At 40.2% G+C, this 106,170-nt stretch overlaps 9 protein-coding genes across 15 annotated transcripts; 4 read left to right on the top strand and 5 right to left on the bottom strand.

Annotated features, from left to right (window-relative positions):
- Positions 1-7,431: 7,431 nt before the first annotated feature.
- LOC147260214 (uncharacterized) lies at positions 7,432-12,318 on the bottom strand. The gene is made up of 4 exons (XM_086206679.1): positions 12,170-12,318; positions 10,593-10,680; positions 9,624-9,906; positions 7,432-8,774 (listed from the first exon to the last, which is right to left on the bottom strand). The coding sequence occupies exons 2-4, from the start codon at positions 10,619-10,621 to the stop codon at positions 8,655-8,657; spliced, it is 432 nt and encodes a 143-aa protein (XP_086062805.1). The 5' UTR covers positions 10,622-10,680; positions 12,170-12,318; the 3' UTR covers positions 7,432-8,654.
- A 767-nt stretch (positions 12,319-13,085) lies between these two features.
- erap1b (endoplasmic reticulum aminopeptidase 1b) lies at positions 13,086-25,206 on the bottom strand. Its single transcript, XM_086206678.1, has 19 exons — positions 24,955-25,206; positions 24,142-24,651; positions 23,811-23,949; positions 22,027-22,161; positions 21,743-21,863; positions 20,816-20,970; positions 20,608-20,721; positions 20,387-20,518; positions 20,176-20,307; positions 19,429-19,509; positions 19,086-19,243; positions 18,543-18,622; positions 18,274-18,457; positions 17,570-17,726; positions 17,239-17,423; positions 16,934-17,095; positions 16,102-16,242; positions 15,377-15,458; positions 13,086-14,500 (listed from the first exon to the last, which is right to left on the bottom strand). The coding sequence occupies exons 2-19, from the start codon at positions 24,621-24,623 to the stop codon at positions 14,330-14,332; spliced, it is 2,811 nt and encodes a 936-aa protein (XP_086062804.1). The 5' UTR covers positions 24,624-24,651; positions 24,955-25,206; the 3' UTR covers positions 13,086-14,329.
- Positions 25,207-26,711: 1,505 nt separating this feature from the next.
- naaladl1 (N-acetylated alpha-linked acidic dipeptidase like 1) lies at positions 26,712-37,691 on the top strand. The gene is made up of 19 exons (XM_086205388.1): positions 26,712-27,058; positions 27,454-27,626; positions 27,754-27,875; positions 30,119-30,238; positions 30,697-30,889; positions 31,068-31,161; positions 31,273-31,377; positions 32,145-32,230; positions 32,317-32,436; positions 32,523-32,608; positions 32,695-32,758; positions 33,044-33,111; positions 33,630-33,721; positions 34,206-34,299; positions 34,934-35,015; positions 35,196-35,369; positions 35,949-36,036; positions 36,127-36,219; positions 36,460-37,691. The coding sequence occupies exons 1-19, from the start codon at positions 26,859-26,861 to the stop codon at positions 36,635-36,637; spliced, it is 2,232 nt and encodes a 743-aa protein (XP_086061514.1). The 5' UTR covers positions 26,712-26,858; the 3' UTR covers positions 36,638-37,691.
- Positions 37,692-39,683: 1,992 nt separating this feature from the next.
- On the bottom strand, positions 39,684-67,152 carry atosb (atos homolog b). Of its 6 annotated transcripts, none has more exons than XM_086206672.1 (11): positions 66,713-67,152; positions 54,827-54,973; positions 48,099-48,282; positions 47,806-48,010; positions 45,894-47,243; positions 44,072-44,130; positions 43,679-43,772; positions 43,079-43,237; positions 41,651-41,719; positions 41,206-41,414; positions 39,684-41,084 (listed from the first exon to the last, which is right to left on the bottom strand). In XM_086206672.1, exons 5-11 carry the CDS (start codon positions 47,070-47,072, stop codon positions 40,931-40,933), a joined length of 1,923 nt encoding a protein of 640 aa, XP_086062798.1. In that variant the 5' UTR covers positions 47,073-47,243; positions 47,806-48,010; positions 48,099-48,282; positions 54,827-54,973; positions 66,713-67,152; the 3' UTR covers positions 39,684-40,930. The 6 variants fall into 6 exon arrangements, with proteins under 6 accessions (XP_086062798.1, XP_086062802.1, XP_086062801.1 ...); XM_086206676.1 differs by lacking the exon at positions 66,713-67,152 and adding an exon at positions 65,694-65,757; XM_086206675.1 differs by lacking the exon at positions 66,713-67,152 and adding an exon at positions 55,396-55,502.
- Positions 67,153-71,231: 4,079 nt separating this feature from the next.
- Positions 71,232-77,589, bottom strand: cenatac (centrosomal AT-AC splicing factor). The gene is made up of 11 exons (XM_086205387.1): positions 77,305-77,589; positions 76,542-76,708; positions 75,973-76,071; positions 75,815-75,881; positions 74,955-75,017; positions 74,098-74,165; positions 73,827-73,941; positions 73,703-73,733; positions 72,679-72,780; positions 72,130-72,262; positions 71,232-71,721 (listed from the first exon to the last, which is right to left on the bottom strand). Exons 1-11 carry the CDS (start codon positions 77,419-77,421, stop codon positions 71,619-71,621), a joined length of 1,065 nt encoding a protein of 354 aa, XP_086061513.1. The 5' UTR covers positions 77,422-77,589; the 3' UTR covers positions 71,232-71,618.
- A 283-nt stretch (positions 77,590-77,872) lies between these two features.
- Positions 77,873-79,541, top strand: LOC147260209 (uncharacterized). The gene is made up of 2 exons (XM_086206668.1): positions 77,873-78,187; positions 78,325-79,541. Exons 1-2 carry the CDS (start codon positions 78,016-78,018, stop codon positions 79,434-79,436), a joined length of 1,284 nt encoding a protein of 427 aa, XP_086062794.1. The 5' UTR covers positions 77,873-78,015; the 3' UTR covers positions 79,437-79,541.
- A 4,245-nt stretch (positions 79,542-83,786) lies between these two features.
- On the bottom strand, positions 83,787-85,725 carry LOC147260208 (uncharacterized). The gene is made up of 2 exons (XM_086206671.1): positions 85,430-85,725; positions 83,787-85,302 (listed from the first exon to the last, which is right to left on the bottom strand). Exons 1-2 carry the CDS (start codon positions 85,599-85,601, stop codon positions 84,302-84,304), a joined length of 1,173 nt encoding a protein of 390 aa, XP_086062797.1. The 5' UTR covers positions 85,602-85,725; the 3' UTR covers positions 83,787-84,301.
- Positions 85,726-86,199: 474 nt separating this feature from the next.
- Positions 86,200-95,909, top strand: LOC147260207 (uncharacterized). Its single transcript, XM_086205215.1, has 7 exons — positions 86,200-86,473; positions 86,575-87,884; positions 89,677-89,753; positions 90,254-90,321; positions 91,945-92,121; positions 92,259-93,299; positions 94,036-95,909. Exons 1-7 carry the CDS (start codon positions 86,302-86,304, stop codon positions 94,290-94,292), a joined length of 3,102 nt encoding a protein of 1,033 aa, XP_086061341.1. The 5' UTR covers positions 86,200-86,301; the 3' UTR covers positions 94,293-95,909.
- Positions 95,910-96,488: 579 nt separating this feature from the next.
- On the top strand, positions 96,489-103,952 carry LOC147260206 (uncharacterized). Of its 2 annotated transcripts, XM_086206670.1 has the most exons (3): positions 96,489-96,803; positions 96,940-97,602; positions 103,729-103,952. In XM_086206670.1, exons 1-3 carry the CDS (start codon positions 96,632-96,634, stop codon positions 103,794-103,796), a joined length of 903 nt encoding a protein of 300 aa, XP_086062796.1. In that variant the 5' UTR covers positions 96,489-96,631; the 3' UTR covers positions 103,797-103,952. The 2 variants fall into 2 exon arrangements, with proteins under 2 accessions (XP_086062796.1, XP_086062795.1); XM_086206669.1 differs by lacking the exon at positions 103,729-103,952 and having other exon boundaries at positions 96,940-98,403.
- Positions 103,953-106,170: the final 2,218 nt, after the last annotated feature.

Raw genomic sequence — 106,170 nt, 5'->3', positions numbered from 1 at the left:
GCATAATTGAACAAGAGGTTAATGTACGATAATCTATCATTTAATGGCACATGAAGGAATCATTAAACTTCTATTAACATGCTTCTGTAAATCACACACAATACTTCAGCCTTGGGCAGCACGGTGGTGCAGTGGTTTGCACTGTCGCTTGAAAAGGAGGCAAGAAGGCTCCGAGTTCGAGCCCAAGTTCGAGCACGGGATCTTTCTGGGGTTTGTGCTCTCCCTGTACCTGCGTGGGTTCTCTCCTGGTACTCCAGCTTCCTCCCACAGTCCAAAGACATCAAGAGGGGACGAGGCTGATTGATACTCTAAATTGACTGTAGGTGTGACTGTGAGGGTGAATGGTTGTCTGTCTCTATGTGTTGGCCCTGGGATGGACTGGTGACCTGTCCAGGGTGAACCCTGCCTCTCGCCTGAAGGCAGCTGGGAAAGGCTCCAGCCCCCTGGATAAGCAGTAGGAAATGGATGGATGGATGGTTCAGCCTTCAGTTTTTTTTTTTTTACGTGGTTTTTTTTAACGTTGTGCTGAGGCTGTCAGACAACCTGAGTTGATGTTATACAACATGGCAGTCTGACAATTTGATTCACCCCTCATCACTGTGTATGTGCAGATGGATGACATGTTTACAGCGTTTCTACGTGTCACCAGCATGACCCCGTGATCTTTTGGTCACAGTAGCTCGAGAAAACCTCAGCAGAACATACAGCTGCTGTAGGACCTGACACCGTGACCTTCCTCTCACAGATAAGGGAGCATAAACCACCCATCTGAACTTTTCACAGCATCAGCATCAAATCTTCATAACATCGATGCAACTGAGTGGAATCTACTCTAGAGTGGTCGGTAAACTTGGTTGAAGTGACAGTATCTCTGGGTACATTGAACTTAGGTCTGCAGATAACATGCAGGTGTTGCAGCTGCTTATGCAGTCCAGGGGGCCTCATATTCATACATTTAAGAGGGAGGAGGGGCGGCAGTCCCATTCCTTTAGGCTCCTTGAAAAACGCACATTAGAGCTGCCGCCATGGTGTTAATGTTCACACCCTTACAGCGTAACATTTGCTGTTTGAATTGCATTTCATATTCCTTTGTGAATTGTTTTTCTTTAAATATATAAAATCCCAAATTGTGGTTTTGCGTAGTCCAAGGAAATCTCTGAGATGTTCGCTTAACATACTAAAAACAGACAGTAAAGGGTTAAAATATTTAGCAATCACACATGAAGCTCTTCAGACAGGAAACATGCAGCCTTTCTCCTCCGTAGAAGAACCTCCTAAACCTTTCAGCACCCAACCCCACCCCCCAAAGAGATTCACAACATCCCTTCAAACAGTTGAAGCACATTAGCATTTAGCATATCCAAATGCATCCGAATTTAAATTTAAATTAATTTCAAATTGTGTTTTGATCTTTTGTAAAAAAAAAAAAAAAAGCTTAAAAGGTTGTTTTTAAACGTTTTTAAAAAAAAATATGATTTCTCCTTTCTCATGACCCCCTCCCTGTTGTGCCCCAAACAACATCCATCCAAAATAGCATGAAACAAATACGAAAAGCACAGGCAAGAGAACTCTGAGTTTAGAAATCAATGTTTGTATTTTGTTTTCAAGATCATCAAACTGGTCCTGGACATGTCTGGAAATATTCAGAATGATGTAAAGCCATAATAAAGCACTCCTGTAACTATCAGAGAAATAACTGAGAACAGACAGTGTTTTGCAGCACAAAACTCTCATCTCTTTAGGTGGTTTGATTAAAGCAGGTACACATTGACGCTGTCACAGGATTATTCCACTCTGTCCCTCTCTGATCGGACTTGGTTTGAGTTTCTCTTCCTGTTGATTGAATGTTTAACGGCCTATAAATAATGTCCCATTATTCTGGTAGGATGCACTTTCAGCTGAGCAACAAGTTTGATAAGATTTTCAGGAGTATCTGAAGAGGAAAAACACTGCCAAACCTTCAGGAGTGGAAAAACTTGAATAGCATTCTCTTTCAAAATAATATATTGTTGAAATATCAGCGACATGTGAAACAATTTTTTATCACCGATATCAATGAAACGAATAATATACCTGTCAGATAATTATTTGCCATTATGGAATTTATCAGATTTGACAGTGTTTCATTTACTTCTTCTCACCTCCAACCACTCACAGTGGCTCACGACTGTGTTACTGCCTGACCAGCCTTGAATTCATTTGATTAAAACTTATGTTCTTTTCTGAGGGAATTAGAAAAAAATGAACTACTTATCCCAATGAATAGTTGTAAATGAATTGATTTAATGTCTTGGCAAATGTGCTCAGTATGTTCACGCATTATTGAGATGTTGGCAAAATATATGTTCAAATAAAGCCTTAAAAATGGATGGAATTATTTATATCAGAATGTAAAGTCCTAGTATGGGATCTTCAAGTCCTGGTGAGGTCATAAATCACCCATACGTCCACATAGTGATCATGTGTAAGCTTGTGCCATACAAATATGTGCAGCTGCTCCTGAGAAAAGAGGTTTAGCAGGTTTAGCAGGTCAAATAGCTGAAGAAGCAGCACTGATGAGGGCTAAAGATTAAACTGCTCTTTAAGAAGGACTCTTGAGGGTGTTGCCATCAGGAAAACAGGAAGCTGGTCACTCTTCTAACCCTGCATCCAAGGTCATGCAACCTTAGTGGACAGCTGTGAGTGTTTTTATTTGCTTGTTTATTTTGGTGGGGTGGGGATGAGGGGTGGGGGAACAGAAATTTACAAAGCCTGAGAGTCAGATAGGATCTGATCAGTGCCCCGTCTCCACCCACCTCATCTCATAGGAGGCTTTGTGTTCCTATCTTTTTTTCAAGGTTGTTAGATTTTTTTTTAATTTTCATAGATCACGTTTGATTTTAAAAATTGCATTCAAAGGGGCCAGATGTTAGGGGCCAGATATCAAACTTTTATGGCTCTTAACTACTATTGAGTACCGAAAGATGCCTTGTTACTTGTAAATTTCTCTTCCTGAGAAGTAAATCTCCTGCTTATTTTTCACATCATTGAACTGCTTTGAATGGAATAATGCTTATGTAATGAAAAGAGTTGAGACATGGACAATTTAAACCATATTTTGGTAAATTGGTTTCTATTTTAATGTTAAAAAACCTATTCTAAGTGTTTGAATATGCTGAAGAGCTGAAAACTAAAACAAAAGTATTGGTCATGTCATCCATCCATTTTTTACCACTTATCCTGTTAATGGTCACGGTGGAGCTGGAGCCTATCCCAGCAGTTTTTGGCTGAGGCAGGGTTCACCCTGGACAGGTCACCAGTCCATCACAGGGCCAATACATAGAGACAGACAACCATTCACACTCACAGTCACACCCACGGTCAATTTAGAGCAGGGGTGGGCAATCACGTGCCATGGAGGGCCGTGTGTATGCAGGTTTTCCTTCCAACCAAACACTTTAACAGGTGATTCCACTGATTAACACACCTTCAGCCACAGAAGAGTGTTAATCAGTGGAATCACCTGTTAAAGTGTTTGGTTGGAAGAGAACCCACACAGGAACAGGGAGAACATGGAGGCTCCACACAGAAAGATCCAGTGCCCGAGCTGGGGCTTGCATTGATCGGTGAGCACACTGGGCAAGCTCAAGGAGAGGCACGATCCCTTTAAATAGAATCATGATGTTTACGTGGGCTAAACTGGGCTATCTCACTCTCATATACACATACTAACACATGTAAACAAATTAAACACACACCGGAATGTTGACAGTCAACAAACACCCCTCCCAAAGTTTTTTTCCCACCCATAAATGCAAATACAATACAGACTCTCACACACACACACACACACACACACACACACACACACACACACACACACACACACACACACACACACACACACACGCTGTCTAAATGACTATTTTTAGGTAAGTTAATCATTCATCATATCGACGAAGAGTTTTTGTTTGGGTTAAAATGGCTTTGACGTTATCTCAATTTGCCTCAATAAAGGTAAATAGAATTTATCAACACATAAATAAACGGAATTATTGTAGAATCTTTTAAAACAGCAAGTTTATATTTCATCAACAGAGGGAACAAGACATTATCTTCAAAGGAGTTATCACTGCTTTTCCTCGAATTTCAATATCCCAGATCATCATAAAGTAAGCATTTTTTCATTGTCTAGCGAGAAACTCTTTTTTTCTTTTAGTTGAAAATCTATAAATCAGGAGTCTATTTGATTGAAACTGACTTGGTCAGTTGCTCAGCTGAACTCATTTACTCCTCCTGGTGATCCTCCTCCTGCAGTGAAGATGATATCCTTTAACCTTTGACCTCAGCTCAAGAACCCTCAACCCACCGGTTTTCTAGTGACATTCCTGAACCCCATTAAGAAAAGGCCACACACACAAGCACAAACATGGTGTGTGTGGTGGGGGATACACACTTCTTCCACTGATTCCTTTTCTTAGATAAAACAAAACTGTAACATATTGTCTCAAAGAACAATAAAGACAAGAAAAATTGATTAAAAAAATGTTAGTGCTTGCTTTGTTTTATCACCTCTCGCGACTGTCAACTTTTGTGTTCTCATTCTCTGGTATGAATAGGTTTGATGGATTTCTTCAGACTGAAAGTAGATACACAAATAATTCACAGCACACAGAGAGTTTACTGACTATGAAGGCTCACAGCCTTGTGACAAAGATAGCAGCACAGGGAAGTGTTATGCCAGTGTGTATCATATCACAGAGGAGGGGGGACGGAGAGGAGAGGGAGATATTTTAAGAGAAGAGGAGGAGGAGGAGGAGGAGGGAGAGTCACCCTAGTAATAAAGGCAACTGTGCTCAGCCATCATTCAACAACCTCACCACAAACACTGGTGGACCAAAATGCTCTCTCTCTCTATCTGCATACCTTAAGCTCTCTCGCTCCAGCACGCTTTTCATATTGGCTTCTCTCTGTCTGTAAAGCCCTCGGGGGGTCTCTTCCTCTAATCTATTCCAGAATCCCACAAGTGAGTTTCGTCTGGCCAAGTAATATAAACACCGAGAGAACTCGACACCAGAGAACTCGAAATACCTGTGAAAGTAACTTTTAATCCAGGGCCAGAGCTCTAGTGATCTGTTTGTCTTTTTACCAGCAGGATTTCTTTGACACAAGGAGAGTATGACTTTTTTTCCTTCACTGAACTCACTGACCCCTTGTGTGTCAATAATACAAAGGCACATTGAGAGTGTGTGCAGCCAGACAACAATGTTTTAAATTGTGTTCTGGATCACACGTTGTTTAATCATAAAATCCTGCCAAACCACAGAGAAAATTGTGAAGGCCTTGATGTTATATTGATTTCCTTCATTGTAATACTTTATGAAGTAATTTGTTTTTATGAAAAATACTTGATGATGATGTTCTGGAATATGTTACCTGCACTTTTAGAAAACATCTATGACAAAAGCATAAATGAAAATGTATGAAAAACAGCATCTTCCTTTAATAAACTACATTGTGTAAGCAGGTTTAGGGGAATCTCTCTTGCCTCGACACACTAAACAGGAAACAACATGATCTGAAGTCCGACAAAACCAGCATCACCAGTATGTGATTAACATTGTGATGGGCAGTGCTCAGAAATAGATATTCTAGAATTTAGGATTAAATTAATCAGTTTAAAATAGAGAAGAAACATCCCTAATGGCTTCCGCACGTGTGCGTATATCGTATTCAGTCACAGAATATACTGAAGTTACTCAATAAGATACTGAGACATATTTGCATTCAGTTTCTCCGTTTGGCACTATAAATGCTGAATAGATGAAACTAAATGAAAGCTATTTGTGTATATTATGTTAACAAGTACTAGTGAGGTAAAAGAGAAGTACAAAATACCAATTTGGGAGAGAAATTCAACATTATTACACATTTGCAGAGTTTGTGCTGCTTAAAAGTCTGCAGGGGATCAGGCGATACTAGTTTTCATAGAAGGGATGGGGGTGGGGTGGCAGTGGAAGAGGAAGGATATAAGGGGGGAGGGGAGAGGGGTTGAAAAAAATAACAAAAGTTGTAAACTGTGCACATAAAAGAGGGATAGAAGAGAGGAGAATGGAGTGAAGGGGTGCAGGAGAGATCCATTAAGGGGAAGAAAAGACGGAGAAACAAACAGAAAATCTACAGCCAAGCCTCCATTGAGCGTGACAACATCAAGGCAGGGTTAAAATAATCCATTTATAACAAATATGTGACGGTGACAATACTCGGGTATCTTCTGAGTTTGTGCGTCTTTCTACTGGACAGCAGGGGGCGCCTTCAGTACGCGTAAAAACAAGTTTAACTGAGAAAATTATCCAATTCTCACTTGATTTATCACTTAAGTAAACATTTTATAACTTGAATTGCTGGTTTCAGGTTTTCTAGAATGCACCAAGAAGTTGTTTTTTGTTTGTTTTTTTGAATTATGGTCTCATTCTGAGTCAAATAGATGGTTAAGCATGGTGTGCTTCAGGGGGACCTCACTGACTACAGTCCATGTCTGCATCTCAGTCAGATCCACCCCTCGCTCCTCTCTCGTTCTACTTTCTTATTCAAATGCTTTCACCCCCAAACATAGCGACGGCCAAAATGCTAACTCGAGGTTTCAAAACCTGTCCACAAACCAAGGGGTGCACATTCTAAATACAGACTGTGACCTGCACACATATATGCCCTCTGGTGGTTAAGTCAGTATCCATATGTCTATCCTGGCAGCTGCCGACAATGTATGTGTGTTTATGTAGGAGTAGTTGACTTTAGAGTCCCATCTTCTAGACTGGTATTTGTGTTGTTCTATGTGATGGTTTATCCAGACCCCAACAGAGTCATCAATCAGGTATATGCACGTACAGGGAAAAAAAAATAATTCTGAATTCCTGTTCCAGGCCATGATATACATCCACATGGAAACACACATGTGCACACACATGTGGCAGTAGATGGTATATAAGATGCATAAGAGGCGAGGATATTCCCTTACAGACGCTGGCAGGAGACCCCAGCTGCCTTAAAGCAGAAAAAAATGAGTTGCACAAACCCTCGTGACATAAACTGGATTGCAGATCCCATGTGAGTGTCTGTGATATATGTTGGACCATGTGTGGCTGTCAGCTCAGAAATCCTATATACTCATCTCACTGGGCCACAGATGCACTTTGACTTTCCGCCGCAAAGAGAGAAAGGATGAGATTTACAAATGCATTTTCAGCATTTTAGTCCCAGCTGTGAAACATATCAAAACAAATGGAAAGATGTAGTTAAGTTAAGCAAAAATCAACAGTTACTGTATGTTAGAGTATCGGAAGTCCAAATGTCAAACTTTTTTTTTTTTTTGAAAGTTCAAAAATATGAAGCAGAAACAACATTTATTCATGAGTTTGTGTTAGTTTTTTTTTTTCTAACAAAGACATGAGGAGGAGGAGATGGAATGTTGGAGCTGTTGACAAATGTGTATCATATTCACATATAACAATATTAGCTATATTTATGTAAAAAAACAAACAGTTATCTTTCGAGTGACATAAAAATGTGTTGTCTTTATGTTTTGTTTACTATACCTATTAGATAAGTAAGTAGACCAGCTACTGCAGAAGGTAATTCACATTTTATCCTGTTATTTAAACAGTGATGTGAACCCAATGCATTTTACCCCAGCAAATTACTGTAATTAATTGTGTCTTAACCAGTATTAAGGCATTTGGAAAAGACAAAAATTATACAGCACAACCAAAAATAAGGTGAGGATAATGAAGACAAAATAGACTAAAAGAGTTAAAAAAAACAACAACCCAGATTCATTTAACTGTGATGACTGTGGTATCGAATCTTTCTGAAAGAAATCCATAATCATTTCAAAAGCAATATAACATAAATTATTCAAAAACAACTGCTTCATGCAGTCATACTTTCACACATTCTTTGTCTCGCTACATTTACCGCCAGCTGCAGCTGCTGCTTCCTGTTGAAGTGTCCTATCACCTTATAAAAAAGAAGTTAAAACACTATCATGTACGTAAATTAAGCATAAACAATCCACTCAGCATCTTTTTTATAATAATAGTGGAAAATAAACACGCTAAATCTGCATCCGATTTAAAAAAAAAACAACCCACAGCAATAGAAGACAATCACGCTGACAAGTTGATGGCTTTGGTTTTAAATTCTGCTGATGATATCTGGGTTTTACTAAAAGGATTATTTGAGCGACATTCAGATACTTTTAATCTATTCTATTGTCATTGTTGTTGTTGTGCCACCTACAGGTCAAATGCCTTTGCTACAATTTCATACTTGAGGGTTTACGAGGCAACACGGGAAAGTGCTCGACAAGACGAGAGAGAGAGAACAAATGAGATGAAAAGACAACAGCAGCTGGGTAAATGATGTCCTCGGACACATTTTAACAGTAATCCCTGCAGGAATAAAATCTATTTTGGTTCACAAATGGTTTGTATTGCAGCTTTAAAAACATTGCCACCTCTGCGGCCTCCATTCTGTCCTCATCATCATCACATTCATTACCACAATAAAAGAACCTCATTCACAATAAAAGAAAGATTTAAACATTAGAAACTCTTGTTTCCGGCTCACTGCAGTCCTCAAGGAAGTGCAATAAAGGAGCAGCGATAGTTCCTGGGTTATGGCTGTGACTGTGCTTGGGATTGTACCATGTCTGTGTGAGATGGGGGTATGATGGGATTCACTGGGACGCTATATTCTGTATATGCAGGGGGGAGATCTTCAGGCTTAAGTCCCAGCTGGAACACAAAGAAAGGAAAACGCAGAGTCAAACAGAGGAGAGTGCTTAAGATACATGTCTTTTTTTTTTTAAAGCTTGATTTTATACCTGTAAAATTGAAATATTCAGTGGGTGTGTAAAGATTTGGACCTAGTTTCTATCCTTGGATACAAAAGCAAGACTATGGAAAGGTATTGTGGAGGATAAAGGAGCAAAATATTTTCACAAAAGATGCCCAAATAAGGTGTAACAATGAAATATACATTCCTCCACGATGAACCCTAACACCTCAAGAGACATTGTATTTTGTCTTGAAAGAAACAACACATATGATGTTAATTAAGCAGATGCAAATATATTGACCCCATATCAAACAATATCTGGTAATTAACACTTAAAATTAAAATCAATATGAACAGAAATCTTTTTCTTGCCCCTACTGAGCTCCAATGACCCACAGTATAAAAAAAGAACGGTACTCTGACAAAATAGGCAACAATAAGCTTCAATTAGTACACTGAAATTATCAAATGGCCTTAATTACTTAAGCAATTTCAGAAATGTTTATTTTAAACATTGTCTATTATGTGTGCAAGAGTTAAAAGAGCAAAGAGACAACACAGAAGGGAGCTTTTTCTCTCATATTTAAAGATGGTAAGATTTTCGCCTTACGCAAACCACGGATACTTCTACATCTATAGTGCCACAGAGAAACACAACAGAACATTTCTGACATGTTCAAGTATCAACTCTTCCTGTCACAGGAGTTAGTTGACGTTCTTTAGTTACCGACTTACACTAAAACAAAGCAAAACTGATAAAGGCAGAAAGGGATGTCCATCACTGATTGGATTTGATTTAGAATCACCTCGTGATAGGAAGGTGGGGGGCCGCAGAAGGCGGCGTTGTCATACTGTGGTGGCGTGAAGACTTCCTGGCTATATCGAGGCACCCTGATGTGGTCGTCACTATCCTGCCGCGACAACCCTCTAGGAAAGGGTATGAAGTATATCGAAGGCGGCCGGCCATCCTGCTCACTGCGCCTCCATGCCTCCCTCTCTATTTGCTCCTCCCTAAGGCGGCTGCATGTCCTGCAGAAGGTGGTGCAGAACATGATGAGGAGGCCGAAGCCCAAGATGGCCAGGAAAATCCTTGGAAGCAGGAGGAGGAGAAAGATGGTGAACGGTGCGACAGGGGAAGGCAATATTAGAGGGAAAGTAATAGATTAAGGGAGACGAGAGAAGTGGAAGAGGACAATGTAAAGGAGTTTCTTTTTACATTTCAAAAGTGAACCAATATGTACACTGCAATAAAGAGTAACAAGCACTGTCATTCTACAAATACAAATGTTAGATTTTTTAATATTGTTTTCACTTGTAATATAAAAGACATGATTTAATTTGCAAAAACAAATCGGAGCCATTCTTAAAATAGACAACAAATACAAACTATACATTAAAAAAAATGAATAAAATTAAAGATTTAATATCAATTGAAAATATGTAATTGTTTAACTTTCTTAATTTTAAATAATTACATTTGTGTTAAATATATTTGAGCTCAATTTCTTTACACACTCTATAGCTCGAATTCGTATATAACATTCATCTATAACTTCAATACAATTTAAATTGATTTGTTTAGCAGAGCAAATAAATAAAGAGTGAATGACTTCTTTATCCTTTTAAAGAATGAGGTTTATCGACTAAGCAGGAGGTTTTGTGGAGAATTTCAGAATTATTTGACTGATTTCAATTTTTTTGAGCATCATATTCAGTTAAATATAAATTCAATGAACTGCAAACCATACTTGAAGATAAAAAGCAATGTGTCTTACTCAAGTACAGGGATGTACTGAAAGGGCATCCTTCGAGCTGTGTAGATCAACAGATGAATCTGAGATGAACTGAAGTTCAGTTTTGGACCTGAAGTTGAAATGGGCAACATATTTCATTGATAAGTTCGTGGCTCTTTTGGTGTTACAGTCCTGTTGATCCCGTGGAGAACAAGTTATCACTTCTAACATCTGACCGACCTAAATTATACTTTGAGCCCACAAATATTTTATGCTTGCCACCGTAATCTCACAGTACTTCATCACATGTGGGAGAGATAACACTGCACTCTAAATGTCTGACCAACTGTAACCTTACATGGTTTACAGTTATTCTCCTTTCTCTGCACACTGGATGCTGCAATTATGGAAAAATCGAATTTCCTCAGTTTTAACCATAACTGTTGGGTTATCAGGTGATTCACTGGAGGGCTGAGGTCATGAGGGTGTATCTAATGATATCTGAGGTCTTGATATCTGGATGAGACAAATAATGAAGGGGAACTCTGACAAACGGTACGGCTGTTCCTCGGTTATCTCAACAACTATTCATCTGACTCACATAACACAAGGCGCGTGCATTGTTTGAGCCTAAAGAAAGTTTTCAGATTTTCAACAAGAATTTTGACTGACAGCCAGGCTACGCACCAAGATGACAGTCAGGATTCTGATTGACAGCCAGGGTACACAATGAGATAACAGTCAGGATTCGGATTGAAAGCTAGATTCTGAAAGATGGGTGGCACGGCTCAGAGGTAAAGTGGCCGTCAAGCAATACCTGGCCTCTCACCCAATTTCGGCTGGGATAGGCTCCGGGCCCCCCGCGAGCCTTAACAGGATAAGAATATAGAAAATGGATGGATGGATGGATTCTGAACAGAAGGGAAGAGGCAGATGATAATGGGGATTCGGACTGTCATTTCAGTCAGTCACTCAAATTCTTTACTCCAGAATTCTTTCATAACATCAAACCACACCATCACAATATCATCTAACAGAAAAAAAGAACTACAAAATGAGAACCGGTCACTTAATTGACTTCACTCTGCACTTTCTATGGACACCAGCACGGCACATACAAGTTTTAACCATCAGCGGGCAACAGTTTGCCAACGGTGTCATGCAAAGAAGCTGCAACTACTGGTGCACTTTGCATCAGTTACCCGTCCTGTCAGGTTGAAATAACAAGGAGCAGTGGGGTCAAAGTGCACCAGATTGTGATCAAAGTTCTATCAGTAGTGAACTCAGTACAAGAGGAGACAAATCATAAAACAAGTAGGCCATTACCAAAACCTTCACCGCCCAACTTGCTTTTACCATCCACATGATGCTGCATTTGCATTTATAGGAATGGAAAAACATTTGTGGTGATCTAAATTACTGCCGTTTACATGTAAATCAATAGATAAGCAAACGGACAAGAAGTAGGTGAGGTCAAAAATCAACATATGGCTGATAGGTGAGCAGCTAGTCAAACAGCAGGCAAGGGGAACAATTCCTCAGACTGTGATACTCTTCATTAACAGGATCAAACTATAATCAATAGGAAGATGAAGTGAACAGAAGTAAGGTTGTATTACCTTCAGTCCAGAGACGGTTCTCCTCAGGTGTGGGAGTGGAGGTGAGTAGTAGAGCAAAGGACAGTTTCTATTGTGGGTGTGCTGATGAGGGGGGCGGTGTGTGTGTGTGTGTGTGTGTGTGTGTGTGTTAGTGCAAAGCCAAGCAGGTGTATCAATCCTTGTACCCTATATCAAAATAAAACAAAGGACTGTTTGTTATATTACCAAGAGTGCAAGTTAGAGGAATTAAGTCTATATGCTCACATATGCTGTTTAAATACGTAGGTCTGTGTTTTAGGAATTATGTTCTATAGTTTGTACCAAAGGTCCATAGTGAAGAATTTACGACGGCATTCAAAGTTTTAAAGTAAACGCTTCCTTTTTCTACAGGGCATCAGTGACGAGATATAAGCCAACATTACATAATTAATAACAATTCACTTTGAGAGCTTTTGAAAGAGTACAGATATCTTTTCTCATGCATTTTTTGTTTTACTTAAAAAAAATGTTTTAATTTCATATCAAAACACGTGTGCACTCTTTTGGACTTCACATAACCCTTTTTAACCATCAAATAAAGAAGATAAGAGTCCTCAGATTCTTCAACATTCTTGCCTCTCTCATCTCACATATTTGTCCTCCCACCTCAAATAGTAACTAAACAGTAATTTCTCATTTGTCTTTTTTTTTTTAAACCATCTGACTGAATTAGGATATAGATTCAGTTTGTATGCATGTGTATAGGACAGAACTGGAACACAGACAAACCAAACGCGTGTGAAATCACCACAGGACCGTAAAAGTAACTTTTACTGTTTGCAAAGCATATGAACTGTTGACCACAGGAGAGAAACGGTACAAAGGTTACATCCATATAAGGACTAAACACCCAAGGTTTAGTAGAGGCAATGTGATTGGTAAGAAACATACCTGCAAATGAATTTAAAAAAAATTTATTTACCAGTTCCATGTCTAAAAAAAAACACTTTTAGCACAAATAAAGTCCAGGACTGCAGCAATATGACAAGGCGTGTTCTACAGAGCACAACCACCTGTACTTTCCTGTGTTATTTAAGCAATCGTGACAGTATTTTAGAGTGGACCAGAGGGTGCACAATTTAGTTTCATTCATCATAAATCAATCAAATCAATGTCATAAATCTGAACCAATGTGTTACATTGAGAAAACTTTCTCTTAGCTGCCCTCTAGTTAGCGGTTGAAAAATTTATTCAAGTGTAGCCGTGACAAACAGTGTACGGGTGGCAGATATTCCCACAATTTTTAGGAACAAAATTGTGGGAATATCTGCCGCCTGTGCACGCGTTTCTGAACATTTTGTTTTGTACGTTTTTACGTGGAAAGAGTGGCGTGATAAGCAATCCATCTGATGTGAATGTCATTAAATCATGAGTAAAAAACACTAACTCACACACTAACTCACACACAAAAACACACAGTTTCACAGAGAAACTCAATCCCATTAAAAATTTGTATCTGATCCTGACACCCGCCGATGAAGAAATGAGAAAATTGTTCCGATAACCCTACCAACTCACATACCACGGAAATCTATTGAGACTTTTTGTATTCAGACAACAAAAAGACATTCATGTTTGGACTGTGTTTTTTTTTAAGTCACGAGTCGGTCATTTCTAAAAAAAAATTATTCACAGTTTAGTATTGTAAACATCTTTGATAATCTGGGGCGGCATGGCTCGGAGGTAGAGTAGCCGTCCAGCAACCGAAGGGTCGCTGGTTCGATCCTCACTTCCCCCCGTGACCATGTCCAAGTATCCCTGAGGAAGATGCTGAACCTCTAATTGCCCCCCCCCCCCCAACCCTTAATGGCTAAGTGCTATAGAAAATGGATGGATGGATCTTTGATAATCTCAAATAAATATTTGGTCTATTCCATTACATTAGATGGGTCTTTTGTTTTTAACTAACCTAATACAGTTAACTGACAAAATTTCAATTAGGCTGTTCCTGGTTTTTTTTGAGGGGGGGGTAACTGGTTATTTCTTATTTGCATTTGTCCAAATACTAATAAAGTGCACTTAAAAATAAGTTTCCTTTCATTTTGATTTTAGAGTGTGGGGTCAACCGCTTTGTGGTGTCAGTCAGACCAGACTTCACCTCCAAACGTTTGTTTCAGCGACACAGTTATTCACATTTTTTTGTTATAAATCCTCATGTGTGACCCGATGTTTGTGTTTGTCCAGCCAGGCCTGGAGCAGAGGAAGGTTGGTGTCCATCCAGCGGATGTTCTCCTCGATGGTCTCGTAGGCCTGCTGGATACACCTCATCTCAGAGCCCGTCTCCTCAGTCAGAGAGCCAAAGAAGCTTTTCACCTGAGTGCAGGCAGAGAATGCGATCTTACATACACATCTATAAAAGTCTGACACTACAACAGAATAATGAAAATGTCCATAATCGTTACAGTGCAGAGATGTTAGTGTAAAATGTAAAAACACTGATTTTTTGTTTTTGTTTCAATAAATAAATGAAATTGATAAAAATTATTTCAATTAATTCGAAGGGATGCATTGATCGGTATCAGTCCAATACTATTCAAAATATACTACATTGAATATTGGAAACATATATAATTTCATCCAAAGAATTAGCCAAAACTATCATGCATAACTATTTCATACAACATGCTGTGAAGATGAGAGAGTGTTATGTTGAACTTACTGCCGTGGCGTTTAATGCAACTAGTTTTTGGCGAGTTACACGTTATATTGTCTATCGCATTAAATCCAAAATTCAACACTGGAATCATAATTCCTGTTCTTTTTTTAATACTCAAATTTAAACTTTTGCACTCTAAATTTCATTTTGAACGTTGCTGACAAATCAAAAATTCTATTAAAACATTTGTGCGTCTGAAGAAGTTGTCGAGCTATGCAGTATGTATCACTTCCTTTAGGGAAGTAGAAAATTAAGTTTCATGGTTTGATCAAAATACTTAAGATGTTGCTTGGGAGAGGGAAGAAGTAGTATCTAAACATACTCAAGTCTTCTGCATGTGGTAGTCATGTACCAACCAAGCACTTTCAACTGTCAGTGATTGACTACATCTTTGCTCTCAGAGCATTGAGCACTAGAACATAACATGACTCTTGGGGCTTTCAAAAGGCTACAACAGACTATATTTTCTAGGAAATGTAATCATTCAGTTTCGGTCTACATGCAGTGCAGTTCAGGGCTTTGGCCGTTCTTACCTCCTCCAGCATCTCCCTGGTAGAGTAGTGGTGGGTCACTCCCATCACCATACTTGCAAGGGTATTGGAGCCCAACTCAAACCTGTGGCATTGAAGGAAACTGGTTCAGCGATAAGTCAAATTTCCGAGAACACAACTCTAGAAACATGACTTGTACACGAAGCAAAAGATTAACATCTTTTATGAGAGGACTCGAATGTCATCGGACAAAATGGAAGCTAAGGTGGGTGTCACTTGAATGTTTACAAGACACGTCTTATTTAGACACACCCCGGAATGAGTGTTGCTCATATTGTGTAGCATGCTTGTATATTGTTGGGGTGCAGCCAGACCGGGATTGTGATTTTTGAGTAACGGTTCAGTGCGGTTCCTTTTGATTTGTACATTATAGAGAGAAAAAAAAAATCATCCTAACCACAAAATTAAAAAATGAATAAAAACCATAAACATCATCTCGACTGCACTAATGGCAGTACTCTTTTCTATACGTTTGCAGAGAGGGTGGTGCTAATGAGCCATTTGTGTAAGCGAATACAAACAACCTAGAATCAATTTTGTTTCCCGTGGATCCTTAAAAATTGTGATTCATACGCCAGTTGAACCTTGGGTTGTGTATGGAACAGTTTTTTTATAGTTCCATATGACCTCATCAAGTATTTGACCATGCAAATCATGCATATTGCAGCTTATAAAAAAGAGCATTTTAGTACGATGAACTGACTGACTTCTTGACGAGGGTATGCCAGTTGGCACGGAAAAAGTCCCACGCTAGTTTGTGGCCATGGGGGTTGTTGCTGACAGACACGATCACACTTGGAAGGTCTTGACTCTTCATCACCTCGCCGTGAAGGCTCTGCTCCATCATCCTGTAGAGGGAGGGGACGTAAGAAGGGAAGAGTGAGATAAAATCAGACCAGTAATTGTACTTCAACCAGCAATTACCGATGCGTCCTTGAAAAAACACCCTAATGTTCATTTCGTTAATAAATATCATGATGAAAAGAGTTGGTAAACAACATTTTGACATCACTGCCATACATTGATCTGCAATGTGTACAGTTCAGCTAATTTCTTTTTGAATGAATATTTAACCCCACAAGACCCACATGCCTCTGTTTTGCTTACCACGCTTTCTTAAATAATTGAGTTTAACCCAAAGGTTCACAGCCAAGACAAACCCCTTAATTCCTCAAGATGGGCTTTGTCGAGCCAGAGTGGATCACTACATTTCTAGTTGATCATTCAGTTTCTGCGAGAAGCGCCGCAATTAAGGCATGTGCCAGGGCAGCTTGGTGCGCCGCTTTGTGAGGAATACACAGGAAGTCTATTACTGACAGAAGGTGCATCAAACTGCACAGACCACATCAAAACAGACAGGAAGTCATTGCCCAAATGGCATAGTGAATGTGGTCAATTTTCAAAACAAAACACTATCTGCAGACTCACAATCACAAAAACAGACCAAAAAAAGGCACAATATAACCCACATACTCCATGTACAAATGATGGAAACATATCCACCAGAATTAACAGAAGTTAAATTCCACCAGTACCCACCACTTGAGCTTATCCTGCAGAGGGCTAAATGCCATAGCAGACTTCAAGCGGCTCTTCACAGACATTTGCAATGAATCCTGGTACTTCTTAAACAGGAAGTCCCACCCTGCCGGTGTTCGGCCTCCGACTAGAAACACAGCCATGGTGACATCAACAGGGAGGCTGTAAAATAGAGAAAAGTTTTATATCCTTGTGTACTTCAGATGTTAAGAAAAGACTGACACGTGTCAAAAATGACCACAGGCTACAGTTTAGGTGAAGACTCATAGATAAGTAATACAACATTCAAGACCGTGACCTCTGACCTCATGTTGCCATCCGAGTCCCTCCACATGTTAAACAGTTGAGTGGCTTTGGTCACACAAGGGGCGTAGTTTCTGACACAGGCAAATGTTAGCAGGTAGCTCCTCATCACTCGCTCAGACACTGAACCAGAGTCACCCCACTCCTGGCGGTCAATCAAGCCCTGGAACAGGTCCACAATGTGTCCCTGTGGAAATACAAGCAGCCATACAACTATTACATCGGTTCATCCATAAACCACATAATAACAAACAGCACATTTTGTGTATCACCAAGTCAATCAAGAGTTTTTAAGTGAATATAAATAATGTTCTTGGTGGATCCTTCACAAACCTTCATCTGGTTCTCCAGAGCAGCCATTTGTCTCTTCTCCATCAGTTTATAGAGCGGTACAAGCTCTCCAAAGCCCTGTGTCACAGCCATGATCTCGGTCTCTTTGGACAGGTACAGAGAAAGCTCTAAAGCTGTGTCCAGCCTCACTTTCCCGATACTGCAACACACACACACACACACACACACACACACACACACACACACACACACACACACACACACACACACACACACACACACACACACACACACACACACACAAACGTCTTTTAAATCAACACTTTGTTGGTGCTTGGTCTATTCCAGCAAGTATATTTGATTAATTAACCTTTGAATTTGTGTATTAAATCAACTTTTTGGGAACAAATTTATCCCATCCTCCCCAGAGCCACACAAAAAGATAAAATCCCTTCCCTCATCTGTGTGTGCAGTAGGGAGCTGAGACCCTCAGAGACCAGCTGGTGCGAATTAACTTAGCACAGGGAATAGCAGTGGGTGGGAAGTGTGGAAGTATCAAATGGTGCCCAACACCTAACCTCGGCCACTGGACAATAAGTGTATTTGTATTTCCCCAAAAAGTTGGCGTGTTTCTGAAAGTCAATTCTACTAAAAAAAAAAAGGGGAAGACTACAAACATGCTACCTCATAGTATAATGTATTATTGGATGGAACAAACAAACATGGGAAATCCAATGTTGACAGACCTGACCAGTTGGAAGACATTGTGGATGAGGCTGGCTCGATCATTGCTGCTGAGGGCTGTGTGGTTGTGTTGGAGCAGTTTTATGATGGAGTTCCACCCCTCGCCTGCGTAGTGGACCATGTAGTAGCCGCTCATGTTCAAATTGAACTTTACCCAGTCTACTGTCTCTGGTAGGTATAGGACATCTACAGGTAGAGAGTAAGGGCAAAGGACTTAAAGTAAAATTTAAATGACACGTACTGTAAAATAAAAACAGAGCAACACACTCACCAGTCTTTGTCTTAAGCAGGAATCGTTGCACTGTGCTGGATGCACTGGTTACAAAGGTCAATGGGATCTGCCACAAGAATCTATCAACACATGATGATTGTTATAATAGATAAATAAAATAATTATTATAAATAACATCAGACTAGTTAACTCTCTGGAAAATTTCTCTCTCACAATGACAATAAAGATTTTTGATGCTTAAGATTACATAAAGTTTTAAAAATTAATTATAATCAAAAACAACTGCTGAATGGTTTGAATGGCATGCTACACAGTTACATACAACACCCCAGGGAGAATGGCTTTAGTTTGGAAAAAAAAAAAGTGAATGAATCAATGTTTTACATTTCTAAATCTTTACTTTGCCAACATTAAGTGGCCAAATCCAGAAAATAACATAAATAATAATTTCCCATGAAATTACTAAAAAAACAATCAAACAGGAAATATGTTGAGGTGCTTTGCTGCTAATAAAAAAAAAAAAAAATCATCATGTGACCAGACCTTTCTAGCAAGTGCATGAATTATCAACTTAAATTTTACCCGTCAGTGAGGGAGGGGTCATCTGTCTTCAGGTAACGCTCCTGACTGAGCCTGACCTCATGACCTCTGACCTCAACAGTGACCAGCGGAAACCCCTCCTGCAATGTCCAGGTGTCCATGATGGTCCTGACATCCACCTCGTCACCTGAGTTCCATTTCTGCACGCGCGCGCACACACACACACACACACACACACACACACACACACACACACACACACACACACACACACACACACACACAACTGAATACTACCCAGCTTACTGTTGTCACTATATTAAGTAGGTTACAGTGTATTGACTTGCACTGTTAGATATTTTTGTTGAAAAGCATGAAATCTTACAGAGGCACCAGACTGGTGTTTGCGCTTTAAGCAGAATTCCGTCTGTTTGATTCCACCGTCCATATTGTCAGAGTTGCAAATCTGGTGGAGGAAAAACACAAAGTTTTAATACAGAATATGAACATAACACCATGACCACCCCACCAAATGACTATAAGGAAGATTTCTTCTAAATCCCAAGAACTAGAAATAAATTTGATCCTTGTAAAGTGTCCTTGAGTTTCTTTAGCGGTTCCGAATAAACCAAAATTATTTTTACTTTATTCAAAGTGGAATATTTCCTGAAGATTTAAATACAACAGAGCTAACCACCGCACCACTGCGCCGCCCAATGAAGCTGCTCTCACAGTCACATTAATCTGTTTCAAGATAATGAGACAAACTAGAATGCCAAAGATTAACAATTAGAATTAACATCCAAGCTGCTGCTCTGCACTGTTCATATTAAAGTTTTAAAACCCTGATGTCATTTGAGAAAAATTGTCATAATTGAAACACAACAGCTGTGCAGTGATTTCTGTTGATGTTGCACTAATTGCTGTATTTTTAATTAAGCAGCACATTTGGTCTGACATGAATATCAAATTCCACAAAAGACGACTGAAAGATACCAGCACATTCTGAAAAAAATGGTCTATTTATTCACCCCCTTGTGCATCCCTAGGGGGATTCTTTTCAAGTTTTCAAACCCCAAATATTCAGGTTGATTTTCTAACTTCATTAACTCATCACTGCCTCATCACTCACATCAGTCAGACTCTCCCACAGGTGGCTGTTGACAGTGTTCTGGTAGCTGTAACGTTTGAGGTATCGGATGATGCCGATCTCAAAGCTGTTAGGTGTCAGGAAATCTCGCAGCATATTCAGAATGCAGGCTCCCTAAAAAACACAGACATGAACATTCCAAACCCATCAAGTCCATCTTTGTCTTTGAGAATAACACCGATTTTGCACAGACCTTGTCATAAGACACGTCGTCAAACATCTCCTGGATCTGTGTGGGGTTTTCCACAGGGGTGGAGACCGGGTGAGATGAGCTGAGGGAGTCCACATCCATCGCCTCAAAACATTTCTCCAAGAAGAAGTCATCCTAGGAAGAAGAGTGAGGAGAGTTAAGGACAGTATTGGGTTAAAATGAGGTTGATATGTAGACAGGAGAAGAACATCATGAAAAGGTACCACATGCAGCTCTGGGTATGTAATGTCCACAGAAACATACTCCATGAACTTGGCAAAACCCTCATTGAGCCACAGATCGTTCCACCACTCCATCGTCACCAAGTTCCCAAACCACTAGACAAGAGAAGAAAAGACATACAGCGCCATGAAGACTGAATCTGAGAAATACACATTTTAAATTTAGGAAATATCTGCTGCTGTCCACTACCTGGTGCGCAAGTTCGTGAGCGATGACCATAGTGATACCCAGCTTGTCTGAAGCGGAGGATTTGTTGGGGTCGAAGAGAAGAGCTGTCTCTCTGTAGGTGGTCAGCCCCCAGTTCTCCATGGCTCCTGACTGGAAATCAGGGATAGCAGCCAGATCTGCAAGGCACAAAAGCAACAAATACACTATGTGTCTTGAATCACATAGGTATGTACTTGTGTGGAATGCAAAAAAATGTCTCAAAGGACAACAAAACATACCTAAAAAAAACTTACCTGTACTGCTAATAAACTCCCAGCAAAAGTCTCTGTCTACATTTAAATTGGACTAAATGCCTCAAGTGAATATCTGAATATTAATTGTTGTGATTCAATGAGTATAATATCAAAAGACATTGTTAGACAAAGAATTATAGCCACATACGTGTCATCGAAGGAAAACGATAAAAACCCAGATATTTTCTTCCAACGTAATTGTCAGGCAGAATGTTTTTAAAAATCGGCCGACCTTCCAAGAATCGACATTGAATGTTAGCTACAGAGCAAACAAACCCATGTATCTCTTTTAAATCAGTATGAGTTTCTAGGAAAATGTTGCCCACCCCTGTCTGATCCATCCATTATGAAGAAATATTGCATCCAAACATATCTAGACTTTAAAAGGAAAACTTAATGAGAATTTACATGAACAGAGAGCCCTTTTACAGGCTATTTTCAATAGCGATGGAGTTGGAGGTGTCAGCATTTATGCACATTCTATCAAATTGCATTTCTGAACTCAATGAAAACTGCAAACAAGCACACGGATAGAGTGATATTAGCATATCAGACCCTCAAAAAGAAAAACCCAACAGTTTAACGTGATGATTACTTCCTGAATCTGCAACCAAAACAATGGCAACATCTTTATTGCAAATGTAACTCCACTGACCCTGTTTGGGGAGGGGGTAAGGAATATCGAAGTAGTCATCATAAAAGTCCAACAGCTTCACCGCAGCATCCAGGGCAAAGGCTGTCTGGTCGATCTTCTCAGGAACAGAATAGACAGAAATCTGACGGAAATCACAGCGAAAAACACGCTCCTTGGTATTGACGCTGCACAATATTACATAAAATCTTACACTGATGAACTGATAACTGTCTCATGATAAACGTCTCCAGTATTAAACTAGTTGATTCATGATGAAAAGACAGTATGTGCAGAGACGTCCTCACATTGACACCATGCCGGGTGGTCTTGCTCACAGACAGGAAGTCAGACACGATGTAGGCCACCAGGTATGTGCTCATCTTCACTGTAGTGTCAAAATGATCTTCCAGTAAGTCGCCCGGCAACACCACTGTTTTGACCTAAAAAAAAGAGCAGCAGTGATGAAAACGTGGAAGGGGAACAAACAGGTAATTTTTATGAGGCAGTTACAGATGAAACATTCCTATTTATAAATGTTCTTACTCATAAAGCACAATTGCACAACTGCAGTGATTCCCAACCTGCTGGTGGTGGCCCCCTGGTGGGCAATGAAGGTATTGCCAATGAGCCATCAAATCATTTCCAAAATAGTATGATTTTTGAGGGGGGGTGGACAAGTAATTACAAATATATATATATATATATGTGTGTGTGTGTGTGTGTGTGTGTGTGTGTGTGTGTATATATATATATATATATATACTGTATATATATTCTGTATGTATGTATGTATATATACATATATATACATATATACATACATACATATATATATATACATATATACATACATACATATATATATATATATATATATATATATATATATATATATATATATATATATACACATATACAGAATGATGTTTTAAATGTTAAAACACTGTTAAGGATATTAAAATGTTTAAATATCATTTTCTTTATTTTGTTTTATTTTTCTTTCAAGTATTAGATGTGTGACAAGCAAATAACCGATAGGAAATTTTGTTGTTATCAGCAGAACTACTTTGCAGTGGGACCGCACTGCACTTGACTTGTTTATGTTTGATGCTGATGGCTGAACCTGGAGGATGGACGGCTGGCGAGCAACAGGGAATATTAAAAGGGAAGAGAGACAAGACACTGATGGGAAATCCACAAAAAATATGTGATTATGTGCTAGCCTACTGAAGGTGTTACTGATTTTAAAGATGCTGTGTTGGTGACTGTGGAGCTTCCAACATGTTTCTCCTGTATTCAGTTCAGTCCTCTATGTTCAATCTTTAATACAAAAGTGCTCTGAGAACACATTATATGGCCTCTGTGTTTATGGGGTCGGATGTTGGCAGTGAAAATTTTTGAGATTTAAAAGTGGGCCCTGAGTTTGAAAAGTTTGGGGACCACTGCTGCTTGGATAGGCTCCAGCCCCCCGCAACCCTTAACAGGACAAGTGGAAGAAAATGGATGGATGAATTCTATATCATTATTCTGTGAAATAACTCAGTTAATCAAAGTAGCCTTTCATTCAAAAGGGGAATAAAGTGACATGCCAGGCAAGAACTACTGCAGTTAAACACAGTGATAACCAGACACCATCATGCAGGATCACCAGAATTATTAGGAAGAGAATTGCAGGTGAGTGGAAGGACCCAAACCATTGGTTGCATCATCAAGTGTTTGTTGATAAAGGGACGTCACTGGGCTGCCAGACCTCAACAGTGGTGGTCAGTGGAAGGTTTAATTTACAGTTATTGCAACTGATTAAATATAAAAAAATGAAGTCTGGGTTCTGATTCAAATAATCCTTGACAGGATAGAGATAGATGGATGGATAAATTTCCTTGTTTATCTGAGGGTGTGTGTACAGTGTATTAGCCTTGAGTGATAATGGTGACTACCATGAGATAGAAGCCCGGGTACCAATTTAAAAAAGTTTCTGGTAATTGTCAAAGTGCTGAATATTGAATTTGATCATCAGTTGACCCCTACAAACCTTAAACTCCTACATTTGTGTGTGTGTGTGTGTGTGTGTGTGTGTGTGTGTTTTTACCTTGGGCATGTTGGAGATGGCTATGTGTCGTGGTTCTCGTATGATGCGGATAGTGAAGTTGGCTTTGAAGGCAGGTTCATCAAAACAGGGAAAGGCTCCTCGAGCATAAGTGGCTTCAAACTGCGTAGATGCCAGAACCCTAATAATGTATTTAAAGTGAGATCATAATTAAATGCTGTAAAGACAGAGTAAAAACTACTATGCACAACATTAATTAAGACACTGTTAAACTTGGCATAATCATATTTTTTTTAAAAAAGGATGTACAATCCAATCCAGTTGTGAAATCTATTGCAATTGGCGTTCATGTCTGAATCTGAAGTTATCTTACCGGACCTCCCCTGTGCTGGAGCGGTAGCTGCCCTTGTAGAAACCATGGAAGCTCTCAGATAAGTTGGCAGCAAACTGCAACTGAAGCTCGTACTTCCTCCCTTTGGTCAACACCTCTTCTGACAACAAGGCAAGCTGATGGAAACGAGGATTCTCCAAAACCTGCAGAGACCTCACACCCTCAGGAGCCATGAGCAGCACACCGGATGTCTTCATGGCTTTAGCATGGAGAACAATGGTCCTGGTGTCTTCACGTACATCCAGCTGGATACGAACAACACCGGTGAAGTCCAGGGTGGTCAGATTAGGGTGAATGGTCAGATCGTAGTGGAGGGGGAAGATGGTTTTAGGGAGTCTCATCTGATCCCAAGGGAATGGCTGACTATCGGTGGCTACTGGAGGGTCTTTGACTTGATCTGGTAGCTGCGCTCCCAATGAGAAGGAACAGGAAAGCAGCAGCAGGAAAAGAGGAGCGTCAATCATGGTGGAATGGGGTAGGGCACCTTCTCACCTGTGGAGCCAGAATTTATCAGAGATCTGAACTTAATAATACACAGGAAGAAGATAAAGCATCATAGTAAGACGCTGGGCGACCACCAGCCAAGACTCAACCTACAAATTAGGCCACTAGCTTAATTTGGAAATACTAAAATTCTGGAGATTGGCCATAGACAACTTGATTGAATTATTACTTATTTGAGTTAGCTTGTTAAATATATGCAGTTTCTCTCCAGACTGGAGCGCTATATTATCTAGAATTCCTACACCTCTACTGTTTATGTTTTTATTCTTATATCTCATAATGTTTCATTACCGTTGCGTCTTGAGTCGCAGCTTCAAATTGTCACTTTCAGGAGTGAAAGCGAAAGAGATGATGGAGGAAGAGCAATTGCATGCTGGGAATTTTCAATGTTCATCAAAATTTTGGCGACGTGACTTGAAAATAACTAAATTTCATGTTTGCAGCGTCAACGCTAAAACCGGAGAGAATTAACCAGACAAGAGTGAATGTCCTTCCTCAACTTTCAAACGTTCACAACGCTGTAGAATGATTGGGCTGAGTACGAGGCTCAGTCGGAAGTAGGGGAAACATAAACGAGTAGAAAGTTCCGAGTTGTATTTTGTAATGACGTCTTTCCCCATTAGAGGGCACTACAGCTTTGATTATCGTCTGCGGATGCCTTGGTTTACTGACAACCACTCGACACAGCCCATCACGATTAAAAAAGCTCAGCGAGTTAGGTGGTGCTGGTGAGGGAAATCATTCTTCCCATACGCATTAGCCCAAAGTATTGCAATTCAAAATAAATAGCCAAACTTTGGTCATGATAAATTTGCATTAAATCAGAATAGGCAAAAGTAGTTTTGCGGTGGTCACAGAAGGATAAACTACTTCAGCTGTAAACAGACAGTGTTTATGTTGACAGAGTTGCTGAACTTTGTATTTCCAGGCAAAATATTGGATGACAAGACAGTAAAATGCCATATAAAGTTGGAAATACAAAATGTTTCTGTTTTAATTGAGGCAAAGCATCATTTAGATTGCAATGCAATGCAAATTATACTCTGTCCACAAATTTTAACATATTTAAGAAACTGTATTAATGTGGGACAACATATATTTTATCCATCCATCCATCCATTTCCTACTGCTTATGTTGTTAAGGAGCCTATCCCAGCTGCCTTTGGGCGAGAGGCGGGGTTCACCCTGAACAGGTCACCAGTCCATCCCAGGGCCAACACATAGAGACAGACAACCATTCACACTCTCAGTCACACCTACAGTCAATTTAGAGTATCAATCAGCCTCGTCCCCTCTTGATGGCTTTGGACTGTGGGAGGAAGCTGGAATACCGGGAGAGAACCCACACAGGAACAGGGAGAACATGGAGACTCCACACAGAAAGATCCTTCTTTCTGTGAGGCCACAGTGCTAACCACTGCACCACTCTGCCAACCCATGTATATTGTCAATCATCAATTATCAGTATTTATGGACTGTTATATAAATTACAGAATTATAAGAATTATTAATAAAGTTGACCAAACACATCACACCACCAGTCACATTAAGTCGGGACGAATTGACAACAGAGAAGTCTTTCACTAAATAATGTGCAAAAGTTGACGTTTTTACTTCAGAAGACGGTAGGATCCTATTTGGTTTATTTTTGTAGTCACACCTCTTCTGCATCCCACGTAATTAAGCTGTTCAAAATAATTTTGAATAAAGCTGGAAGACCTAAAATTCACAAAAAGTTGTGTTATAGCTGAAGCATGAAATTAAATGTGCTTTCATTAAATGTATCACCCGCCCTTTGTAACTTGCCTCATCTTCAGAAACATTTCAACTGGCAGTTTTAAATAAAATGACCCAGCTTCTTTTTTTTTTTTTAATCATAGATACGATCTAAAAGTTCACACAGTCATTGTGAACAAAAGACATAAACCCTCACAAATGCACACACACACACACACACACACACACACACACACACACACACACACACACACACACACACACACACACACACAGGGACAAAGTCCATTCCATTTGCAAACAGTAATCAGTAAACCTCACTATGTCTGCATGTCTCTTTCTGGACGTTGTATTTGGTCATTTGGTACACGTAAATTAGATGCAAAGATTTCCTCAAACTTGAGCTTGAATTCATATGTGACCTGAAGAACATCTTTTTTTACATCCCAAGGAGCAAAATGATAAAGCAGGTGTTGATTGGAGTTTTCTGTGGTGCAGCTGTTTTCACCGTAGGCATCCTCATCGGTCACTATGGTATAACCAAGAGCAGCAGCTCGGCACCGTCCTGGCTGAGGGATGTGGTGAAGGATGTGGATGAGAGCTTCATTGAGACATTCCTGTCTGAAGTGGACAACATCCAGATTCAGGAGAACCTCAGGTAGAGTGACAGATGATTCTTTCATTCTATTCATACTTTTTTTGTTCACGTGAAATAGGGTGAAAACAGAAATAAAAACAGAAAAAGTAGATTATTATTTGATTATTAATTAATCTATTTCATTTCAATTTATTATTATTTTTTTAAAATCCTGCCTTGTTCTCTGATATATTAAAGTTTACCAAACAAAATAGAATTTAACATATTAAAACCGAAGGCCTATTTTGTGAATGTGGTACTTTTCTTGATAATCTGGGAAAATAGTCATAATATTGTGGAAATGGAATTGGAATCGTGTTTGTATTCTCATTGAATTCTTCTTTCTTTCAGCATTATGAAGGAGGATATCACACAGTTTTGGATCTCACCATTGTCATTATGGTCTCTTTTCAAAGGGAGTTGACCAAAGTGCCTCATATGGCCACCACTGCTGGAGACGAGCAGACGGTGCAGTTTATGTTAAAGAGATGGCAGGACCCTGAGAGCGGTCTGGATCAGGCTTGGAGAGAAGAGTACATGGTCTTCCTGTCCTTCCCTGACCCCAAAAACCCTAACAAGGTTACAGTAGGTGAGCTCACTGAAGTTGTCATCAGGAGCATCTATACCAGGCTTCTAAAATCAAACACAGCCATAAATAACTGAAGATGCTTTTACTCCTATAACCTCCTTGTATTAACTGTTTTTTTTTCTTTCAGTGAATCCATCCAATAAAGTCCTGCACACTGCCAGAGAAAAAGAGAAGCCATATAATTCAGACCAAAGCAATCCTGAAGTGGTTCAGCCATACGCTGCATACTCTCCTGCTGGACACCCAAAGGTAGAAAAAAAAAACCACACACACACACACACACACACACACACACACACACACACACACACACACACACACACACACACACACACACACACACACACACACACACCTAAGAATAACCAGGGGGAGAACTGCCACCCGTGAAGGGCGGAAATTAAAGTAGTACTTTCAGATAGTGCAGAGGATAGTTAAAGTTTATGAGATTGTACCTCAGTCAATTATTGTTTTAACCATAAAATTTTAGCGCTCTAAAAAAAAACAACAGTTGGTAAAACATGTAGATGTGAAATTCTGCACATCGCTGATTCATTTTTTTCTTGCTTAATATACAATTATTTTGTTGTTCAAATATCACAGTAACTCTGAAAATAGGGTCTTCCAAATATAGGCTCTTAAATGCAACGCCAGAGGAAAGAAGTCATGCAAAATGAATGCATAACAGAATGTGGAAATGTTTTCTCTGTGTGGTTTTATGTTTCACAATCCTTTCAGAGTTTTAGTAAATCATTTCTTTTTATATGGTTTTATTATTGCCGCAGGCTCGTAATATCTTTGTTAGCTCTTATACAGATCTTTTGGACAAAGGACTGCAATGTTATTATTCAATCATTCATTAAAAATTACAATCTTTGTCAAGTTTAAAACAAATCTTTGTTATGGTATTTAACAAAATACGAAAACAATTTTTCAGTCGTCAACATTTTTGGTTAATCAGCGAATTGTTGCTATGCATGAAAAAGCTTTACATGAATTGGCACATCTTTTATTGAGGCTCGAATGAAAATTAGACATAGAGAAAATAAAGAGATAGATTGAAGATTTTATGGGTTTGAAATGCAGTGTGTGTATAAATATATACATATATATATATCGATTGATAGATAGATAGATAGATAGATAGCTAGATAGATAGATCTAGATTTATATCTATCTATCTGTAGCTATCTATCTATCTATCTATCTATCTATCTATCTATCTATCTATCTATCTATCGATATATATCTGTATATACAGTATATCTATATCTAGATTTATATATACTGTATATATATATATATATATATATATGCAATAACTCAATAAAGCTATAAAAACCCCATGATAACATCTTGAGCCAGTTTTATGATAAGGGAGTCTTTGTTCTTGATTGTTTTAGTATGTTCAAAATAAGAGTTCATTACATTTCCATCACATCCATCCATCCATTTTCTACTGCTTATCCTGTTAAGGGTCGTGGGGGGTGGAGCCTATCCCAGCAGCCTTCAGGTGAGAGGCGGGGTTCACCCTGGTCAGGTCACCAGTCCATCCCAGAGCCAACACATAGAGACAGACAACCATTCACACTCACAGTCACACCTACGGTCAATTTAGAGTATCAATCAGCCTCGTCCCCTCTTGATGTCTTTGGACTGTGGGAGGAAGCTGGAGTACCAGAGAGAACCCACACAGGAACAGGGAGAACATGGAGACTCACATAGAAAGATCCTGTGCTGGAGCCGGGGCTCAAACCCGCTGTGAGGCGACAGTGCTAACCACTGCACCACCGTGCTGCCCTTCATTAAATTTATGCAACTTAACTCAAGATGAGTCCATTGTAATGGTGTTCCAAAAATGTAAGAATTTTCTTTGACTACAGCTGTTTTCAAAAATCAGCTGCGGTATGGAAATAATTCATGCTACAAGAATAAAAATCAATAAAAATGACAAATAATATGTAAAAATAAATATTTCGCTTAAATGTTAAAGAATAATAACTTTTCTTTGTATAGAGTTTACTATTTATTTAAAGAATGGCTTTGAGGGTCTATTTCTGATGTCATGTGACTGAATTTCACAACCAGAGAGGTCATCTCAAGGCCAAAGCCATTTATGTGGAGCGATAACGCAACAAGTTATGATGCTGCTGTCAGGGTTAACAAACCTACAATGTCCCCCATTGTGAGGTGCAAGGTCTAACTTATTTGTCACAATTTCAGGAGAAGATGAAGAGAGAGAAAACCGTGACTTCAGGAGGTAGCAATCTAAAGTCATAAAAAAGTGTGGTTCAGGGACTTGGGGAGGGGGTGTGAGATCATTTTGTGAGGATTTGGAGGATCAGAGCTCTCACTTACTTCCAGATTTCCAATCAAGCTGCACATATTTAACTGTAAGGATTTTGAATTTTGGTGTAAAAAGATTACATTACCTTATGGCATCAGTTGGTGTTGGCCAAGTGTTGATTTTTTCCCCCTCCTATGGGTTTCAGGGGAAACTAGTTTATGCCAATCAGGGGAAAATAAGTGACTACCACCTGCTGAACCAGACGGTGGACCTGAGAGGAACCATCGCCATCACTAGATACGGTGGAGCAGGAAGAGCTGATAAAGTGAGTAGGATCCTGTTTATCTGGTTAATTTTATATAATGAACAGCAAACAATGTGTTCAGTAGAGATAAAGAAATGTATGTCATGCTAGTGGGAGTCTGGAGAGCAGATGTGTTACAAGATAATGAGTGTGGCAAACCAAAAACAAAACTTAATTTCCTGGACTGGATTTTTATTTGCAGCGCTGTGAAATATTATGAATTCTGTAGTGTGACTGTCAAACAGAAAACAAAGATGAGAACTTAGCTATTGCTAACGTGTGAAAATATGCAGGAAATCCACTAAATGTGTTATGTGTGACCACTAAAAATGCCAAAAGGCAACTTTTAAACCCAATAAAGAAGCAAAAGCTCTGGAAAGGTTGAATTTAGATATAATTTGTGTCTCTGAGGGATTAAAACAACACAAAAAATAGATGGGAACTGATATTTCAACAAGCACTGACTGTGTCTTCTCCAGGCCATCAACGCAGCACCCTACGGTGTTATCGGTGTGCTTGTCTATACAGACCCTCTGGACATCAATGACAATCTCATGTCGGACACCAATGAGACATATCCTCATTCCTGGTACCTGCCACCTTCTGGTGTGGAGAGAGGCTCCTTTACCTCTCAATTTGGAGACATGCTCACACCCTACTTGGCTGCAAAAGGTAATTAAAACACCTATGCAGTGGCTGAAGAAGATAATGTGTACATTATAGAGTATGCGCAAGAGGTTGTTTTTTATTTTCTTATTACATCTTCACACTTAAAGATAAAATCAGGCCACATGATTGTAATATAACCGATGGATAACTTTATGACCCATAATCATTTGTCATTTTGCAGAGGAAACCTACAGAATTCCAGTCAAGAATATAACCGGCATCCCTCCCATTCCAATTCAACCAATTGGATTTGAGGATGCCTACATATTAATCTGGTTTGTGATGAGACAAATCTGTTTGCAACCATGATTTTATAATGTTTACAACAGTCCTATTCAAGAGTGCACCATAAAGACAAATTGAATTGTGTTCTTTGGTCATTTCAGTGAGCTTGGTGGGGAAGCGGCTCCAGACACATGGCAAGGAGCTTTCAACTGCACCTACAACTTTGGTGGTCCAGGGTTCAAACACACATCCGCCTTCAATAACAGGTAGTCAACGGGCAGATATCATCCAATCAGCAACTGCAGCCACGTGATAGCATCTCTGATGCAAAAAGAAGACAAGCTCAGCCCTCAGTCACTCGTTGCCTTTTTGGAAGAAGTAAACCTAGAAAATGATTCATACTTCTTACAAACTGATGAACATATGAGCCCAGAAGACAGTTAAGAGAGGCAGCTCTCCCAAACAACAGTTTCTGAATAAGTTTCATCCCGCCTTTAGCCACGGACGAAAGAAGATATATTAAAACAAAGTAGTACCTTCAGGCTCAGGCCCTAAAAAACAGAAAACAAAACAATAGGGATTAAATTCAGCTTCTTAAACTGGTGGATTTCTTTCTGCATGTCAGCATAGAACGAAAGAGAAAGTCCAAGGTAAAACTTTCATTTCAATGTAATAAGTAATCACAATGGTAGACATTTTCTTACAATACATGTAGCTCTAGTTTGAGGGCATGGGGATTGTTTCTGCCAGCTGTTAATACTTTCAAAGTCCTTGCACAGATTATTAATGCCCTGCAGTTCTGCTAGATTATTAAAAAGAGGGTACTGAAAACAGGATATGGTTCCTAATGCCAAAAGGCCTGTGTTTAAGCTGTTTTAAGGCACTGAGTAAGAATATTGTAACAGAAATCAATGCGGACAGTGTTCGGCTGACACGCAGCTATGATAATTCATGAATACCAAGCTGAAAACTAAAGGGGATATCTGTTTCTTGTCATCTTGGCTTCTCACGTCTCTATTTTAATCTGTTCCAGTGACGTGAAACTGGATATCTTCAACTATGAAGAGGTGAAGAGCTCCTCCAACGTGATGGGAATCATCAGGGGGAGTGTCGAGCCTGGTGAGATTGGCGGTCACTTCCAAATCAGCCATTACATGCTTTCAGTTTGTTTATGTGTTGTTGCACACGTTTGTTTTTGAGTATAGACAGATACGTAATCTACGGAAATCACAGGGACAGTTGGGTTCATGGTGCCATTGACCCAAGCAGCGGGACATCAGTTATGCTGGAAATGACAAGAGTGCTGGGGAAGATGGTGAAGCAGGGTGAGGAAAGTTATGACTGACTAACTGACCGAATGATGGCTTCAGGTTCTGGGCAAGAATTTAATCTTGCTTCCTTTTGGTGGCAGATAAATGGAGGCCACGCAGATCAATTATCTTTGGAAGCTGGGGAGCAGAGGAGTTTGGCCTGCTTGGGTCTGCAGAATACACAGAGGTGATTTTTCACAACAAAAGTGATGAGAAACAAGTAAAATGTATCTCCGAAATGTGTGTTATGCCATGATCTTGTCATTCTTTCAGCAATATTTCACAAAGCTCAGCGAACGCACTGTTGCTTACATCAACGTGGATATTGCAGTTTTTGGTAAGAAGCTCCACCTGCACCACCATTGAGTTATAAATGAAATTCTTTCATGCTAAAAAGCAAAAAAACAAAACAAAAAACCCTCACAGAAACATGGGATCTTTTTCTCAGCACAAATTATTACAAATTCTCTCAGCTACAGTTTTGGGAATCTCTGGCTCTTTTTTTTTTTCTTAACTTGTCAGATGTTCGAAATAATAGAGTATGTTAAATGCTTAAAAGAATGCAATGAACTGCCGCTGTACACTGTGTTATCTAAATCTGATGTATCCTTCCTTCCCATAGCCAATGCTACCCTCAGAGCTTTAGGGATGCCATCAGTCCAGAATGTCATCTTCACTGCCACTAAACAGGTGAGGTCTGAAGTCCAGCTCGTGCATCAGGGTAGATATTTGTGAAGTTCATTAGCTTAGCATTTGCAGGACAATGACTGCTCTCAGTATGATAAACAGTTCTGCAACCATCATATACTGTAAGTGTATATATTCGCAAAACTATAAGATAAGTACCTGATTTATTTTATTGAAAACCATGCAATTTTTCCTGAATTAAGTGAATTAAATATTGTATCGTTATCATCATCCACAGTATGTATCCTCTTATACCTTTAACTAGGAAAGAGGAACATATTCACGAGTGTTATCTGGACTAACTGAGATACATACAGAAAAAAAACCCATGATGGTTGTGCGTCATCTGTCTGTTACACCTTCAAAAATTCACCCTATCAGCCTGACAGTTTCCAGTAGTCCTGCTTACTGACAGACAAACAAATGGTTATGGAAACGTAACCTACTTGGCAGAGGTGATAAAACTTCTCTCACGCTATCGGGTGTTGCGAAATGTCTCATGAAAGTGTGTTTGTTGCAAGGTCAAAGCTCCCGGAGGGGACTCAATGTCCGTGTATGATAACTGGATCAGATATACGAACAGAACCAGCCCAACTTATGGACCCATTCCCAGGTAATCCACACGCGTCTGTGGTATGTCACCATTACTCTTCCCTCAAACAAAAATCACGAGCTAACATAGGCAGACTGATAGAGGAATATTGGAATTCCTACTGTATTCTTCGAAAAAGCATGCATACTCATAAATATCTCTGAATAATTTTATAAATAAACTAAGGCGTCAAACCCTCTGGCAAACAAATTTAATAATCCTGTCATGCGTGAAATGTGGGATATACTGTTTGTGCTGTTTTTTAAATCAGAGTACACTGTAGGCTAGTATAAAATAGAAAGATACAAACAGGGCTTATTTTTGATGATATTTAAAGATTTTACAGAACGTTTCCCATTAAAAATTTTTGCCAAACTGGGCGAGTTCTTTCTTTCATTATGTATGTCCGTACAGTCAGTCTGTTTGCATTTAGTTACAGTTCCTCTTCAGTCCATCGTATTCTTTATCTAATATGTTTTTATGTTGTTTTTTCATCCTTTGGCAGTGTGGGCTTCCTGACAGCAGAAGGGAGTGATTATGCCGCTTTTGTCCATTACCTGGGAATCACTTCCATTGATATGTCATATACATACGACAAGGTATGAAAGATAAACTCAGTGTGACTGGCAGGAAAATTCAGTGAAAACTACAATGATTTATTTTGCTTTTGCTTCATAAAAATACACACACACACACACACACACACACACACACACACACACACACACACACACCTCTTTCTTTAGGTGTTTTTAAAGCCGAAATAATAACAATGACAAAATTCTTTTTTTATATCTTTAACAAATTTTTGTTTTATGTTGTATGTAAAACCAATCACTTCAATCACTTTATGCTGCACTGAACTGACCGTAAAAGGCATGAACCTCAACTTTTAGTACTGTGGTAACTTCTTTCAATGCACTGCCAATTTGAGATGAGATTCCCAAAAATTCCCAAGAAACAAATCCATGTCAATGTGCAAATGTCCAAGGAAGAGTGCAAACTGAATAGAGGAAAAACAAATATTTATAATGATAATAATGTGTAAAGACTCTCCTGTAATCCAGCCAACAATACAGTGAATGTATTTACACTTCCTTTAAATTCTTTCCCCCTATTTTCCTGTGTATGATATTATTCAAATTACACATTTAAATATAAAGCATTATTTTTAAATTGTTCACATAATTCTGATGTATTGAGAAGTAATCAGATTCATTTTTCCTCACACAGACTAGGACAAAGGCTCGGATTTACCCTGCATACCACACAGCATACGACACCTTCGACTACGCCTCAAAGTTCATTGATCCTGGTGAGAAAATGCTGCCTCACTTTAATCCTTTTTTTTAAGTCCTACTTAAAGCATGTTTGCTAGCTGGCTTGAGGAGAGAATGCTCATTTATTTCTATTTATTTTCCCCCCAGTTTATCTGTCTGCCACGGCGCCACTGTGATTTAGTGTGTAAACCATTTAACCCTACCGCATCTCTCAGGGTTCCACGGTCACCAAGCCGTCGCCAGAACAGCAGGAAACATCCTGATTCGACTGGCTGACAGCCTGCTGTTGCCATTCAATTGCAGCGACTATGCTGAGAGTCTGGAAGCCTACCTCACCACAGCTGTGATGCTATATGAGGATGAACTCAAAACCAAGAATATTTCCATGGGTAAGCACAGAACATGTTGGGACACGTCAGGATTAAAGAATATGATTCAGTAAATGTTGCTTTGTTATGGTTTTTACTTTTCCATCCTGGGTCATGGCAGCTGGAAGAGGATTATCTTCTGATGTACAGGACTACTTCTGATAAGGTGTTCTGTAATTGTTGGGTCTTGATCAACCCAACCTTCCCGTGTCTAAAATAATCAAAATACTTTTGGAAGTGTAAGTAACGTGAATTTAGAAGAATTTGTCTTCAGGTTACAAGGGGCGGCATGGCTCGGAGGTACAGTGGCCGTCTAGCAACCGAAGTTTCGCTGGTTCATGTCCAAGTATCCTTGAGCAAGATACTGAACCCCTAATTGCTCCTGATGGCCCTGTGCGACCAATCCAGGGTGAACGCCCCCTCTCACCCAATGTCAGCTGGGATAGACTCCAGCCCCCCTTCCTGCAACCCTCAATGGATAAGCAATATAGAAAATGGATGGATGGATGGATGGATGTCTTTAGGTTACATGTGACAACAGACCAAGCAACAGAATCTGAATCCAAGAATGATGACATGGAATTACTTGCTTTCTTTCAGAACCACTAAAACGTGCAGTGGCCAGTTTTCGCAGTGCAGCTTCTGATTTGGATCAAGTCATTCGAACTTCAGATCTGGCAAATGAAACGTATGTGAGACATATTTATATTTACCTACCCTGGTTGACAGAGGAAAAAAACCTGTTTGTCTGTCTGTCCATCTCTCTGTCTTTTCTCAGGCCACTGAAGGTCCGAAAGATCAACGACCAGCTCATGCTGTTGGACAGGGCTTTCTTAAACCCTCTGGCCTTCCCAGAAAAATATGGATCCAGGTAAGAAGATGATGTGTCAGTCACATGTCAGGATGGATTTATTCAGTGTGAAAAGGTACAAGACTCAAATCCAAACCATCATATGATTATAATCATATTTAATTCACTAATTACTGGAGATGCTTTATTGACCTTGTTTTTGAAATGGGTACACACACCCTGAAATATATTTCTGAATATTTGTTATTATCATCTTGTTCATGTTTGTTTATCCTCATCTTCTTGCATTTTCTACCTCAGGCATGTTATCTGGTCCTCCAGCAGCACCGGCAAACCAACATTCCCAGGTTTAGCTGACTCATACGCCAATGCTGTATCCTCAGGACAGCCCAGTGACTGGGACAAGGTGCTTTACCACCTGTCAGTCTTGATCCAGGCCATCGAGGGTGCCGCGCACACGCTGGTCGACGTCATATAGCTGAAGAGGAGGAGGACAGAGGACAGAGGACAGAGGGAGGAACTGCATAAATCAGGGATTTACAAAAGTGTGACAGGAACCAGCAGCTTAACATGAGCTCTGATCCATACGTGCACTATAACTGCATTCGGAAAACTGGGACATGATGAGACTATGGTGCCTGTACTGTATATCATGGCATTAGCTGATGCAAATGTGAATCATTGTAAAAAGCTCAAAAAGATTTTTGGCACAAGATTGAAATATTGAAATATGAAAATATGCTAATACAATTACTTTTATGATGAACCAGCAGAATAACAGTCTTTTAAAATTGTCAAAATCTAAATCAATTGTTAAAACTGGTGTCCCAGAAGTTAATGAAAACAGATATTTACAGTTGCCAACGCTGGTGCATATGTGTCTCATTCTCTGATGTATATCTATACACAGCACCTGTCATATCTGGCCATCATTGAAGTGCGGACACTTGCCACAAGGGGTCAGAAATTGTTTTAGAACAATCCTGTCCCCCCTTAACCAGGAACTGGAATTATATGTGGAGCTGTCATGTACAACAGAAGTGAGTGATGTCATAGTTTATCAAATGAACCCATAAGAGGAAAATTTCATTGATCTATCTTAGGGACGAGGTCATGTTAATCTACTGTTTAGCCTCCATGTATAAAAACTGTAATGTGTGAAGAAAGAGAATCTTTTAAAAAAAAAGAAAGCATGGAAATATAACAACATCCAAAGACTTTGTTGCTTTCTGACTACATGTCCTCAGTATTCTCTCCTATCTAGATTCACTGGTAAACAGGTCTTTTGAGGACTGCTGGTTTCGTCCAAGCCTTCCTCTTTGGTTAAAGTTTACAGCATTAGTCACACCCATCTGAGCCCTTAGAGCCGCTGCAGAAACATGACTTAGGAACAGCACCAGTGTGTGATGCACAACTGTGTGTTTGCATAGGTTTCTGGTTTGGATGGAGGTGGGTTGTTCCATTTATTTTAGCTTTTATTCACTTAAAAAAAAAAAAAGTTGCTCTTTTGGTTCTTGGTTATTCACAGTTTGCAACTACCACTGTTGCTCAAAATGTGGGTCAAATGAATTTAAATGCTTGATTTATCTGGTGTGAAAATATTGTGGATGCTTCTCAGGCCCACTTTTCCTTCATGCTTCGAAGAAGATGCATTGACTGTTGAAATGTCATCATCTTTGCACTTTAACAAAATGCTCTGAGGGTTATCCAGGAGCCTCAACATCTCAATCTCTGTCTTGGGCTGTCTGCTTTGCTTCTCCCGTGATGAAAGGTCTCCAGTTCTAATAGATTCTCCATGCCAAGGCTCTTTCCTCCCAAGGTGTGACATGGGATGTTTTTTTGCATACTAACAGAGGTTTGCTGAATCCTCTTCCTCTTAGAGACCCTGGTTTTAGTTCTGCTTCTGTCACCTGATATGCAGGATCTCTCAGAGGAGGATATTGATGAAGCCTTGTGGAATGTCTTATCTCCTTGGTACATCTACTGATTGCAGGGCAACAAAAACCTGCGGTGTTTTGGTAATGCAGCTGTTCCAGTCCTTGTCTGTCTCTCCAGTTACGTGGTGCCGCCAATTTATGTGAGATGATCAGCGTGTTATAGCCAGTTTGTTGTTAATGATTGCTGGAGCTGGACACACCAGGATGGACGTCCTGGTCCTGGTCATCATAACGCTCACTTCAAGCCCTGGAGCTGATAAAAGTGGACTGACTGGTTGTGCTGCTGAGTGTGTGATGAAAGTCTGATGTCATGAGTAAAGTCCATGTCCTCCCGCTTCTTGATCACAGCCCCCAGCCTGGTTCAACCTCACCCAGTTGAAGATGATAAAGGATCTTTGGTGGACTATCCAGATCTCTGTCCAGCCCATCATATCAAAACCCTTCTTCAAATCGATGAAAACAACATTGAATGACCACTGACTCTCACGCAGCTGTCTTGCAATGATGCAGGGGGTTCTATCTGACCTGAATAAGACCTCCCAGCTCAGAACCCCTTCTGTTGCTGTCTAAACTGATGTCTTCACCCTGGTGAAGACCTTGCTTGGATTCCTCTCAAGTTCAAGCCATCATTGAGGATTCTCTCAAGTTCAAGCCATCACTGAGGATTCTCTTTGGGTGATGACTGAACGTCTCCCCTCTTTGGGGTATATAACAGACATACTCTCTTTATTTCATTGACAAGCAACCTAATTTGATCCTCTCTGTTGAAGCAATTGCCATAGATGGAAAAGAGCAGCTCAAAAACAAAACACAGCATATATGGAAAACCCAAACTGAGAACCCCATTAACAGATTAAATCTTTTGGAAAGTTCACAATCAAACTTGGAAACATTTCTCTTGCTGGAATCAGAAGTGAGCGTATAGCAGGAATGACTGGTCGTTTTGTTGATGAGATATATATAGATGTATTTTTGAAACGTTCTTTTTTAGTCAGGGAATGTTTACAGAGCTTGGACTCTTTTTCTTTTTTCTTTTTTTTCAGTAACAGCATATTTGACATTCACACGGTTTGACATGAATATTTGCAGAGCAGCCCAGAACAACTAAGGTCTGTTCTTATCCTCTGAGCAGTTGGGCAGTAAGAGCATGAGAGTGAAGTTCTAATAACTCAAGGAAGCATTGGAGATGACTTGTGAGAGAGCATGTCCACGTAATTTTGTCTCAAACAGATTTTTGTATACTCGTTAAGATTTTAGGCTTCCGCTGTTACCCAACATATACACAATTCAAAAAGCTCCTCCATTGAGGAAATAAACACTAAAAAATTACAGAGATCGTCTCAGTCTTCTCATCTTGAATATGAACCCTGCTTTTCCTGCAGAAAATTCTGAGATATTTGCAATCTGTTGGCATATTAATAAGAAATCTAATCACAAAGAAAGGGAAGTGACTAGAGCACAATTAACTGGTGCTGAACAAGAACAACACAGAACAGGTTCTACTCACCAGTCGCAAAGTTTATTATTTATATATACATAGACTTTTTTCCCCCCCTCATTAAATACCCTACCACCCATCCCTCCCGCATTATCCCTCCCCACATATCTTCCCTCTTCACTCTCAAGTCTCTGCTTTGTCTGTCTCCTCCCCTTCACAGAGAAAGGTCGTCCGGCTGAAAAACACACTCTACTTTGTGCAGCATATTGCTTATTAAGACATTTGCGAAATAACATAAATTAAAAAAATACTACAGCGTGTTTTTCTTCATTTTTCTGCTCCCATATCAGACTGCTCTGAACAGAATCTAAAAAAAAACAAAACAACAACAACTAAAAGTTGCTTAAAAAAAAAAATAGCACAGTGTCCCTCAGTCTGGCTACATAAAAATGTACTGGTTTCCCCTGTTTTTCATGAAAATGGTATGACCCTACACAGTGGTCTATACCATTACAAGTGAAATGGTTACAACATATATTTATTCTCAATCAGAATTCCAAAGTTTTGTCAAATCTTATATTTTTTTATGTCAATGGATTTGACTCTAGATCAAGATGCTTTTCAGCCCTTTCACTAGTGGTTTTGTTTCTGCTCATCTCCTCTTGGTTGCTCACACAAATGTGAAAGATGTGTGTGTATGTGTGGGGTAAACATCTATTTCACTCCATAATCAATAACATTCTAATTGATTGTGGCTTTTTTGTCAAACCCAAACTTAAAGAGGTACATTTGTTGGTCCAGGGCAATGAGACAGTTGCAGGCAGAGTGAAGGACAGTGTAATACGGCACTCGAGGAAAACTCAGGTGTTTAAGTCACAAGGCATGCATGTTTACATTGAACTCAGAGAGTGTTTCAGCCGCGCTGTGTGTGGTATGTGCTGTGCATGAGTCTTGTCAGTCTGTTTTCAGTCGTGTGTGTGTGTGCGCGCATGCGCGCACGCATTTCTTTGTACAGTTGAAGGTTTGTAGAAGTCCTTCTATAGCTTGCCTGCATGCTGGCCTGCTTCTACACTAATATTCAATCTTGTACTTTTAAGATTCTCCATGAAGTTACAAGGAATGCCAAGTTTGTTTGGTTTGACAGACACTTTCTGAAACAAATTTGTTTTGACTTACTGTTTGTTGCAGGATTCTATATTCTGGTGGGACAACACTGTATCATATGTTTATCATGTGTGTCTTGTGGGTGTGTGGCATGTTTCTTTTAAGTCTTATAATGTATTTGTGTCCATTCTTTTTGTCCATCATTCTAGCATTCTGTCCATTTCCCTCCCTCCTCACCCGGAAGCACAGGATGGGTGATGTTTTTGTTTGGGGAGGGGTTTAAGGAGTGGGCTCACACACGGGGGGAGTACTTAGGGTTTCTTGGCACCTCGGTGAAAGATTTCAGCTCATAAGGGATCCCAGTGTCCACTTCGATGGATTTGCGGGAGAATAGCAGCCGGATATCATTGTGCAAGTAGATCTTTCCAGATTTAGAGCTCTGGAATCTGGGTTAAAATATAAAAAAACAAACAAAAATGTTTTAGCAAAATACAGAAAAAGATATCTGTCATTTGCTGGAGCAGTGACATAGTTAATTAAGAAGCTACTAAAAACCTCCAAATATACCTCAGATGTATCAGGTAGCAGAGAATCTTCTTCCTGTCTATCACGCTGCTTCCTGGAGATAACTTTTCATTTTTTCCCTCAACCTCCTCCTCTACAGGCACCAGGAAGATACGATGGCGCAGGAAGGTCATGTGATTGACGGGCATGTCGCTGAAGTTGTAGGTCACCAGGAACATCTTCACCACAGTTTTGTTAGGATTAAATAAGGTCTAAGAAGAGACATCAGTATAAATTAGCATTTCAAACAGTAAAAATAAGACTGGTTGGTTTTTAGCTCAACTGGAATAGGGATATCAAATACTGAAATATTCCATATATATGTGTGTGTGTGTGTGTGTGTGTGTGTGTGTGTGTGTGTGTGTGTGTGTGTGTGTGTGTGTGTGTGTGTGTGTATTAAGTTTCTTTGGTGAAGTGAGGATACAAGAGCAAAAGAAGACAGACTTACCACTTGAATGGTCCCTGCTTTGGGTATATTGTATCCTTTCTTTCCCAGAGGCTCAAGGGATATCACCCCCTGTGTAGGAGAGTTATGCTGATTAAACCCCCTGAATTGCTTGAATGTAAAAATAACTCTTACTATTTGGTACATTTTAATGGCAGATAACAGTTAAAAGCTTTAAATCTGGATAGGTCATTACCAAAGTCATTTTAATTTCAGGTCTGAACAAATGAAACACATCTGTTGAATTTCTGCGTGTTGAACTAATAGCGTATCATAAACTCATAAAACATAAATGAAAGCAGTTAGACGCGAACCTAAGTATGATGCTGCAATTGCAAATGCAGCAACACAAGGAATCGTTTTATGTACAATACCAATTTGGAGTTGACGAACTGACTCAAAAGAGAACGCACAACCGACTTTTATACGTGGCAATTCAAAAGCTTAAAAAAAGAGCGAGAGAACAGCTGGTTTCCAAATGCTCCACAATAACAGCAGACATGGTTTAACATCAGTTTAAGTTGCACTAAATAAAATCATCATAATATTTATGAATATAACACTTATTTATATAACACTTTGCAAAAAAGAGTACTAAAATGACTCAGCCTGCCTTATTTTGTCATGCAGGGAGTTCCAGAGAATCTGAGCTCCTATTTCAAAACCTCTGTCCCCTTTAGTATTCAGCCAGGTCTAGAGCAGAAAAATGGCCCCTGCCCGAGGTTCTAAATGTGCAGACAGGGTCAGTTGATCCTGCCTTCTTTTGGTATTCTTATACTGTATAGCATATGATTATTTATGAGTTCAAAGTACAGTTTAACCAGAAGAGCTTCCTCAGTACTTCAGTACTCCCCTTGGATGTCTGCCCACGTACTACTAAAAGAATACCTTCTGGTTTACTACCCTTCTGGTACACCTTAAGCACTCTGCTGACAGTTCTGATATCAGGTACATTATAGTATTTTATACTTTCAAACAAAATTCATGGCAACGTGCATCGGTTTATTGTTTTAGCCCCACTAGTGACGCACGGATTGCATTCACAAATCCAGCAGGTCAGGTCATAAAAATAAAATTCTGATCAATAACAGATGGGTCGGGGATGGTGAAATAATCCAGCTGTGACTGACTGACCGTTCCATTTGGTGCGTGCTATACGCATGTGTAACAGCTACCTAACTGACCTTTTTACACAGTGTCTCACGCTCATAACATCAATTTTAAAACAATGAAGAAGTGGCGCGTCCGAGCATGCACATATGGGCAGGTGACTGTCACAAATTTGAGAAAATGATTCCTTCAGGTATGTGTGGCAGGTTATGATTTAAGCATACACACGGATTTGGAAGATGCCAGAGCTGATCTGTGCATCACTACGATAGACAAACGTTAATCTAGCAGACACACACACACACATGCACAAAGACTGACCAGAAAGGGGGAGGGCGCGCTGTGCTCAGAGATGTCATAGTACGTAACCTGCACTGGCAAGGTAACATGCTGTGGACAATAGGAGCCGCTGGCACCAATCTCTGCTGTGAAGCCTTCGATGCGGCCTGAAGGAGAGAAGCGTCCCTTCAGTATGGACTCCTGAGGAAACAGGACAAAGAGTCATGAAGAGGAATTTAGATTTGGAACGGAACACCCTACTTTTAGTTCTTTAGAAAGAACAACATTTAAATGATATACTGTATGTGGTATATTTGTGATATCTGCGTTTTTATCTTGTAGTCTTCATTCATTTGGACATTAAGAAGACTAGTGTTTGTCTTCTTCCAAAACAACAATTTCCATTGTCATGGGTTTTCAATTCTGTCATAAATATTTCAGTCTCTCAAGAGAATTTAAGAACTCTTCTGGTAAGCAGGAAAGAAAAGATAAGGATTTTCTATGTAAAGACTTAAAATTGATCTTTGAGACATATGCCAGAAATGCAAGATGAAGGTTCTCCTGCAGCACCTAAAGTTTACATCTAGTGATGTTTAATTGCATCTGGGTCTTTAAGAAACATGTTTGGTCCACTGAGTTTACCTCAAAGTTGCCAAGAAGTGATCTGCTGATGGAAGATGAGGGCCCGCGTGCAGAGGGCCTGCTCTCTGTGTGTCTGCCGCTGCGCAGCTGTCGACTGAAGATGACCACAAAGAAAAGAGACCAGTGGTTAGTGGTTAGGATTACACTAATTTTGACTTAATTATCATGTCCCATACCTGAGTGTGTCTGGATATTCAAGTCCAGACACAAAACCCTTTAATTTGGAATAACATTCAGCCTACCTCAACTCTAATCTCTTCCCTCTATTTATTTTACTGCAATCTGACACTGAATGGCTATCCAATCACAAGTTTCAAAACTTTTAATCCCCTTTAGTTGCATTCTTTTGATATTTTCTGAGGAACTTTGCAAAACACATGAAGGAGTACTCACCTTTTCAGACGTATTCCACTCTTGAGTCGCCTCCCTGATCTAGTGCAGTCTGTAGCAGTCTGAACAAAAAGATTGGTAAAAAAGGTAAATTAGAAATGTCCAAATAGCATCTCACTTCTGAAATACGCTTTGAAAATTTCTGGTCAGGAAACAAAATTAAACATACTGAAACATATCACACATAAAACAAAAATTCCCACATTCCAACTAGTTTGTAAGAGAGAATAATGTGTTGGTGTGTTTCTGTGAAATTTCAGTGTATTTCACCTGTCGTTTTACTTACTGGCCACTGACTACTGGACGTTACATCACCCGTACAAATATTCCCCATTTCCACGCCACAGCTCATCGTAAAGGTCACCCAACTGTCAGAAGACCGACCACTGGCAAACCCTACACTACTTGCGAGCCATTCGTCCTCTCCTTCTTTCATGGTTAGCTTCTTGGTATTAGCTGACCCGTGGTCATGTAGGTCTTTGTCACTTTTGCCTTGTCACATCGTCATATTCAATCAAAACTACAGGGGACATTTTAGAAAATTTTACAGTCTTTCCCTTTAGATTGTCAACCTCTTTATTTACAAAAAAACCCTACTTTACACATTGTAACCAGTATAAGTTTAACTCTTCCTACCACTTCCCTCTGCGTTCCCTTTTTTGTGTTCTTGTGTCTTTCTTACATCCGTCTGGTGTACCCTGTGCTCCCCTCACATATAGACTAAACCCCTTTGGTCACAGTCATCCCACCACTCTATGACCATCTCACTAGTCAACCCTATTGTCACCATTAACACAATAATCTAACAAAACACAAACACACACACACACACACACACACACACACACACACACACACACACACACACACACACACACACACACACACTCAAAGCTCTTTCTGGCCTTCCTTGTGTTCAGAAATGGCCAATTCACTTCCAGAACCATTTTTTAGGCAGGATGTATGAGCATGTATGTACCAGTATGTGTGCATTTCTGTGTGTGCACATGTGTATGAGAGACACAACTCACTCAGAGAGGGAACAATGGACGCTCCCTCAATGGGCTTTATTCTGGAGCTACTCGGGTTGTTCCAGTGTGGCATGATAATAAGCTGGCCTCGACTTCATCTATCACTTTTACTATTAGTTTTCTTCGTTTTTTTTTTCTTTTTAGGTTTCTGCTTCTTTTCCATTACTGTCAACTGATGTCTTACCATCAACCACCATGATTCTTTAATCTGTATTCAAACATGTAGATGTACCGTTTATAGGGTGTGTGTGATTTTTCTCCTTTCTGTCTCTCTCTCTCTCTCTCTCTCTCTCTCTCTCTCTCTAAAGGTGTGGTATTTGCATGGAAATACAGTATGCAGCAAATACGCATAGGAAACATGTGCTCTGTTCTATTTCATTTAGATTCCAATTAAACCTCCTCATGGCAATTATTCAGTATCACCTGGTCAGAAAAGAAAAGACATTTCTCCCTAATTGTTTATTCTGCATTTGTTTGTATTTAATTCATGGGAATATTCTGTTTCATCTGCTACATACTGGAGATATCCATAACCACTGGGAGGCACTTATCCCAAGTAGCATAATGCAGCAAACCAGTAATACTGAATATGATGAATCTTTTTGCCATTTTTGAAGTTGTATCATAACTGATATTTGTTGGCAGAGTAGAGGGATATGTTTACCTGCTTGAAATTAGCTTGCACAGAGCAGAGTCCTGCTAAGATTATTTTATTCATATACGATACAGATGTATGACGTGTGCATTCATTTCAACATGTGTTCTTTTGTGTGTGTGTGAGTGTGTGTGCTGACCTTAGGGCGGTCCCATGCAGAGGGAAGAAGGTGGTTCCAGTAAGGGGCAGCTTTAGCGTCTGTGCTACGACATGAGGCTGGGCCCAGTCCTGGTGCCAGTAATGACAGCCTGCTCCTCTTAGAGGTGGAGGGTCCCTCGTCCTCTGAACATGACTCCCCCGTGTCACTCGGGGACAACAGTCTCTTTTTAGCTGGCCAGTGGCCTCCAGAGGAGAGACGGTGGCCATTACTGTTGGGAGTCTTCTCCCAGGAGGCCAGGCCATGAGATGAGGAGGCAGCCTGGGTGGCACTTCGCTCAGGTGGGGAGGATTCAAGTCCAACTTCCCATTCTGTGGCCTCCCCTGGTTCCTGGAGTTCTGTGTGGTGTGGAGGGGAGAAGGGACCTGGGGGGCTAGTGGGGCTGGCAGGACTTGGAGTCTCATATGTGTACATCTCATAAAAGTGGGGGCTGGGCTGACCTCCAGATGTGCCATTACTTTCATTCCCAGGGCTTCCTTGTGTGTAGGTGGGTGTGCGGCCCCCATTAGGTGTCTCAGTTCTGGCTGAGCTTCCGAGAGAATGGCCCTGGTCATAGAGATGCCCATGTGGGTCAACCATTGGGGGTGATTTAGGTGAAAGTGGAGCCAGTACATCTGGAATGGGCCTGTCGTGATTGTGCTGCGTCGGGCGTCTCGAGGGGTTGTGGCTTGGGGAGAGGGGTGGAGATTTGGGTGACACTCCTCCCTCTGAGTCTCTGTGCTCCATCTGTGTGCAAGAATATAGAGAACCAGGCCCCCCAGAACCCATCAATACTCCCATCCCAACTCCTGGTGTAGTTGCTGGCCCACAAAGCACCTCTCCCTCTAACACCTCCCGGTCTGTGGAGTCGCCCACATGGGGGCGCTTGTGAGTCAACTGAGGCTCCTCTAATCCCCTTTTCACACCCAATCTGACAGGCCTCTGTTGGGTATCAGCGTGGGATTCTGTGGAGGTAGAAAATCCCCCCAACTGGGAGAAAATAGAAAGCTGGTAGACTTTTTGAAGCCGCAGCTCTTCCTGGCCAAAGTGCCTGGGTGCCCCATGTCTGACTCCAGGGTCCAGGCCCTTTGTTGGGGCTGCAGGAGGAGGCAGGTCTCCCTCCTGGGCTGGAAGCTCTAGTGGAGCCTTTTTGTGGGCTAATTCCACATGAATGTGCCGCATGGTTGCTTTACTGGAGGATGAGAGTACTGACAAACGTTTGTGCAACAGGGTCAAGTAGATCCTCAAAGTGTCACAGGGCAGAGCAAGATGATCCACAGGAACAGGAAGTCCTATAGTTCCTGCTGCATTACGGTCGTCCAGTGTGAATCACAAAACTGAGCTGCACAGCACCTGAGGAAAGAAGATAATAATACCATTTAGGATGAAAGGTAATACAAAAACTACCATTATTAAATAGATTAGTACAATGCTTGATATGAGGGGAAATATAGGATCAGTTGGCAAATATGGCAATAACATAATCAGAGTATCTAAATGCAACTGCAATTAAGAGTGTCTTTGACGAACACTTGTGTTGTATTGCTTGAAATCAAATTGCTGAGAATTTTGATATAAATAAAATACCATAGTCAAAACAAAATAAAACTATTTACTTAACATGTTTATGTCACAATTTGTCATTATTGTTTGAAAAGTGAATTTACTGAATTTTGTGTGTTGCTTAGCTGCTCCTTTAAATGCATTCATAGATTAAATTGAATCAAAAAAGTATACTGTCTTATGTTTCTTTAGGCAATTTTTGTTGTATAGATATATTATCATACCTGAAATATATTGTATGGGGTAAAATCACAGTTAAATTGTGAGGTTTTCAGTATTTTTACATGACTGTTCAAACAATGCATTCACAGTAAAGAGAGACAGACATATCGATCGGAGATCAACAGCTCACCTCTGTGCCTGTCCTTGTCTAATTCTGCCCGTGTGGACACATTGCATCTGGCACAACATCTGGGAGTTGTGTCCAAAATAGCCTACTACAGGAATGCATCTATCTCCATGGCAGCTGCCACAGAATGACACCAGCATCCCACAATAAGTAATCATAAAATAGGATTCTGAGGGAACCACGATAAGAAGGGCACAGGAACTATGGCCTGAGGAGAAAAGATGAGAAATTACAATCACACTAAAACATGAATTAATTAAATGACTTATATTGCCATTTTGACTTCTAAAACTTACTGAAAATGCATGTCAGTGATGCTGGAGGCTCCTGAGAGAAAGTGCCTCTGAGGATGAACCAGAAGTGATTCTAGTGGGACTCCATCTGTGATTGGCTGATAGCCAGATACGCCCACCCTGGTCACCTGGGCGTGGGCTACTGAATGACTGTGACATCATGGCAGGATCATTCCACCCAGAATCCCTGAAAAAAATAAAAATAAAGCAACAGTCAGTAGGGAAACTGGATGAGCAGAGAAGGACAAAGCACCATTGAAACCAAACATAATCAGTTCACCTTTGTTTAAGCGTATACCAAATCTGAAGGCATTCACTCAGGGCGTTACGGAGATATAGTATTTATGAAGATGGAATGGACCCAAATTGAAATTAAAAAAATCAGCTGTTACTGGCATAAATGAAGCAAAACAAAGATAAACACAGACATCTCAAATCACACTCGCTTACATGGAATCATAATGTGCAATTTGTGCAAACAACTCAGCTACAAGAGTAATAATGATCGTTGTTACTGCCATAAAATGCAGGACAAATCAATCAGCTGATCAATACACAAAAATCTCATTATTCAACAGGTCCTCTGAGGGACAGATTCTGAACACAGAAACACAAACACTCTGGGCCAACTATCACTAATAGAGAAGCCACTTCTAGACCGGAGAATTGTTATTCACTATGCCAAACTGGCACAAAATTGGATAAGGCCTAGAGAAGCGGGCCATTTCGCAACCCACTTGGACCAGAACTTGGGAATGTGCTTGGGGGGATGTCACAGTGAGCCATTGCCGTGGCAACAAGTAGCCCAAGGATAACAGTTTCTTTGTACTTGACCACAAAGAGGAAGAAAGAAAAGAGAGAAGAGAAAAAGATTGTAGGCGGGGGGTGTTGGGGGTGGGGGGTGTGTGAAGGGGGGATGAAGGGGTAAAGATGTAAGATGCTCCTCCAAGGAAATATATCCAAACTCAAAATGTTAGTTCTTCATAAGGTGGGTACATCTAGATAAAAGATACAGGCTACTTATAGGACACTTATGAAGCGTTTAGACAAGTCAAAGTTTGAAATGTAAAATTTACAGATAAGACGTGTTTTTAATCTGATTGGTTCTTTGATTATGCCTATATTATTCAACAAAGTAGGAAAAACCCTTCATCTTTAGATCTATATTTCATCAACCAGTTACTTGAACTTCATGCATTTCCTTTTGAATCATCATGACATATAAATGAAGACATTTGATGTAGGCCTAAAGATAAAGCAAGAGGAAACACTAAACCTTCGAGAAAACAGGAAATATACTTTCCTCTGCATTGAAAAGGAAAATTAGTTTTATGGTGGAAATGGAGCTGCACAACATCTGTCAAACATCAGGGGTTTAAACTGCTGTCCTGTCAAAATTTGTTTGATGAGCATGTGTTGCATTTAATATCTTTTCTGAAATCAAACTTTTTTCAATCTTCTGAACAATTAGGCCTTTGGTTGCACTGAGAAGGGAGAGAGAGATGCAGACGGATCGATCCCACCGTCCCGACCATTCATTATAACTTGATTATATACGCTACTGCAGTATTACATGTGTACCTCTGAGACAATGGAGCGCATTAACCTTCTGTCACCTGCAATTACTCACATGACATATGGTGATAACGCAGTAACACACTGCCACATTTGGGAAACTGAGGTTGTACACACACATACGCATGCACTGAAAAGAATAGTTTTAGCAAAGTACGTTGATTTACAAGTGCACATTAAAACAACCAAATGTTTTTATTCAGCCAAGATGGACCTGATTTGCTGTATTTGTTGGCTACCAAAGAAAAAAAACTGTTGCAATGCCTGATATTTTCTTTTCTTTTCCCTGACTTTTCATGTATTTTGCCTGCCTAAGGTCGATATTTCTCAGGGTGTGGGACTCCCTTATGTTAATCCAGGACTGTCACAGTTAACACAGACATCAGATTACCATTTTACAGAGTCATTAAACATTTAATTTCTAAGTGACACAAGAAAGATGAAACAAGGAGCGGTTTATATTAGTCAAATTACCACGATGCAAGAAACCACCTCCTATTTCCCCGCCTGAGGGCAGGTGGAGTCCCTGGGGCTCATGTCCAGGGTCAGCCAAAGGGAGTGGGGGATGGGAAAGAATGGGAGAGGAGTCAGCTGTGAGTATTTATAGTTATTGCCCATGTCACAGCTCACTGGGAGCACCCAAAGGCTCTGTGCTGGGTCCCACTTGATTTCCATCCTTATTTTTAAACTAGCAAAGCAGGAATCAGGCTGACACTGCCCAGCCCTTTTCAAGTGTTTGTTTTAGGAGGTAAGAACGATTGTCACAGTAATGCTTTGTTAACTGCTGTTGTGACACTCACCAGCTCACTTAGAAAACAATTTCCTATATCTGATCAAACATTCCAATCAAATTTGTCCAATGCCCGTTATAGTTGCACAGATAAGCACACTACCCAAACAGGCAAGAAATGAAAAAACATCTGTTGATTTAACAATGACCTCATTGCAACCCAGGATATTTATGATGTATCTCCATGTATCTTTGTGATTTAGCCAAGATGGGCAAATACACCTCCTTTAATCTCATAGATTTTTTTTCCCCGTTTTAGCACTGATAATATTAGCTGTTTCTCCTATTACTATTTTTTTAGAAAAGAATCAACATCAAAACCTATCTCTTATTTCCCTGACTGCTTGAGTCATGAAGATGCTGCAAATCATATGCATCTCTGGAAAATGGACTCACAAGAAATCACTCAGAAGGATGTGTAAGGTAGATGAGAGGCAACGGAATGAGAAATGACTTGCAGAGATGGAGAAAGCGACAGGGAGAGAGGATGAGAGAGACTACTGCAAAGATGAAGACCTTGGGGAAGGTATAAATACAGCAGGGGCAGGTTGTGTTTTCCAGTGTCAGGGCTGACTCAAAGTGCTCATGGCCGCATAACCACTTTGAGAGTTGTTAGCTCACAAGACTAAAAATACATGAAGCCTAACCAATTGGCAGCCTTCTGTTCAAATTGATGAAAAGTTTCTGATTAAAAAAACCTTGTGAAGTGTCATTTATTGAAAAAGTTCCACTGGATGATTTACCGACTCTGTGAAAAGCTGCAAAAAGCAGAATAAGTATATGATTGCACCAACAAAACTATATCTGGTAGTCAGATTTAACTTTATAGCCATATAATTACAGGGCCCAAAAATATTTTTGGTTAGGGAAACCCCCACACACATAGCTAATGAATTAACTCAGGCTAGTTCTGGTTTACTCACATTTAGAATTTGTTCTATTTTCACACACAAAGGAAAGGGTAGGAAAACAAAGACGTATGAATTTTTAAAACGTTGAAAAACAATAAGAGGGGCTAATCTGGCGCAGAAACCTAATGATGTAAAGACGACGTAAAGTGTTGACCATGACCTGTGTGATGGGATGAAAAATGTATAGACCAAGGTGTTTTCATAAAAGTAATCAAGTTAATACTTTTTAAAAAATCTCATTCAAGAGAAAATGTAATTGGTGGGATCCACAGACATGAAATAAAGATTATTATAATTCCAGAAATCAAAACAATATGATAGCTGTTAAAGAAACTATTTCATTTAGAAATGTAAAATATTTATGAGATATCATTGATACGAATATCTAGTTGAGTTATCATTGATTCCTGATCAATTTTCTGTGTGAATCTCATCTTAGAATATTTCTAGTGCATCTGATTTCATTTGAGTTTTCTAAGTGAATTAAAAAAAACATAAGTTCAGCCTGTCTGTCTGATGGTAACGTCATGCTATATGGGATAAAAGCTCTTTACCCTCAGTGACTGACATGCTGCTGCAGTGGCACTCTCAGTTTCAAAATACATGGTACTCCAGGCATTTAGGACCCTGTTGCACAGACAGATGTTTCAGCATATTGTTCCTGCTTTTAAACTTACTGGAAATGATGGTATTGCCAATTACAACTGTTGTCATCTTCCGTCCTGAAATGAATGAAGAGATGCCCTTCTTCCCCTTTGATGTGACTCTTTGTTGCAAACTCACACGGGTGACATCATTTCGCAACACACAAAAATATACAAACACTATTAACTGACCTTCTAACACCATACGCTCAAGCTCACAACCTAATGTCCTAAACCAAGGGTTTGCTCAGAATTGAATAGTTCAGGCTGAGTACTAAGGCTGACGGGGCTTTCTTGGTGATGGCTTCCTTTCTCTGGAACAGCCTCCCTGAGGAGATCGGACCGACCAGCTCCATATCTTCCTTTAAATCCCAGTTTAAAAAAAAAAACAAACCCAGACTTTTATAGACATTGTTTTACTTGCCTTTCAAATATCCTTTAAATCATTTTATCTGGTTTACATTTCATTTTAGACCTTTTACATCCATTTTTTATGTCTTTGTCTTGTTGCCTTTTAATCTTGTAAAGCATTCTAAGTCTTTTGAAAACTGCTCTATAAATAAAATCTATTATTATGAAGTTATCATTATTAAAACAAATTGCTAAACTCAAAGGCCGACAATACAATGGATTCAACAACTCAGAGCCAGTGGATGATTCCCATTCCAAATTAAACGAGTGTTAGGTATGTAGATTTTATCCTAAGCAGCTGAATCTAGAAACCTTAACACTGTTTTCCAGGATCGTGTAACCTGAAGGTACTGTGGCTTTCAATTTCTCATTTCAAGGATGGTATTTAGCGGCTGATGAAATATGTGCAGGTCTGTGACTTCAGAAGAATGCGCACAAGTCTGTACATAAGCACCATTGTGTGTTTCTTTGAATGTGTGAGGAGCCTTTAGGCCAAGGAAGTCTCTGGCCACGAGGGCAAAGGCTAGCAGTCCTGGGTCAGAGGGGGCACAGAGGCACTTAATGATATCATGAAAGAGAAGTTGAGAGAAGATATTTGGGATGAAGACAGAGCCAGGACGAAGCTGAACCATGCCCTCATACATACCATTCCACTGAACAATCTATTAAGAACTTGTTAGACTAAGATACCCATCCGTCATAGGAGTGGAAACACATGCTGTTAATCTAAAGTACAGTTCAGACCACGTAACTCGGTTTAAACTACACATTGGTGGAAAGACACACACACACACACACACACACACACACACACACACACACACACACACAACTGAAGCAGACACAAACTTGTCATTAGCAGGTATGCTAACGGCTCTGCCCTAGAAACCAGAGCTCAGTAAGATGTATGGGGGTGAAGGGCAGAGTTCACAGCAGCACCCTAGGCTAAGAATACAAGCTGACCTTTGACCTGCATACACTCATCACAACACCTACATGCTACAAACATACAAAACATTGGATATTCAAAACCTTTTCTATTTTCATACAGCATCCTTTTTGAAAATTACTTCAGTCAGCAACCACTTGGAATTTTTTGAAGGAAAAAGTATTTACATGGATTTGCCAACTCAATTATCAGCTTGAAGATTTTATTATTTTTCTTAATAATGTTCAAATTTTATTCATGCCATGTTAGATTTATACAGGTAAGACCATAAAGATCCAGCAAACTTTAAAAATGAGGAGAGGTTTTATCCATTTAAATATATTTTTTCCCCTTTGCAGAATATTATCATCGCTGAAAAAGTATTTCTATTGTTTTAGAACCTGGCTGGATGATATTTCTGACTGTACCCTGAAACGAATATTTCAGGTATACCTTTTAATTTGTTTAAAGCAGTTTAAAGTTTCAATTAAGAAGTCACACTTAGACAAATGACAGGAAACTGTCAATCTCAATTTAAAAGTAAGGTTGTGGCTTTTGTCATTCTTAACACTGAGACATATAATAATCAGAAAAGGCGAAAGGGTAGGAGCCATTGCAGAAGTTTATAAGCATTTTGATCTTGGGTTGGGTTGATTCTCCACCCTGTCATTGACTATTTTAAGCATTCATCTGGGGTCTTTTAGATAAAAGCTAATCTCTAGCTCCTGTGTGCCCACCCTCAACACTCAGCAGAGGTGGGATTGTATCAGTAAGAAGTCAGCAGCCTCCTTAAAATGCCTTGATTGTCTTATGTTTACCTAAACCCCACCCCGGCAGCTCGGAGGCCTGTGCTTTCCCTGACAAAATTTCATACACTTGTATGTGCATATTCTCATATGGAAAAAGTTGCTTGATGTTCTTGCAAGCAATCACCTGTTGATTAGATGGAAGGAGGCATCTAGTGTCACTGAGGACAAGTGGATGAAATGACAGACGTGTGTGTGTGTGTGCGCGTGTCAGAAGAAGACTGACAGGCAGGGAGGAAAAAAAGGAAAAGAAATGTTTGAGGGAGAGGGATAGGTTTGATTGAAACTGGTAAACCTCTGAGTGAGACAGTGTTACACCAAACACACACACACACACACACACACACACACACACACACACACACACACACACACAAGCACAAGCACAATACCCATGCAGGGGAGTCATGGCCATCTAAACTAAGCTGGCTCAGTGACATAGTTGCTGAGAATGCTGTTTGACACGGGGTCCCTTTCTGGCTCACCCTCTCTCTGTCTGTCTATATGTCTGCCTGCCTATTTCTCTCTCTCTCTCTCTCTCTCTCTCTCTATCTGTCTTTCATGAGGCCATTTTAGGAGACATGGAGTCAACCGAACCCAGCTGACAATATGACGGCAATTATTAACATTAGTACACTTGACAGCAGGAGAACTTGTGACACTCACCCTCTCACAAATTCCCTAGACTGCCTGCCTCCGTCTTCCTCCTTCTATGCTGTCTGCTGGCTTTCCTCTGGTCCTCTCACTGGGTCAGGCCGCCTTGTCTTTCTCTCTCTGCTCTTCGGTTGTTGTCTCCCTTTTGCTTACTTCCTCCTGAATGGTGAGAAAGACAAGTGATAATTCCAGTTGCTCTGCTTGTTTTATCAGGGGGGCCCAACAGCCTGCTCCAGCGCTCTCTCTCTCTCTCTCTCCCCCCTACTTTCTCTTGTTTTCCCCCTGTCTTCTTCTCTCTCCACCCTCAATCACACACATACACAAATCAAACACCCATCAACAACTCTCATCCCCACCCGTTAGCTGCTCCCGCTCGTCATTTTCTCTCTCTAGCCCCCCTCCCTCCCTCCCTTTTTCTTCCTTTCACTCATTCGCGCCCCTCCAATATTTGTTGAATACAAAAGCCACTTCACATGCTGGCATTCCCCCCTTTCCTCTCCTCCCACTCATTCTCTCCCTCACCCTCTCATCTCTTCCTCTATCAACTCTCGATGCCCCTCCTTTTCGACTTGGTATCCTACCCTTTCTCTCTCTCTCTCTCTCTCTCTGTCTCTCTCTCTTTCAGAGTGTGCAGTGTTTTCTTCCTGTAGGTTTCCTCTCAGCTGTTAGCGAAAGGCCTGCTATGCTCACTAAGCAGTGAAGACATACAGGGGAAGGGGTGGTGGAGACGCCACTTGATTGGCTAGAGTGAAGGGGGGTCAGCTGTAGTGGCTGAGATTCTGATAGGCCAGGGGGAGGGAATGAAAGGTGTATGTGTGTGTGTGTGGGGAAGGTGGGGGCCTCAAAGCTCCGCCCACCTGCTCCTAGCTCTGCTGAAGTAAAGAAGACGGCCAAAGAGGATTCATGCCAAACATTACATACATGAGCTACGTGTGTCCTTGACAAGCACATTATAATCTGTTACCTCTTTCACTGGTGGGTTCCTTACTGAAGAACAGTTAATGAAGGAGTTAATGCTTGAGAGGGTAAAGATGCAAATATCTATGCTATTCACCCCCCCCTTCCCTTGCTATCTTGTTTGCACACACACAAGCATTTTGTATGTAGCATGAAAAGTACACAACACTCATGGCCTACACAAGCGAAAAAAAAGCAAGAGGCTTATCAGTGGCAGGAGGACAGATAGAAAATTAAGTGCATGTGAAAAAGTTTATCAGCCAAGTGCCAGAAGTAGCCGTCAGCTGGGTTTTTGTGTGTGTGTGCGCGCGTGTGTGTGGTGTATTCCATCTGTGTGCTAATAAGGAGCAGCATGTTGACTAAGCAAGAACTATTTCAAACGGTGGTGGTTGAAGTAGACACAGTGATGGCAGGGGCATGTGTTATCTCTCTATCTCTCTCTCTCTCACATACACACACACACACACACACACACACACACATTGTGGGTGGAGATTACATATGTTAAACTGCTGTGCACAAAACATACTTGAAGATGTAAAGAACACATATTTAGCTCACAACTTTGCCCGGACTCTTTGGTTACTGACACAAACACACACCTCCCTGGTTGTGTTTTATCCTTATTTAGAAAATCAGGAACTTATCAGATGTGTGCCAGTTCTCATATGCGAAAGCAACTATTGTTAGTTCTCCATTTCTGACACTCAATGTCTAGTCTATCCCCTGTTCTTTTTCCATCTATGACACTCAGCATTATTCCAAGATGGAAGGAGGGAAAGATTTGCCAGGTGCTTCAGTATGTTCCATAACCCTACCGTACCAAGATAAAACAAATTATTCTTTCATAAGGATTATAATGCTCCATTTTCCGGGGGGGGGGGGGGGATATATTTTCCTTTTTCATTTTGGAGGCCATTGTTGTTCTGCTGTACATATTCAGTTCCATTTATACCCTTTTTTCCATCGTACATACCTATCTATGTACATGTGTGGGTTTTTTTCACATCTTAGTAAAAGCACTACAAAAATGATCAAATCCTCTCCCATTGTGAGCAGAGGAGTTACATCATGTTCGACATCTCAAAAGAGCTGGAAACCGGGGTTAAAATCATGCAGTAGAAAGTAGCATGGGGTACTTTCTAAAACTGAAGGCCAACAGAATGATGCTTGAGTGCTGCTTGAATGCAGATGGGTTTCATTTATGTCCAAAATGAAAAAAGTCATAGATGTTCCATAAATCATATCATCACCCCCAAAATGTTCACCCAGGCTTACATACAGTATATTTAAAGGATGTGAAGTTAAAACTAATATACAGAATAAGCTTGCTTGCCAATTAGTCAAATTAGGTTTCTTTTACATCTGTTCAGTGACAGATCTGTTCTGAGTAATGAAAAGTAAACCGGCTCTTGATGGAATAATAGCATTCAACTCCTTGCATTGTTAGCACTGTACTTAACAGGCCTCTGCACATGCATCTATGTATGCACAGATGGAAGTAGTTACTGATACTGCTCTCAAGATGACACTTGTTTTGTTGAGTGTGTGAAAAGTAAAGGCGTTGCAGAAAGACGATTTGACAAACAGGACATGTCTCCACCTTTCTATCTCCAAATATAGCATTGTGAAGGTTGGGCAGAGAGGGAGCGTGGTGGTAAAAGATGTAGACGAATGCCACAAGGCAAGCACAGTATATAAACTGACAGGGGAAGACTGAAAGAAAGAAACGTTTCTGTGGTCAAACAGGCTCAGCTGCTGCTTTTCACAGCAACGTTTGTTAAAAAAAAAATTATATATATATATATATATATATATATATATATATATATATATATATATATATATATATATATATATATATATATATATATAAAGGGGACTTTCTTCTGACGTGCAGCACTTTATTTAGGATCTTATGTTTCAGTATACACAAACACACACATATTTCCGTTCATTTAAGAACCCATGTTGCCTTCCGTATATGGATAAAAAGGGTGTGTCTTGTCGAAAGACCATCCTCCATTCAAGGGCACTGTGAGTGCAGCTGAGGAGAAAGACGCATTGAAAACACGCACACATTCCATCAAACACATGCCTTGATGCAATCTTGACTTGAGTGCGTGCTGGTGTTTGTTGAGATACCTCAATGACAGCGTTAGGGTTGGACTTTTCATGCCATGTGAAGTGCTGCCTCACACACGCTGATAGATGCACACCATGTTTTTCTTGCCCTCTCTAAAGTGACACCAGCTGTGCTTTTGGGGTTTTAGCTAGCTTTAAACAGTCGTCAAATTGAAAATCGTCACTCTGCATTTAACGAGTCAAAACTCTCAGCAATTCCATCAGAACCCCCTCTAAATTACCAGTTTTAATATCGAAAACAAGGTCAGATTGAAACTCCTTCTCAGGGAGGACGAGAACAAAACAAGAAGAGGAAGAGGGGAGGTGGAGGAAGGGTGGGAAAGGAAAGTGTGTGTGTCTCTCTGTGTGAAGGGAGAAGGGGGGGCTGTTTAATACGGACCATGTTTAAAGAGGCACGGACCCTGGTGTTTGTGTATTGGAATCTAAAAGAGTATATTTTTATGTGGGAGCATGTGACTGTTTAGGAAGTATGTGATGAAGGCAATCAGCAGCAGCCAAGCAGAGGACAATGAGAAATCTGTAATCAGCAGAAGACACACACAGTGATCGTCCATTTCATTGCTGCCTGATGTATTTGGTTTTACAGAAACAGTCAATTCATGTGCACAGTGCAATACGGTAGAAACATGGCAAGAAGACCCAACCTCAATGTTGGCAAACAACAGAGTCTGAAAGATAAATATGAACGGCTATTAACATTTTTTTCGACATGATTTAAATTTGAAGTGTTTATTTGAATCCAGCTGTCTCAACTTACAGCTATCTGTCTCAGTCTTCCTTTTCTATATTTAGTACTATTAGTTATTTTGTTTCCGCGTGGTAATAACATTATCAGATTTCTATCTTTAATGGACTAGCCACATTTTCTCCAAAGGCCATGCCAGCTTGGATGCCAGGCTTTCTTTCTTTGAGGAAACAAATTTTACAACCGAAATTAAGCACTGATTTTACTGATTACCTCAAGTGGTATAACGTCACCCACAATACCAGGCTGTTTCCCACCCACATGCGGTTTCTTTGCATTTCCAGAGAACTGTAACAATCAATTGATATGACCTTTCTGTTTGAGGGCATGTTTGACCAGCTGTGTGTTGATCACATAAGCTCAAAAACCCAGGAAGTGACATGTCTCTTTAAATCTATTTTTCCTGTGTGTATACCTGGCCCTCTTTACAAACAAACAAATTAGCTAAATTTAAATGTGTGTCGTGATTAATCAATATAAGAGCGGGGTTAAGTTGAAACCTCACATCCTGAGTGGTTGTATTCTCAAAAAGTGGCAAAAATACCCAAAATGCTTCTCTATTTCTAGTCATTTTTTTAATCTGATATCCAGGTTCAAGTGGAACCTTTTACTTGTATTTTTACCACTGTGATAATTCAATCTCTACAAATGGATAATACCATTTTAATGTGCTTCAATCAATTAAATTAATAAATTACAAAGACTCAGCCCGACCTGTCGACGCAAATGCACGCTCACCCAGAACTATGTTCTTCTCATTAAAAAGGAACATTTTCCAAGCCATTGTAGTCATGTACATGCTTGTAGGTGTATTATTTGGTGCCATATAAACAATTTAACTTGATTTGTTAACATGATTAGTTGTAATATTTAATCCTTCCACCCACAGTGGCAGTGGTTTCCTCTGTGACGCTATTCAGTGTCTAACCAGAACAGTGGACACTAATGTCAGCTCATATTACAGATGAAATATGAGAAAAATGGGAGGTGAAGGGGACAATCAAGTGACTGATATGGGCAGGAAGAAGGCCAGTTAAGAGAAGAAATGCAGAGATGGGGAGGAGTGTGGCACCCTGAATCTTGGTGACAATCCGGGCCCAGCTCAGAGGATGGAATGTTCCAGAGAAATATGTTGCCTATTCATGGAGGACAGAAAATAAAGCTCCCTCTCCACTCCTCCCTTCCAGCTGGGCCCTTCACCCTGAATTCCGTTGCTTTGACTTCTACGGTCTGGCTTTTCTACCTCACCCCTTTTCTGTTCCTTTCACTCGTTCTTCACGTTTGAAATTCATCCTTTTCTTTTCTGGTTTTTGGATATTTACCTCTGTCCATCATCCCGCAAGAGGAAATGACATAATACACTAATGGTTGGGTAAACATAACTTTACAGTGACGTTACAGTGTTAATGCAAACTAGACAAGAGATTTTTCTGTCACTGTCACTGTCTCACACACACACACACACACACACACACACCACACACACACACACACACACATTGGCTCATCCATTTAGGTCTGGGGGGTGTTACAAGGTGAAGGGCAGGGAAAAAGGCCTAGCAAGGGTTAATCCAGAGATCAGTCCAACACACACAAACGCACATGATTGTTAAGCAGCAGTCAGTGAGGAGCTTTAGTACCACAGGAGTTGTGACTTTGGTTTAGTCCTATGTCTCTACCTACATGCAGAGCAATGACCACGCAGCAGAATCCTAATGAGTACCAAAGAAATTACACTAATAATGTACATTCTTTGCAACTGCATCTTTAATTATTGACACTCAACTAAAAAAGGTTTATTAGGTAAAATAGTTGCTTACTGATCTTTTGTGGCCTGCCCATAATTTTACCTCTGCCAAGGAGAAAACGTGATCATCAGCATGGGTTTGTTTTAGATTTTGATTATTATTTGGAGGAAAGGGATAAAATATCATGATGATGATCAAGCAATAACATTTGGAAGTGATCGCGATCAATTTGTAGATCCTGGATGTTGAAAACTGCCATTTTAAAACATTGGCAGGATATACAGTAATTGTTAACAGCTTTAGTTCATGTGAGATGGTTAAATCATTTTGATCGTATTCTGGATCTGGGATCCATAGGACCTCTTTTGAGTATAATGGAGAATATCACTACAATATCTCAGTATATGTTGATGGTGTCCAGTCGGATGGATTGCAATTAGAGGATTGCAGTATTGTGCTCCTGGAGATGATATGGATTGTGTTCTGGATCGGTGATCTGGCAGACCTACCTTTGGCATTTGAGAAGAAATTTTCTGAATGGTTTTTCTGAAAAATACTCCATTGTTATTCTGGCATCCTTGAGGGAGGAATGCATTGACTTGCTTTCAAGTTTTTGTTAGATTTCTACTTTTTTTTCTTTTTAATTTTAGCATCTGCCCACTATTGGCAGTATTTTGTGACCTGAAAATAACTTTCATCTGTATGCCCACTGTGAATATTTTTATTTAAACTGATACACCTGTTGACAAAAATGGTACTAGATTATGTGCTTAAGTAGGGTTAGCAAAAATAGACCTTAACTGGTTCTTATTAATGATGTATTGATGGACAACTATCTAATGGTTCTGCCAAGGACTCAACATCTGCAGTTTGAAAAAACAAAACAAAACAAGAACCTTTCTGCCTCAGCTGTTCCCTGATTCTAATGGGACACAAAAGACTGACAACACTCTCTCTCTTTCTCTCTCTCTCTCTCTCTCTCTCTCTCTCTCTCTCTCTCACATGCACACACACACACACACACACACACACACACACACACACACACACACACACACACACACATTCATACAAAGGACACTAATACAGAATGACCACAAGTGTACAAAGAAAGACACAGATATTCCCCAACGATAAATGAAAAGCCTCAGGGCTTCACTTTTTTCTATATGCATTCCATCTGAACAGCACTCACTTCACTTTGGCTTGAACTGTGGAAAACACACACGCACACCCACAAACACACACACATACAGACACACGCATGGTCTAGTCCTGTTTGAATGTGCCGCTGTGGACCACAGCTTTAAGACTCTTTGAGAAGAGATCCATCCATCCATCCATTTTCTATAACACTTATCCATTGTGGGTGTGGGTGGGGGGTGGTGATGGAACCTACTCCAGCTAACATTCATTGGGTGTAAAGGGGGGTTCACCTTGGATGGGTCACCAATCTGTTGCAGGGCCATCAGGAGCAATTAAGGGTTCAGTATCTTGCTCAAGGATACTTCAACATGGTCACTGGGAGAATTGGGGATTGAACCAGCGACCCTTAGGTTGCTAGACGGCCACGCTACCTCTGAGCCATGCTGCACCCTTTAAGAGGAAATGAGACTTATTATTTCCTTCGGGCCTGAAGGAAATACACAGCTGCTGGTGTCTTTTTTTTTTCAAATCATATTAAATTCACACTTTATTTTGCAAATTTGACTTGATGCACTGAAAATAAAAATCTAAGCTTCTCATAACTGACACAAAAAAGTTACATTTTCAAACCACTACCTGGAGATTGTTAGCAATTATACTGAAAATTTAAACCTGCATTATTGAGATTCCAATAGTGGGTGTCACACTTTTGCAAGAATTGTTCCATTCAACATTCAAAAAAAGGCATGTGCTTGTCGTGTAGATTCCTTAAGATGGAGAGCTATAGGAACAGGAGGAAAACAGAGAAAGATGGAGGGCCTTGATGGAGAACGAGACAAACGACAGCACACCGGAGAGTAATGGACATAAACAAACAGAGACAAGGTCGAGAGGGAGAGGGGGTAGAACGTGAATAGATCTAAGCTTGATAAGCTGTGTGTTGACCTGTATCAAAGAGATAACGTACATCTGCCCTCCAACACACTTTGTTCAAGTCTTCCTTGCAGTAGAACAGTCAGTCAGCTATAAAATATATATTTAGCTTAACATGTTTAGAGCTACAATCCTCCATTACGATAAGACTCAGTTTACTTGTGAAGCTGCCAGCATTGGATTTTAGACACTGTTATTATGTCAGTAGCAGCCATGAGGATGTTCTTCATTGTAATTAAGAGTGCAGAGCCCCGCAAGGGACCTTTATTACAAAAATACCTATGGTCACGAGGGTGAACACAACATGTGGTGCTTAAAACAAGCTTTGACAAAGACGATGTGCATTAAACTAAAAACAACAAAAACAAAAAAAGCAACCAGACCTCTAAATTCAAATGTTAATATTCCAGCATTACTATATCCAACTCAGGATGTAAATGAAGATCAAAATTTCAAAATCCAAATCAGGCTTTTCTGTTTTTGTTGTTGTTTTGTTTTCTTCTTTTTTTAATCATGAGGCCATCATTATTAAAACAGTCTCACAATGTCCCTTTATTCCAAACAGCACTGAATTGATTTACGTTCCTCTTGCTGTCATATAAACAGGATTATACATTCAGAATACACTTTTAGGGCTCTATTTTAGCGATGGTGCCAGGTGGTTGCTGCTATGTGTGCGTCGTGCATTTGGGGTGTGTTTAGCTTCATTTAGGACTTTAAAGAGCATGTAAAAAGTGCCCAAAACATGGTGCTTGGTACGAAGAGGCTGTCATCAGGTATCTATTTATTCACATCTGAAGAAACAGACCCCCATGTGTGCCAGGTGAGGGTGGACCAGCACCTGTCAGCACAGGTGGAGCGCAAGTACATGTGCTAGTTAATGGGTGAGGGCACTTGGTGTCATATGTGCCATCTTGAAACAAGCAATGATGTTTGCACTTGACCGAGTGCCAGCTTGCACCATGCTTAACATAGGACCCATAATGTACACAAATTGAAAGAGGAATAATCCATTATTCGTAGTGGGTTAAGTGGCCCGACCTGTAATGGCATGCCTGAAACTAGGTAACAGATGTTGTATATTCTGAATGGTTCTGTTATAATGTCATAGAAAATGTTTCCAACCAGAAAACCAGAGGAACTTGTTATTCGGTGTTAACATACCTGTTGATGACATCAAGGTATTTATAAGCGTGATTGTTTTGACTGTGGACAAAAGCACTGGCCCAATGTTTAAATTCGCCACATTACTTGAGCGACATTAACAAAAATGGTCTTGCCTATCTAGCATTTTATCTGATCTATGACCACAATTTCTGCTAGAATCATATCAGCTTCCACGTCATCATCAATGCAATAATATCTGACAACAAATACAACTCCCATTATCAAATGCTACGTCTCTTAGAAATCTCTATTGCTGAAAGCAGAAGAAATGTGACGCTAGTTATGTAAGATTGGAGTCATGCATCTGCAGAACAATTCATGCAGTAGAGCAATAGCTTTGAACTGCTACAATTCTATACATGTTTCAAAAAGATTTTCCCCTATGAATAAAACATTTTCCACAGAGATTCTTTTCAACAATGATCATATTCCAGAGTAAAACAATCCATTGGCTGTTCGTCTTGGGAACTCACACTAGTGCTTCCTTCCAGGTTGTCCAAATACATCCCTCCTGTGACACTCTATACAAGAATTGCACTTAAATCTATATAAACCAACCACCAGAGTCGACCAAAATCTTGTAGTAGTAGTAGTTTAAACCCATGATTGCAACGTGAGGTAGCCAAGCAAAAAAAAAAAAAAAAAAGATGTACAGAATAGTAGAAACAGCCTTTCATCTTGGCAAAAAGCACCCCAAACAAAAAAGTGCGTTTTATTTCCACTACTCGACTACAATAAATAAAATCACAGTTTACTGTTCCAGTTAGTACCGAGCGGGCATAAAAGCAGAAGCTTTTAGAATTACTAAAGGTGGATCAGAAATGTTTATACTGATACAAAGAATTAAAAGCTGCATTAGGTAGAAGTGACTACCACAAGTGTATTTGTTTCTTCTTGTTTAAGACTAGTGAGATGCATTGTTCCTGTTGGACTAGCAGTCACTACTGGTTCTTGCTGAAGGCTGAAGGCTATTCACAATGACATATACGTGCTTTTACAAACCCTTATATCATAAGGATACAAGTACAATACAAATACAGCACGCACTGGCTTACACACACGTACACACACACACACGCACGCACGCACGCACACACACACACGTACACACACACACACACACACACACACACACACACACACACACACACACACACACACACACACACTCTCGAGATCAATATAGCCCCAGAGCAGTGTTGAGTACTGGATCTAACCCACATAATCATCTGTAATCTGTGACATCAAATCCTGCAGAGACGCATTGGAGGGCTGACAACAAACTCTCATCAGCTCTAAGCGTTGAACAGCCACCCCCCACTTTCCATACACACAACGCACAGCTGTATAAAAGCAACCATAACCACTTAGATAGCAATAAGTGATATGGGTAGCATATAGAATGTCCAAACATAGCAAGAGTCACTTCTGTGCTTAGGGGACCAAAGGATGAATGGTGTTGGCTATTCAAGTGTCAGAGATTGCCAGCTGAGCTGCACATGAATAAAAGTGGATTGCAGGAAAGGAACATGAGCTATTTGCAGGCCAATGTTTGACAGTGGCTGTGACATCATTTGTCTGGACCTTATTTATTCAGACAATCAGATGACTATCACAACCTCTCATGGGAGCCAGCTTCATGTTGACCATAATGTACAGTGACTTATCACCCAAACAGTCTAACCAGGTACTGGTGGCTTCATATATAATCATGAAAACACACAACATTACAAAGCATGATGGATTTATGTGGCCAGGAAGTACATTTTCCCTAAGGATTAATATATTGCTAACGATGAGAAGGGAACAATGAATAATGGTGACTATTTACATTGCATCTGTTCTCTCCCTCTCACACATCGTAATGAGTGTTGGATGTACCACAATTCACTCAAGTTTTCTTCGTCTCACCAGAGAAGATAGAAATAATCACTGCCTTTTTTACCTTCCCAGAGTGTTTTCATATGAAAAGAACTTCAGTAAAAGAGAGATTGTGCATGGGGCAAGCCCAGGCCCAGGCCTGCTGAACAACATGCACCTCGCCTTCAGGGTTGGTTACAGCAAAGATCTGCATGACGTCACACTCAGCTGAGGACAAAGCCAACTGGTTTCTCCCAGACAGAGGGGTGGGGGGTGGCTGTCAAAGCAATGCAAGGACAAGCAAGAGAGAGAGAGAAAGAGAGAGAGAGTGAGTGAGAGAGAGAAAGAGAAAGAGAGAGAGAGAGACTAGCAAATGGATCTGCTGAAGCAATGTGCAGATATATGTGTATGCATGCAGAAATCATCATTTTACATACATGTGAGACAGCTGAAGTATTCCCACATGCACGTGTGCAGTATGGGTGATGCAGAGTGTGTGACTGCCTACACGTGTGCCTAATGAGTATGTCAATGCCATCATGCCCTGCTTGTCAAGACAATGGGAGGCTGTGCATTGCAGCTGAGCATCACAAGACTGTAATAACTAAATGTACTCTCTTGCTTTTGCCATTGATTTTTATAACTATTGTAGCAATGGTTTCATCCGAATATCAATGCTCTGTGCACAGGCATGGTGCAATAGCATTCCCTCCCATGTGAAATGAGCACAGGGCCATACAAGCAAGGTCTGGTCGATCTGTTCTTTCACAGGCCATCCTCACAAAATACCAGAAGAACAAAAATCAAATATTTACAAATTCACTTAGATTGGACACAAGGAGGTACTCAAACTGATAATGGATGCATTGGGATGTCTATCACTTTGTCCCTAACCACCGCAGACTGCACACTCACATAAAGAAAGAGTGAGGAAGGCAGACAAAGCAGGGGAACGCCCCCTACACCCAACAAGCTACTGTCAGGTCATCAACTGGTTTGGGCTGGATTCCAATCATTCTTTGCCGAAATTCATGGATAAATTCAAATAATCATGATTTGGGTGACCCCAAAAACGTAGCTGCAACCAACCAGGAATTCCTGAATCGCCTGATTCCAACACATATTTAAAGTTAACACAATGCATGGGATGAGGAGAAAGCTAGCTGAGCAGGCAAGTGGATTTTGAAGCCTACTCACCAAAGATAAAAAGCTGGGTTGAGAGAAGAAAACACAGCCAGGAAGCCTGAACTGGCGTGTCGTCTGCGATTTTGGCCTTTTTGTTATCTCTCTGTCGTGTTGGCTGCTGCGTTGTCGGTGTCCAGGTAGCGGCCGTCGTAGGGCGAAAATAGACTTCGAAGCTAAATGCCGTTAGGGACGGTAGTTGGACGTCTTGTGAGTAAAACGTCCGCGCAGTCTGTCTTTCCACGAAGCTCGTTTGTTGGCTTACTACGTCTCTTCCTCTCTAGGTCTCTATTTTACGTCCTCGCAGCTGTTTTCTCTGTCTCAACCTTTGCCTAAAATTCCTCCTCTGTCCCTTTAAGTTACGTTTCCGGGGTTTACGGAGAAATATCAAGAAGGCGGGTCTTCAGGGCCAGCTGAGTGCTTCTCATTTAACCCATTGGCCGCTTCTTTTCCGCATAGCCAATCAAAGCTTGGGGATTACGCCTACTTTGAAGTATTCAGATTTATTCATAAATGCCACTCTGTGATTGGGCGATGGGTTAATCCCGGAAACGCCCAGTACACGTGCTTTTTCTCTCCTCCCATTCTTCAGTGTCAAGGATAGCTGTTGTGCTGGAACTCCAACAGTCAATAAATCCTCTGTTCAACCCGAAAAGTACAATAAACCATGCCCCGATCGTCAGTGAGAAGTAGAACTTTACAAATATACAATACTGATATCACACAGAAATACAAGAATTAACTGCAACGGTTAAATTCTTGTGGTAACTCCCTTTTCTTCCGTTAGTACTGAATCAGCAAGAGCCATGTTGTCACAGCGCTAAGAATAGATCAACTACGTTACACGTTGTATCTCCATATTCCTTTGCAGCTGAACTGTGCCCATCTACCCAGAGGTCTTTGCTGTGGTTAACAGGAAGCCTTTATGGGGTCAAGAGAATGAAACTGAGAATTTGACACACTTTTCCATACTCTATTTGCTTATTGAAGTCCGGATTAGAACAGAAGAGCAGTGTGCAATAAAGCATGCAGGCAGACAAAAGTTGTTTTGGAAGACTTTTTAAATGGGAATTGAATGATTGTTCGTATCATCGTCATCATCGTCATCATTGTGACAACAGATGATCCGTTTTTGTGCCAATATTTGAGGCATAATCATACAACAGTGCACATTCGTGACAGGTTGTTTTAATATATCCAGACATCATCTATTGTATCTATTACTTAACCATCTGTAATTGAGGAATAGAATCACAATAATGTCCCAGAAGATTATCAGCATTAACAACAACAACAACAACAACAACAACAACAATAATAATAACAACAGTAAACCTTATTTCTCTACAGACCTATTAGTTATTAGTTGGTCAATATGATGACCTTTATTTCAGAGACACACACGTCACATATTTGTTCAAAGATACAAACATTTGCATTTGTGTTAATTCATAACCTAATAAGATTAAATAAAGTTCACCATCTGTGAGGGTTCACCACAAATGAGAGGTTATTTATGGAGGACGTAACACACACTCAACACTGACCTGCTTCTATCAATTAAAAAAGTTTTGATGTTGAAGAGATATTTCTAAAAAAAAAACAAAACCCAAAATTACACACGTCAATCTTCACCTGATTTTTTTAAATAACAAAAATAACATACAACAACAATAAACACACAAAAATAAAATAACTGTCATCCCGTAAGTGCAATCATCTGATGTAATAATGGCACATATCTGTATCATATCATAAATGGATAATAATGGCTTTATTCATTCAGCAGATGTCGTTGTTCTTTTGTAGCCAGCGCCCTCTGCTGCTCGTTTGCCAGAACAGTCTCATCTAAAAATCAAACCAGTCACTTGCTGCACAAAATCCTGGATTCCTTGTAAAACACTGTGCAGGAAGACATTTTCACGAGGCCTTGGATTATTGATTTTCAGCTGAGCAATTTAGTGGCCAACTAAAAAAACTATACGTGTCTACAAAAAAACAAAAAACAAAACCTGAAACCTGGAACAACGTTGCCATGAAGAGAGATTTTAATGTTATGTTCATGCATAATTCAATTCTCTATCCTCGGTTAAAAATGAGAATTGGTCTATGCACTTCCTGGTCTGTAGCATTTTGCAGGGGCATTCTGGGGGCAAGAGTGAGGAGGAGTAAAGGATCAGTCAGCAAAGCTTGCCTTAGTTGTTACAGAAACTTGACCATTGTTTTTACTCATAAACGTATGGAAAGGTGAAGAAGCGGTACACAGTATTTCCACATAGACTTGGTCCAAAATATACGTCATGTCAGGCCATCGTCATCAAGTACAGAGAGGAGACCACTGGTGCAAACAGCTGACTATCATTTGGAAAGCCTACTTTATAGTTACATGTGGATGAATTCCATATTTCAAAATAACCAAATTAATTTGAATTATGAGATCCTTTTGAATAAAATCCAGATTAGGGGTGGCACGGGGGTGCAGTGGTTAGCACTGTCACCTCACAGCAAGAAGGTTCCAGGTTCGAGTCCTGGCTCCAGGATCTTTCTGTGTGGAGTCTCCATGTTCTCCCTGTGTCTGTGTGGGTTCTCTCTGGTACACCAGCTTCCTCCCACAGTCCAAAGACATCAAGAGGGGACGAGGCTGATTGATACTCTAAATTGACTGTAGGTGTGACTGTGAGTGTGAATGGTTGTCTGTCTCTACGTGTTGGTCCTGGGATGGACTGGTGACCTGTCCAGGGTGAACCCCACCCTTTGGCTGTAGCTGCTGGGATAGACTCCAGCCCCCCCGTGACCCTTAACAGGAATAAGTGGAAGAAAATGGATGGATGGATGGATGTAAGAGTCTACACAGATGAGAAGCTCTACCCCTGCAACACCGGTGGAAAAACTACCTGTTAAAAATAAAAAGGCATTCAATGTTCCCTTGTAAGAAAAAAAACAAAACAAAACATATGCTTGCAAAACTTGAGGTAAGGATTTTAGAGATATTAATGCCATGAAGATTCACGTGAGATGCCACACAGGTGAGAGGCTTTTCTCCTTCTACGTGGGGGAAAACATTTGCTCTGTCAGCAACACTGATATCACTTAAAAGAATCCACACAGGTGAGAAGCCCCAACCTCTGCAGCACCTGTAGCAAAACATTCATAAGACCTGCTTAAACACACACCTGAAATTTCAACTTTTATGTTTTTGTCCTGCTGATGGATGTATAATAAGACGTGGATAACGAAGATCGTCGGCAGCTGCTGGAATATTTTCACTGCAGTCAATTACAAATATGGCTTGCGTCATGTGATGCTATCCGGCACCAGAAGGGGTGTTCCCATAGTCTTCAGTTGTGAAAGAAGGGGCTGTGAAACTGGTCAATATTTTACTTCTTGTGCAACCTCTGCTAAATGACTCATTTAACCATCATAATTTGATCCATTTGGACAGATGACATTTTGAAAACCCCGGAAGCGTTACAGTTGAATCGTTTTAGCCTCTTTTGAGTTAACAGAGGGTTAAACCAGAAGTTAGGACTGGCAGGTGGAAATCTGGAATGTGCCAGTTCTATTCTGCTGTGTGACCCTCAGGGTGTGTGCACTTGTGTTTCTAGTGGAGCGTTTTGTGTTGCAGGTGATGATGAAGAGTAAAAGTGGTAGAGTGGAGTCATGGGTAGTAGGTGTTTGCTGCAAACCCCTGTATTTAGAAATTCCCATTTACTTCTTGATGGTCACATCTATGGTGTGCTAACAGTACATGGTGCATGTTGGGGCATTCCCCTACGTTTCAGCACATAGTGCGTGATGGCATACACCATGTTGTGTGAGGACATGGATTCCCAGCACAGAGTGTGCAGCCATATACTGTGTTTGTGCATACCAAAGTCAAAAGTGCTGACTCCAAAAGAGGAGGAGACTCCTCAGAGTCTCCGGTGTATCAAGGGAGCTATGAAAAGCATAAAAGACAATGTTTTGGGAGTGTTGAGCAGTTTGTCCTGGGAACGGCTCGGATTCGTTTGTGTGCCATTATAGATCCAAAATAAACCCTTTGTAGTCATTGTCGGCTTCCTCCAGTGATCGTTATTGAAGTCGATTTTTCTGTACCCATCAGACCTGCATAAAACATTTCATCAAAAAGGTAAGTGAAATAATTACAAATATGGCTTGCGTCATGTGACGCAAACTGGCACAAAAAGAGATATTTTCCACAAGACTTAAGATTGTGAAAGACGGGGCTGTAAAAGCTAGTTCCAATTTTTCTGTTCAAATGTACAACCTTTGCAAAATTTAAGCATCATAATTTTTCCTTCAAGGAAAAGTGATCCCTACCCCTCATTCTGTCTCCATGAAGCGCAGGTAACTTTGGTAAGAGTGACGTAAACATGCCGGGTTTCTGAGCAAAAAAAATGTCACGAACAAAAATACTGTTATGAGACGAAAAAGGTTTCATTTTAAACTGATGCTTATTTAAAAAGTACCCAAATATTATGTATCCAACTGGAAGTTCACACTCAATCAAATTAACATAAAAAAAAGACTCAAGTGCTTTTTTATTCTCTCATAACAAACAAGGGTACATCATTGTTTTAACTGGGTAATCCAGTTCAGATCTCAGCCATGTCACCAGTTTCAACTGCTAACACTGTTATTGAAGTATTTTCATATTCCTTCAGTAGCTTTCTGAACAGAATCCTGGAGGAAACTTAAAATACTTTCATCACATTTTCATCATCGGATTCCTTTGCTGTAGCAGTGATTTCCCTGCAGAGCATCTCAAAAGACGACTGTGAGGCAGAACCGAGTAAAGCCTAAATCTTCTGAGAGCTTCAAGTAAATGCTCTGATATTTGACATACTTTTATACTTTGGCCATTGCAGTTGTTGACAGAAATTGTATTTTAATATGCCATCTTGCGTGTTAGTTTATAAGTTTAAAGCTGTTCCGTATTCTTTGCTTTCTTCAAGCCCTCTGCGCCATGCTCCCTCTTCCTCTTCTGTCTGTTCTTCTGCCCTTCCTCTTGTCTGAATTGATGCCTGTTGAAAGAACATCACATTTTCACACAAAGACTAGTGAAATTCATCAGTTGAACTAAAAATTTCACTCTATTTGTCTTTAATATATTAAGTCAGGAGTGTATTTGGACCTTTATAAACTACTAAATGATACTGAGATACAAAAAAAAGTCAGGAAGTCAAGAAAGGTGGCGCTTGTCATCATTTGATTCAAGAAAATTTCCATTATCCCCAAATGATGAGGACATTATCCAGTTTTCGCAGCATACTGTTAATTAATCTCATTATCTTGAAATAATATGATAAACTAGCCTGTGCATGGAAACTAGATATTTAACTAATATCATAATATAAATGCATTTAAAATTTAATAAAGCCATACTCAGCCTCTGCACCCTGTTCATAGTCGCTTTCGGTGGGAGGGCTTACCTGGACTGCCAGCGTCGGCCGCTGTTCCACACGCGACCAAAAGAAGGGAGCCAGTTGGCGTCTGTATGCGAGCTGTGATCAAAGTTGGCCCCGACTCTGTTTGGTGGGAGCTTCCTCAACTTCTCCTGCTCCTCTGGTAAAAGACAGATGAATCTATTTTAGCTACGCCAGTCACCATCGATGAAATATTTAAACTTGAAATTGATTTGCCATTTTATATAGATTTGTCAGTGTTTGCCGTTGCGTGCAATAAAGCTTATTTTTATATTTCTTAATTAGTTGGCTACTTTGATGTTCGTTTTTTTTTTAGAAACGTTTATTTGAAATCGTTCACAGAAGCAAACAGAGAACACGGACTGAATAACTGTGTTCATGACATTAATTATACGAAACCAACTCCAAATATGGTCAGAGCAACCTTGGGTGGGTCCCCACCTGTAGTCAAGGTCCACATGTGATTGCATCACCCAGTACAATGATGACTGATTTTTTTTTTTTCTAGCAAACATCTACTAAACAGCTAAATAAATCTGTGCGTTTGATTCCTACTCTGTTTGAGGAACTCCTGCAACGACGGGCCGATCTCTGGATGTGCTGCAGAACCAGAGGTCCCCTCCAGAGGATCGTCCTGGAGCCAAGGAGGAACGGCCCCTGCAACATTTGAAGAGGCTGCATGTGTTCCCCTCATCGAGCAAGTTCTAGAGAACTCAAATTAGATTTATTACAAACACAAATCAAGTAAATATCCTCAGCAGAATTTGTGTGAGGATGCAATGGTTTTTTTTTTTGCCATTCTAAAGAATCACCTTCATCCTTATATCAGACTAAGAAATGGGCGTGAACCAAAAAAAGACTCCGTACTTTGTTTGAAATAATCAGAACCACTGCTGATATCAAAAGTAATTGTTCCATTTTTAGTAAGGATGCCTGAACATATCTACAGGTCATTGGTATCTGAGTATATCTGCAATTCAAAAAAAAAAAAAATCTGTATTGAACCAATCGCAGACATTTGTATCGGCCCAGCAAATGGAGTAGCGTCTGTTTGTGCACGCTGCTGTCATCTGTGTTGAAGAAACGATGAGCAATAACACTTTTTGTGTTTTGTAAATAAAGGAGAGTGTTACTTGTTCAAATTGTCACAAAAACGTATTTTTTGGACAGAAAATATCAGCATTGGCATGTATAGGCTATCGGCCAAGTGAGTTGTAAAATGTCAGCATATCCGATACTGTGCGTCCCAACATTTTTGTGTAATATTAGGATACTCAGCTTCAGGCAAGAAGAAAGGACATTAAATTGACTTGGGTGCTGCATTATACTAAGAAGCGCTCCTCATATTTTGTCAGCACAATTCATCTAATTGGACATGCAGAAATAATTATAAAAAGAGAAAAAGACATAAGGAGCACGTCTCAAAACAAGGGCACCTCAACAAAAAGAGCCTTTATAATAACCAATCAAATCAATCAACATGTCTACTCGTAAAAAATAAAACCTAGGCCTTCTAATCATACCATACAGCTGCAGTAATATCTGAGCGTATCTATGTAGTTCCACCTTAATACTTTACCTGTATGGACATTTCCACTGTTTGATGAGTCCTGTTTCAGAGAGGGGGGGGGGGGGGGGTGTCCAGTGAGTTCACGCATAAATGAATTCTAATCAAACACTTTCCTTCTTTGCGGTCATTCTACCTGATAACCAATGAAAGTCAGGCCTTGTTCTGTTGAGGCCCACGGAACTTCCACCATTGAGTCCACGAAGCTGCCCCCCGCCTGCTGCTCTGGCCCCTGAGGCATAAACTGAGAGCTGAGAGCAGACAAACAAGATGGAAAAAAAAGACGAAAAAAAAATCAATAATGAACACATTAACACACACACACACACACACACACACACACACACACACACACACACACACACACACACACACACACACACACAAAAAAGTATAAAATGAATTACCTGACAGCCCCCTCTGCAGATATATCTGATCCACTGGGTCCATTAGATGACTCGGGCTCTGCGTCAAGCTGATGTTGATTCAGGAAGAGCCAACAATGGTTCATAGAGGAAGTCTATGCACTAATCACTCCTCACCTCAGCTCGCAGCATGATTCTCACGCCCCTTCTCTCTCTGTGTCTGGAGCCTACAAAGTTTGTTTTTTCTTCTTCTCCCGCATTATTATTTTGTGACTCCAAATTGCATGAAGAACCAGCCATGTGTGTGCATATACATATAAAAATATACAAATTCTCAAGCGCATCATCCTCATCTCCTTTATCTATCTCCTCGCTCAGTAATCCAAAAACACTTTGATTTCAGCTTAAAAAAAAAACAAACAAAAAACAAACATCCCCATATCGCTCCACTATCGTGTGTGCAGAAAGAAGACGATAATACCGGACAATAAAACTGACAGTTTGAGAAACTGATGTTGGCAGTTTTACAGTTTTTAGCTGTCAGTAGCTATTAGCTTTAATCTAAATATACTTAGCTGGCTCTCGCTGCATTTTAGGATCACAAAGTCCTAATGCAGGACAAAAAAAAAAAAAAGTCTTTGTGAGCATTTTATATTTTCAGAATACCGTAATGAACAAAAATTTACAAAGAAAAGAAAGAACTCACGACTACATTTTCACTGTTTAACAGGCTCCCCAGAGGATTATTTGCATGTGCTTTTGCTAGATACAATCTTTTAACTAGAAAATGGTTGGAACCCCCACCCCCCCCTTTTTTTTCTTCCAATGCTCAGAATCATGACAAGCAACCGTCAAGGCCAAAGTGATGGATACTGCCACGGCATCCTGGGAAAACAAACCTCTATAAGAGCCTGAAGGACCTCTTGACGATTCTTCTCTTGCGCACGGATGTGATCAGCTTGCTGAAGAGAAGCAGAGAAAGCGAATAGAAATGTCAGGTCTCCACTCTCGTTGCTACAACGCTATGCTTCCTGTGAGGAACAGGAAATTACCAAAACACACGTGGGTATGCGGGTATGACTTTTTCCTCAGCTGCTCCTGACTTTGTGGTGAGTGATTACTCGAGCAACAGGGAATATTAAAAGGGAAGAGAGACAAGACACTGATGGGTGTTGTGATGTGATTATGTGCTAGCCAACTGAAGGTGTTGCTGATTTTAAAAGGTGCTGTTTTAGTGACTGTGGAGCTTCCAACATGTTTCTCCTGTATTCAGTTCAGTCCTCTATGTTTCAATCTTCAATAAAAAGTGCTCTGAGAACACATTATATGGCCTCTGTGTTTATGGGGTCGGAGGTTGGCCGCAATTATTTTTGAGACTTAAATGTGGGCCCTGAGTTTGAAAAGTTCGGGAACCACTGTGACACAGGATTTCTGTGGGAGTCATTTTGATATCAATATATTGACCAAAATACGCATTTGTTTCTTCTCAATGTTCTCTCATGGAGGCAGGATCATTTAGAGTTAAAACAATAAAATGGATCACCAAAAAATGATGGATATGGGAGCACTAAACCGTAAAATCACCTCATATTCAAATTGACTTCGATAATAAACTAATAAACTTCCTCCTTTCTAGACTGCTGCAAGCCTCAGTGATCAGGGGTGAGCTGACATTCACCCTGATACCAGCAGAATTAGCTCCAAGCAGCACAGCCACCCTGAGCACGCTAAACACCACTGGAGACTGCTTTTAAAATACCTGTTTGATGAATTCATCTTCCTTCTCCACAAATGTTTCCAACACTTTTGCCACTTCAGCTTTAAACCTAAAAAACAAACAACTTCAATAATTGCAGAGAATGTTGAAATCTTCCACACGAATATCATGAATCAGGACTTTTGTCCAGCTTATCATACCTTTCAGTCTCCTCCTCTGTGATCAGGACTTTGTCCCTTAGCTTTGGATCTGCCTTATTGTTCCACCAGAACTTGTGTGTACTTTTCCTGTGTTCTGGGCTGAAACCAAATACATTCTAAATGCCAGCAAGAAATGATTTTTACAGTCATTTTAACAAAATTGAACACGTTTATTAGAGTAAAAACCACTGTAAACTCAGTCGTCTGCCCAGCTTTGAAACAGTCAGCGTTCGTTTGCCTACAATACAGAAACTCCAAAAAAAGCTTTTCAAAAACATTTTTCCCCGTACGTGCTTGGGTTCAAGTCAGTTCAACAACAACAGCACATCCGATTTTTCTCTGATCTGTCGTGCCCTCGTCGTTTTACTGCTTAGGATTTCCAGTAATGTTCATATTCATCCTGGACCCCTTAAATAGCCCCTTACTCCCAAAAGAAAGCTCTAATATTAAACAACCTGTATTTTACAGATTTTTTTCCCCCACCTGTAATAATATATTTTTTTCTGCATGTCCAGTGAGAACTCAACAGAGGTTTTACTTAAGTAAAATGAACTGAAGCTGAAACTCACGTGGCCATGTGTTCTATCAAGCCCCCGTAGAGTACGGTCATGTTGCCATCCGTAACGTTCCTTTCAATTTCAAGCCCACAGCAGTAGCACCAGAATGTCTTTTTGTGCTGAGAGCAATCAAACTTTTCTACTTGGGGTTTTTTAAGTGTTCTACGAGCTTCCTTCACCTGGGTGACAAAAGATGAAACAGAAAACAAGAAGTTACACACCGTGCGGCATTCCAAATATCCATCCATCAACCCCCCCCCCCCCCGCTTAGTTGTGTGCAATGAAACCTGTCAATGTAAAGATTTTCAAATTGTAATGGTCATTTTGAAACGTGAAGGTTTAAGCTGTTGGTGAGTGACTTATTTTTACTCTTTTAAGTCACTGAAACAAAGAAGTGACAGAAAATGTGAAAATTAAGTTGTTGTTTTTTTTTTACACATGCAGCACCGGTCAGAAACATTACGACAACGTTGACATGACATTGTAGGACGGGAAAGGAGGGCAAACAGATGAGGAAGTTAAGAATGTAGGAAAAAGTATTTCAAACATAAAATGCAATGTGGGGAGAAAAAAAGGCGGAAATATGAAACCTACGGAAACTGTAAAAGTAGAGTTTTTTCTGTTCGCTTCCATTTTTTTAAAAAAAAGCTGAATACTTAAAAAAGTATAAATGTAGAAATGGAGTTGAATGTTCGCAAGCAAAAAGTATGCGACAGAATATTGAAATACAACGGTCATATCATTAACATAAAGAGGCGGATATTAACACATTTACCTTTTCTAAGAATTTGAGAAGAACCACTCTTAGTCTGCTTTGGTGATTTTTCCCGAAAATGTGTCCTTTCCCGGTAAATGTTGTTTGCCTACACACGGCACAATAATATGCCCCCATTTAGACGATATCACGTTGTAGGAGGAAGAAACAAACACTAAATGGAGGCATTTAACTAAAGAACAACCATTTTAACCCATCGTACGATCCTTCTTCCTGCATCTATTGGAAACAAACGCGACAAAATGATGTGTAAGCTAGGCTTCATCTGCTACAGGAAGAAGTGCCGTCATTATATTTATTCCCTTGGAAACTGACAGCTCTGGAAATGCATGAATGTTCCGACCTCTGGAAAAGAAAGGAGGAACTGATATTTTCATGAAATAAAGGTTGTTTTTTTCAGTCATGTTGCTGCTACATATTATCTGTTTTATGTCTGGAACTAAAATGTAGCTACTTTCGGCAAATTTGCATTCTCTGATATTTTGAGCATTTAAATCGAGGAAGAAAGAGGTTTCAAAAATGCAGTCTTGCAAGGCAAACGGAACAAAAAGGCTACCTCGTCTCCTTTGTCGGAACTGAACAGCGGGACATCAAGCGGAAGTGTACAGTCGCGGCTGCACAAAATACAACACTGTGCGGAGTCTCTTAAAATATTTTCAGTTGAATTTATGTATGAAATTAGCTTTTAGTTTTCCTAATTTTTAAGCAACGATGTCTTCCGTTCACTATTTGAGACAGTTTGTCAGCGAGCGGCTAACTGCTGCTGCTGAAGAAATATTCAGAGTTTTTGAAAAAACTATCATCGAGTACGAGGAAGAGATCGATCGTCAGCGGAGACTGCTGGATATTGTTTGGAAACCCGACATAAAGCTGCACAGGATAGGTTTGTTATCTAATCAACTGAATGCTGTTTTTTTTTTAAGATGGCGATGATTGGGATGGAACGGGTGTATTTGCTCAGAAGTATGTGTTCTCTCGTTATCGTCATACGAGTAACGTGTTTGTATTTTGTTCCTCCAGATCTCCAACAGCAACATGTTCACATGGATGAAGTGGTTCTCACTGAGCAGCTGCTCAATAAGCATGAAGGTCACTCCAGCCTGGAAGAGGAGAACCCAGAATCTTTACAGTTGAAAGAGGAACGTTGTACTATTCAGGTGGGAGAGCAACTGGGATTTAAACAAGAAAATGATGATATTATTGCGATTCCTGTTTATGAGGAAACTTACTACAGTGAAGACCAAATTCTTGATTCAAGCCCTAGTAATGCTCAGAGTCCAGCAGAGAACCAGCATGTTTTCAACACATCAACTCAAAGCTTTGCGACACAAAAACTAAAGAGTGGCAACCAGCTCCCATGTAATATCACTGCTGTAGATAAGAGCCAAGATCCCAAAGGAGCCGCATTTGGTGACTCAAACCCAGATAGAAATGCAGAGACAATGCAGAGACTCAACAAATGCAACAGTCACTGTGATCACATAGCTGAGAATGCAAATAATTGCCAAATATGTGGTAAATATTTACGAAGTACCAACGGATTGTTGGTCCACATTAGAACTCATACAGGTGAGAAACCATACCCCTGCAACATCTGTGAGAAGAGTTTTGCGGATCTTTCCACACTGAGAAGACATTTGAGGATTCACAGCGATGAAAGGCCATATTCTTGTCAAATTTGTAGTAGAGATTTCAGAAATAATAGTGACTTGAAAATCCATACGAGGGTGCACACAGGTGAAAAACCCTACGCCTGCAACACATGTGGGAAAAGATTTGCTGAGATGTCAACACTGAGAAGGCATGTGAGGATCCACACAGGTGAGAGGCCCTACCCCTGCAACACCTGTGAGAAAACATTCAGTGACCTGTCGACACTGAAAAGACACTCAAGGATCCATACTGGTGAAAAACCATATTCTTGCAAAATTTGTTGGAGACATTTCAGAAACAGTAGTGACTTGAAGATCCACATGAGGGCGCACACAGGGGAAAAACCCTACCCCTGCAACACCTGTGGAAGATGTTTCAGTCATATGACAGACTTGAAAAAACACTTGAAAATTCACATGCGAGAGAAGCCAGATATGGAAAAACACAAAGGGACACTTTCAGACATTGCAGAGACTTGACGGTCCACGTGAGAAGACACTGCTGTAGGATCTGTGAAGGAATTGCTTAAATCAGTGGGGGCTCCTGCTCACCAGACTCACATTTTCTTTCTTTCTTTCTTTTTTTTTTAAAAATTCCTTTCACTTTCATGAATCTTGGGTTGTATAAATTAATTATTTATTTTTATTTTGTACCTGGTGCTCATGAGGTCCTGTTCTTCAAATGTACCATGAAAAGATTCTTTCCTATGTGCTTCCAATGTGTCAACATCTACAGTGTTTTCTCAGGTAAACAATATGATTACATAATCCACCACCTCATGTAAGCATGGCTGTTTGTTTCATATAATTGAAGAGGTAATAAAATGGAACATATTTTTCAGTGTAACAGTATTTGATCTCCCTTTCTGTGAATGAACTCTGGTTTCTCATTTGATTTTTTTTGAAAGTATTCATGTGTGACGACCCAAATACATGTACACCAGCACTTCCCAAACTTTTTTGCCCACGCACTTCCCTCTATATCCCAACTGGGTTGGTGCACACCTTTGGTAACAATGCAACATCAAGTTGAAGATAACTTCTTCCACACTTCATCTTAAGGTGAGGTGCAGTTTTGGAAATTATCGAATTTTGCAGCTTAGTGGAGCAGTTTAGACTAGTTAGACTAGTTTTCTCTGGCAACCTCTGTGTGTATCACATAGACAAATTTCACCTGTGCCCCAGCTAGCATGAGAGTAAGTCAATAAGATTTTCAGTTTTGGTTGAACTGTTCCTTTAATGAGACAAAACAGACACCTTCCTACTATTACTGCTTGGGGTACGGATACTGCAACTTTTGTAGGGTCTCCCTTTCCCTATTGGATATAATATAAAATTGGCTGTAGAAGAACAAAAATACAATACCTGTATCCAGAAATATTAGTGTGGTATGAGGTAGCATCCATAATTTGGCCTAAAACCTACTCAGGTGTTGTAAGGGATTCTTTTTCACTGCACATTTTATGGTTATTAAACGCCATCAATCAAAACTGGCAACATGGAATTTCCCTCCAGTGTAAACAATCTTAAAACAGTCAACATTTTGCGCAATAGCAAAATATACGAAACTTCATATGAAGAACATCTGAACAGTCTGTATGAGTGTGTCTCATATTAGTCCTCCTGAATGTCATCAGGTCTACACTGACATCCGTTCAAAATTCACAAGCTTTCTCAAGAGTGTTCTCGCATGTGGGTTGATGCCCAAGAGGCACCTGCAAAGAATAAGCAAAGACAGCAACTTTCAGTTTACATAGCTTTTACATAATGCATTGTTTACACAAGGCACATGCAGTGGTTCCCCTTTCCCTTAAAGTAAACCTTAGAAAGCCACAGAAATAAAGTAGCAATGACAGACGAGCTAGATTGATACAAGCAAGCAAATGGAGCACGTAGGAACTGTGGGGAACATCTGGTTGAATAATAATGAGTGTTACAATACTTCTGTACACACAAGCCATTCTCAGAATACTGCAGATTGAAGTTATCGTAGCAACTCCACCCAACTTGCCAACACCAGGTCCCACCTCAAGCCTGGCACATCCCCCATCACATTGTGCACCAAGGGTGTTGCGAGGGCCCTCGAGAGAACCAAGATGAACAGTCCACCCAGCGCCAACAGCATCAGTGGCCGGGTCTTCAAACACTGCGCTGGTGCATTTTTCAAAGCCAGTTCCAGACGTCCATGGACACTGGCACTGCCCCCAAGCTCCGGAAACACTCCAACATCACCCCATCCCCAAGAGGAACCCTCCCAAAACTCTGAACAACCAGTGGCCCTCCCCCCCCCCGATGAAAGCCATGGAGAGGGTCATTAAACAGCACTCTTGCCTCTCTTGGACAGAATTCAGTATCTCTTGTCTCTCTGACGCATACATGATAAGGAAAACACCTCATTCCTCAACTATTTTAATGATCTGTTTCATAGACAATGGCGTTTTCCTCCTGTTGCCTTGGGAACGTTTGAAAGTGACATCATCAGAAAGCTGCAAACCCCGCGAATAAGACATGATGAAGTTCACAAATCAGTCTCATTTGCCAACAGAAACAAGCTTTGAACTTTTCTGACACGGTGAAGCCGTGTGTTCATTTAAATTAATTCTGAAATTAAAAAAAGATGAGAACTTAATTATTCGCAGCAATTTCTGCGACGTAGTCTGCTTGCTTATCATAGGAAGTCATCATGACTCTTCACATTAAGGTCGTAGCCTCGTGAGAACAGAGTGTTGGGGGAGTTGCTGTTTTTTTCTCATTCCTCAAACTGCAGTTTTTGCAAGTTCCCGCAATTTCATCACATAAATATCCTGCATGTTCCGTCGTATTTTTTTTGAGAAAATGTGCCGCATAATCAAGCCAACAAAATAGTCTCAAATGCATTTAGAAAAATAACTTAATTATTTAATCTCTACTTCACGGATGTATTAGATTATTGCACACCTCGACCTCTGCTTTGTATGTTCGCATTCTGCTCTCATCGGCTGCAGCTACACAGTTGTAGGCAACTGTTAAGGGGCTTTTTCTGATGAACATGTTTCCATGACTCAGTATTCAGGTTTAATACAGGCAGATGCAAGCTGTCTTATTTTGGTTTTTGGTATTTACCATATGATCTGCATTTTTTTCATTGAATCACAACTTTTAAAGTAGATGCACAAAACACAAAATCCCTGTAAGTAGTGGTCAGTACATCTGCCGTCAGGCAGAGAACAGGGTTTGATTCTCCTGCAGGGAGAGTGTTGCAGCTCTTTGTTGCTCAATTGCTGATTCTTACTTATTTTTTTATTAATAGTGTCTTTAATGTATGATGATTTTGTTTGATTGTTCCAGAGGTTAATTCAATTATGATATTTTTTTGTAAGTTATACTTTCAGTTGAGTTATAGTCAGCATATTAAATTCACGTAACACCGCTATGAAGGCTTATTGCCTAAGTGCAGGCTGAAGTGTGAGCTGATTAAAAAAAACATCTGATATCCAGAAATTTCTAGTGTGGATGCGCTGACTCGCCTGCGGACGACTGCATCGCCTTTTCTAAGACCAGGCGAGATTTACTGTTTAGCAACTGAATGACACTAGATATTGTTGAATCAATTCAGTCAGGGCCACAAAGGTACTGAGGTCTTATACCCAGCCATAGTTTGATACTAAGACAGACTCCTAATTCTTCAAAATAGGGAAATGCAGAACAAATTTGGGAATCATGATTATTTTCATGTGCACTTCTTGGTTTCCATCCTGGTGGGAGAGTCCCCCAATAGACCCAAAATTATGACAGCCATGTGAAGTGTGTGACAGTCAATGTGTACCCTTATGAATTATTATCAAATATGAAAAATATGTCAATAGGTCTTAAAGTAGGACCTGTTTTATATTTACATGTTAACAGAGAGTTACCTCAGTAATAAAAGAATACATTTCTTTCCATGTCTGTAGGAGCCATCGGTCCTAAGACACCTGAGGTTTCTCTCACTCTGAGCTGTCTCTGTGTTTACATCACTGTCGGACCCGAACATGCTTTTGAAATAGCCGATATTTTATTTTGACTCTGAAAACTCAAAGTCCTGTCTCGAATAATTTCTCTATTTACCGGGACCAACCCAGTAGCCCAAACCCTTCACCTCCAGGGACCAATCTTTATGAACCCCCCTGCATATGAATACAGCACCTGTAGGCCAGAAAAACACAGAAACGCTTTGCATTCACTGGAGTGAAAAGATTTTTGATACCGAGATCTCACAAGATCTCATTCCATCCTCAACAGCAATATTTCCCAGCGCCAAAGTAGTAATAGCAGATTAACTGCAATAGCGCCATCTGTGCCCACTGTTTCACGGTTAGCAAGGATTAACAGCCCAGATCCTGCTCTCATGATTAGGACACCTTTACTTTATGGGCTGCTAAGACCCCATACAGCCAAACAGGCATAGGTGAGGGCAAAACAGAACACCCCTCGGCATCGGCATCAGGTCAGTTGCAAATCAATCAACTTAACGAGAGTTGTTTTTGGTGTGAAAAATACTTTGACTGAGAAATTAACACCTATCTCCCTTTGTTTGCACCTCACACTCTCGCCAGACACGTCTCGTCTGTCAGTGCTTATTCTTTCAAAGATTTTCTCCTGATTTCGGTTTTTTTAATCATGATTTTTTTCTCCATTTAATAGTTTTTCTAGCCATCATAAAAAAGCAGGTTGCCCTTAGGATGTCCTACCACATTATTGGAAAAGAACGGGGATAAACAAATTATTTCCTTTCATATAACATTACTTTTGATTCATTTGTTCATTTATTTCTTCTTTACAAGGGGATGGGGTTCTTTTCTGAGCTCCACACCAAACCAACGCATCACTTCTTTGGTTGCCAGTCACTAAAGGTAATTAAACAACAACATCTAAATAGACGCAACACTTCAGCAGTATTTTTATTTTGAAACTTACGGACGTGTAAGAAATAAAACACATTCTTAAGATTTGTTAGATATTTGTGCAAAATGGTGAAGTGGATCTGAAAATCTACACAATTTGAAAGAACGAATGCCTGAATTCACATCACAGATCTTGAACAACAGGAGTGGCAGTAAAACATCTTTAATGACCTCTGACAGGAGACCTCAATCACTTTGGAGTTGTTGCTACATCCGACACGTTGGAAGCACAATGTGAAAGAATATTATTATGGTTACTTTTAATAAAATGGAGGAAGAAATTTGTGTTACGTGTAACGTACACAAAAAAACTCTTTAAAAACAATCACAAAAACGCATTAAAGACTGTCCAGCAGGACAAGTACATGAGCAATCCCACTTTTATTTTCACAATTCCTTCACCGATCCTGTAGCAGCGCCTTCTCATGCCGACTCAATCTCCACAAAATCCAAACGTGTTCCTACTTGTCTTGCGATGACCAACTTCCTACGTATGTGACTTTTCAGGTGTTTTTTCAAATGTGTCAGTTGAGTGAATCTTTTTCCGCAGCTGTTGCAGAGATACGGCCTCTCACCTGTGTGGCTTCTCATGTGGATCTTCATGGCACTACTATCTCTAAAATCTTTGCCGCAAATTTTGCAAGTATATGGTTTAATGCCCGTGTGGCTCATTAAATGCCTTTTCATTTTTGACATGTCGGTAAATCTTTTCTCACAGGTGTTGCAGGGGTAGAGCTTCTCACCTGTGTGGGCTCTCCTGTGAATCACCAACCCTTTCTTACTTCGAAAATATTTACCGCATGTTATGCAATAGTATGGCGTCTCAGCTGGGTGAGTTCTTTCTTGAGCTTCCACCACTGATGTCTGATAAAATCTTTTCTCACCGGTTTCACATTTTAAAAACTTTTTAATTCTGTGGGTGTTGTCATTAACCTGATCGTTCATCTTTAACATGGTAGAACTGAGCACATTATTATCACGACGGTTTGACTCGTCCAGTCTCTGCATCGTCTCTGCGTTTCCATCTGATTCACAGTCACAAAACGTGGCTCCTTTGTCATCTCGGCTGTCATCTGCAGTGGAGTTGTTAAACAGGAGCTGGTTGTCAATGTTTAGTTTTTGTAACATGAAATTCTGAGTCAACATGTTGAACATAGGCTGGTTTTCTTCTGGACTCTGAGTTTCACTGGGACTCAGGTGCAGAACCTCATCTTTCATGATGTGACTTTCTTCTCCAGGAGGAATAAAAGTAAAATCCTCTATTTCCTGCTTCACTTCCAGCTGCTCTCCCTCCTGAACGTGACGTCGTTCCTCTTTCAGCTGTAAAGGTTCTGGTTCTTCTTTCAGCTGCAAAGGTTCTGGTTCCTCTTGTTCCAGACTGGAGTTCCCCTCCTCTTCCATGTGGACATGTTGCTGTTGGACATCTGGAGAGACAAAAAATACAAACACGTGAGCAGAGAAAAACAAATATCAAAGCAAATAAACACACGTCTGTATCTCCACCATCATAAAATACTAATGAATCTCTTTATCTCTGAAAGTGTAACAGACCAATCCTCTGCAGCTTTATGTGGGGTTTCCAAACAATCTCCAACACTCTGCGTTGACGATCAATCTCTTCCTCGTACTCCATTACAGCTTTCTCAAAAAATCCAAATATTTCTTCAGCAGCAGCAGTTAGTCGCTCGTTTACAAACCGTCTCAGATGCTGAATGGATGACATTGTGGCTTCGGACTTGGGACTTAAATATGTAAATGTACGGTTGTTTTTTCTTCACCTGATTCACACAACGGCGTAAATAACGAGATTAGACAGCAGGATGTAGTTAGCATCGTCTCGTTCTTATTGTTAAAGGTGGATGGTATCCAGCTTCTCGGCGCATTACCGCCAACTTCTGCTCTGGAGTGTAAACTGTCTTAAAGTTTAAATGTGTGACAAGACAATATTATCAAGAATGGACCCACTGGCACCGTCCAGCAAAGGAAAACATAATACAGACAGATGTGGGCAAGGAGAAACAATGAAGCCGTTTTAGGCACACTGAGAGGGGAGCAACGTGATCCAAAATCTCAATCATATAAAGGTGCAATTTAATATGATAAATATTTGACCTAAGAATGCGTCATGTGATGTTTATAGTCTGATTCCCAACAATATTCAACAATATGTGAAGGCAGGGAAAGGTTATTTTGAATATTTATTCTCTTATTTTTCTTGTATTTATCCTTCATAAATGTGAGTGTCTAGTGTAATGTAGGTATCATACCAGGTGGCGGCGGCAATTTGACAGTTCGTTGTCAACTACCAGAAAATACTGAACGAGGAAGAAGAAGCAGCGGAAGCTCGTCGGTCCCGTATGCTAGCAATGTAATCTACTTGTTTGTCTGGTGAAATATGACATTTTTAAGTCAATGAAATAACTATGTCTAAAATTCATGACTTGAGACAGTTTGTAAACGAGCGGCTAACTGCTGCTGCTGAAGAAATATGCGGAGTTTTTGAAAAAACTATCATCGAGTACGAGGAAGAGATCGATCGTCAGAGAAGACTGCTGGACATTATTTGGAAACCCAACATAAAGCTGCAGAGGATTGGTCCGTCACTGTTTCAGACATGAAGGGATTCATTTCAATCTTATGATGTTGGAGATACAGACGTGTGTGTATTTGCTTTGACATTTGTTTTGTCTCTCCAGATGTCCAACAGAAACATGCCCGCATCGAGGAGGAGGGGAACTCCAGTCTGGAACAAGACGAACCAGAGCCGTTGCAAGTGAAAGAAGAACCAGAACCTTTACAGCTGAAAGAGGAACGATGCCCCATTCAGGAAGGAGAGCAGCTGGAAGTGAAGCAGGAAATAGAGGATTTTACATTGATTCTTCCAGGTGAAGGAAATTACATCATCAAAGATGACAAAGGAGCCACGTCTTGTGACTCTGTATCAGATGGAAATGCAGAGATGATGCAGAGACTCGACAAATCAAACAATCACAGAAATAATGTGCTCAGTTCTACCATGTTAAAGATGAATGCTCGGGTAAATGTGGTTAATGATGACACCCGCAACACTGAAAAGTCTCTGAAATGTGTCACTGGTGAGAAAAGAACGTGTCAGACATCAGCAATGGAAGCTGGAATAACTCCTGCAGCTAAGACTCCATATTATTGCATAACATGTGGTAAATATTTTAAAACCAGTAAAGGGTTGGTGGTTCACATCAGAACCCATACAGGTGAGAAACCCTACCCCTGCAACACCTGTGAGAAAAGATTTGCTCATGCGTCAGCACTCAGAGGACATGTGAGGATCCACACTGGTGAGAAGCCATATCCTTGCAAAAGCTGTGGGAGAAATTTTAGGAGTAGTACTGAATTGAAGAACCACACGAGAACACACACAGGTGACAAGCCCTACATCTGCATTACCTGTGGGAAAAGATTTTCAAAGGGGTCAAACCTGTTGTCCCATTCAAGGACCCACACAGGTGACAAACCTCACCTTTGCAACACTTGTGGGAAAAGCTTTTCTGTGAGATCAACACTGAGAGGGCATATGAGAACCCACACAGGGGAGAAGCCCTACCCCTGCAGCACGTGCGGAAAAAGATTTTCTGTGAGATCGACACTCAGAGGGCATATAAAAACCCACACAGGTGAGAGGCCCCATGCCTGTAAAACTTGCGGGAAAGGGTTTTATAAAGGGTCAGCACTGATGGTCCACATGAGAACCCACACAGGGGAGAAGCCCTACCCCTGCAACACTTGTGGAAAAAGATTTTCTGTGAGGTCGACGCTCATCGGGCATATGAGAACCCACACAGGCGAGAGGCCCTACGCCTGTAAAACCTGTGGGAAGAAATTTTGTAAGGGTTCATCTTTGAGAGACCACATGATAATCCACACAGGTGAGAAGCCCTACCTCTGTGGCACCTGTGGCAAAACATTCACTCGCATGACCCACCTGAGAAGACACAAAAGCATGCACAAAGGTGAGAAGCCAGATATTAAAACATGAGTGAACAGCACTGGGCCTTGCAGAGATGTTCCCGTCCACATTAGAAGACACTGCTGCAGGGTACCCGTGTTTTTCTCCTGTTGATGGATGTAGAATAAGACCTGGATACAGGAAGGTCATCGGCAGCTGAAGTAACTGTTTCGTGGTGGTCAGTTACTAATAAGGCATCTGCCATTTGATGTGCACTGACACAAAAAGATCTCTTAAACCAAGATTGCAGAAGCAGTGGCTTCAAACATGGAGGGCACATTTTTTTTCTAGTTGTACGACCAATGCAAAATAAGGTTGTGGAAAAATCTGCAATAAACTGCATGACAAATGGTTTTTGTGTATGCGTGTTTTGATTTAATTTTTTGCAAAAAGATCAGAGAACAAAACAGCTTGCACATGCAGTCTGCATGCATCTGACAAAACTTTACAACTTGCACATTAATAGAAGGCAGGTTGACCACTGCTGAACGCAGGGATGTGAGGTGACAGAGTTAAACCCTGTAGCAGGTGGAGAGGTCAAAAGGTAACAGATCACAGGGGAAGGCACGGTGGTGCAGTGGTCAGCACTGTCGCCTCACAGCAAGAAGCTTCCAGGTTTGAATCCCGGCTCCAGCACAGGATCTTTCTGTGTGGAGTCTGCATGTTCTCCCTGTTCCTGCGTGGGTTCTCTCTGGTACTCCAGCTTCCTCCCACAGTCCAAAGACATCAAGAGAGGACAGGATGAGCAGAAGAAAATGGATGAATGTTCAGACAGATAAATGAAAGGTCAGACAGTCATGCAACACCTACATAGCTGTGTAATTTTCCATTACACTTGTTTAACCTTCATAATTTGGTCTGACAAAATTTTGAAAGTCTTGAAGAACATAAATTGTGTGATCCCCAGTCAAGTGAAAAGAGGTTTAAACTAGAATATACATGGATGTATCTAATTATTACATTTTTTTCATAAAACTGATAGTGGTTTATGTCTAGTCGAGCTCACCTTAAACTGACCGCTACAGCAACACGTTTCCAAATTGTTAAAATGCTCAAATTTTACTTTGAAGACCAGCCGCCTTTGTTTCCGGTTCTCTGCATTTGATATTGCTGGTTCCTTTCTCCCCCTCCGAGAACCGAACCAGTGGCTTGAAGTCGGTTTTCTAAGAAAGAAAAATGAAAAGATGCAACATTTTGTGTCAGGTTGTTCATGATAAAAATGAAAAAAGGTTTCCGCCGCTTTCTGTTTGCTGGTTTGAAGGGGAAACGGTTGAAAAGCTGTGAGTGATACGATATAGTAAAACAGATTCCACTATCGGACCTAAATAGTGTGACACCAAACGGATGAATACTACAGTAATGACTCCTTACTTTTGAATCAAAGGATCACATGTGAAGATGAACAAGACCGTTACTGACATGTAGATACATTTGACAGTTTCAGAGCTTTTTTTCGTGCATGCATATAACATATAAAGCGGAATAAAGGTATAATCACGTTCGCTGTCTGAGCTAAACGGTGTGAAACCAAGCGGTGCCTCGATGCTGTCTGCTTGCCAACCAAGCCATTGCAGTTGTTTGACAATATTGAGGTTCACTAAGCAACAATGTCTGAAGTTCAGTTTTTGAGACAGTTTGTAAACAAGCGACTAACTGCTGCTGCTGAAGAAATATTCAGAACTATTGTTGAGTCTCAATCTTCAGCAAAGACTGCTGGCTATTTGGAAACCCCACATAAAGCTGCAGAGGACCAGTCTGTTACACTCTTAGTGATAAAGAGATTCATTTGTATTTTGTATTTTTGTCTCTCCAGATGTCCAACAGCAACATGTTCACATGGAGGAGGAGGGGAACTCCATTCTGTAACAAGAAGACCCAGAACTTTTACAGGTAAAACAGGAACTCTGGCCTGTTCAGGAGGGAGAGCAGCTGGAACTGAAGCAGGAAATCGAGGATTTTACATTTATTCCTCCTAGTGAGGAAAACTCCAGCAGCAAAGATCAAATTCTGGACTTTAGTCCTGACTAAACTTTGAATCTTGCACACAAGTATTCTGTGTTCAACAGATTGACCAAAAGCTTTTTAGCACCAAATCTAAACACAAGCTGTACCCCTGCAACTCCTGTGGGAAAAGATTTTCTATAGAGTCAACCCTGAGAAAGCATATTAGGATCCACACAGATGAGAAACCATTCTTGTAAAACTTGTGAGAAACATTTCAGAACTAAAAATGATCTGAAGGTCCATATCAGAGTACACACTGGTGAGAAACCCTAACGCTATAATACCTGTGGGAAAAGATTTGCTTCAGCGGCAACCTTGAAAATGCACGTGAGGATCCACACAGGTGAGAAACCCTACTCTTGTAAAACTTTTGGTAAATATTTCAGAACTAAAAATGGTTTGGAGGCCCACGCAAGGGCGCACACTGGTGAGAAACCTTACCTCTGCAACACCTGTGAGAAATGATTGACTTCAGCTTCGACCGTCAAAATTCATGCGAGGATGCACATTGGCAAGAAACCCTACCTCTTTCACGCCTGTGAGAGAAGATTTACTTAACAGTCAACTTTAAAAGTGCATGTGTGGATCCACACAGGCCAGAAGACATATTCTTGTAAAACTTGTGGTAAATATTTCAGAACTAGAAATGATTTTAAGATTCATATGAGGGTGCACACCCTTGAGAAAAAGATTACTTCAGAGTCAACCTTGAAATCATGTGAGGATCCACACAAGCGAGAAGCCCTATTCGTGCAAAACTTGTGGGAAATATTTCTGAACTAAAAATGATTTGAGGGTCCGCATGAGGGTGCACACTGGTGAGAAAACCTACCTCTGCAAAACCAGTGAGAAAAGATTTACAACAGTCAAACCTGAGGATGCATGTTAAGTTCCACACAGGCAAGAAACCATATTCTTGCAAAATTTGTGAGAAAACATTTACTCAAATGATTAACTTGAAAAGACACGAAAATCCACACAAGTTAGAACCTGGACATTTCAGATCGCAAGAGAGCATGTGGGGTTCAGTGTGTGTTTAACATGTTTTGTTTAGTATTCGTAGTTACACACATTCTTTTGGTTATTGTTATTGGTGGTGATTGACATGGGGTTGTGGTTTCACTGTTGTTTCACTGTATTTACATGTTTATTCGCAGGTGTGGCAGGTTTTCAGACAAACCAGGTGTCGCAAACTGTCACATGGTGACAAGCTCACTTTATTAATTCATTCAGTCAACACATTGTTTTTGTGACTCCAGTTCTCATTTTTTTCTGTTATAAAGTACCATAAAACACAATCAGACCTGGACTTCACTGCGTATTTTTTTACTGCACCTTTGTCGAGATGCTTCTGAGCTCCTGAGTGGCTTTCCTCCTTGACTGTAGTCACTACAGTGAACTCTTCAACTTCATGGAGACTTAATAGTCCATATTCCTTCACAGGACCTGTGAAATAAATGTGAATACCAAAGTGGGTTGTCTTGTATTTTCAGTCACACTATTCCATTACCAAAATTGTAATCTGTCCCCCCCCCCAAAAACAAAACAAAAACAAAAAACCCCTCGTTAATTTCCTCTTCTTGAAAACTGAAAACTTTACCCCCCAGGCACAGAACTAGATTTATAAGACACCAGTGGATTTACCAGAAATATAAAGTATTACTTGTGTCAAAGTCATAAATTGTATTTATTTTTTAGCACATAAAGTGAAAGAATGAAGGTATAAGGCAAAAAATTAAAAATCTCGACATAAATTCTTCCTTAATGACTCCAAATTTTTTTTCTCAGAAATGCATTAAATGTGAAGTGAAACAGGATTGTTCGTTACATGTGAGTACAGGCATCAGTTAGTGTGTATTTTTCACGAACGAACGTATCATTAAAAGCGGAACACAAGGCTACATCACATCTACTGTCGGAACTAAACGGTGTGACACCCAAAGCGGAAGTAAACAATACTGCGCCTCGACGCTATCTGCTTTCAGCTGACTAGACCATTGTTAGTTACATGTGTTTACTGAATTAGCTGGAGGCAAATAGTCGTGCTGAAAAATACTGAGGTGGAAACGTAATTAAGCAAATATGTTTAAAGCTCAGGACTTGAGGCTGTTTGTAAACGAGCGACTAACCGCTGCTGCTGAGGAAATATTCGGAGTTTTCGAAAAAACAATCATCGAATACGAAGAAGAGATCAATCGTCAGCGAAGACTGTTGGATATTGTTTGGAAACCCCACATAAAGCTGCACAGAATAGGTCTGTCACTGTTTAAGCATAATAATTTCATTGATAGTTTGAAGTGAATCATATATTATTAGTGGAGATATAAACGTGTGTATATACTTCGATATTTACGGACTAGTAATGGTATGTGTCGGTGTATGTGTCTCCAGAATCTCAGCAACAACTTGTCAGTGCAGAGCAGAAGGAGAACTCAAGTTCCGAACAAGAAGACCCAGAACCTTTACAGCTGAAAGAGGATCTCTGCCCCGTTCAAGAGGGACAGCAGCTGGAACTGAAACAGGAAATAGAGGATTTTACATTTATTTCTCCTGGAGAAGAAAGTTACAACAGCAAACATCTAGTTCAGGACCCGAGTCGTGGTGAAACTTTAGCAAAGAACCAGCCAGTTTTCAACATGTTGGCTCAAAGCGTTTTGGTACATAAATTAAACATTGGAGACAAGCCCTTTCCCTGCAACATCTGTGGGAAAAGCTTTTCTACTGAATCAACCTTGAAAATTCATCTGAGGACCCACAGGGGTGAAAAACCATTTTCTTGCACTACCTGTGGGAGAGATTTCAGAACAAATGCTGAATTGAAGATCCATATGAGGGTGCACACTGGTGAGAAGCCCTACCCCTGCAACACCTGTGAGAAAAGATTTACTACAGAGTCTAACTTGAAGATCCATGTGAGAATCCACACAGGCGAGAAACCATATTCATGTGTAATTTGTGGGAAAAATTTCAGAACCAATCCTGAATTGAAGGTTCACATGAGGGTGCACACTGGTGAGAAACCCTACCTATGCAAAACATGTGAGAAAAGATTTACCACAGAGTCAAACTTGAAAATGCATTTGAAGATCCACACAGGCGAGAAGCCATATTCTTGCAAAATATGTGGGAAATATTTCAGAACTAATAATGAATTGAAGGTCCACATGAGGGTGCACACTGGCGAGAAGCCTTACTCTTGTAACACCTGTGAGAAAAGATTTACTACAGAGTCAAACTTGAAGATACATGTGAGGATCCACACAGGCGAGAAACCATATTCTTGCAAAACCTGTGGGAAAAATTTCAGAACTAATCCTGAATTGAAGGCCCACCTGAGGGTGCACACTAGCGGGAAGCCCTACCTCTGCAACACGTGTGACAGAAGATTTCGTAACCTTTCAGCACTGAAAAATCATCTGAGGACCCACACAGGTGAGAAGCCCTTCCCCTGCAAAACCTATTGAGAAAAGATTCATGCAAATTTCACTCTTAAAAAAAAAAAACCCTGAAAGTTCACGCAGTTTTGAACTTTTACATTGTAAAATATGAGGGACCGCTTTTAGATGTTGCAGAGCAAATACAGTCTGCATGAGAAGACATTGCTGCAGGACCTGTAGAGGAACTGTGAAAACCATACTGAGGTGTTTTCTTCCTGTTTATCAGATTTTTTTCAGCAGTGTTTCCTTTATCTTCGGGGCTGTGTGATGATTTCTTGTTGTTATTTCTACTTCAGAGGTTACATAGGCAAAGTTGCCTGCGTTCCTTCTCTTAAATTGAACATGGACAGTCTTTCTTAATGTGCCTCCAACGTGAGTAAAGTAGAACAAAGTCTGTCTGTTTCAGCCGTTGATGATGCTGTGATTTAAAAAGAGTATTTTTTTTTGTGGTTCCTCAGTGCTCTGTACTTATGGTTACATCTGCGTCACCATTTTCACAAACATTTAAGAAATTTAAGAAACATGCCTGACGATTCATGCTTTGAATGTGACGATGAGATCAAGCGTCAGCACAGACTGCTGGGTATTGTTTGAGCATCCGGCATAAAGTTGCCCAGGTTAAGTGTTTCATTTGAATCATGTAATGTCTTAAGTGGTGCTGATACAGATGTGTGTATATTTCCTGTGATAGTTGATCAAACCCTGAAAACACTTTTATTTCGTCCCTCCAGAATTCCAACAGTATTATGTCGGCATGGAGGAGGACGTTCTCTCTGAACCACAACTCTGTAACCATGAGAGGAACTCGAGTTCGGACCAAGAACCTATACAACTGAAAGAGGAGCCAGAACCTCTACAGATGAAAGAGGAACCAGAACCTTTTCAGATGAAAGAGGAAGTCTATCCCATTCAGGAGGGAGAACAGCTGGAACTGAAGCAGGAAATAGAAGATTTTACATGGATCCCTCCTTCTGATCCCCTAATTTAGCAAAGATCAGGTTCTGCACTCAAATCCTAGTGAAATCCTTGTGAGTCCTGAAGAGAACTAACCTGTGTTCAACACATTGGCTCCAAATTTATTGTTACAAGAACTACACAGTGACAACCAGCTCCTGTTTAACAACTCCACTGTAGATGAGAGCCGAGATGACAAAGGAGCTACGTTTTGTGACTCTGAATCAGATGGAAATGCAGAGACTCGACAAATCGAGCGATCACAGTAATAATGTGCTCAGTTCTGCCGTGTTAAAGGTGAACGATCGGGTTAATGACGACACCCACAGAATTAAAAAGTTTTTAAAATGTGACACTGGTGAGAAAAAAATTCTGTCCGACATCAGTGCTGGAAGCTCACGCAAGAAGAGACTCCATATTATTGCAAAGCATGTGGTAAATATTTAGAAGTAGTAGTGGATCCTTGGTCCACATAGTAGAACTCACATAATGGAGCACTTTTTTCCATGCAACAGCTGTGAGAGAAGATGGAGCCATATTTCATTCCTGAAAGAACAGGGAACTTGCACATTATAAAACATGAAGGATCACTTTTCGTTTTTTTCACAGACGTGACAGTTAGCATCAGGGCCGGGGTGGGACTCCAAATCTGACAGGGAGGAATTGATACCATCAGGCCACTTTGGCCATCGCGCGCCGGCGAAATGGCGTGAAATGGTGGCGTCTGTCTGACAGACTATCATACCTCAAGAGGTGGTCAAACTTTTCAGGCTATTTTTAGCCAGATCCACCAACTATTTTGTGCAGTAAAATTAGCGATACATTCTCATTACTATATAAAAACAAAGGTGTAATAATTACTTAATTCATTTCTCTATTATTGTTGGTCAGTGGCTGGCCTGGCCTGGCTTGAGGGGGAAGGAAAAAAAAATTATTTTTTTTCCTCGCCAGGCAGGCAGGCCACCAAGGGGCCAGGCCACCGGGAAAACTCCCGGTAGTCCCGACGGCCACCCCGCCACTGGTTAGCATGAGAAGACACTGCTGCAGCACCTGTGAAGGAATTGTGAAAACCAAATCGGAATCACCTGGGGTTTCTTTTTGCTTAAGTATTTGCTTTGTTTGTTCTTATTTTTTAGCCTTTTGTTATTTTCTTAAATGAATCATGTATTTTTTTTTGTACTTCGTTTTTTTTTTTTCCAGAAGCAAATTTGTTTACGTTCCTCTTCTTAAATCTGATATGAATGGTTTCTTTCCTAATGTTTCTCCAACATGAAGGATGTGGAACAAACACTGATGCTCAATGAGACATTCTATCTTCTTCTTCTTCTTCTTCTTCTTCTTCTTCTTCTTCTTCTTCTTCTTCTTCTTCTTCTACTACTTCTTCAGTGTCCGGTTCTTTTATTTGGAACTACACGAAGATATATTTCATAAATATTTAAGAAATTGTAAAAAAAAATGTGTGTAATTGGCTTCATCTACACAATCTGCAAAATAAAAATGCTTCTTACTTGTTCCTGAAAACTCCAATATTGACATGGTCAATGTGAAATACATTTTTCATATAGTACATAAAACATTCATGGAGAATAAAAGAAAAACCCATGCAACGTGTTTTAGTAAAATGGTGGTGCATCAGAACACTTTGAGCTCAGCTTTGCGTTGATCCTCCAAGTCTCTACAAGTCTACTGGACAGATAAAAAAAAACCCTCACAAAATGTTTTCCCTCATTAGTGGCGTTAATGAGCGCTGCCTGACACATTAGTCCAACATCTCCCATAGGAGTTCATCTGGGTTCATCAGGATTTATATAAATTTCATACTCAATAAATCATTCAACAATTTCAATTCTGTATGGATACTGCATACTCATTTATTCAGGTTTATCATGTCACTCCGATGTTGAGACATCCTGACCAGCGTTAAAAAGATACTACAAGTACTGCAGTATTTTTTTGATACTATTCACATACATCTGACGCCTGTGAATTCACATTTATTCACTTTTGAAAAAAATACAACGAATACAAGGGTAAAAATGCAGTTAAGCTTTTTCTTCTATTCCTGTTTGTGGACATATTTCCATTACAGATTAGATCATTTACCTGACATAATCTGAGGGGACAGGAAGTAAAGACGCTGAGCCTTTTATGTCCACCACAGATTAAATTAAACACAGACCTTCAAAAGATAAAAGGAGTCAGAGACTGAAGAGCGGAAACGTGAGTTCATGTTCTTCCACCTACGGAACTTCTGAGTGTGACACCCAACGGAAGTAAACACGATCGCTAGGGGATCCACAGACGCGTTGAATCCAGAGTTTGGCAGCACGATTGACAGCCAGTTAACTCCAGTTTCAGTTGTTATTCTCGACGATGTCTTCGGCCCAGTATTTGAGACGGTTTGTGAACGAGCGACTAACTGCTGCTGCTGAGGAAATATTTGAGGTCTTCGAAAGAACCATCGTCGAGTACGAAGAAGAGATAGATCGCCAGCGTAGACTTCTGGATATTGTTTTTAAACCCGGCATAAGCTTACACAGGATAGGTTTGTAAAGCCTTCATAGTTTAAAAAAAACCAAACTTTTTAGTTTAAAGATTAGTTTAAATCCAAGCTTATTATGGTTTGCTCAGATTTCCAAACATCCCTCGTGATCTACTTCCTCTGCTCTTTGCGTCCTCAGAGCTCCCACAGCAACTTGACCTGAAAGAAGAGGAGGAGGAGGAAGATGTCGCTGACCAGCAGCTCAGTAACAAGGAGAAGTTATCCATCTTGGACCAGGAGGACCCAGATCCTAAACGGGTTAAAGTGGAACAAGAGGAGCTCTACACTTGTCTGGAAGCTGAGCAGCTTGCCTTGAAACAGGAAGAATTGTTAGTTTCATATCCAACTTGTGAGGGAAGTGATCACAGTGAAGTCTGGTCTCTGGGTTTGAACTGTGATCAGAGTGAAGCAGAGAAAGACTCTCCAGACAACAACTCACTAGAGAGGAGAAGATGTGAATCTGGCAGTGAGAGCTGTGGAACATGTGAACCAAGTGGTGATCGTCAGCTCCTCTTTGATACCTCTTATCTCGCAAATAATCAGCATTACAACAGCGGTAACCATGGAAACACTGCAAAGATGGAGAAAAAATACAACAGCACCTCCACGTCAACCATAAATATAAAGTCAAACATTAAGAAAGAAGAGAATGTACAAGACTACAATGCCTGCAGCCTGGAAAACACACTAGAGACGAGTAATTTCCAGCCTAAACATCACAATAAACCTTTTAAGTGCAACAACTGCAGTAAAGACTTCAATCTCTATAAACAACTAGAGGCTCACTTGAGGACCCACACTGGTGAGAAACCTTTCAGCTGCACAGTTTGCGGGAAGGGGTTCCGCCTTAAACGTTATCTCGCCCAACACATGATAACCCACTCAGCAGAGAAACCATTTACTTGCAGCAGATGTAGGAAGACTTTCCGACGCTCCCAGTCCTTAAGAATTCACTTGAGAAGTCACACGGGCGAGAAACCATATTCTTGCAAAATCTGTGGGAAAAGATTCTGTCGGACATCAGTGTTAAAAGTCCACACTAGAATCCACACAGGTGAGAAGCCGTACCCCTGCAACAACTGTACAAAAGGATTTAGTGACCCATCAGTGTTGCATAGGCATATTATGAAAGTTCACCCAGGCGAGAAACCGTAACCAGTCGACACCTGTGGGTAAAAATATGACATTCAAAAAAACTTAAGAAATCCTGCAGTTGAAAAGTAATGTACTGTAAACCAGGAGGGAGGGCGTAAGTGGAGACTTGAAAAGACAATGCTGCAAGACCTGATGGAAAAGATACCGCATGCTTCTGTTCAGTAGAGAAGATTTTCTGAAATTGCATCCCTGAAATATTTAACCTGAATCTCTGTGGACAAGTTTGTTTGTTTGTTTGTTTGTTTTTTTCCCCAGTTGAGTTAAATATGCTTTTGCAGCAGCTACACATTAGGATCGAACGTATGATTTTTTTTTTTCCATGAAGAAGAGCTTCTACGATACCAGGAAGCACCTTTTGAACACTAGAACACAAACCTTGGTCCAAGGAGATTCTAACTGTTGAATTTTGACAGGACGAGGCAAGGATTCACTAGGCTATTTTGACGTCTGCGGCACACTTCTGTCGCGGGGGGTGGTGGTGGTGGTGGGGGGGGGGGGGTTTCATGGAGCAAAATTTGCGAGTCTTTGTGGTTTGTCATCACGTGAAAGAATTTGCTTAAGTGGAAAATGACATTTGTGGCCTTGAGAATGTGTTAAAGGTTTGTGAGGACTGTTATCGCTCTGTTTCTTTTTAAGTGCTTTAACATGACTTAAGTGTGACTGACATCTCTGTTAAAGTAAATGGATGAATTGAACGTGTCTCCACTGGAACAGACAGAACTTTGCATCTGGTTGTCAGTACTTAAGTGAACCTGAGCTGTTGGATTATGTTAGATAAACTGTGTATCGACCTGCTAATGAATTTCTTTTTTTTTTTTCTAGACTTTTTAAAACGTTCTACCTCAGTTATGTCCGTGAATGGTGATCTTGTTTTCGTCGAGCTCACGACGCTCCCTTATTGTCTGCAGAATTTTTTAACTTTTGTGCGTTTTGTGACACTGTTTGTTTTGTGTCTTAGAGTTGGCAAAAACAAATGGACCGGCTAATTAGGGTTAATAGCAGCTGTGCCAATCATGCAGTTTTCAGTGCCTTTATAGCCTTTATTTTGATTCTGTGCATTTAATCTAGTTTTGGAGCTTTTTGTGGTGGTGATATCAAAAAGAGAGAGACAAGCTGTTTAAATTTTTTTGTTAAAGGATGGATTAACATATTATTTGTAGCTTGCTTATTCACGTGGTCATATGAACATTCAGACGCGTTTTTTTCGGCGCTCATTGCTCGTCATCAAAAGATTCTTTCTTATTTTGCTTTCAATGAGCCTCATTCATGTAATGTTCTTCTATACAGACTTTTTTAAGCCCTCATTTCAGTCTTACAGACAGTAAGCACATCCTGGTGCCAGCTTGTATTTCCGTGACCGTGATACCTATTATGTTATCTGATTAACATCAGGGTCTTGTACCCCGGGGTGAGTGCCAGTTGTGAGAGCTTCGCAATAGATTTCAAGTACAAGGAGTTAGAAGTACCCAGCAGGCTGTACGTCCTGTCTGTAAGACGTTGTTGAGGGCTAAGAAAAGGCTTTTTTTCATGAATGAGGCCCTTTATGAGTAACTGGAAACCAAATACACAGCCCTCAAGACTGAAAAAATGTGTTCAGATATTAATTTTGTGCTAACATAAGATTTGAAACGCCTTTTTTCTTTAGATACGTAAAGTCAAGTTGTAACTGTGTAAATCCAAAATCTCAGACTTGAGACTAAAAAAATAATAACATTGAAAGATTTTCAAATGATTTAACAAACTTGCAGTGTGTGAAAGATTAACTAAACAAAAATTATAAACTTGAAGTTGTTCTTGTTTTTTTATATATACTTCAATTTAACATAACACTGAGAATATGTTTCACCTTCAGGAGCTGTAAATAAAAAAAGCTGCTTATTTGTTCATAAATTATGCAAAAATATTATACATGACTTGTTCCATTTTGCATGACAAGCGCTTCGATGTTTCTTTTGTAAAAACAGTTTTGCTTATTTCACTTCTACTTGCATTGTTATCATATTTATATATTTTAAACACATTTAGAAGAGAATTCCAAGTGACGGTGGAACCAAAAGTCGTCTCACTTTAAGGGAATGTTTTCATGGACTACGCCTGCAACGCTTGTGGGAAAAAATATTTTCAGATGCAGCTTAAAAGCATAGCCATGCAAGTTGTACCACCACACTATAGCACAGCAAGGCCCTTTAATTAATTTGCTGTGCTCCAATTTTCTAATTAAAAAAAAAATCGTATTTGTTCATTTGTATGACAAATTGAATAATCTATACATTTTCTCTTGAAGAATACAGGACTACAATCATGATCTAGTCATTCAACCCATTGTAAATTGATGATTTTGTTAAATTTATTATAATACAGATGAACACTACACTTGCTAAAAATACTTAAGTGAATTATCAAAGTATTTCTTCCGAACTATTACCCACAGCTGCCGAAATTAAAGTAGAAGTTCAGAATCAAAGACCGAGACCTGAGGCGGAACCATATAGGCACTTTACCGTCGGAAGATAAACAGTGTGGCATCCAGCGGAAGTAAACAATTCTCGCGTGGACGGGAACGCTGAAATAAAGTTGGAAAAGTAACTGGGACGCAGTTATTGGCAGTTTTACTTGTAACCCAACTACAATATCATCCGTTCGGTGTTTGAGCCTATTATTCTAAGAGCGAATAACTGCTGCTGCTGCGGAAGGAAAAAAAAAAATCAAAGTCCGCCAACATAACATCTCAGATACAAAGAAGCGGTCGATAGTCAGCGCAGACTGCTGCATGCAACTTGCACTACGTACACACAATGTAGGTTTTACTTTGTGCCATGACGTTTAAATGCTTTAGGGCTCTACCCTGTTAAAGTTGAACACTGTCTTCGAAGTCTTCAAAATTCGACACTTATGGCAAGTTCTTTACTTACACGTCCCACCTGCAAAGACACTGTTCGGAAGTCATGTTTTTACTTCACCTGTGGGAAAAGTTTTTGCAGCTGTCAAAGCTGAAAGGACACAAATTTGAGATCCTCAAAGGTGGGAGGCTGTGTCATTGCAGCACGCGGAAAAGCTGTACACTCGCACCACTTTTTGCTTATTTAAGGCATGGTTTGTTTAAATTTGATAGGATTGTAGAATTGGTTGAGGAACAATTGATTAGATTTTGGAATTAAGCCGGAACCAGATGTGATGACATGATATTTTATTAGTGGAGGTGTGGGATTACCCTCAACTCCTCTGTTGCACTGTTTGTGGATAAGAATTAAGAGTTCAACACTGTCTTGCACAATGCGACAATCCACTTGACTGAGAAACCATTCCATTGCGACAGATGTGGGAGAACTTTCCACCGATTACATCACTGTAGTTTCCCACAACAAGTCCCAAAGATGAGAAACCGTACAGCTGTATCTTCTGTGGGAAGGACCTTCCTTACCAAACGTTTCTCACAAATCGTGTGCAAGTGCATACATGGAGAAACCACACCAGTGTAAACTTTGCTGGGTGAGATTTGTTGTCGACCCAGGTGTTGTTTAAAACCTGAAATAAAACTTTGTATGTATTGAAAGTTCATTTCCAAATCTAAACTGTACAATATGTCCAATAGTTGCATAAAATCAAGCAGCACCAGAATAAAGTTGCAAATTTGACAGATGGGCCTGTATAAATATTAGAAGTGTTGATACTCATGTTCCCTCTTGGGTGCAAGAAGGTGAGATCCATGTTAAAAGTCCTGAATCATCCGCGACATTATTTCAGATCAATGTTTCCAAACAGATTGTATGAGATCATTACAAAAACCGTATCCGTAAACCTTTTGAAAAGATCTACCAAGACTCGGAGGAAAATGCAAACATTTCCCTTTTTCAGACCGTATACAGAAAACAATACCAGGCAATTATTTATTTTGATTATGTGGGGACAGCATAATTGGCATGTAGTTTCCCACTTTGAATGACTGTTTCGTGGCCTGAGAGTTCAATTGAGATACAACCATTCATTTATGTTTCGGCTACTTTTTGAAACTTAATATTCCGTGTCAATTATTAAGCTGAAACTGCAGTCTGTTATTTCACCGTTTCTTTATGGCAGTTTTTTATTTTAATTTTCACATGATCACAACTGAAAAGCAGGCTTTTTAGGTTAGATATGAAGGTATGCAGTCGTGATTGTTCATGGAAAATGGCTCCTGGAGAATATCAGATTGATTGATGACTAAAATAACTTTTGGTCTTCCAAGAATTATGTGGGTAGCAAAAAAAAAAGAAAAAAAAAAAAGGAACTGGATGGTGTGACACATTTTATGATCATTTGTTCAAGACACACTTGAAAAGCTGACATGCAGTATGCACTGTCAGTCAGTAGGTGGCGGTAAGAGCATGTGTAAGACGATCGATGCAGAAGTTTCAAGTTCTGCTCTTGATTGAGAAAGATTGCAGGGGAATTTTCTCAATTAAGGATGTCTTCGAAAACAGCTGCACCCACACACTAATGTGGGTTATCATCTGTCAGTTAAGAAATCGCCACATTCATGTAGTGTGGTATAGAAATATTACACTGAATCTAAAATAAGTGTTACATGTTTTTTCAGTAGCTTCCATAACATAGGACCTAGAACCTCCAAATCAGTTTGAAATATTGTTACTGCTATTACTGCTATATATATTAATTGAAAATGTACCCCATCTCACGTGACCCAGGGACTCTGTATCAACATCACATACACAGGACTAGACAAATAAGATACATACATGAAATGCAAAAAAGGTGTCTTATCTGTCCAGTTATTATTACGATTACTACTACTACTACTACTACTACTACTACTACTACTACTAACAATAACAATAACAATAACAATAATAATAATAGGGGACGGCACGGTGGTGCAGTGGTCAGCACTGTCGCCTCACAGCAAGAAGGTTCTGGGTTCAAGCACGGGATCTTTCTGTGTGAGTCTCCATGTTCTCCCTGTTCCTGTGTGGGTTCTCTCTGGTACTCCAGCTTCCTCCCACAGTCCAAAGACATCAAGAGAGGACGAGGCTGACTGATACTCTAAATTGACCGTAGGTGTGACTGTGAGTGTGAATGGTTGTCTGTCTCTATGTGTTGGCACTGTGATGGACTGGTGACCTGTCCAGGGTGAACCCGCCTCTTGCCCGAAGGCTGCTGGGATAGGCTCCAGCCCCCTGCGACCCTCAACAGGATAAGCGGAAGAAAATGGATGGATGGATGATAATGATGATGACTGAGTGAAAACCCTTCTCTATGCTTGCTAATATTAAAGGTGCCATAGAGAGGTTGAACGGGTATTAATTCTTGTTCTGTGGTGTGATACGTAACCCCACAAAAAATGGTTGGGTCTGTAATGGCTAAGAACCTTCCTGAAAGGCTCTCTGAAACCGCTATGTTACCATGTTGGGTTTAGAATGCGTCGTTTGTCCTTATTGGGGCGTTTCTGACCTTTTGTTCATTTTCCCGCGGCGATTCAAAAAAGGGGAGATACTTCAAACAGAGATTATGACACTGCCTCACACTTCGTGTGTGTTCCCCACAACTGGGTGACGTTGAATAAACACCAAAAACACGAAAACTTTGATTTTCATTCAAGGTGACCTTTAAATTGAAGGTAAAAACAGTGAGAACAGGATTAAAAACAACTTTCAAAGTGTTCAGTTTTTTTGTACAAACCCTTTGAATAGTAAATACAACTGTTGCAACAATTCTGCAGATATAAATAAGACAACATTTCTTCTTCAGCATCCCATTCCTTTGTCCTTTCTTTTAGATCTACCACTGACATCTGTTCACAAGGAGAAGGAAGAGGAAGGTTTTCTGCATCGGCAGCAGCTCTAAAACCACAGGACAAACAGCAGTCTGGTCCAACAAGATGCTCCACATATTAAACAGAAACAGACGGAAATGTGCATCTGTCAGCAACAACTGCACGTTTAAATGCAACAGAATCCTGATGCCTCTGAGTTGACTCCAGCGACGGAATTTGACCAAACTCCAACCGAGAGTGGAGAGAAGGACGAGCCTCAAACCAGCCTAGATACAGCACTTGGATCTGGCAAGGGAGTTCTGTGTAATCAGAGCGAAACAGTGACGGCCAGATCTGCTGGAAATACTGTCCGTGTAATGGAGAGATAAAGTCATGAAACTGGTAAACATGGAAGTGTAGTTACACTGAGCATCTGCAACAAGGAAAAGCTGTGATGAGCGCAAAGTGAAGTGCTCAACAAACACAACAAAAGAAATGAGAGCACATCACTAAAAGTACAGGGCTGCATGAACAACGATGATACAACTCCTGAGGCGACACCTAATCAAAGAAATTCAGGTGGAAATAAATCCTCCACAGGAGCCAAGTTAATAACGATAAAGGTGAGGACTCTTTCGCTCCTGACATCTTGTCATCAGTCATGGATGCTGGGAAAAGACTGTGATGCTACCAGGTACAAAGTAGATGTCAGGAGCAGAGTTACAAATAGCCATCCTCGGTGTAAGAATACACCGTCTACATTTCACGGCTACGGTCTCTTATCCTACAGAGAAATTGGTTAAAATGTCTATTTTTTTTTTAAATAAGAGGATTCATATTTAGATGATATATCTTAAATCTCATTCATAGGAGCCAGCGATCACAGCAGTCATGTAGAGGCACCTCTGCGATAATTAACAAGTAAAAGTTTGAGATTGTGATATCGATCGCATCAGGCAGACGTATAAATTCCTCCCTTGATGTTTTGGAACTTGTGTTTTTTTGTTGAGCTGTTCTTTAAAAGCTCACGGAGTCATTTCATCAAATTTTAATAAACATATTGTTGGCGCATGTATGTCTGTCTCAACCCTTCTCATCAAACAACCCAAATCTCGAATGAATATGACATTAACAAACTATTTGTCACCCGAGTTACAGCTCTGGGATTTAGGAGATTAAGGGTTTATTATGTTGGGATTAGGTTTTGTTCACTTTCACCTTTAGGTTGACTTTCTCAACAAATTTCATTTTCATGTCTTTGTTCTTCATTGTCATTAAAATCCCTAAAACAGGTACTTTTTACTTTCATGGAAAAAAAAAAACCCTACTTTGTGCTCAACTGTTGTGTGATAACAGAGACATCAAACTGATCTCATTTGTTGTTTTTTGCAGTTTTGATAACAAAGATACAGGCTAAATTAGAAACCTGGCTAGATGGAGGAAACCCTGCTTTCTCCTAGAAAACACATTCAAAGGCTCATTCGTCAGTATAATTTAAACCAGGTACATAGAAATGGTTGTGAATATATAAGAACCTCAAGTAAAAATATTACATTATTATTCAAACTGAAGAAAAATGCAGAGGCTCACTTTATCTGTCAGGCCACCTACCTGCTTTTTTGGGCTGTGCATTTATCAGCCGGTAGCAGCAGGTAATAAATGTGGCTCCGGAGCTGCAGTGCGACCAGTCATCATTTTCGACCATTAGCAGCCAACAGGTAGGTTCATAAATCATTTTGAGAGTGTTTTCACAGCTGGTTGCAACCCTCCCCATCTCCTACACACCAACATCTGCCACCATATCAGTTTCAACCAGAAAAAAAATATTTGTAATCAACTGTTTGTCAGGAATTTGTTCGGTCTCATCATTTGATTGATGGAGATTGAGCAGTACGTGAGGAAGAGTACATGAATGTGTATTTCTGCAATGGGCAACACTTACCACCCACAAATACTTCCTTCAGCAGTTACTTTCATGCACCGCTCATGACACGTAGATGCTTTCAGAAGAGACAGAGGATCCTCCAGAGCTCCCCTCACATGAATCTGTCTTGTACAGACACAAATTTCAGCTTCCTCCAGGTTGGGCATCAGCGTCTTTTGTCAACCAGCTGAATCACCTTACTGATCAAAATGTGCTGCACAAAACATTTGTAAACATTTTTGAATGTACGGTATTCAAAATTCTACTGCTTGCCCATTAATCACTTAGCAGGTACTTAGGGACCTGGAAGCTGGTCCCTATGAATGAATGCAGACAAATGCGCAGATTTTGTCAGTGGGAGGCTGTTGTCCTATCCGTTTGTAAGAGTGTAAATTTGCTCTTTGCTGTGTTACACACTGACTGTGGCAGTCCAACAAGCATGATTTCTGACATCACAAATGTTTTGGAAATTGATCCTGGTCCAAAATACTTCATAATTATTATGTGGAAGCCTCTAGTGCACAAATGATGAGAATGGATCA

Source organism: Aulostomus chinensis, chromosome 6, assembly GCF_037954235.1.
Source record: "Aulostomus chinensis isolate RoL2024-O1b breed Wild chromosome 6, RoL_Achi_v1.0, whole genome shotgun sequence".
NCBI classification, from domain to species: Eukaryota; Metazoa; Chordata; class Actinopteri; order Syngnathiformes; family Aulostomidae; genus Aulostomus; species Aulostomus chinensis.
The sequence above is the reverse complement of the archived record's forward strand: the minus strand, read 5'-3'. Positions and strand labels throughout refer to the sequence as shown.

Bases quoted from the DNA above. Each gene is read 5' to 3' on its own strand.
- LOC147260214 (XM_086206679.1), bottom strand. From the start codon at position 10,621: ATGCCCTTTCAGTACATCCCTGTACTTGA. The intron at 9,907-10,592 runs GTAAGACACATT...CCTGCTTCCAAG, and splicing joins CAGTACATCCCTGTACTTGA to GATTTTCCTGGCCATCTTGG. The intron at 8,775-9,623 runs GTGATTCTAAAT...TTTGTGTTCCAG, and splicing joins CCCCACCTTCCTATCACGAG to CTGGGACTTAAGCCTGAAGA.
- erap1b (XM_086206678.1), bottom strand. From the start codon at position 24,623: ATGATTGACGCTCCTCTTTTCCTGCTGCTGCTTTCCTGTTCCTTCTCA. The intron at 21,864-22,026 runs GTGAGGACGTCT...GATTTCCGTCAG, and splicing joins CCACCCGGCATGGTGTCAAT to ATTTCTGTCTATTCTGTTCC. The intron at 20,519-20,607 runs GTACCTTTTCAT...TCTTCTTCCTAG, and splicing joins CATACCCAGAGCTGCATGTG to GATGACTTCTTCTTGGAGAA.
- naaladl1 (XM_086205388.1), top strand. From the start codon at position 26,859: ATGATAAAGCAGGTGTTGATTGGAGTTTTCTGTGGTGCAGCTGTTTTC. The intron at 33,722-34,205 runs GTAATCCACACG...ATCCTTTGGCAG, and splicing joins ACTTATGGACCCATTCCCAG to TGTGGGCTTCCTGACAGCAG. The intron at 35,016-35,195 runs GTGAGAAAATGC...CGCATCTCTCAG, and splicing joins CTCAAAGTTCATTGATCCTG to GGTTCCACGGTCACCAAGCC.
- atosb (XM_086206672.1), bottom strand. From the start codon at position 47,072: ATGCGGCACATTCATGTGGAATTAGCCCACAAAAAGGCTCCACTAGAG. The intron at 43,238-43,678 runs GTAAACTCAGTG...CTGTTTCCTCAG, and splicing joins CACTTCTTGGCAACTTTGAG to GAGTCCATACTGAAGGGACG. The intron at 41,415-41,650 runs GTAAGTCTGTCT...GTCTCTTCTTAG, and splicing joins AAGCAGGGACCATTCAAGTG to ACCTTATTTAATCCTAACAA.
- cenatac (XM_086205387.1), bottom strand. From the start codon at position 77,421: ATGGGGGCATATTATTGTGCCGTGTGTAGGCAAACAACATTTACCGGG. The intron at 75,018-75,814 runs GTATTTTAAAAG...GCTTCTCTTCAG, and splicing joins AAGATGAATTCATCAAACAG to CAAGCTGATCACATCCGTGC. The intron at 71,722-72,129 runs GTAAGCCCTCCC...TTCTTTCAACAG, and splicing joins GGCCGACGCTGGCAGTCCAG to GCATCAATTCAGACAAGAGG.
- LOC147260209 (XM_086206668.1), top strand. From the start codon at position 78,016: ATGTCTTCCGTTCACTATTTGAGACAGTTTGTCAGCGAGCGGCTAACT. The intron at 78,188-78,324 runs GTTTGTTATCTA...TTGTTCCTCCAG, and splicing joins CATAAAGCTGCACAGGATAG to ATCTCCAACAGCAACATGTT.
- LOC147260208 (XM_086206671.1), bottom strand. From the start codon at position 85,601: ATGTCATCCATTCAGCATCTGAGACGGTTTGTAAACGAGCGACTAACT. The intron at 85,303-85,429 runs GTCTGTTACACT...TTGTCTCTCCAG, and splicing joins CATAAAGCTGCAGAGGATTG to ATGTCCAACAGCAACATGTC.
- LOC147260207 (XM_086205215.1), top strand. From the start codon at position 86,302: ATGTCTAAAATTCATGACTTGAGACAGTTTGTAAACGAGCGGCTAACT. The intron at 90,322-91,944 runs GTGAGAAATGAT...AACGTAATTAAG, and splicing joins ACCTTACCTCTGCAACACCT to CAAATATGTTTAAAGCTCAG. The intron at 93,300-94,035 runs GTGAGAAGCCCT...TCGTCCCTCCAG, and splicing joins TCATCTGAGGACCCACACAG to AATTCCAACAGTATTATGTC.
- LOC147260206 (XM_086206669.1), top strand. From the start codon at position 96,632: ATGTCTTCGGCCCAGTATTTGAGACGGTTTGTGAACGAGCGACTAACT. The intron at 96,804-96,939 runs GTTTGTAAAGCC...TTGCGTCCTCAG, and splicing joins CATAAGCTTACACAGGATAG to AGCTCCCACAGCAACTTGAC.